This window comes from Lycorma delicatula, chromosome 1, assembly GCF_047948215.1.
Source record: "Lycorma delicatula isolate Av1 chromosome 1, ASM4794821v1, whole genome shotgun sequence".
Taxonomy (NCBI): domain Eukaryota; kingdom Metazoa; phylum Arthropoda; class Insecta; order Hemiptera; family Fulgoridae; genus Lycorma; species Lycorma delicatula.
This window is the reverse complement of record NC_134455.1, coordinates 236,116,319-236,258,476: the sequence shown is the minus strand read 5'-3', so window position 1 is coordinate 236,258,476 and position 142,158 is coordinate 236,116,319. Positions and strand designations below refer to the sequence as shown.

General features: G+C 30.0%; 3 protein-coding genes and 1 pseudogene across 4 annotated transcripts; 2 read left to right on the top strand and 2 right to left on the bottom strand.

Moving 5' to 3' along the window:
• Positions 1–21,461: 21,461 nt before the first annotated feature.
• On the top strand, positions 21,462–39,949 carry LOC142329718 (uncharacterized). 2 transcript variants are annotated; one of them, XM_075374456.1, is made up of 4 exons: positions 21,499–21,633; positions 22,407–23,531; positions 30,257–30,414; positions 36,496–39,949. In XM_075374456.1, the coding sequence occupies exon 4, from the start codon at positions 36,529–36,531 to the stop codon at positions 39,628–39,630; it is 3,102 nt and encodes a 1,033-aa protein (XP_075230571.1). In that variant the 5' UTR covers positions 21,499–21,633; positions 22,407–23,531; positions 30,257–30,414; positions 36,496–36,528; the 3' UTR covers positions 39,631–39,949. The 2 variants fall into 2 exon arrangements, with proteins under 2 accessions (XP_075230562.1, XP_075230571.1); XM_075374447.1 differs by lacking the exon at positions 22,407–23,531 and having other exon boundaries at positions 21,462–21,633.
• Positions 39,950–55,613: 15,664 nt separating this feature from the next.
• On the top strand, positions 55,614–89,397 carry GXIVsPLA2 (phospholipase A2 group XII). The gene is made up of 4 exons (XM_075374434.1): positions 55,614–56,179; positions 61,508–61,575; positions 75,848–76,019; positions 80,799–89,397. The coding sequence occupies exons 1-4, from the start codon at positions 55,948–55,950 to the stop codon at positions 80,930–80,932; spliced, it is 606 nt and encodes a 201-aa protein (XP_075230549.1). The 5' UTR covers positions 55,614–55,947; the 3' UTR covers positions 80,933–89,397.
• A 15,807-nt stretch (positions 89,398–105,204) lies between these two features.
• Positions 105,205–113,003, bottom strand: LOC142317785 (hexamerin-like; annotated as a pseudogene).
• Positions 113,004–125,114: 12,111 nt separating this feature from the next.
• LOC142329705 (hexamerin-like) lies at positions 125,115–134,881 on the bottom strand. Its single transcript, XM_075374421.1, has 9 exons — positions 134,699–134,881; positions 131,776–131,909; positions 130,146–130,482; positions 128,509–129,044; positions 128,048–128,248; positions 127,501–127,794; positions 127,050–127,380; positions 126,405–126,541; positions 125,115–125,593 (listed from the first exon to the last, which is right to left on the bottom strand). Exons 1-9 carry the CDS (start codon positions 134,853–134,855, stop codon positions 125,252–125,254), a joined length of 2,469 nt encoding a protein of 822 aa, XP_075230536.1. The 5' UTR covers positions 134,856–134,881; the 3' UTR covers positions 125,115–125,251.
• Between the last annotated feature and the right edge of the window lie 7,277 nt (positions 134,882–142,158).

The window sequence follows — 142,158 nt, the reverse complement described above, 5'->3', positions numbered from 1 at the left end:
GATGAACATTTGGTGTGGTATGATCGACGACCAATTAATAGACTTTTTCATACTAGATCAATGTCTCACGGGAAAGAATTATCTTGAATTTTTAAACTATGAATTTCTTATAGAGCTTGAAAATTTCTCGTTGGCAAAATGAATCGAAGTGTTTTATCGAGATGATGGAGCAACAATACGAATGAAGTAAGACAATTCTTAAGTGAAAAGTGTACTAATAAATGAATTAGCCGAATTTCTTAGATTACTGTTTATGGGAATGGATGAAATGGGAAGTATACAAGCAAAAAGGAGACTCACTCGATGAACTCGTCGTTTGAATTCTCACTCCTTCTGCCCTCTTATCATTAGGTTGGCATGAGAAAATGTAAGAAACGGATTGAAAAGTGCATCGATTACAGTGGTAGGAATTTTTGAATATTTATTGTAAATTAGTACAGTATAAACACAATGAGTATTTTTTTTTAAAGTAAGTTAAAAGTATTTTAATTTTTCAAAGGTTTAAATTTATTGTACCAAAACAGCTGTTATACATTTTTACAAATTCACATGTTAAGTTTTGAATTTAATAATAAAAGTTGATTTTTTGTTGTTTTTTTATAGACTTTAATACAACACTTTTCTCAGAATTAAATTTTCTGAAGTTTCGATTTATTCACTTAATAAAGTTATTGTACTTAAACACGTGTTTATCGCCAACGAAGTTTTCTGTTTTACGTTGGGTATCGAAAACTACAGGAGATACGGCTCTGGGAAGTGTTTTATTCTATTTTTCAGATCAAAAAACATAAGAAATCATCAAGTTTACACGTTATCTAACACCTTAAAAATTTCAGTTTGAAATCTGATCGAAATTTTTTGCTTGCCGTTAACTCGATAACAAAGCGTTTTCGGATATATGTTTATGAAAGTTTTTCCTTATTTCCAGTTCTAGTATCAGTTCCAAATTATTTCCTTTTTTTGTTGAATCAGTCTGTGAGTGAATATGTTACTTTATTCAATACAATGGCTAAAAATAATATTTTTATGATTTTTTATCTGAAGAATTTTAATAAACTATACAAATTAATTTCTTGACACCTTAATCAAACAAAATAATTTCGTTACAGACTTACGCAACAAACCATATATCTGTTTACGCTTATTAAACTATAACGCTCCTTTTCACTGCGGATGCTAAAGGAGAATCATTATCATTCACTAAAGGCTACGCCTTGCCAATTTGGCTACGTCACTCTCATCTCCGCTTCTCTCTTCAAGTCATTATATGAACCAAGCCCATCTCTTTTTTAAAATTATTGATGATGGTTGCTCTCGGTCTACCTCTAGGTTTTTTACCCAAAACCTTGCCCTCAAATATATTCGTCAAGAATTGGTTATGTCGTATTACATGTCCTATCAATTTCGCTCTTGTTCATCGTACAACATTTAGCAAGGACCTCCTCTCACTCAATTCTGCTAACATTTTATCATTTCTTTTACTACCCACCCAACTTGTTCTTGTTCCCCTCCAAATCCACAATTCCATTGTTTCCAGTTTTCTTCTTTCTGCTTTCCCAAGCGATCATGTTTCACACCCATAAGTTAGAACACTCCAGACATAAGTTTTAGCGAACTGTTTCCTTATTTTCATACTCATATGATTATCAGTTAGTGTTACGTTCCACTTTTAGTCGTCTGGTGCTGCTACCTAGCGAGAGCTAGAGCTTCCCGGCAAGTTCTGATCTTACGATGGTCTACGTCATGATGCCTAAGGAGCAGTCATGATCGTATAAGTAACCTGTATTCATTCGGCTCCCGAATACTGCAAAGTGCAATCGTATTTTTCATTTCGTCCGGATGGACAATTAGTGTTAATAGTAGTATACTTGATAATGTTCAAGTCTAGTTATGTTAGCATTTATTATTGTCAATTTAATTTGCCATGTTAGTTATTATGTCAATAGTAACAACATATTAAACTTAACAATTCAAAGGCAACAAGGAATTTTTTTTCATTTCTTTATCATCAAATATAGTCCATACTCGATCTAAAATCTACCACAACGTTTTATGGTACTGCAGGCCGGATAGTTAAGTCGTTGGATCTAACGTACATTTATGGTCCACTGTTGCCGGATATTTAAATCAAGTCACCGGATCGTCAAGTCGTCGAATCGAGGAACAAGATTCTACGCAGAATTCGTAAGGTCGGATCAAATAGCCGGAACAAGCGTTTTTAATAATTTATTTATAAGAAGTGCATTTAAAACATAAAAGTGTACATTCAAAGGTGCAATTAATAGTACAATTAGCATTAGTGAAATATTCAAAATTAAATATGTCAATGGTTTGCAAAATACAGTTACGTTTTAGACGATAACCATAGAACGTATACGAAGTGGATCTTCAATACCGGTTTTTGTAAGCTTGACTTGTCAGAGCTTGTTAGTTCATGTTACGTGTTGGTTCCTTTTGACCTGAAGGAAGATCTAATCCAGCATATGAAATCGTATCGGATATACATTCTAGTTATCTGGTTCATTCAACTTTTTAGACAATAACCTAAGATACCTACATAAGATTCAACCTTGTTTATATCTACCAACATTATCTTATGATATTTAATTTCTAATCAATTTAACTATCTCTGTTAATATTATAATTCCAGCAAAAAAGGAATCTAAGGACTTAATTAAGAAATGAGGTATTATTAAAAACAACATAGCTAAATCAAAAACATTCATTGGCAATCAATTTTAATTACGAATTAGGCGATTATGACATGTTCACTATTAAATTCGACAAACTATTAGAATATGAAAAAACATTTTTTGAAGTTCAATCTGAAATAGAGTTACATAAAGATGCAACAGATAAAGACTTACAAGTCAGGTAGGTCAGGTATGACAATATTTTTGATAATCTCAAATTAAAACATAAAAAAGTAGAAAATCGTTTCGAAATTTCAGAGGTAACTGATGCAATTAACCCTTTCACGGTGATGTGAGAGCTTGGCATACATTTTTTTATCTTTTTAATAGTTTAATTCATAACCGAGAAGAATTTTCTAATGTTGAAAAATTTTACTAAATGTTTACTAAAATTTTACTTGATAAAATTTTACAAATTTCTTAAGAGGTAACGCACTTGATGTGATAAAAAATTTATCAGTAACGTCTGAAAATTATGGAACTGCAATAAAATTACTTAAGGATCGTTATGAAAATAAACGATTACTTGCAGCTAAACATGCTTTAGAAATTATTAATCTAAAACCATTAAAAGGGAAAATTCTGAAAATATATCTAAATTCATTGACCAAGTTAATTCAAACATTAATGCATTGAAGAATCTAAATATTGATTATTTATTATAATACAGTTAATTACTCAAAATTTAAATTTAAACAGACTGGGAAAAAACATTGGAAAATAATGAATTTCCAAAGTTAGAACAACTCATTTCTTTCTTAGAATGTAAACGTAAACTACTTGAATCCACTGACACGATTCAATGTAGTGAAAGGGTACAGCCGTCTAATGTAGGTTTTAACGGCAAAAAATATGATTATTCAAAACCTAGTTCTAGTAAAAATGTATTTTATGTAAATAATTCTAATAATTTTATGTGCGCATTATGTAAAACTAGCAACCATAATGTATGGATGTAGGATGTAGAGGGTATACAGAAATGGAACGACTAGCACTAGATAGGGAATCTTGGAGAGCTGCATCAAACCAGTCAAATGACTGAAGACAAAAAAAAGCAACCATAAATTGTATCAGTCTGATAAATTTTTAAGTTATAATGTTAATGAAAGGAAAAATGTTGTATTTCAGAAAAAAATTATGTCTTAATTGTTTAAGTAAACAGCATATTGTGAAGAAGTGTTAAAGCAATCGTAAATGTAAAAAATGCTCACGAAAGCATCATACGCTAATTCATTTAGATAAAACGCTGCAAGAGCCGTACTTACTTAAGAGCCGTATTGTACTTTAAAAGTAGAACCTAACAAGTCTGTTTTACTTGCAACAACCGTAATTAATGTAAAAGATAAAAAAGGTAATTTCATCCAGCCAGTGTCTTACTTGATTCCGCTTCGATGACTTCATTATGTACTGAAGGGTTTGCTGCTAAACTTGGGCTTCAAACCAAACCTGTTTTAATGCCGATTTCAGGTATTAGTAATGTTATTACTAAGTCTAAGCTAAGTATTGATTTAAATATTAATTCTAGGTATGAAAATTTTTATTTTTATTTAAAATGTCATATACTGCCATCTATTACAAGTTTGTTACCTAATGATTTTATAAACGTAACCGACTGGGAAATTCCTTCTCAACTTTTTCTTGCCGATCCTAATTTCAATATTCCTGGGCAAATCGACATTCTTCCAAGAGCTCAATATTATCTTTCGTTGCTTAAGCCTGTTGGAATTAACTCAAAATTCTAATCATACCATACTTCAAGAAACTCATCCTAAGCCTAGTAAACGGAAAAAACGAATCAGATTTAATATCGCTTTTTGTTAGTAATGAACAGCTTTCCTCTCAGAGTCATTTTGGAGATCTGAAGAGATTCTTCCTCGTAAGGAAAACTGCGCTTTAGGAGATTCTTATGAAAATGCAAGGCATCGTTTAAATTTGTTACATCGTAGATTCCAGAATAAACGCTAAACTTAAGGAAGATTACTTCCATTTCATCAAAGAATATCAAGAATTAGATCACATGCAACCTGTAGATTTATCTCAGTCTGAGGTTCCATCTGAAACGTTTTATTTGCCTCATCACGCAGTATTTCGTGAACCTTTCACCACTACCAAAACTAGAATAGTATTTGACGGTAGTACGAAAATTTCGAATGGCCAATCACTCAATTTAATTCTTGCTACCAGTCTAGTAGTACAAGTTTTATTTTCAGTCATAATTCGTTTTAGAACTCATAGCTATGTGATATTAGGAGATATTCCTAAAATGTATAGACAAATTCGCATCAATCCTCAGGACTTCCCATTGCAAAGAATTCTCTGGTATGATAATGAAAACACATTAATCATCCCATACAATTTGCAAGCAGTTACGATTAGCAAATTCAAGTTTTCTAGCTACGAGATGTGTGATTGAAATTTCGAATCAAAATGAAGTCTCCTTTCCTCAAACTTGCCGATCAATCAAGCAAGATTCTTATGTCGATGATTTGCTCACCGGTTGTGACAACGTCGACCAGTTAAAACAATTATACAATGATGTCTCATTATTGCTTAACAAATACGGACTTTGGCTGCATAAATGTCATTCAAACGTGCCTGATATTTTTGATGATTCTGATTCCTTCATCAAATTAGACAAAGATGAAAATATCAAAACACTTGGGTTATATTGGAATCCTCGAGAGGATAATTTCATTTATCAAATCAAACCAACAGATAGTGATACTTCATACACCAAACTTTCTATTTTGTCAATTATTTCTTCATTGTTCGATCCGTTGGGTCTACTTGCTCCTATAATCGTTCCATTTAAAGTATTCATACAAGAGTTATGATGCGCCAGTCTTCAATGCAATGGAATGAAGTTCTTCCCGCTCCGCTAGCTGAAAAGTGGAATTCTCTGTATTCTCTAGACTTCTGTTGAAAGTCTAGAGTTGTGCCTGTCAAGCAAATTTCTATTCCAAGGTTAGAGCTGAACGCGGCTCTTCTGTTATCTCGTCTATTCAATAAGGTTAAGTGTATTCTAGGTATAAGATTTCATTCAATCCATTTTTGGTCGGATTCTAAGGTAGTACTTTACTGGTTGTCTTCGCTTCCTAATAGATGGAATATATTAGTCGCAAATAGAGTTTGCGAAATTCAAAAGTTAACTAAGAAATGCTTATGGAAGCACGCCTTTAAGGGATAACCCTGCACACGTCTTGTCACGTGGTTGTATGCCGGATGCATTAACTTCGTTAAAGAAGACGGGCTTTTCTGAAGGAGAAGCCCGTCTTTTCTGAAGGAATTTGAGAACGTCTAGCCATCAAATCAACCTATAATTTCTATAATTCCGCCAGATTTTTTCAGGAAGAGAAGAAGTCTAACAAAACTAATGTTTTCAGCAGCTCTTTAAACAACAGAAACTGTAGAACTTTCTAAACCATTTTCTTCGCTCATACGAACATTAAACATCTTTTCATACTGTCGTCGTTTGATAAATAATTTAAAAAATAAAAATAATCGTCATGGTGGGCGGCGTACTGCTCCACTTACTCCTGGACATTTTCTAACCTTCGCTCCTTTAACTTCCTTACCTGATCCTGATTTCTCAGGCATTAATGTAATTAAGCCGCCATCTTACTAGATGGCGGCTTATACAAAAAATATTAAAAGATTTTTGGAAAAAATGGCCTAATGATTACATTTCTTGCAGCAGAGGAACAAGTGTAAAATTTCAAATAATAATGTTTGTGTTGGCATTGTAGTTATAATTAAGGAAAGTAATCTTCCTCCACTGATGTGGAAATTAGGAATAGTTGTTCAAGTGCATCCTGGTAAGGTGGACTCGTTAGATTAGTGGACGTGAAAACCAATAATACAATAATAAAAAGAACCATTAACAAATTGATTGTTCTTCCAAATTTAAGTGAATATGATGACATGAGTCATTCTGAATGCAATCAGTGATATTTATTTAACGTCATCCTAATGTATTTGTTTATTTCTACTTATTTGTTTGTAGTCTTTGCTCTCATCAACATTGTATTGTTGATTTAACTTTAGTTTAAACCTTGAAAGTGTGTAGTTAATTTTACGTATCACTTCTTATTTTCTATGTTAAGTTCATTTTGTGTAATGTAATAAAATTATAATTAAAATAATTATAATTGGTGGGTGGTGTGTTACGTTCCACTTTTAGTCGTATGGTGCTGCTACCTAGAGAAAGCTAGAGCTTCCGGCAAACTCTGATCATACGATGTTCTACGTCATGATGCCGGAAGGAGCGGTCATGATCGTATAAGTAACCTGTATTCATTCGGCGTCCGATCCAAAGAGCAATCGTATTTTCCATTTCGTCCGGATGGACAATTAATGTTACTAGTAGTATACTTGATAATGTTGGCATAATTATTGTCATGTTATGTTAGCATTTATTATTGTCAATTTAGTTTGCTATGTTAGTTATTATGTCAAGAGTAACGAGATATTAAACATATAACATGTAAACATGTAAGGCAACAAGGAGTTGTTTCATTTCTTCATCATCAAATACAGTCCGTACTCGTTCTAAAATCTACCAGTCAGTATATTATTTTTATCCTGGAAAGCTCGTTTTGCCAGCGCTATTTTTATTTTTACTTCTGTGGCACATTTATTATCGCTAGTGATGGTGCTTCCCAAATAACAGAAACTGTCAACAGTCTTTGCAACAGTACCGTCTAATTTAATATTAAGGCTTTGTTTTTCCTACAGCCATAATCTTTGTCTTCTTATTAATTTTCAGTTTAAGTTTTGTTAGTACTTTATATAATGTTTCTAACATAATCTCCATTCCTCTTGCTGATTCCGCCAATAACACAATATCATCTGGAAAGCGGATACAGTGTATGGATTTTCCATTAGTTTTGATTCCTTTTGTTTTTTATTTCATTTCTACAATAGCTTTTTCAATAAACAAATTAAACAGAAACGGTGACAGTGGGCAACTTTGCCCTGACTCCCCTTCTTATTGTGGCATTTTTCTTTAAGCCGTTGATTTCAATCTCCGTTTTCTGCATTTTATACAGATTTAGAATTAATCTTCTATCCCTCCAGTCGAGCTTTATTTTTCTCATTGTTTGACATAGCAATTCCCAATCCACCTTGTCAAAGGCTTTTTCTAAGTCTACAAAAGTCAAAAAACTTCTTCCCATTAACCCCAATTCTTCTCTCCAATAACAGTCTCAGCGCTATTATCGCCTCTCTAGTTCTCTTCCCAGATCTGAAACCGAACTGGTCTTCTCCCAGAATTTTCCCTTTTATTCGTCTCTTAACAATGTTGAGCGTTATCTTTAAAGTGTGGGATAACAAAGATATTGTTCTGTAATTGATGCAATCCATTGTATTTCCCTTCTTAGGAATTATTACAGTTTTTCTATCTATAAAATCTAGCGGCAGTATCATTCCCTCTTCATACCAACGTTCGATAAGCCTACACAAACACTCTTTTGTTGACTCTCCTAATTCTTTTAATATTTTTGCCGGGATGTTATCTGTTCTTGTCGTTCTGCCAGGTTATTCAAGGCGTTGACAAATTTTTCCGTAGGTACAGGTGGTCCCATCATTTCTTTATGCACCCTATTTTCATCTTCCAGATATTCCCTACTGTTATCAATATCCTTTCCTTCATATAGAGCCTCAATATATTATTTCCATTTGTTAACTACATCATCTAAATCAAAGTGAAAATCCCCATTTTTATTCCTTACCATATTTGTTTTCGTTCTTATTTTATCATCATCGACTTAATACTCGAGTAAGTCCTGTCAGTTTTTCCTTTTTCTAGGTCTTTTTGAATCTCCTCATTTCTGTCTGCATTTTTGAGTAATCATGTTCTTTATCCTTTTGTACTTCTCCAGGTCTTTTCCTCTTAACTTGTTTCGCTCTTCAATGAGGTACAGTATTTCTTTGGTAATCCATGGTTGCCTTGGCTCTAACTTGTTTAGCCGTATTATTTCCTTAGCTGTTACTGTTATGGTTTCTTTTATTCCTTCCCATCCTTCTTCTCTGCTGATCAACTCATCTGCCATTATTTTCAGCTCCTTAACTATTTCCTCTTCCTTGAGTTTTCCTACGCACCATTTACGCTGGCTAGCTCTTTTGTATTTCCGAAATCTAATATCACACTTTGCTATCACAAGGACATGATAACTATCTATGTCAAATCCTGGGTACGAATGACTAGACCTTATTTGGTTTTTATTCTTATCCTTAACCAGGATATAGTCTACCTGGTCTCTCCTGCCATCTCTTGGCATTGTCCAAGTATACTTTCTTCTTTTGAGCATTTCAATGCACGTGTTAGTGACACTCATTCCATACTGTTCACAGAAATCTAGCAATCTTTCACCTCTGGAACTCATCTTTCGTAATCCAAATTTTCCCATCCATTTTCTTTTAGTGCTTTCACTGACTGATGCGTTGTAATCACCGACTATAATTAGATTATCCTTGTTTTTAACGAACTTCATTAAATCATCTATCTGTTTATATATTTCCTCCACTTTTTCATTCTTACTATTAGTTGTAGGTAAGTAGACTACGATAACACACAAATTAACAGGTTGGGCTTTAATTGTAACTATGATTACTCTGTCACTGCGGTGGTATGTGTTCAAAACATTTTTCTTCCATTTCCCTGTTAAAACTACTGCAACTCCATTTCTTCATGACCTGGCACCGCCACTGTTCAATTTTCAGACCGAAAATCTTCATTTTCTGCCAATCTTGTTTCGCAGATGCCTAAGATGTCTATTTCTGATTTCCTCATCACCATCTTAACTTCCTCTAACTTCCCAGCTTTTAAAAGCGTTCTTATCTTTCACGTTCCTATTCTAAAATGTTCCGACGTCTACTCTTTGCAGCTTTATCCAAGACATTCCCCCCCCCCCCCCGGAGATCCGAATGGGGGAATTGAAACTCCCGAAAATTTTGAATTGGACACAGCCATATCACTACTTGGGAATCCTACACGGGATAATTAATGCAGTGGTTTCCGGTTGCCTTCTGCATCCCCCTGATGTTGACCATGTTATTGGTTTCTCCTCCTTTAGGGACAATTTCTCATACCTGGGACAAGGGGTTGCCCCATCCTTACCCGTTCATCTGCACTTGACAGACCGTTGGCACTTGGTAAGCGGGGACAATTTGGCTTAAGGAGAAATTGTAATATATTTATACTGTGCCAGTCCTTTCCATAGGAGATAAATTTTAGTAAATTTAAATGAATCTTTCTTTTTAAATATTAATTGTCTTAATTGTCCTCCGATATAACACCGACTATTTTCATTAAGAACACATATATTCTTAATCAAATCGGTATTAATAGTAATAGAATATTGTCATAATATGTGCGATTCATCTTCCGAATTACGCCGGGTGGAGCAATTTCGCATATAGACACTAATTCGCTTATTATTTTTAAACTAATTATTTTTAATTTTAAACTGTACTTTTGACTTACTAGCTTTTATTTGAATTTAATTTTTATTTTTACATAATTTTCTAATCGCTGAAAAATAGTTTGTCCTTTGCAATATCGGGGGCAATAAATATTTTTAATTTTATCGAGTAAACAAATAGTGAACCGTAGGTTAATTCACGTAAGATATAAAATTATATAAAAAAATCCAATCTGTTTTTATCACCTTTTCTGCACTGTGGCGGCGATGTATTTGTAACATGTTTTTTTCGAAATATCACATTACTGTCAGTAAGTAATATTGTTAAAGAGGATAATAAATTTATAATTATCTTTTAGATATGCGAGTTCATCGTAAATGCTACATTTGATTTAACCCGCAAGAACCTGATACAATTTAATGAAGCTATTTCTGGATTTTCATATATGTATTACTTATTTAATAATGATGAGGCACATTTTATAAAAAAAAAAAAAACAAATCGTTTTGTATAAATAAAATTATCTATTTCATTATTGGATATTTTAAAAATATCATTAAATCTGTTTCAACAATGAAACCTTTCCTAGTTTTCAAAAGAAACTTTCAAACGTTGTAAATTGTTTTTGCCTAGAGATTTCAGTGATTTGAACATTTGCCATTTTTATTTCTTCAAATTATTTTTAAATCGAATCGAAACTTCAGATGACATAAACAATTTTATTTACCGACTTCTTTAAGACTACTGTACACTTAATATTACAAAATACTATACTTTGAAATTATTACAGTTTTGCAGGACACAGCTTTGCAAGCATCTTCTTCTTGGCAATTGATTTTTATTAATAAATAATTTTAAAATCTGACATTTTCAATTGTTTGCTTATACGCTACTGATCTATTTACGAAATTCCAAATATAGTTTTGATAAGAGGGAAGAGGAAACCTACTCAAGCTATCATCCGCTTACTCTAGATGAATGAAAGCCTAAAATTTATTGTTTGATTTTCCTTACATTTTTATACTTACTGATAAAAGCCCAGAATTTTTTTTATTCATCTCATTATAATAATTTTCTTTATATACTTTTCACTTCACAAGACCCAAGTACCGATTGTAAATACTTTTTTGCGGTGTTTTTGAAAACCTAGAATTAACATTTTTAAGCGTAGTTAAATTTTTTACCTCCTGTTTAGAAAAAAATCCCTCTGAAGAGGTGAAAATCCTGGAAATCAATCCCCGCTTTGTAAATAAGAAATTCTTCCGCAATTTGAAGTCATATAAGGTTTAAAAAATAATAATTTTCATCAGATTTCATACGAAGGTCTAGATGAAGAACTAAACTTCTTTTTTAAATACGATTTAAATTCGATGAACCAATATATAGCCTTAGAAAAAGAGGTCTATATGGTTTGCCTAATTCCACAACACTGAATGAACGATGAAAAGTGTTAAAAGAGTTTCAGAAACAATTTTGTAATAAAAGTGGAGTTTAAGAGGGCTATATCCTTGAAACCGCAGCAGGATTGATAAAAACATTTATAAATAAAATACAATTGAAATTTTAATGGTAGAATAATATAAAACGGGTACCTAAATTTAAGATCAACTGTCGTATCAGTGTTTATGTATTATTATAGATTTTGTTCTATCGGAAATGGCTCAATCTTCTTTTCAATTCCGATTTCAGTGTTATTTAATTTTTTTTGTTTTAATAAATAGGACATAACTAGTTACAATTGGTTGTTTAAGTACTTATAATATACAGAATGATATTCAAGTATGGAAACAGCTTTATACTGCATATCTAAGAGATATTTGGAGGCAGAAAGAAATGGCGTTCTATATAATTTAAAAAATCTACAGTAGGTGGGTTTTTTTAATTTTGTCCGCCATATTGAACCAAACTTAATCTTTTTAAATAGGAAGGTGGACGGACATATGTCATATGATTTTGATTTAAAATTTAAAACAAGAATACAATGGTGAGACCCGTTTTTTTGTTACTGCCTTTCTTTAACGAGTTACAAGCATTCAAAGTTGCAATGACGGAAAAATCGTGTTAACGATAAAACGAGCTGCATTAATAATTTTATTGCAGTTTACATTCATAATGCGTACAATAACAAACTTTAAATAGTGCTGTAATATTGATAATAATAAAAAAACAATAACTAATAATTAACAACACGATAAATTAAACGGCTTTATCGACTGATGTTATTTTCTAAATAAAAATTAACTTCCTGTGCTAATATTAGCTGATATTTGTTACTTATCGTAAATGAAACAAATCAACTGGAAATACTTAAAAAATGTATTTAGTTGAGTAAATGAGCTAGCTGTTAATTTATAATAATGCACTTTGTTTGACGTCGAAACAATTAACTCCTCATTTCACCTTTTTACTTCAATAAACTTGTAATGGTAAAATTTGATGGTGCTAGTAAAAATTAAGTTGTAGGACTAGTGGCTTAAATTTAATTTTTGGTGAAAAATTTATTATTAGTTTTCTCGTTCATTTATTTAGTTTTACTAAATATTAGATCTTCAAATAACAATGTTTTATATAGTGGAACCGAAAGTATAACTCTGTTGATGATGTACAGGCATGGTGACAGAGTTTGACCTTTATAAGAGGTATGTGATTTATTTAATAATAGATTTCCAAGCAGAGAACCATCAATAAGTAAATCGACTGTGATCAAGACAGCGATTTGAAAAAAACCGGTGCTGCAAAGAATCGTTCTCGCACCGGTAGACCAAGAACTATCACAACTGATTAGAAGTCATTACATACATGTATTGCAGACTTTTGTTGAAGACTCTCATTCATCGATCCGGAAAGCTGTTGTCCAAGATGACATCTGTTATTTTTCAGTTCGAAAAGTTCTTAAAACAAATAAATTTCATCCTTATAAGCTACACCAAGAACTTTCGGAAGATGATTTTGACCGCCGAGTTGAGTATTTGATATTATAATGCAAAAATTAGACATAGACGCAAATTTTTCTAATCCAATAATATTTACTGATGAAGCGATTTTTATATTAAATGGCTATGTGAATAAGCAAAACTGTCAATTTTTGAGCGATAATAACCCCAGATGGATGTTGGAAGCTCATACACAGCACCCTCAGAAAGTGAACGTTTGGGCGGGAATCGTTGGTCATTGTATTGTAGGGCCTTTTATTTTAGAGACAGTCTTACAAGAGATGCTTACTGCAACTTGTTAGCGTATAAAATTTTACTAAATGTTTACAAGAATTAAATAATAACGCATGGTTTTAGCAAGATGGGACATCACCTCGTTATTATCTAAGGGTACGGAAATTTTAAATGATCAATTACAAAATCGCTGGGTAGGTCGTAGAGGAACCATAGAATGGCCTGCCGGGTTCCCAGACCTGTCTCCTCTGGATTAAATTTTTTGGGGATACCTAAACATAACATTTACAAAACAAAACTTGGAAACATTGATGAATTGAAAAGAATAATAATTGACGAATCTGCTCATGTACCACCAGACACAAGTTATAACGGATATGTACTTGAGGTTAGCCTAGTGCCAAGCTGTAGAAGGGAACATTTATTGTAGAATGGTATGCTTTCAAAGTTTATTTCATTAGTAATTTACGATCGAAAACATTTATTTAAATTTTTTTAATAAATATTGTAGTATTTAAAGTAATATCAGCTAGCTATAGCTAATAATAATATCAGTTGATATAGCCGTTTAATTTGTTGTTGTGTTGTTAATTAATAGTAATTGTTTATTATTATAGCACTGTTTAAAGTTCTTCATTGTATGCATTATGAATGTAAAATGTAATAAAATTGTTCATGCAACGTGTTTTACCTCGTTTTAGTGTTAACACGATTTTTCCGTCATTGAAACTTTGAATACTTATAACTGGATAACGAAGGCATTAGCGGAAAAACGGGTTTCACCATTCTTTTTCTTGTAAAATTTAAATTTAAATTGTGTCATATGTCCATATTCCTTTTTAAAAAATTAATTTTGGTTCAATATGGCAGATTTAAGACGGCGGAAAAAAAAAACATTTTAATGCAGATTTAAAAAAATATATAGAACCCCATTTCTTTCTGCCTCCAAATACCTCTCAGATGCGCAGTATAAAGCTGTTTCCATACTTAAATACCATTCGGTATTTTACAAATATTATAATATAATCTATTAAAAATGTATTTTATGACAGTGTTTTAAGCTTCAACATTTCACATTCGGTAATTTTTAGGTAAATTTCATAAGAAAGCTACCTATTTTAATGGGTACCATGCTTCGACTTCAGGAAAATTTTGACATATCTTCTCGTTTCACATCCGTCAAAACCACCGTCTGTTCAAAAGTTTATATATACAGTTTTATATATATATAAATAAACTATTTTTTTTTCTTGTGGACACAATAACTGCCGTAATTTTGCGCCAATCACTTTCAAATTGATACATAAATATAACAATAAAAAATTTCGGTAGAGTTCTTTAATGAGCAAAATCGGACGGACTATGGGCGTGGAAATGGGCGGGGGCTTTTTCGAAAAAGAAAATATCGCTATAACGTTTTTATTAAGTAAAATATCGAATTCTTTTAAAGTTCCTACTTTAAACGAATAAGGGCCTACTTTAATCTTTAATAGAAACGAATAAGGTTCTTACTTTTTTTGGATAAGGGTAAAACGTATCTAAATAAAGTTTTTTGATATCACCAACTACAGGTCCAGGGGGTGGAAAAAATGGGGTTTCGAAGACAAAAATAATCATACCTCCTTTTATAGGCATAGTTAAGAATCGGTTTAAAGTGGTCGTAAGACCTCTAAACATTACCTTTATAAAACTTTATAAAAAGTTTTATAAAACTTTTGTCTGAAACAATTCCTGATGTGATCAACCCTTACGGTATGGGGTAACCAAATTTGTTACTGGAATTGTAAGGTGTAAGATGTAAGACTTGTCTTATGCTAAATATGTGAAAATTTGTTTCAAATGCAACCGTTGTCGTATTGAGTAAATTTGAAGTTTTTCTTAATTTTAAGGTGGAAATCTTTTTTATCTCCTACTTAGCACCGATGAAATCTACCTCCGCCTTCCGGATTGCCGAAAGGGATTTTTTCGTTTACAATTTAAAAGGAAAATCAACCAAAAATCTATACCTTCATAAAAGTACTTTTATGAAAATCAACATAATAACGAAATTATTTAACTAAGAATGTGAAATGTTCCAAATTATAACAATATTAACGTAAAACGTCTTTGAGACAAAATAAAAGTATGTTTAATTAGAAACAAAAACAAAAAGAAATTTAATGTTTTAAAGCTGATCCTCATAAGATATAAGAGTATTATAATTGTGGAAAGCAGACTCTTCTTAAATTTTTTTACCGCACTTGGATCCAGCGAGTGAATAAATCTCTTCTCTGACTTCAGTTTGAGACCGTCATGCTTGTTACAATCAGCGTATATCAATTATAAGTGTTTTGTACGTAATATATGTGAGTATAACAGTAAGAAATATAAGAATTATTTTCTTCTAACGTCGTGGCATATAAATAATAGCAATTAATGCCGCGATTTCAGCGTGAATAACGTCGTTATATTTTTATAAGAACTTACGGGATTAGTAAGAATTTCGATCAGTTTTTGTTTTGAAATATCACTCCACCGTAACAATGGATAATTTAATTATTATAATTTTTTTATTTAGCTTTTGAAACGAAAGTAGACGATTACTTCTAAATATTTTGTTTTTTTTCAATAATATTCATTCCTAATTAAAATAAATATTATTTGAAAAAAAAATCACCCACCAGAAAACTGCAGATCTATAATCATGTACACGACCAAGGAGAAAAGAAAGGAATTACAATAGAAATTTTTAGAAGTAAATATTTTTTACTTCTAGTGTGATTTACAACATTCATATTGTGAACACTAGAACATTTCAGAATTTTTTTAGCGTTGTTGTTGAATCGCGTCTTTAAAGTTCAAATCCGTGTTCACTTTTAAATTCACTAATCGACTACAGTCGTAATCTTATATATTAAAATTTATTAAAAACTCTCACTGTGGGGATATGTGGTGCGTCGTCTTGATAAAAATCTGTAAAATTTTGGAAGCATTTTTGTTCATTTCTTTGTCTCCTTTACTTGAAATATTTTGTGGAGGATCAAAAAAAAACTGTTGATTTCTCTTATTGTTTGGAAGAAAGCAATTCCATTGAAGAATAACAGATCATACATTTTTTTGCGTTTTCTAAGTTCTGAACATTTTGAATAATATTAATATTTAAAAAAAAAAAGAAACCACTATTACATTAATTAAATGAAATGATTTTTTACATTGAACATCATAGCTGTAATATTTTTGTGATAAGAATATGTTTTTAAAATTAATAACATAAAAAATATAGCCCTTATGATAATTGTCGGATTAAAATACTGATTTATTGCTAACTCAGTGTGAAACATTAAATTATTATTTATTGTTTGGAAATATCTATAAAATGTGAAAAAATAGATGAAAACCAAACAGTTAATCGTTTTGATAATATTTTAAAACAATTAGTAGTTAATAATATTATTTCATAAAATGTAATGATAATTAGAACTTTTTTATTTTTTTATTATTTTTTTTGAGGAGATAAACGAATTTAATAATTATTAATAACATTTTTATTGTATAATGATAGGAAATTACTATCATTAGTTTTTATAATTTTAAATATAATTTCTTTAACATAAAATTTCGATATTGGTTTTTTTTAACCTCTAGAACCACCGTTAGGTTGCTTCAGAGGTTGAGATGAATGACTGTTTTTGTAGTGTGTGAAAATGCCATGCCTGACCGGGATTCAAACCCGGGACTTCCGTATAAAATGCCGAGACGCTACCACTGGAGCCACGGAGGCCGGTCGGTGCTGGGTTGTCGTGTTAATTGTAACTTACGAATATTAAACCAAAAACACAGTAATTTAAGGATGTAACTCTTCTATCGAACATTAAAAAAAAATTAACTTTTAGACTAGGCACACAATTGCAAGTGTAATTGCAATTTGTAAGTGTATTCAAATTGAATCACTGATTTGCCTTCAAACAGAGTAAATATTATTACGTATTTCGAAAAAAAGAGCATTCCAATTAAAAAATAAATAAATAACAGGATCAGACGACAGTCTCTGTTCTAATAAATTATAACAATATATTAACAGGAAGAGTAAATAAAATAATCTTTATTTTGCTTGAAGAGAATAGAACCATAGAATTTCAAATTGAAAAATTCTCTAATCCCAAAAAATTCCTTTAAAAATATACAGTTGGGTAATATTTCTAAACCTTTAATTCCATTCCATTAGGCATTTAAAATAGCCTGTATATCGCACAAATATCATGCATATCAGGAAGATTCGAAATTTCTACCGATTAATTAAATTAAAAAAAAATATTTTTATTTATAGTCGCATCAGCAATTAAAGAGCGAATATATCTAACAAATTAATTGCGATACTGTATTTTTGTGATATCTGGTTTGACGCATTTCTCCTTATTTCTTTTTTTGTCGACTTAAGGTCTAACACACTTTTTACATTCTCAATTATCTGTCTCATGTATTCTAATTTCTAGAATTTACTATTAAACATAATCTAGTTGTCTTCCTTTACTGTTCTTACTCTTTATGGTTTCCCTCTAGAAGTCTACTAGTGCTGCTTGCCAAATTATATGGCTTACCAACTTTCTCTTTTTTACAAAATTTTGTTACAAACTTCTCCGAAAAACAACTGGAGAATAGAATTTCTCCAACCACCGCTTCCATGTCACTAAATACTTCTTCATTTTACACTAACAAACCACTTAACTTTTAACATTCTTTCATAACACATTTCTTTGTTTTACCTTTTTTGTTGCTGCTTTATATCGTGTATTAATATGACTGTTAAAGAATTAATTTATTAAATTTTTAAAGTAGTAATCTTTCTATCAAAGTATTTTAAATAATTTTTTCTAATTTCTAAAACTTTGTTGACATCAGTAGGGTATTTTTTTGGTTTGGACCAGTTTGCTTGTGAAATCTTTTTTTATTTTGTCCATCCTTTGTAATTTTATTGTTTAGATAACACAATTCTGCAACCTCTCCCATATTAGCTTCTTTTACCTTAGTATTTAATTATTCTTAACTTTCTGTCTATATCAAAATTAATTTTCAAATTAAATTTTTTCCAACAATGAATCCAACCGTTCATTTACATATTCTAATTCATTCCTATCTTCATCCAAGACAACAACATTATTATTTCTTGTACCTGGACTGTTAAAACATTTTTCTATTAGTTCCTTTATTATTTTTTTCACTGTAGATTAAAAAGTAACAGAGAAAGGCTGCATCATTTTTGCAGCCTTCCATTCCTTCTTTCCATTTATTAATTTCTACTCTTATTACAACTGGCCGATTCTCTTTGAAAATTATAAATAACTCTCTTTCTTAGCACCTCAATTATATTTTTCTTAAAATATTAAAACATTTTGTTCCGTTCTGCATTATGAAATGCTTTTTCAAGATCTACAAATGTCATATTCTTAGCTATGTTTTTCTTCAGACTGGCTTTGTAAGTACTCTGAGGACAATGTTACTACGTGTTTTTCCGAAATTTATTTGGTTTTCCACGTATATATTGCACTTGTGTCACATCTTCAATCTGTTATTTTATTTTTCTATAAATTATTATAGTTAATTATTGGGAAGCGGTGGTTCTCTCCCTTACCTGTTCCTCCTTTCTTTGGTATGGTAAAAATATTGGCTTTTGTTGGAAAATCAACATAATTTTCCAGTATCATAAATTTTACATATTTATGTGGTACTGTCTATTCAGTAATAAATTACTCAGAGATAATGGTAATTCATCAATTTCTACTGCTTTACTACTGTTCAAAACTCCTTTGCAGGTCTGTACATTTCAGATTGTGATATGGTTTTCTCTAACATCATCAATTTGTTTTTCCTCTATATATTAAGCAGATAATCTTTTTTCTCCTCCCTACAATCCAATGCATTTCTGACATCTACTAGCTCTCTCTCTTTCCTCCCTGACAATCATTTCCACCTAGGACTTTATTATTTTACATTTTAACTTCAGTTCCTATAAAATTTTTTGAGGTTTTTGTGTATGGTTTTTAAGATTATTTTTTTTTTTTGGATCGCTTATCTCTCCTTTAGCCAGTTTTCCTTTAACTACTTTGAACATTTTATGTATTTTTGTTTCTTTTAAAATGATACAATTTTTTGCTCATCCATCAAACATGAAAAATAAATGTTTCGTAAAAAAAATTTATCTATTACAAAATAAATATATTGTAATAACTTCTAGGCTTAAACCGATGTTTGTTTAAATAATTAAAATTATTTTAATTCATATCAATTTCGTTTGTATGTATCCCACATTTTTTCTTTAGTTTCTTAAACTTCAGCTTAGTTTCATCATTACAAAAATCTTGAACAAGTTTTACAATACCGTAAAGGCCAGTTGTTAAGTCGAAAAAATCAATCTGTAGATAGTCCCGGCGGGTAAACCGGCTTGGGGTTAATTTTTGCTTATTTAATAAATATAAACTTGAGTCTTAAAATATTTTTCGAATACTCAATAGGCTGAAAAAAATTTACTGTGTACAAAAAGTGTCTGGAAGTACGCACTATACGCGTCAAAAATTCTAACACTTCTATTTATTATCATATTTTGAAATGTTTCTTCAAGGAGAAGAAAATTATATTTCTCTTTTTAGATATTCGGTTCAATAATATGGATTTTATTTATTTTCTTATTGTTTTGTTTAGTTGTCTTTTTGTTTCATTTTGCTAATTATCTAAAAAATTTGATTATAATTTTTAATTTACCCGAAGTCTACGGAGTAATAACCGCCGTAAATAATACTGTTACGTTAAAGTTAATACAGAGTTTAATCCTAATAATAAAGCTTTTAATGATAAAAACTTTGTCCCTTCTTAGAGACAACGATTTTAGTGCCTGTTTTTATTTCTGTCTAGGCCCAGTAATTAGAACTTCCAGTTTAACACTTTATTATTAAAAGAATTCCTCATATGTATTATGGATGATTAAAAAAATAAGGCGCTTTAAAAAATCCTCGTTAGGCTACAATATTAACATAAACTTCATCTTCTAACGATGTTAGAGAAACTCAATATCGATATGTTTATTAATAAATTGGTTTGATTTCTTTGCTTAGTATTCATTCATATTACGATCCAATCGATGGCTATTACTTGAATAGCCATTATCATCGCTACGTAATCAGTAACTACATTATCATTACCTGATTTGTTTATGAAACCGTTTCAGCTTGTAATTAATTGTAATAGTAAATAAATATAACTTAATTTATACATTCCTATTCCACATTAATTCTTTAGGTATTGTTGCGCTCTATTTCCATGAATATCTTCCTACAGAATAACATGCTGCACATGACACGAATAAGTACGAGAATTCTTTTTTATATTTGAGGAAATTATATTAATTTATTCTAAATCTAGTTTCACAAAACTTCTTGAGAAAATTAACGTAGTCTAAGTGCTGGCTGATGGCATACAAAACAGGTTACCGACTGACCTGATGTGGTTTATATAGGACCAATCAGTAATTTAAATAGGTAATTTCATTAATACATCTTTTATTTCATCCTTATGATGAGTAGATTCGTGTCATATGAAACTAAATTAATAAATTTCTTTGTATGATTTAGTGAAATGCAACAACTACCCTTTTATCAGCCACTCATATCGTAAACTGAAATTTAAATTACTAAGAATAAGATTTTAATTGTAATTCATAAAACCGTCAAGGAACCGGAGCAAACGTTTTCTAGTCTCTCAAAAAATGTTTAATTTAAAAAAAATTATAAATAAATTTAATGATACTCTGTTTAAAAGGTCGAAATTCGTTAGGTGTAAATATGTACAAGTCGAAAAATTAATAAGAAAGTAAAAGATAATAAGTACGTTTTTTTGAAGCGGTAAGATAAGTTTTTTATAGTAAAAAAAATTGCTTATTTTGACAAAAGAATTTTCTTGAACATTCTTTTTTTAAACAAGATATTAAATATATAAATGTAATTAAAAAAAAAAAAATTAGAAAAACAAAATTGGGTTTATGGTAAAGCTCGTAATCACAAAAATGCTATAAAAAATCTCATGACGATAATTAATGAAATATTTCATAAGATTTTTACAAAAAAAAAATATCATCGTTAAGAAGGAGGGGGAATCCAAATCATATATATAAGCAAGGAATATCAACAGATACTTTGTCTCGTAACAACGAAAGACAAACAGAGATTGTCACTCTCCACTGGTGTAGTCTTCTTTAATCATCACAATGAGATCATTTTTGCTACTCGCTCTCTTTAGCATTGCTACCGCTTCTCTAATACCAGATTTTGATTTTGTTCATCAACAGAACATCTTCAGTCAACATGAGAATTCGCAAAATAACGGTAAGAATATTAAACATTATATAAGTAAATCTATACTGTATGCGACATCTGTTTTTCATCGAATTTAAATTATTTTGTAAGTTATAAGAAATGAAAAAGCCATAAATAAATAAACTACGAGATGTAATATTTTCGTATTTTTCTTGAAAAATATGGAAAGATTTTTTTTAATTATTACAATTTAAAAAATATTATTCAGTAGCTTATTTTAAGAAATAAATATTTTGTGCGAGTTATTGAAAAATTGTTTGGATAAACAAGCTCAGTTACAATTTTTATTAATAATTACTTGATCTCTTACCTAATGTTTATCTTTTTTCTAAAAATATGGTATTTCAAAATTACGCTACATTTGTGTCAAATACGTAATACATCTTAAAATATGTATATCTTATTCGTTTAATACATCTTTTGATAAAATTATGTAGTAATAAGCAACTATAGAATATTAAATAAATTATTTTGATATAAATACTGGTTAGACGTGAGGTTCGCTCAAACGAATTAAAGTCATAAAGTAACTACTGCAATATATGTATTGTTAAAATATGAAATCATTTTAATATCATATGAAATAACTTATAAAGACGCGTATCTAATATTGTTTAACATAGCTTGCAATCAAATAGAATTAGGTGTACAGAAATATAATATTACATATCTTGGTGTAAACATATGTTACAATTATTATTGATGTAAAAATTATACTATATAATTTGGGCTGTTTGGCCTTTTGTGAAAATCCTTCTAATTTTGTTATTGTATTATTTCAGTTCTTACATTTTGTTTCAATCGCACGAATGTCATCCCATGAGGAAAAGGATCTGATCAGTTAACGATGGATTGGATTCTGGAAAGGCTGCTCAGCCTAATCTCTTATACACAGAAAAATGAAATCACTTTCAAATGATGGAAATCAAAAAGGCTACACAGTCTGCTTATTTTATAAAAAAAATTGGACTTCATAAAACTTAAGGACTATTCAGTCTGATAATATTATTTATGTAAGAAAAAGGGCTAATCGGAAAGGCTATTCGGCCTATTTCGCCGCAGTATACGGATGTAATGAGCAATTTTACGTTCAAAGTATAAGAAAAATATAAAAGCAAACCTTCGTTAAAAGGCTCCATAAATTCGCAAAAGGACTATTCAGTCTGATGAATTAATATCGAAAAGTAAGAAAAAAATTTTTGTTCGATTATGAGAAGGCTACTCGGCCTGTGTGAATATATGGAGATAATGAAGTTATAATTACAATTCAAAAATAAATTATAAGTTTAAGATTTACATCGGATGCTAGAGTTAAATTATTGCAAATATAATTCTACAAATACATCTCATTGTTCATTCAATCAATGTTATTTAGAAAAAAACAAAGCAAAACAAAACATTAATTTATTAAAGCTTCGGTTTATTTAGAAAGTATAAAAAAGTCTGATTATTTTGATGGTTGTTGAACGAAATTGAAAATATAAAAAAAGTAAAAGTAAAAATGAAATTGAACCTTTAAAGGGTAATTAAAATATGAGTTGTCAATCTTTTTTCTCTCCAGAATGTATATGAAACTTAAATAATCAAGAATACTTTTCAAAAGTAATAATCGAAATAAAAAGTAAAATCGCTTGAAAAGGCTAAACGGCCTAAAAGAAAAACGAAACATAAAGTAAAAAAAAACGACATTCAGCCCGAAAAATAACAGTTTTCAAACGGGAAATAATCATGCAGATCAGTTTTGCTATTATTTCAATAAATTTATTTGTAGCCATGTAACAGCAAACTATCAGAAAAAAGTCTTGGTTGAACAAGCCTTCATTGAACGCTTAAAAGCTACAAACATTATCCTTTGGGAACATAGAAGAAGAGTTCAATTGCTCGATAATTTGGAATAAAAGCGATAAGTAAGTCTGAATCATTTAAGTTATAAGAATAAATATAAATGTAATTTAGAAAATATCTTAGCCAATATAAAAGTAAGCTTTATTATATAATTTTAAAAAAAAATCACTGCTATATTTATGTAAGTTTAGTTTTATTTTTACAGTGATATAAATCTTTGAGTTTAATTTTTTTTTCACTTCAGAAACCAACAGAATGAGAACATTGTTTAAAATGTTTGTACAACAAAATATTACTAATAAGTGGTTTAAGCTTATCAAAGTCTGTTTAAAATAACTATTAGGTATTCATTATTTGGCGGTTTATTATCATTATATTATGCTCCATCATTATTAAATAAGTGCTTTATTTTAATATTATCTTCATTTTTAGTTTTCATTTTGTCACATGGAGATCATATTCACAAGGGGGCAGACAATAAGAAAAATCAATTTGGTGGATTATAATTTTTGTAGTGCTAGAATCTGTGAAAGTTGCTTATAGAAAACTCTATTCTGTTCTTCGACATTGTTTGACCATATTTAAATAATGAATGAAATAATATTGTACCCTTGGCTACCAGAAATAGCGGCCTAGTCCAGAATTAGCGAAACTACGTTCTTAACTCAAAATACTCTAACTCACCAATAGCGGAATTTAAAAAAAAATAAAAAAAATAGTTTTCTAAAAACAGCTCAAAGGATTCTGATCAAACATTAGGTATAGAAATAATAGCCCCTGTTGTGTGTAAAGTGTAAAAAGTCTGGGAAATTTCACGACTCTTATACACATTTAATAAAGAGATATTTAAAAACAACTAATCTACAACTTGGATTCATTCTACTTTAAAATCATTATTTAGAAATTCTGAAAAACTAGTGATATTTTATTGGTTCTTATTGCTATGATCTAATAAAACTATTATATCTCATTTACTTTAATATAAAGTGAAAGGGGGGAACCTCCCTATAAATATATATATATATAAGTGTGTGTGTGTGTGTGTGTGCGTGTGTGCGTGTGTGTGTGTGTGTGTGTGTGTGTGTGTGTGTGTGTGTGTGTGTGTGTGTGTATTTATATATATATATATATTTATATACACATGTGTATAAATGAAGTAGTTAGCAAACATTACTCCTCCTGAATTTGCATAAAAGTTTAAATTAAACAAAAGTAAATGAAACTTGGAAGTATTACTACCTTAGTATTAATAACTTAATTCAAACTTCAGTTACATTACAAATTTGCAGGAGTATCACACTCTCTAGGTTGGAAACAGTGTTTTGCAATTTTTGGAATGTAATTTTTGTAAACTAAAATTTTTTTTAACTTACAATTTATTTAAATAAAATAAATTCTTTTTGATCAAAATTCAACCTCCATCAAACCCTAAACTTTTGTTTAAATAGTTTTTGGACATTTCAGTTTTATTTTTTATAATTAGCTTGCTTTATGGCAGAGGGATGCGCATAAAATACTAACTGCCATTATGATAATATTATGTCTGTAGAAACTGTAAACATATCATGAGTTTAGGAAAAACAAATTTATGAAAGTGGCTCCCCTTGATCGGTAGCCTAACAGGTAATTAATATAAATTACTGAGTTTTTAAGTCAATGAGTAACTTGTATCTTTTACATAACTGAAAGAGAATTTCACCTTATTCATGGAAATAAAATATTTAAAATTTTATGAAATCAAAATTTTCTCAAACAACCACTTTATTAGTTTTTCTTCTTTATAACAAGGTGTTTTTTATTTTTTGCTATTTCTTTTAGTATCACTTTCAAATGATTTTCTCATTGAATTTCAAGTGATTTGATTTAATTGCATCTTTAATTTTTTAGAATTGCCTTCAAATTTATTTGAACTATTTTTATAGATATTTTCATGATTATTTTATTTGTTCAATTATTTATACTGTAATATATGAGGTCTGTAAATAAAGTAATGAGACTGGTTCAGAAAAACTATTTATTTACAATCAAATTATACATGGACTCTAGGGATCACCTTCGAAATAGTTCCCTTGGGAAGCCACGCAACACTTCAAATGGTTTTCCCACTCTTCATTGGAAATCAGAAACTGGAACATCCTTCAGATGGTTGGTTAAATTTTTTTAAATTTTTTCTACTATTCCAAAATGTGTCCTTTGAGATGTTTTTTTAAAGTCGGGAACAGGAAAGAGTCGCAGGGACTCAAGTCAGGTGAATAAGATGGTTGACGAACTACAGGAATGTTTTTCTTTGCTTAAAACTCATTAATTGAGAGGGCAGTGTGATAAGGTGCATTGTCATGATGCAGTATCCAGTTGTCTTTGATGACTGGTCTCACACGGGCAACTCTTTTCCGCAGTCTTTCAAGAATTTTTCCATGAACATGTTGCTTTACAGTCTGTCCTGTAGGCTAAAACTCGTTATGGACAATACCATTACCATTGAAGAAACAAATTAGCAAGGTTTTGTTTGCTCATTTTTGCTTTTTTGGGACGTGATGAGTTTGAAGTGTGCCACTCCTTGCTCTGGCATTTTGTTTCTGGGTCATACTCAAATATCCTAGATTCATTATATAATAACATTTTTTTAGAAAATCAGGATCAGTTTCAATTCGCCCTAGAAGATTTCTGTTAAACAGTGAGGTTTTTTTGGGACCAATTTCGAAAAAATTTTTTTCATCTCCAATTCGTTTATCAAAATTTGATGGACTGTGGTATAGTTCAAATTCAATTTAATTGTTCTGCAATCATTCTGACGGTTAATCACCAGTCGTACCGTATCAAGTCTCTGATTCGCTCAACATTGTCGTCTCTTTTTGATGTTAACAATCTTCCACAGCATGGATCGTTTACAACTGATTCCTAGCCCTCTGAAAATGCATTAAATGACCTAAAAACTTGGGCTTGTGACAGAGCGTCCTCTCCATATGCCCTTTTCAATTTTGAAAAAAATCAGTACCATTCTCACCAATTTTAACACAAAACTTGATTGCACAACATTGCTCATACTTAGTGTCACTCATTTTTATAATGCACATCAGAAAGTCGTTTCATGAAAACTTTGTTTACGTCTCACATGGCAACAATAGACTAAAAATATTAATACCTAAAATACATCAGCTGTTCATATAACCATATATTTATTAGTAACTTTACAGTGTTGCCACTTTGACTGCTAAAAGAAAACTACTCTCATTACTTTATTTACAGACCTTGTATGTATAATATATATATATTGCGAAATATGTAAATTATTCTAGTCTGTTTATCCGGACTGGAATAAAAATATGCATGGAAAATATATGGAGAGTTCTAAATGCTGCTGCGGCTATAACAGTTTATGGTCGTATAATAAACAAACAGATATAACTGATAGGTCATTAATATGAGATTTTCAAATTACAACATCGTACAGACTTGAAATTAAGCAATTGGACCCAAATTACAAAAGAAACAGAATTTTGAAATTTTGTAAAAAATAAATAATATACGTATTTTAAACATCTCAAATCTGAATTGGTATTAATAATTAATAATCTGGATGTGTGGATTAGTGGGATCTGGATAAACAGTATTACACTGTATTTAATAAGTTCTGATTCTGACTTGATGTAAAACTATTTTGTTTTTATTCTATTTGATATGCCCAGTCTTAAAGTATTTCTAAATTACAAAACCTTAATTTCACAACTGTAGATGATTGAAATCCCTTCCTAGATGATTGAGACATATCTGTGTAGATGACTAATGCATATTTAATCCAAATATCTGTAGGCTTAGTGTAGGAAGAAATGAGCTATGGGAAAAATTATCTGTCGATAAGCCTTTTTTCTCTGTATCCCCTTAAACTCAGTTATAAGAGTAAAACAATAATAATATTATCATTAATAATTTTTTATTCATTCACACTTACTGCAGGTACTCCAACACTATTACAGTCAATTAAGGCAGTAGATGAATTTTGTTGTGAATATAAAATGCCAAGCCTGACATAATTTATTCCTTCTGCTCTAAAAAATATTCTAGTCTGTAAAATGTATTCTAGAATATTAATATCTGTTAGGTGTTATATAAATATCTGTTAGGTGTTATATATAAAAAGATTGTAAAAGATTTGACATGGTATATAATGTTACTTTTGTAAATAACATAGTCATTCTCAAAAACAAAATCTGTGGTTAACTTGTTCTTGCTTTCCGTAGAACAACTAACAGATCTTAGTAAACCCACCTGACTCCTTTCCTTAATGTAGTAAAGTAGTTATGCATTTTTTTCTTCTCTAAGCTGAAAAAAGTACTTTAAAAATTGTCCACTTTACTAATGTATAAAAAAAGTATATTTTAATAAATGCTAATATTGACTACTTGTGTAAATGCTTGCAGATGTATTACAAAAATAATGATTTATGAAAGGTTATGAGGTACAAAAATTCTACTCCTATTTATACAAAGTAAAATGTAATTAATTGTTTAATACCTTGTGTTAAAAAATGTTTACTCCAAAACAAATATGTTGAAATTCTGTTTAAGAAGAAAAAATTAACTATAATTTTGTTTTACCTTTTTGGTTTCACTGTCTTTGTGACTTCCACTTCCCACCGTTCACCAATAAAGTTTTTTCTTTTAACATCAACCTTTAATTTGATATCTTTAAACACTTATGTTTTTAATTAAATTATGCTATTTATGCAGTGTTCTAAAGTAAATTATTTTTAACAGTTTTATTTTCCCTATTTATATTAAACAACACACAACAGGATCATTTCAATGTGTTATTGTAATACAAAAACAATTACATTGGATTTTGAACAGCTATACACAAACAATTATACAGACTTGAAACTTCAAAGCAAGTAGCGACAGATTAGATGCTTTATTAAACTAATAAAAAATTAAATAATGATAATAATTAAAATAGAGAAGATTAAACATTTAAACATTTTTAATGTGATTAAACATTGTCTATTAAATAAAATCAACATGACTGTTTAATAATTGGTATAATGTTTCTTTTTTACTACAAATTACAAAAATATTATTTTCGCCAACCTTAGATAATTTAACACCATCATCACTGGTAAGTTACATTAGGTATTATTTGTTTATATGGTATTATTAGTTAAACTAATAATAACAAACTATCTACAACTAACTAGTATTTGTAGAAAACTGTAAAATACAGTAAAATATCTATAGACAAATTTAAAAAAAAATTTCCATGTCAGGTGCAATGAGTGTTAAGAAATGTATTGATTCTCAACAATTTTGGATAAAAATCAAACTAACTTACTGACTTAAATCAAGGCTGATAACTTTTAAGTTCTTAAAAATTTTCAATATTTTTGGAATAAATAATTATTCAAGTAAATTATTAATTTATTTTCTTGTACATTACAATTAAAGAACTACGATAATTGGGTTACTGAAGTAAACTGAAAAACCTGAATTCATTTTATAGTATTTTTTATTACTCATTTAATAATAATGTTTTCTAAGTACTGTTTATTAGCTGTTTAATATTTTCTATTATTTCTTCTTTTTTCATTCATCTATGTTTTTATATGTATACTTTTTCTGCAATATCATCTAATGATTATTGTTTAACAATGTAAATGACCATCTAGATTTAAATTTTAAGTAAAATTTTTGTGAATGGTTTTTTGTGTAACCTTGTTTTTCAATTTACATGTATATTTTAACAAATTTAATTAAAAAAGTATCTCCCTCCAAAAGAGGGAGATCAATACATTACTGTTTTTCAAGAGTGGACCTATCTTTGTCCCAAAAATTGTCACCTGATTCTACAATTATTGTTCAGTTTAAAGTCTTTCAGGTTGTTGTGAATACTCAGCTCTATAATCCATTTATTATATATCATTTTGAGTGTAAAAATCTGTTTTATAAGAAGTTTGGGTTTTGCATAGGCAACTTCATAAATTTGGCTGACATAATAAATAGTTAGTGATAAATTAAGTAGTTTAAGATCAAATAAATAATAACTGAATAAAAAACATATCCATTTATCTAATCTAAATCTATTTTATATAATAGTTAATTAATCATAAACACTATATTAGTATTATTAAATACACATTGTTTTAACTTTACTGGCAATATTAAAGTTAATGTTAATTCTTTTCAATTAATAGATTAATTTAATTAATATTAATTCTTCCATAAGAAGAGTGTGCATGCAAATTTTCATCAATTTATCTTCAGTAGTTTTCGCTGGGCATTGATTATGAATCAGTCTTTATATGTTGTTTATATATATATATATATATATATATATATATAAATAAAATTGATGATTGTACATCAAAACTCATATGTAATTTAAATATATTTATTAAACTCATGTTTAACTTAAATATATATTTATATTTCAATTACAGAAAATAAGATTTTTCCATTAAAAAAAAAAAAACAAGTAAATCAATAGGTATTGCAAAATTGCTTTAAGGATTATAAATACAGTTATGCTTAATGGCTTTTAAATTATAATAAATATATATTTCAATGATGCATACGATTTTATGCTAGTATGTAACATGAACGTTTTACTATTTTTGATAATGGGTAAAAAATTAATGAACATTTCTAAAATTTATTTAATACATAATAATAAAATATTTTTGGATTAAGACTGGAAGCAATATTTTTATTGTTTTATGAATCTGTTTCCAAGAATGAAGTCAATCAGTTTGGAAATGATAATAATGACTTAAAATGGTTAACATTGTTTATTACAGGGAAATCTCAGTTCATTATTTCCAGACTGAACTACATCTTAGAAAATTCAAACAATGACGAAAATCAACAAAACTTAAATAATAATCCTGATGGAAACAGCAATAATGATATCAACAATGAAGATGTTACAATAAATAACAATGATTCTGCCAATGGCGTAAGTAAATTCTTTAATTTTTACAAATAATTTTTTTAACAATCAGTAAGCTTCTAATCATTACTATTACAAAACTAATAGATGTGAAAACTAATGATTATGACTAATTTTTTATACAAATAAATATTAATATACATGAATATGAATTTAAATATATATTTTTTATATAAATGAAAATCTGGTCACCTAGCCCAATTTCAGTGCCTGTATTGTAATTTGCCAGTTGGTTCTTTTTATAACAGTCTGTAGTGCTGCGATACTCTGCTAGAAATTTAGTCAGCATGTTGATTGTTCCACAGTCCTCATTAATCAGAAGTATAATGAATAAAGAAGATATACAGTCACTTTTCAATGACCTGAAGACAGTAAGTTCAATTGAATTGCAATTCAAAGTAGTATTTGCAGCTTTATTACCTTCCAAATTTATTATGAGGTTCAAATTCAGTATGTGTTTCAGCTTGTTACAATATCCAAAATTTATTTCAGTGTCACAAATAACTAATAGTTCATGTTTTAAAATTCTCAATTCTATAGAAAAAAGATTAGAAAAATCTAAATGAGATCTTGAAAAATGTTTAACTCATTATTTAGGATATAATGCAATCTAATTACACTAATAGAAATAAAAGCCTCTTAAAGTATTGCTATGATGTCATTCAGGTAAAAAATTGCCATATTTTGGTTATAACAGAACCACAACCCTACACTTTAACTAAAGCAATCTAATTTTATATTTGATTAATTTGTTATGTCTCACCAAAAAATATTCATAATCATAATGAGATTTAAAAACTACTGTATAGAAATTTTTCTGTGAGATTTAAAATTTAGAATGAATATGTTTTAAAATCAGTGATTGTTTTACATCAGTTTGCTCTAGCTAAACTATTCTTGATCTAGGGTATTACTGATTTTATAAATAAATTATGTATAATACTAAGTACTGATTCATTTTTTTTGTAATAGTGATAGTAAGTTACAACTAGTGACAGTAAGTTGTGCACAAATAATGTTATTATTTTTACACAGAAATAACTAATTCGGAATAATTTATCACAAATAAAGCAGTAATAAAATAGATTTCAAGGATACATTAAGGCTATCGATATTGAAATGTTAAATACTAGTGATATCTCAAGATCAATGTTACTAGATTTCAAAAGAAATCTACCTATTGTAATGGGTACCTTGATTTGACGTCTGGAAAATTTTGACATCTTCGCGTTTCACATCCCCCAGACTCCAAAACCACCGTCAGTCCAAAAGTTTATATGTAGATATATTTCACTTTCTTGTGGACATGATAACTGTCATAATTTTGCGTTAATCACTTTCAAATTTATACATAAAATATAACGACCAAAAATCTTGGTTGAGTTCATTAATGGGCAAAATCGTTCCTTGGGGGTGGAAATGGGAGGGCTTTTTCGAAAAAACAAAATATCACTATAACTTTCTTATTAAGTAAAATATTGAGTTCGTTTAAAATTAATATAAGTAAAGTTTTTTGATATCGCCAACCATTGGCCCAGGGGTTAGAAAAAATAGGGTTTTGAAGACAAAAAACATCATACCTGCTTAATAGGCACAGTATCAAATCGGTTTAAAGTTGTCGTTAGACTGAAGTAAAATATTGAATTTGTTTATGGTTCCTATTATTCTTTGGATAAGGGCCAAGGGGTGGAAAAAATAGGGTTTCAAGGACAAAAAAAATCACAGCTCCCTTAATAGGCACAGAATCATAAAGAAATTTTGATAAATTTAGCAATAGCTTGTAGTGTAATGAGAAAACATAGTGTCTGTAAAACATGGAAAGTAGTGTCTGATACGAGCTCATACAATCCGGGTTCACCTACCTATTTTTCCCCAGTGAAATCTACCTCTGTCTTCTGGCATGCCAAAAGGAATTTTTTTTTAATTAGAGGGCCTATTAATTTTTTATCTATTTTTATAATTTTAGTAAGTGGACCCTTGTTTTCAATGTTTTTGTATCTTCTGATCTAGGTAATCATGGAATTGAAAAAATAAAAAGGAAACAAGGATTATTATGTAATTCTGAATTACATAATAATTCTTCATTTGAGTATTATTATTTATAACTAATTTTGTTTGAATTGAGTATTAATGATATGCAAAGTTTAAAAATAATAGCCAAATTTTTAAATTGATTAAATTGCACTTTATTTTGTAGTTGAAGTTATAAAAACCTTATCCGAGTCTGAGATATACTTGTGGTTTACTTTAAATCTTCAGATGAGACTCAGAGCCTCTATTTTTACAATTAAATATAAAAACTTTATCAGATTCTGAGCTAGCTTTCACTTTAAATTAAGCTCTTCAGACACTGAACCTAACTTTTTTGAATGAAGTGTCATCAGGGACTAGAATTTCTGAATAAAATTGATTTAGAGCAAAAGCTAACTCAATTTCAGTAAAGTTTATGTATATTTCACCTTGTAATAAAGTATAGTACTAATATATATTGTAATAAAGTATAGCATTTAAAAACTGTCCAATATTTTTATTATTATTGTACTGTTTCTGGACTATCCAATATAGTATTCAATATGCTCATTTTTTAATAAGAATAATTTAGTTTGGATTAAATTTGACTTAAGGAAGGATTCACCTAGCCCTGTGCAATTTGGCAACTTTAAAAAATTTGTCAACAATTGTTTGAATCCTGAGACAGTTCAAAAAGCAAAGAACAATCCCACAGAATCATAATAAAAGGGCAATTTTCTATCCAGCAACACTAAGGTATCAATATAATAGTGCTGCAGGTAAAACCAGGGCAGCGGCTGATAATAGTTCCCATGCCGTCTATCCAATAAAGGAGAAATAAGGAATAATGAAAGAGAGAGATAGATTATAGTTATAATCAATCCACAGAGAGACTACCTCTGATCAGGACTGTTTAGCATCTTGCCGACCATGATATTAACGTTAGTATCATGCTATTAAGTTGATGATCATGCAAGATCATTTAAATATGAACTATTTATATGAAGTATCAGTTGCTGCTATTTTCTTTAATAAACTCAAGTATAACTTAAGTAATGAAATTCTTTTTATCTGTAATCAGATAACATATCATATCATAGAACTCCTTGGTAAAGCCATCCTATTTTATATTGTGAAATGGCCATTCTTAAGATGATTGTTTCTGCAGTTCTCAGTATTGAAGATTCTCAGTTAATCAGCCTCATACAGTTTCAAATCAGAGATCAAGTAGCTAACCTAATAGTATTTCTGGAATTACATAAGTAGGTTAAAATTCATTACAGTCCATTAAATACACTGACAAACTTCAATCTTTAAGCTTGTTCACATATTGTGACTATTCCATTACTATGTATTACTCAAGACTACTATTTTCTTAAGTTCCCATTTCCGGTTATGTTGCTCTCTATAATATGAGATTTGGCGTAATTCTATATCTTCACTAGATACTGTTTTTTTCCATTAGGACTTTTTAGGGTGCCTAATGTTCAACTGTGCAGTAGGGATGTTAGTAATTAATCTTTAAAATCTTGAGACCGTCTTGATTTAGCTTGCTGTATTAAAGAAGGATAGCTAAAAAACAAATTTAGCTTTTCTATCATTATACTGTAGTTAGTCAGAGCTGAATTACACAGAAGCATAAAATGATTTTGATAAAACCAACTTCCTTCAATCATCATTTTGATAACACCAACTTCTGTTAAGTGTGTTGTATATGTAGTTACTCAAATGAATAACAGTGCAACTGCAATGACAATTGGATCCTCCCAGTACTATAAAACTGTATTTGCTATAATAAACACTTGTAAGTTTGTATTTACCATGTATAAGATCCACATTTTTCCGAAATAGTACATTGACATTTTAAACATATTTGAACTAACAATTTTCCTTGTATTTATCAAACTGCTCCTATAAACTGAATGAACAAAATTTTTAGAATTTTTAAAAGGTTTAAGTTCAAATTGGACTTTTTTAAAACTGATATGGGTTTAAGTTTTAGAGTGTTTGACTCCTTAATACACATTGCATCAAGATTATTATCAAGCATTAAAAAGAATTAAATGTTATATGACATATACTATTCTGAGGAAAGCTAGAATTCTTAATTTAAAATGGTTCCATAAACAACACAGCATTAAGAAAGGGTAAAATTCTAGTAAAAAAATGCTTCAAAACAGATACACCTCCACAGTTTGCAGCTGGACACATCCAATTTACAAGATGGTAGTCCATAAAAAACAGTGAATAACTGTTTACACTCACTTACTTTTCAGATTACTTTTTAATTTAAATTTAATGGTTATAGGAATATACTTAACCATTGTGAGTAATTACATAAGTATTCTGCAGTATGAACACTATTCTTAGAGAAAGAGACTAACTAGGGCAGTTTGTACAAGAGATCGTTAATAGTTATCATAGTAATAGAAACACTAGAAAAGATAATGCAAAACAAGAAAATAATATATCTTCTTTCTGTATGAAACAATGCATTACTTATGTTATGCATTACTTCTCCTTACAATGCGGAGAAGGCCTGTCATGCTTTCTTTGGTATTTGATGAGTGGTCAATTCTGATTGGGGTCTTCATTTTAAGACTATGAGTATGCTGTATAAGGGTGTGTGCAAGGCAATTATGCTATATGTGGCACCTGTTTGGGCAGATAGGCTAAAATTTAAAAGCTATTCTGATATATTATTAAGAGCTCAACAACTTATATTATTAATGGTAACAGGAGGTTACCGTACTATTTCGCAGGAGGCAATCTTGGTGATTGCAGGTGTGAAAACTGATAGATTTATTGCATCAGAAAAGCAGCAGCACTATGTTGCTAAGAAGTCAGGAGAATTGAGTTAAGAAGAAATTCATGACAGAACGGCAGGCCAGATGGAATGAGGAAGAGGGTGAGCATTATATGCATGATCTCTTCCCAGACATTGCAGGGCACCCCTTGGGTTCACCGTAAAGTATGTGATGCAATTTCTTTCTGGTCATGATGCCTTCTGAGACAAACTCCAGTGATCTGACCTGGTGGATTTAGGTGTGTGTCCAAATTGTGGACAACTAGATGACACATGCAATGTAATTTATGAATGCGCAAAATACAAACTTATGCACGCGGAGACTATTTGTCGGCTTGACATTAGATCTGCATGAGAATTGGAAAAATCGGTTTGAATGGGTAACGTTGAAAATTTCATCAGGTATCTGGCAAGAGAACAAATTGCCGAGGGAATTTAGGGTTCCGCCTGGTCCTGGTCTTTCCTGAGTTTTGGTTATGTTGTTCTTGTGTTATAAGGTTTGATGTTTTTGTAGTGTTTTATTTAGTTTTATTTATAAGTTTATTTTTATTACTTGTGTTGTGTTATGTTATGGTTGCGTGTTGAACTCAACTTCTAATATATTGGGTAGGTAGTTGCATTTTTAATTTCAGTTCTTCATGTCATGCAGTCTTGTTAAAGACTTGACATAGATGTGTTTTGTTTTAAAGAATTCATTGACTAGTAGAGGACACCGCTGGGAATATCACACGTGGTATTTGTATTGGTGGCATCCTGACTGAGGCAGGAAGGTGGCTTAGAGATGCCTTTTGTCGAGGTTCAGAAGATAACCTCCAGTAAAGCCCATGGGCTAGGTATAGAGAGGATGGCGTGGTGATTGAAATTGTTACATGGAGGGTGTTTTCCCTTACAGAGTTGGATTACTTACATTACTCTTCACACAATAGGGGAAAACAGCATATAGATCTTTGAAATGTATCTATAGTTATGTAACAACAGTTGTATTTTCCCCAACATTTTACCAAAAATATCTTCAGACTAGCAAAATTTACTATACATAACACAAACAAATAATTATAAATTATAAGATTATAAATAATGTTTTGTAACACAGATATTATTTATTTTAAAATATTGTATTCTTTCAAACTAAGATCATAAATATTCTGTAAATAGAAATGGTAAATTTACATTACAGTCACCATTACTTTAAAAAAAAACAATTCATTAAATATAAACATTTAATAACAGTTTTTTTATTAGCATCATCCTTTTATGTTGTCGTGTTTCAGGATGATGTATCAAAAGAAGAATCATTACATAATATGAATGAACATGCTAATTACACCCAAAACTTAAATAACAACATTAACTGTGGAATGAACAATAATAACATGAATAGTGGAATGAACAACAGTAACAACTGTGGAATGAATATGAACAACAACAATATGAACTGTGGAATGAACAATAATATGAATAACAACTGTGGTATGAATAACAACAATATGAACAGTGGAATGAATAACAACTTTAGTATGAACAATAACATGAATAATAACTGTGGTATGAACAACATGAACTGCATGACCAACAATAACAATTGTGGGATGAATATGAACAACTGTGGTATGAACAACATGAACTGTGGAATGAATAACATGAACAACAACTGTGGAATGAATATGAACAATTGTTGTATGAACATGAACAACAATAACAACATGAACTGTGGAATGAACAATAACATGAATAACAACTGCGGTATGAACAACAATATGAACAGTGATAAGAATAACGACTGTGGAATGAATATGAACAATTGTTGTATGAACATGAACAACAACAATAACAACATGAACTGTGGAATGAACAATAACATGAATAATAACTGTGGTATGAACAACAACAATATGAACAGTGGAATGAATAACAACTGTGGTATGAACAACATGAACTGCATGAACAATAATAACAACTGTGGTATGAATATGAACAATTGTTGTATGAACATTAACAACAACAATAACAACATGAACTGTGGAATGAACAATAACATGAATAATAACTGTGGTATGAACAACAACAATATGAACAGTGGAATGAATAACAACTGTGGTATGAACAACATGAACTGCATGAACAACTGTGGTATGAACAACATGAACTGTGGAATGAATAACAACTGTGGTATGAACAACATGAACTGTGGAATGAATAACATGAATAACAACTGTGGTATGAACAACAATATGAACAGTGATATGAATAACAACAACTGTGGAATGAATATGAACAATTGTTGTATGAACATGAACAACAACAATAACAACATGAAATGTGGAATGAACAATAACATGAACAATAACTGTGGTATGAACAACAACAATATGAACAGTGGAATGAATAACAACTATGGTATGAACAACTGTAGAATGAACAATAACATGAATAACAACTGTGGTATGAACAACATGAACTGTGGAATGAATAACATGAATAACAACTGTGGTATGAACAACAATATGAACAGTGATATGAATAACAACAACTGTGGAATGAATATGAACAATTGTTGTATGAACATGAACAACAACAATAACAACATGAACTGTGGAATGAACAATAACATGAATAATAACTGTGATATGAACAACAACAATATGAACAGTGGAATGAATGACAACTGTGGTATGAACAACATGAATTGCATGAACAACAAGAACTGTGGGATGAATATGAACAACTGTGGAATGAACAATAACATGAATAACAACTGTGGTATGAACAATATGAACTGTGGAATGAATATGAACAGCAACAATAACAACATGAACTGTGGAATGAACAACAACATGAATAACAACTGTGGGATGAACAACAACATGAATAACAACTGTGGGATGAACAATAACATGAATAACAACTGTGGGATGAACAATAACAATATGAACAGTGGAATGAATAACAACTGTGGTATGAACAACATGAACTGTGGAATGAATATGAACAGCAACAATAACAACATGAACTGTGGAATGAATAACATGAATAACAACTGTAGAATGAATATGAACAATTGTATGAACATTAACAACAACAATAACAACATGAACTGTGGAATGAATAATAACATGAATAATAACTGTGGTATGAACAACAACAATATGAACAGTGGAATGAATAACAACTGTGGTATGAACAACATGAACTGCATGAACAACTGTGGTATGAACAACATGAACTGTGGAATGAATAACAACTGTGGTATGAACAACATGAACTGTGGAATGAATAACATGAATAACAACTGTGGTATGAACAACAATATGAACAGTGATATGAATAACAACAACTGTGGAATGAATATGAACAATTGTTGTATGAACATGAACAACAACAATAACAACATGAAATGTGGAATGAACAATAACATGAACAATAACTGTGGTATGAACAACAACAATATGAACAGTGGAATGAATAACAACTATGGTATGAACAACTGTAGAATGAACAATAACATGAATAACAACTGTGGTATGAACAACATGAACTGTGGAATGAATAACATGAATAACAACTGTGGTATGAACAACAATATGAACAGTGATATGAATAACAACAACTGTGGAATGAATATGAACAATTGTTGTATGAACATGAACAACAACAATAACAACATGAACTGTGGAATGAACAATAACATGAATAATAACTGTGATATGAACAACAACAATATGAACAGTGGAATGAATGACAACTGTGGTATGAACAACATGAATTGCATGAACAACAATAACTATGGGATGAATATGAACAACTGTGGAATGAACAATAACATGAATAACAACTGTGGTATGAACAATATGAACTGTGGAATGAATATGAACAGCAACAATAACAACATGAACTGTGGAATGAACAATAACATGAATAACAACTGTGGGATGAACAATAACATGAATAACTGTGATATGAATAACAACAATATGAACAGTGGAATGAATAACAACTGTGGTATGAACAACATGAACTGTGGAATGAATATGAACAGCAACAATAACAACATGAACTGTGGAACGAACAATAACATGAATAACAACTGTGGTATGAACAACATGAATTGCATGAACAACAATAACAACTGTGGGATGAATATGAACAACTGCGGAATGAACAATAACATGAATAACAACTGTGATATGAACAACAACAATATGAACAGTGGTATGAATAACAACTGTGGTATGAACAACATGAACTGTGGAATGAATAACATGAATAACAACTGTGGAATGAATATGAACAATTGTTGTATGAACATGAACAACAACAGCATGAACTGTGGTATCAATATGAATAATGGTTGTATGAACAACAACAATATTAACAAAAATTGTGGAATGAATATGAACAAATCATAGTTACTACATGAACATGAAATCAACAAAATCAGAGATGAATAATTTTTTACAGTGTTTTAGCTACTTTTCAGGTCATCTGTACTATATTCTGTGATATTAATTTTTTGTATTTGTTACACACAACAATAAATTTTATAAATATTATTACATACATAAATTTATTTATTATCTGGTGTTAATTATTTGTTACTATTAGAAAATATGTATTGATTTTTGTACTTGTATATTAATAGATTTTATCACACAAAAGAATTGTACATAATCATTAAGGTTTTTCTCTACTTACTTATTTTTTTAAAATAAATATACAACAAACAAAGGTGTCAAAAGCTCTTATTTCATTTTCATTATCCATTTATTTTTTTTTTGTATCTAAAGGATTACATGATTTAAAGTTCCTGTGTTTTTAAATTGAACCTTTTTTAAACCAAATAATAAAATGCAATTTGCCTGCAGTTAAACTTAAAATTATTTATTTTAATTAGAATAATTTTTTTTATTTCTTGAATGTACTTCTATTATATTCCAAATTTTTACACCTTAAGATTAAATTCAGTTGCCTTTCAAATGTAAGATCAAACATAATGATGTTATTTATTTATTGTTTTTGTTCTAACTTTTTAATAATATGAATTTCAAAATTTTGATATCTTTAATTTAATGTGGATGATTATTTGTCTTATAGGTTGGCTTTTACTTCGGTATGTGAATGAGTGTGTGCATGCACTCGCTCGCTTTAACTGAATTGATTGTGAGTGATCTGACATGAGTGACAAGTCACTCCAGAAATTGATAGCAATTTTCAAGAGTAACATCCCAAACTAGCCTTAATGAAAGGAGTGAAGTTGCCTGTTGCATTCTTCCCTAAGCCAAATTTTACAGTTGCATATCAAAAAGTTAAGTTAACTGAAATAAAGTTGATATTTGGCTCTGTAAGTGACATCTTCACTCTGACCACCAACAGGCATTTATCAGTGAACAGTATTCTCTCAAAGAAAGTGACTTTGATTGGTGCCTGTTGAACTTCAGATGCTTTACATGGGTCACAGGCAAAGAAATACTGGAACATATCATATCTGTCAAATTAATTCAAAAATTTAAATAGCGTTTATGATATACGTACCATTTCAATTCAGCAGAGGAAAATATACAAGAAACTGTCTAATCATATTTAATAAAAATCTATGAATTGAGATTATTTAGATCATATTTCTTGTAGCTGTTAATTACTGGATATGTTCTTTTTATATTCCATGCCTGTCATGTACGATGACAGATGTTCCATGGTTAATGAACATTGGTAATTGTCTTGGCAATTACAATTTTTTCTACTGCTGACAATAATAAACATGTAGAAAATTACTCCCTTAAATTACTGAACTATGAAGTTCTCTGTTGACCTGATTCCTATGACTTTTCCATGAACTATGAGATATGTAAGCCAATTCTTCTCTGGATGTCTTACTATATGTGCAAATTATTTTAGCATTTTCCTCTTAACAACTTTAACAGGATGTATTTTAATAACAGGCAAAGTTATTGAATCCCATGAACCTTATCTCCAACTAAAAATAAGCACTCGTTGATTGACCCACACCTCAAAGGCCTCAATTTTTGTTATTGAAGATTTTAATAAAGTTCAAAACTCAACACTGTACAGCAGCACAGAGAAGTTACAGCACTTACTAATCTCTTAATTCTTACTTATTCCTTATTTCATTTATCTCTTGTTCTCTTATACAGTGTATCTCAAAGTTCTACCGGGACTTTCATAACCTATTCTACTTGTGAAAATAATGGAAAAATTTCATATATAGATGTTCTAAAATGCTTTGTTTATGTGTTATGGGCAGTGAAAGATTTCGTTTGGATTTCAGCTACCGCGGTGAAATGAGGTTGTACTAAAATTTTTAAGGCATTTATTAAGGGGCAGATTTTGTGATTTCTAATGGTTTTTGACCTGAAAAATCGAATAAATAAGTCCCAGAACTGTATGTGCAGTAGTTTTTGAGAAATCTGGGGTGAAGACCAATTAATTGAGGCAAAAAAACACTGTTTTTTATGTTTGACGTACTATAACTTCATTAAATGAATAATAAACTATAAAACTTCAAAAAAAATAAAATAATGTAGAGAATTTAATTCTGAACAAAATTGTAAGAAAAGTTAGAAAACAGAAAAAAATTAGAAAAATCCTAATTCTATTGAGAAACAAAACAATTTTGCATTAGTTAGAAAAGTACTTATTTAATGTAAAAAAAATAATAAATTCTTTTTTGGAGATGTGAAAAATTTATAAAAATAAAATTTACTGTTAAAAATTTCTATTCAAAAGTTAAAAAATAGAAATTAATCAATTAAAATAAAAATTACTTAAATAATAATTTTTTTTTGTTAATGATGGAAATACAATAAATTTGAAAACTGATTATTTCAAAGTTGGCAACAATATAACAACAGTTGATCAACAATGCACAATACTGTTTAGCGTTAAATCATTCTATAAGATACATTTCGCATATCTAGTACTGTGAAATTTGCTATCGTTAGGGAAGGTTTTCTGTGAATTTTAGTTTGAACGTGATCGGTTTGCCATTGAAGTAATGCCGTACTTATTTAGAACCGAGGAATACGCTGATATGGTATTCATTTTGGGTATGTGTAATGGTAATGCTACAGCTGCTGCAGTAAATTATTTTTACGTTTTTTTTATCGCAGGATTCCAGATCCCATAGCGCGACTTTTCGTAACGTTCGGGAAACAGATTCACTACCTAGTATTCGTACCAGCTACGAACGATCAGTCCAACACGATGCTGTTATTGATGAAATTATCGATGCAGTTCAGCGCAGTCTAGGCGTGTACAGGACGTCTTTCTAAGCGGAACAGAGTTTCGCATTTGATGGTTTGGAGGAAACTTAAACAAAACAAGTTTTATTTTTATCATAAACAGCCAGTTCAATATTTACAACCGGGAGACGGTCCGCTTCGCTTGGAGTTCTGCAACTGGTGAAATACAATCGACAACTCTACACGTATGTTTTGTTTACCGACAAGGCAAATTTCACTCGAGATGGCGTCAACAACTTACGCAATGAGCATACATGGGCAGAAGTAAATCGTCATGAAACGGTGGAACCAATTTTCAACACCAATTTAGCGTCAATATATGGTGCGGCCTTCACAATCAGCTGTTTGAACCGTGCATATTACTTGGCCACTTAAACTCGAGATCTACTTGCACTTTATTTAAGAAAAATTGCCGCAGCTGCTGGAAGATGTTACTCAAGCGCTGAGACGCAAAGTATATTTCCATCATGGTTACTCACTTCTCTTGTACCGTTTCCAATCACTTAAATTTGCATTTCCGTGAGAAATGGTTTGGTCGTGGAAGTTCACATTCCTGGCCACCAAGATCGCCTGATCTAACTAACACCTTTAGATTTATGCATCGGGGATGTATGAAAACTATTGTACAAAAAACAAAAATACATTCTCGTGGGGGATTAATTGTTTGCATTATGGATGCGGCTGAGCAACTTAACGACAGTCCTAAAGAACTTAAACGAGCAAGAAAAGCAGCATAGAAGCATGTGTTTGTTTTATTCAATTTATCAAATACCACTTTGTTCAGAATTAAATTCTCTACAAGTTTTCTTTAAAAGTTTTATCTATTTATTATCTATTTAACAAAGTTATTGTACGTCAAACATAAAAAACAGGATTTTTCCCCCCGAATTTATTGGTTTTCACTCCATATTTCTCGAAAACTACTGCAGATACGGTTCTGGGACCTATTTTATTCGATTTTTCAGGTCAAAAACCATATTAAAATACAAATTCTGTCCCTTAATTAACGTTCTAAAAATTTCAGTACAACCTATTTCACCGGGGTAACTGAAATCCGAGCGAAATTTTTTATTAGCCGTAACTTAATCGAAACATTTTAGAATATTTTCACAAGTAGAATAGGTTATGAAAGTCATATGAGAACTTCGTGATATACTCTGTATATGTAATAAAAAAAAATCAGCAATTGTTTTTAATTAGTTACTACATAGTTTAAATAAATTAAAGAAATCCTTTTCCTGAATATGGTGCAATTTCATTTTTTTTTATCCATAGAATTATCTTTCGAAAATTTCAGATATATTACTCTGGATACTTTCATCCAACTGGCGCACCGTTTAAGTGTTTAATAAATTACTTATGTTTGTCAGTTGTATCTGTCTATGCTTAAACGTTTGCACTAATTTTACGGGAAAGAAGATATACTGGGATCTCGGAATGACAAGTAGACTAGTAGTTTAATTGCACCTTTAACCAAGAAAAAGTACTTTCAGTTGATTTTTACGGACTATGAACTCTTTAAATATTTAGCAACATTTAATTCTCTATACTTTCTATAACAACAATAAGCGATTAGTGCAATGATTTATATTAACGTAGGGGCGTATAACAAAATATGACAAGTTTTGTAGAAACAAGATGGACGGTTTTAATTTAAAATACGAATGTAATTTTTTCTAAATCCACCTTGAACGATACTAATTGATTAAAAAATATTATTAATCAAGAAAAAGTTTCAAATAGACTTCAGTCGTGAAAAAGTAAATATTTGTATGATTGTAATCCTGTAAATATCTATTCTTAGTTAAATAAATTCCTTCTCAGTGATTTTTATGCATATTTAAGTCGTTTTTTTTGTTTATGTTGTACGAAATCTACAACGGAAGAATAAAGCTAATTGAAACAAACTGAAATAGGTAAAATCTTTGAACCAAAAGGCATTTTTAATCAGTTTTGTTCGGAACCAATAAATAATGTGCAAATTGAAATGAAACCAATTTTAGCATTTATTTACGGAATTAATGTAAATTACATTATAGAAATATCACTCACAGAAAAAAATCTGATATATACATCACATGACTTCCTTGTACGTCTATTAAATCATATATATACATTTTCTACTTCTTACTTCATTTAAACTTATTTCATTTGAAAGTGAGATATGATCCTCCAATTCTTTAATAAAAGTGGACAGTTACACAATTGCTAAAATGATTATTAACATCAAAAATTTATACAATTATTAATTCAACAATCTTACCTGAAATATTAGGTTAGAGTAAAAGCTTGATTACTCTTTAAATAAATTGGTTATAAAATAACCCAATAATAAAAACTGATTATTTTACACCGTAAGGTCAAAATAATTATTTGTTACCAGTATACAGAAGTTCACTAAACGGAATAGTTTAATTATTTTTAACTTTTATTTATACGACACACCAGAAATCTGAAATACACACCAGAAATCTTGTACATATTACGCAAAAGTGAAAAAATATTTCAACAATCACTTTAAATTGAATACAATTCAAAAAGGTATTTTATTTTTTTGTCACATAACTAAATAAAAATGATTTAAAAAAATAAATATACATTTTATAAGAATTTGCTAAGAAAATTGAAAAATAATACGATTCTAAATTATAATTTTCAATTATTATATAATTAGATGTTTCACCAACTCTACTACATATACACATATGTAATAATGCCTATTAAATTACATATACACATTTTTAAAAGTACATACAATTTTATTTCACTAATAACTTTTGATATTTTTTTCAAATTTTTTAAAATTATTATTATTGAATAATTATATATTGTAAATGCTTTTACAATTACGGGATAATAATTATTAATAAATCAATATATTTAATTTAAAAAAAATTATTAAAAAAATTAATTAAAAAAGAAAAGGAGATGAAGTCTGATTCGAACCGATGTGCCTTCCCCTTATAGATCCGAATATTTCATTAATTAAAATTTCATTTGACTATAACTCTGAAACCAACGAAAATAAGTACCACTTATCATACATCGCTGAAAAGCTCTCGATGAGGGCTTATTACTGAAGTTAAAAAAAAGTCCAAAATTCAAATTTTATTTTGGATTTTGAGTTTAGTTAGACACTTTTGGTTCAGTCGATTGCAATCAAAAGAGGGAGGTGCACAACTAGATGTTACAACAGTCCTAAATCCAGAATTTCAACATCTTACGGCTAATCGTTTTTGAGTTTTGCGAGATATTTACGTAGGTACAGACGTCACGCCGAAACTAGTCAAAATGGATTCAGGGATGCTCAAAGTGGATATTTCTGTTGAAATCTGAAAACCGAAATTTTTCGCGATCACAATACTTCCTTTACTTCATACAAGGAAGTAAAATAAAATATTAGTTATTAACATAAAATATTTATACAATTATTAATTCAACAATCTTACCTGAAATATTAGGATAGAATAAATGTCCCTTTATTACTCTTTAAATAAATGTATGTGATGTAACTATCTAATACTATGTTTTGTAAATTATTATGATGTAACCATCAACAAAATGAAAACAAAAACGAATAATCAGATGTTTCACCAAATCTGATGTAGACACCACATGACTTGTACGCCTATTACATATACACATTTTTTTTTTTTTTTTTTTTTAAATGAAAAGTACATAAAATTTTATTTCATTAATAACTTCTGATATATATTTTTTTTGTTATTATTGAATTATTATTTATTGTACAAATTTTTTTTACAATCAGAGGTTAATAATTATTAATAAATCAATATATTTAAATAAAATAAAAAAAAAGGATGAAGTATGAATCGAACTGATGTACTTTCCCCTTTTAAGATGCAAATATTTCATTAATTAAAATTTTATTCTGGAACCAATAAAAATAAGTACCACTTATTGTCGTTGATAAGCTCTGAATGTGAGCTTATTACTGTAGTTAAGAAAAAGTCCAAAATCCATTTTTTTTTGGATTTTGGGCTTTTCGGACACTTTTGGTTCAGTCGATTGCAATCAAAAGGGGGGAGGTGCACAACTAGATGTTACAACAGTCCTAAATGTAAAATTTCAACATCCTACAGCTAATCGTTTTTGAGTTATGCGAGATACGTACGTACTCACATACATACATATGTACGTACAGACGTCACGCTGAAACTAGTCAAAATGGATTCAGGGATGGTAAAAATGAATATTTCCGATGAATTCTGAAAACCGAGATTTTTCGTGATCACAATACTTGCTTTATTTCGTACAAGGAAGTAAAAAGGAAAATATAAAAAGAATAAATATTAGATAATTTAAAATTTTCATGAAAAACATTTGGGGGGAACAAATTCAGCGTTTCGGTACTTCTTTTTTAGTACTACTTCCCTGATTACATGCCAAACCGACCAAGGAGATTTGTTTTAGATCGCGGGAAGTCAGTTGCAGCTGACTTAGGATCGTAGTACTCAAACTGAAATTATATTTATAAACTATTCGGAATCATTAAGTAAGTAGACTGGCCTGACCGTCAACCGCAGTGGTAGCCATGATAATTTTTTTTTTTTAACAGCAATAATTTCTTTTTTTTATCGATTTCTTTCCCGATTATTGCAAATATGCCAACCTTACTACCAAAAATTGCCAATCTAAAGGTTCTACGTATTCTTTTTTGTGTGTAGAATTACCTTTATTCAGTAGCAGTATGTTTCAGTAGTTCCTTAGGAGGTATGATATTATAAGAGGGCTGTCATTGTTTTACTAAATGGTGTATTTAAATGGATTGCACGCTGTAATGTTGAAGTACGCCTATTTGTACGGGTGTGAGAAATTAGTTTTCTCTCTGGTGTGTGGTTACCTTATATTTTTACTCCCTAAAGAGATACAAATATTTAAGAATTTTAGATATTTGATTATCAAATCTTTCTATTTTAAATTGATTTCTTGTTTTACTGTTCTCCAATTTAAAAAAAAAAAATCTGTTTTGATCTATAAGTAATTATAATAAAGCATTAGTTTTTCCAAATTGTGTCACTAAAGGGAAATTTCAAATGTGACATGGGTTATTTCTTTTTATGATTGAAATAACAGAATTAACCCTAATACAGAATGTCAATTTTAAAATTATACAATGTGGGAGTCTAAATTCACAATTTAACTCTTGATTGAGCAATACGCGCTATGGAAAATTTTGGATGCATGTTTCCTTATAAATCATTCATTCAACTCGATGGAACAGACCACAATGCTTGTGGTACTTTAGACCTTCCTTACATGTAAAAATTAAGCCATAATGCTCTGTAAGGTATGACGGCTATTAAATCCAAATACAGGATTATTGATTTTAAATATATAGAAATGCTTAATGAATTTCAAAAGGAACAAAGACTAAACCTAGCTAATACTCGTAAGTTTTCTGACAAGCAGGAGTTTTATAGAATATACATATTAATATTTAAAATAAAATGTTTAAAGGAAAAGTAGCTGTACATCCTTACCCCCATAGGGAAAGATACCTGTCTTGTGACATCCCAGTCACCCCATGACCCCCTCCCTTCTTAGAAATGATGGGCTTTACCGTATGTCGTCTTTTAGACCTTCTAAACTTGGTAACACATTTCAGTTATTAATCTGGCTTCTGTCAGGATGCCACCGATGCAAATGCATAAACAGACATTTCCATCAGTGTATTTAAAACAACATACTATTGCCATTGTATGGCCTCTTCCAACCACGACCACCAACCATAACTTACAGTGCTGAACTATCAAATTAACAGATTCACAGAAGCGTAATCCTTCCTTCCTGTAATACTGAACGTTTCACGCTAAAACTCTTCTCATATCTAACTTCTTCTTCTAATATCTCATTAGATTATGCCCTTGAATCATTACTTGATTTAGTAATGAAACATACTATAGTAATAAAAATACTATCCTCATATCAACAAAACAAGTACTGATCGCAACAACACCAATTTTGTCCTACAATTCAATTTAATCAAAGTCCTCTTGATTTACTTAAAAATCAGGTAATAAATTTACAAATTTAGAGCCTCTAATGAAAACATACCCCATATTTCTCTGTTCTGGTCCACTTTTGGGAGCAAGGTCAGTGCCTACAACCTCCCACACCATACCTTAATCACAGAGTTCTCCATACATGGCTCTACCCTACAGAAACAAGCCTGAATTAATCAAACCACATCTTAATCAAACCAACTTATATTGAAAAGCACCAGTAAGTGTTATTACATAATAATAATAATAATTATTATTATTATTTATAATAATATATAATTATTTATGTTTTGAACATAAACATATGGTGAAGGAAATGATATGTGAAGAAATATCAGACTTGCCCAGAAACTAAACCTAAGACCAGCTGATGTAGAAGCCAACATGCCCACTACACTGATCGTTCAACACATTTTGTATATTTTTATGAACTCACATTCTCCTTATAAGGGTAAGGATTTTAAAATGTGTTAATCACTTTTCTTGTGCTTCATTAATTTCTTTTCAGCTTTTGGCAAAAACAAATTCAATTTGCATCACACTAAATATAGTTGAATAAATTAAATACTTAATATTAATATTATTAGTAAACATTAATATAGCAGAGTTTAATTTTTTTTGCCAAAAAGAAGCTAATAGTATATCCATTAATTTTATATCCAAAGATATACAACTGAATGGGTTTATAAAAGAGATTTTAGATCATTATCGATAAATTTAAAAACATCTTTTTCGGTGTAAAACGCAGAGATAATTGCATACAATCATCTATAATGATAGAGTGATTTGGTATTTGCTATGATGTACTTTATAAACGTACTTGTATGTACGAGACAGCATGCTTTGCAAACATCCAGTCGATAATCGACTGGATTCTGGAACTTTTTTTTGGTTATATGAGTGAATAAATGGATGGATCATATATCTGGAAAACACACAGCAGTTACTGAAGTGACAATGGAAAATCTATATAATTAGAATCACAAACTGTAAACCACCTCTTCCTATAGGTGCCATGTTCCTAGATGGCGTTAATTCCAGATAGGAGAAAGGTCAAATTTAGAAATAATTTGATTAGTTAAATTAAGACTTTATTAATTAATATTCAAGACATTAAAAATAGCTCTACAAGTTCAATTTATTGATACAAGTGAAAAAAGTCTAAATAATCTGATCATCATTTCCACTGAAAATTAGCAACATTTGGAATTACAATTTTTGTCCAAATAATCAGAGATTTTTTGATGATAAGTATTTAAAAATTTCATTTTAAAGTTTTATATACTTTCAATAAAAAAGAAACTTGTAAATAAAAATGAAATAATTTTTAATTATTACTGTAAAGAAAATAAAAGTGGAAACAGAGTAATGAAAATACTATCACAGGAGATAGCACAGAAAAAAATGATCTGCTTTATGATTAGAGCATATTATGCGTGTATAGTCTGGCAAAAGTGCACACATTTTACAAGCAAGAAATGTTATTTATTATAAATCTTGTGTGCATAACAATTTTTTTATACATATTCTTTTATTATAACTTCAATTCCAAGATGAAATGCACCAATATTTAGTTCTTTTATCATTGAAATAATAATCTATTTTAATCAGTTATCTCAGTTCTAATAAAGTAGTTTACAATATTTTATGCTTATTTAAAAGATATAAATGCTTTTACAAGGTTGTATTTATTTTCATTAGATCATTTAAAAAATATACTAATAAATACTTTAGACTATCATAACAAGTAACAAACAAGCTTTACAGTTACCAAACTCATAAATTCAAGATTTAAAAAAAAAAAACAATTATATGGGTCATCTTATTCATAATCTATCCTAATTTTAATTTTGCCTGTAAAGGTTTTGAGATATAAGCAAAACTTTATTAGCACTGCTTTTTCTGAGATTCTCTAAAAATAATGATTTTATAATATTGATAAGCCAGTCATTGTAGTGAATAGAGTGATGGTGTTTGTGTTATTAAACATCACCAGTATTTTGGTGGATTAGGAATGCTAATATACAGTAGTACATAAGTTTCTATAAAAAAGGTAGAAGGAAAACCATTTAATTCCTCATTTTTGCAAATAAGCCTAACATGAAATGTTGTTCTACTTTAGAAATAGTTGCTTTTTTCAGGTACAATTAGCATTAACCACACATCTCAGGATTGGTCAAACTGAGAATGTACAAGACCACACTTCATTTACACTCATACATATCATCCTCTGAAGTATTATCTAAAAACGGTAGTTACCGGAGGCTAAACAGGAAAAAAAGAAGAAGGTACAATTAGCATAAAATATCAGATCACCTAAAACCATTTGGTTATGACACCCAACACACAACAAATGTACACACAGATGTGCCATACCAAAATATAACAGAGTAGATTACCATTATTACATAAATTCACTGACAGTTCGCTATTCTAAGTAAAGGAGCAGTAGATACATACAACTGTATTCCTGCCCAAAAAAGACTTATCGGGAAATTTTCTTTTTTTCCTGAATACAGTAAAACACAAAGTAATTTCCAGAGAACCTACAGAAAAATTAGACAAGATGATGACTACATAATGAGATAAAAGTTAAAGAATAACTTACCTGGATAGTTTACAGCTCTAGCCGATCTTTCATAATTCCATCTAATTTTTCACCTTTATTTTTGACTTGGTTACACCAGAAAGGTGCAGTAAATAATAATTATTGTAAAGGTGTATTTAATAATATTAAATATTAAGTTGGTAATCTGAAAGGAACTCTTAAAACTACTTAATCAGAGTTTAATGCTTTATGAAAATCATTGACAAATATAGGAAAATAAGATTGTAAAACAATATTATACACATTTTGAGTAATATTCTGTACAGAGTCATAAGAAAAGGTTACAGCAGTCTAAAAAAATTGTATCAGAAACTACTAGAGATAATCAAACTAGTATTTTCTTTAAAAATTCACTAACTCAAAAAGTTTTTTTTACATACGCACCTTAGAGTGTTTCAATATGAACTCTACTGGTCGCTTTGCAAACATCCAGTTGATAATCGACTTCTGCCCAGGTCCGCTGGATTATTGCAGATGTAACTGTGGCAATAGCAGTGGTGATCTGTTGTCTTAAATGTTGTACATCCCTGATTTTTTCACATAGACAATGTTTTTAATGTATTCCACTTACAAAAGCATCTAGGGGTGTCAAATCTGTGCTTCCCTTTGGCCAAAGCAAAGGACCGGCCCTACCAATCCAACAATTAGGGAATCTTTCATTGAGAGTGTGTTGAATGCCAGGCTAAAATGTGGGGTTGCACCATCTTATTGAAACATTACAGCAACATTACTTTCTTGTTCAATTAGGATGACTTGCAGGAAAATGTGCAACAACTTTGGTGTATACATTCAACTACTTCGTCACTCATTTTGGGCCACCCAGGGGACTTTTTCACTTCCAGTTGCCAGATTCCTTAAACTGCTCATACCACCATCTAATGCTGTTTGCATGATGGGGATTATTGCCATAAACATGCTAGAAGTTTTTTGAACAGTTATAACTGATTTATACTCTGCTATCCACAAAATGAGCTGTGCTTTCAGCGCAAGATCATGGCCGGCCACATGTGAAAATACTTGATGATATCTCGATTATTTTGCAGTTCCAATAATACTTTATCTCAATTACGTAGGGAGATATGATTTTTTTATTGCTGCTGCAACTTTTTTTGAGGAATGTATTTTTAAAATGGTGGTGCAGGAAAATGATATAATTTATATATCAGTTAATGAATTTTAGTCATAAACTCATTTTTAATTCTATGTACTATTCTAATTCTTTATATAGTGCTGCTATCGTACATAATCAAAGAAACTGTGATACACAAGACTGAATGAGAGTTATCTGACTGGATCATCTCTAAATGATAATGATATATTTAATCTATGTATTAACTTTGTGAATCCCAAACTCAAAACAAAGAAGAGCAACACTTCATCATGGATGCTCTTTTGAGTAATATTCAAGTTACTATTTAATTCATCATTATTTTTTTTGTACATAATGTGAAGAGAGATAACTATAACAGTAAATGGATAACAGTCGCTTAATTAAACTGCTTACTTCTGGGCGGGAGCAGAATTCACTGTTAAAATATCAGAGAAAGTTGTTATGAACAAAATCCAAAAATCTTAAGAGCAATTTGTTTGATAGAAGAGTAGTCAACCATAATCCAATTGAAATCTTAAAAAGGCCTTGTAAAATCGAGGCATATATTTGATCTGCACTATCTCCTAATGTTACTGACTACATACATATAAATTTAACATATCTAAAATTTTGAGTTCTTACATATTTAACACATGCCATATATTATTAAAATAAAGACTGAAAAATGTTAAACGGTGTGATGCTTAGAGCTCATACTGAAAAAAACAATAATTAGGGTTTTTGTACAAAAAAAAAGAAAAGTTTATTAACTAAAAAATCTAACATATTATTTTTCCTCATCATATAATAAAGAAACTGAATTTTGAAGTACATCATTTAGGATAATCAAACTACAAAATCATCTAAATGTAGTGAATACATGATTGATATTATATGGATTTTACAATGTTACACTGGCTTGTGGTGTGTCATTCTTTAACATAAATGGTCTGGAAACTACTGTCACTACCTGAACACAGAAATTTTGATTGTCAAGGATTTCTGCTTAGCATGTTTCCATCTACACTTCAGTCATTCAAGTTGTTCAACATATCTCATTGTAAAATCAATGTCTTGCTGTCAAGCCACTGCTTCCTAGAAAATTAAGTGATTGGTTGAAGATCTTCGTATTGTCTGTATCCACACTATTCTAATTTCATATCAGACTACAATACTTCATTACCTTGCACATAACATTAGCAAGAGATATCAAGGTCATTGACTGGTAGCATAAGAATTATCCTTGCTGGAGTCAACTTTGGAGAATCATAATTGCTTCATAATATTATTTCTAAAGATATTTTTCAAACTTTTTCTTATTTAAATTCAGTAGATATTTCATCAAAGAATCTTTTAAAATAGCACAATACAGGTAGATAAATCCCTATCAAAGATTTCCATGGATAACATCCTTGAATGTTTCAGTGATTATTATAATAATATATAAATATTAATATTATAATAATATACTCTCATAATTTGATTGAAATTTTCAAAGAATTTAATGACCGTCCAATTCTTATCTCTGAAAGTCTGCAGTGTAGATAATTATATATTGTCTACTAGCAAAGACTATGTAGCAAACAGGAGTGCAGTTGTAAATTTTCCAGTACCGAAACGTTTGATTTTGTAATATAGCAGACTGCAATAACATGGTCCACAGCCTGAGGGCTGACTATGTAACAATGTTATGAAAAATGCACATTTGTTATGAATTTTACATTGATAAGAAACAAAATTTATCTATTTCATGTCAAATGTTTAACTTTTTTCGTGAATTATATGTTTTAGAGATTTATTTTGTTTCAGTTTGCCCAAGGATATCCAAAAGCAAGATCTATTTCCGTGCAGTCTGATTTTAATAATTTAAGTTACATTACATTACAAATGAAACCAAAAAAATTGTAATATCCACAAAAACATTTGACACATGAAAATTTGAACAACTTAACAATTTTAATAGTTTAAACATCGCAGTAAAAAATATTTTATTCACTGAAATAGTCAAATTTTGATACACCCACAAGTTGTCTACTAGACATACAAATGGGTAACTGACTCACAGCTCTTGCTCAGTATTGTAGGATATATTTAGACAGCAGCTGTGTCCTTCATCACACACTATTTAAAAAAAGAAGTGACACTTTCATTAGGAAATATGATAATAATGAATATTTAACGTTAAAATAAAACGTAGGCCAGGCTTTAAGTTAAAACAGATTTGATATAAAAGAATAATTTTTATATTTCTACCAAAAAGCAGTATCAGAACGGCCATTCCAGTACCTTTGCACCTCTGGTGGTAAAAATTTCTACTTATTGACCAGACACACATATTTATCATTATATTATAAGAATCTAGTAGAACACATTTATATGGATTTGAATACTAGATCATGGATACCGTTGTTTTTTGGTGGTTGGGTTTCAATTAAACACACATCTCAGCAACGGTTGGACCTGAGACTGTACAAAACTACACTTCATTTACATTCATACATATCATCCTCTGAAGTATTACCTTACGGTGGTTCCAGAGGCTAAACAGAAAAAGAAAGTAGATCACATCTAACACAAGAGGCTAAAATTAATGTTATTTGTTAATCAGTTTTTTAAACAATTTTTATGTACACCACACAAAACGAGTGTTAATGTTAATATAAAATAGCATTTTCTAACATTTCTAACACTATTTAATTCTAAAAAGTACATAATGGTCCAATATTTGTTGGGGAAAAATCCCTGATGAGCAGCAACAGATATATTTACAGGTTTCATGTTTGCATTTTAGAAAAATTAAGATGATAAATCAATTTCTGCTAGAATAATTTTGTAAAGTTCAGTGCTCTACTTTGGAAATATGGATCCTCTTCTTCATTACTTTCTAAATTTCATAGTCTTCTTCATCAACATGGAGTTCATATGATTTTTTTAACCAAAGGAATAATGTTTCTTCTTTGAGATTGAAAAGTTAATTCACCAAACTCATAAAGAAAATTGTTAGGATGTTTTATACAAGTGGAAAGCATTTTTATGTTAATTACAATACAAAAAAAAAACATTTTATATGAAACACAACAAAAACAAATACCACTCTGTGTCAGAGTCGAAATAAAACACAAGACCAAACTCGCGATGAAAGCCAGAATGATACTAATTCTCTGGTAAGGATTATTTCATAGTAAAAATAGTGATTGAAATTACTATATCGATTATGATGTTTTCATAAAGGCTATTATTTAAATAAGATTACTGTAATGGATATATTTTTTTAGAAGGAATTAGACACAGTAAAGAGTTAGTATCGATGTCATTCTACGATGTACTACTAATACTATATTAGTCCCACTGGTCACATCTAATTTATTCTACTTTGCGCCTAGAGTTTTAGCAAAATCACTCACAGAACCAAGGGTATGAAACTCTATTGCAAGGTTAACGAAATATATTGTGAAGTACAGTTTCTTATTTAACACAACTATAAACAGGTGCCAAACTCGGTTGACTTCTTACAGAGTTACTGAACTACTCACATCGATAGATGTGTTTCAGCCGTTCCTTAAAAAAACACTTAATCTACAACAGACTCGCTCTAGAGCTCTCAATCTCTATGGTTTAAATGTCATGTGTAAAGTATGTGGTTATGAAATATACTGGAAAAGTCTTTCAAAGAAATATTTAGAAAAAGTTTATTGTAAGAAGTTTTATGCATGTGTAGTATTATTGCTTTATGAACTATAAAAATGGAGATAAATAAAGCGAAAGTTTTTGTGTACATGTTGACTTTTGTAGGTTATGTATGGAGCGGTTATGGTTCTAGCGTATTAACAAACTTAAAAGATGCTGTTTTAGCTGCTGAACATGTATTTGGAGATGTTATAGAAAATGTTGTGAAAGCAGTGAATGGATTTTCAGAAATACATAAAACGATTGACAACTTTGCTGATGAAGACTGCGTGTACAAATGCCCAGATGGTAAGTAGAAAGAAATGCCCAGATGGTTAAAAATAGAAAGGCTATTCATTGATAGGCTTATTGTTTTTTTTACAAATTTCGGAATTATATAAGCAAGTTTTTTATTTGAAAATTAGATTAATCAATAAAATGAAGCTTTTCATTAAGTTATCAAAGTTAAGTTAAATCTATTTGTAGGGACACGTCATATCATAAACGATTAACCCAGGAAAATCATAACTTTGAAGAAAATGTGTTAAAGCCAATGTATCTTGAATTCCCCATGATTGAAAAAACTCTACCTTTACAAAATCATTTTTAAGGTGTTAAAAATTATTACTTCCATTATATTACAAAACTTGTGCAACTTTTTCCAGTTGCATGGTATTTTAGAGTGTGCAATCCACAGATATAGTAAAACGTTTTTACCAGATGTAGTATATCGATATTATCATTCTCTTGGCATCAAACAAATTTTTCAGGAAGACCTGAGACTGGTGATTGTTGGAGATATTTTTATATTTAATTAAAAGAACAATTTTTAGTATATAATATCTCTTGATCCCTCCATCGTATTTCTTAATATAGAAGCTTTTTAAATTGAACAGTATGTTTTATTGATTAAATTTTTCATACCTTTGATGCATATTTTATGATAGCATTGGTTGATGCACAATATTATTTATTATACCATTTGAAAAACTGATTAAAGAGTACACATTAACGGGATTGATAACTAAAATTCTACTTTTGTATGTAAAACAATTTTATTTAAATTTTGAGCATGTCAAACTAAAACTATTGCTAATTGTAAATGAGTGAATTAATTAATTAAATGTTGCGAATTATAAATTATTGAAAAACTAAAGCTCTCCCATGCAGAATTTTTCATGTGTTATTTTGTTTCTAAACAAGTAATAACAAAATGAAAAGGAAACATGTTTTCTGATAACATCATGAGTATTCTTTTTAATGATAATCATAAATAGAATAGAGTTATTAAGGATAAATAAATTATATTAGTTTCAGTACAGTGCATACAATGAAAATAAAAGCTGGTGATGGAAAAGGTTTAGACTGCATTACTGTTGAATCTTTTAACATTTACACCTATCCAATAGGAGAACAGTACTAATAACATTATACTGTTATTTTTCTCCCTCTATGAATCATGAGACCTTGCCATTGGTGAGGGGGCTTGAGTGCTCAATGATACAGAGTGGAATGATTCCTGAAAGAGGGTAGCAGCTCTTTCAGTAGTTGTTAAGGCCATAATTCAGGATGATTTAAACGGCCATATCAACATCACTCAGTCCTCTTGAGTGCTGCGCAGCTGAAAGCAGTGGAAAACTATAGCTGCTTTTTTTTTCAAGAAAATATAGCTCTCTGCATTTTCATATAGGAAAGATGGAGACGCCTTCCTTGGTAAAATATTCTGGAGGTAAACTAGTCCCCCGTTCGGATCTCCGGGTGGGGACTACTAAGGAAGGGATCACCAGAAAATTAAAAAAATAATATTCTACGAGTTGGAGCGTGGAATGTTAGACGTTTAAAAAAGGTTGGTAAATTACAAAATTTAAAGAGGGAAATGGATAGGATAAATGTAGATGTAGAAGGAATTAGTGAGGTTTGGTGGGAAGAGGAAAATGACTTCTGGTCAGGTGATTTTAGAATAATTAACTCAGCTTCAAATAATGGGCAGGCAGGAGTAGGTTTTGTAATGAACAAGAAGCTAGGGACGAGAGTAGAGTATTTCAAAATGCATAGTGATAGAATCATTGTAATAACAATAAAATCAAAACCTAAACCAACAACGATTGTTAACGTGTTTATATGCTTATAAGCGTCCATGATGATAATGAGGTAGAGTGTGTATATGAAGAAATTGATGAAGCAATTAAACACATAAAAGGAGATGAAAATTTAATAATAGTTGGCGATTGGAATGCAAGCATTGGAAAAGGCAAGGTAGGAAATATAGTGGGTGAATACGGGCTGGGCAAAAGGAATGAAAGAGGGGACCGACTTATAGAGTTTTGCACGAAGTATAATTTAGTAATTGCCAACACCCAGTTTAAAAATCATAATAGAAGAATTTACACTTAGAAAAAGCCAGGTGGTACTGCAAGGTATCAGATAGATTATGTCATGGTTAAGCAAAGATTTAGAAATCAACTCGTTGACTGTAAAACTTACCCTGGAGCAGGCAGAACATTGGTAAATTAGATGGAGCATACAGGAAAGTTAAGGAAAATTTTGGGGTACATAAATTAAAATCCAATAATGTGTTAAAGAAAGATGGTACACTGATTTATAATACAAAAGGTAAAGTTGATAGGTGGGTGGAATATATTGAATAGTTATACGGAGGAAATGAATTAGAAAATGGTGTTATAGAGGAAGAAGAGGAAGTTGAAGAGGATGAAATGGGAGAAACAATACTGAGATCTGAATTTAAGAGAGCATTAAAAAATGTGAATGGGAGAAAGGCTCCTGAAATAGACGGAATACCTGTAGAATTACTGCGCAGTGCAGGTGAGGAAGCGATTGATAGATTATACAAACTGGTGTGTAATATTTATGAAAAAGGGGAAGTTGCGTCAGACTTCAAAAAAAGTGTTATAGTCATGATACCAAAGAAAGCAGGAGCAGATAAATGTGAAGAATACAGAACAATTAGTTTAACTAGTCATGCATAAAAAAAATTAACTAGAATTCTATACAGAAGAATTGAGAGGAGAGTGAAAGAAGTGTTAGGAGATGACCAATTTGGTTTCAGGAAAAGTATAGGAACAAAGGAAGCAATTTTAGGCCTCAGATTAATAGTAGAAGGAAGATTAAAGAAAAATAAACCAACATACTTGGCATTTATAGACCTAGAAAAGGCATTCGATTAGACTGGAATTAAAGGTTCAGCATTTTAAAAAAATTAGGGTTCAAATACAGAGATAGAAGAACAATTGCTAACATTTACAGAAACCAAACAGCAAGAGAAATAATTGAAGAACATAAGAAAGAAGCTGTAATAAGAAAGGGAGTCCGACAAGGATGTTCCCTATCCCCGTTACTTTTTAATCTTTACATGGAACTAGCAGTTAATGAAGTTAAAGAACAATTTAGATTCGGAGTAACAGTACAAGGTAAAAAGATAAAGATGCTACGATTTGCTGATGATATAGTAATTCTAGCCGAGAGAAAAATGATTTAGAAGAAACAATGAATGGCATAGATAAAGTCCTACACAAGAACTACTGCAGGAAAATAAACAAGAACAAAATGAAAGTAATGAAATGTAGTAGAAATAAGAAAGATGGACCACTGAATGTGAAAATAGGAGGAGAAAAGATTATGGAAGTAGAAGAATTTTGTTATTTGGGAAGTAGAATTACTAAAGATGGACGAAGCAGGAGTGATATAAAATGCCAAATAGCACAGGTAAAATGAGCCTTCAGACAGAAATATAATTTGTTTACATAAAAAATTAATTAAAATGTCAGGAAAAGATTTTTGAAAGTATATGTTTGGAGTCTCGCCTTGTATTGAAGTGAAACTTGGATGATCAGAGTATCTGAGAAGAAAAGACTAGAAGCGTTTGAAATGTGCTGCTGTAGGAGAATGTAAAAAATCAGATGGGTGGATAAAGTGACAAATGAAGAGGTGTTGTGACAAATAGATGAAGGAAGAAGCATTTGGAAAAATATAGCTAAAAGAAGAGACAGACTTATAGGCCACATATTAAGGCATACTGGAATAGTGGCAAAATGACATTACCATTTCAGAAAAAAATGCTTCGTATACATACCATCAAAGTAGCCTGAAATCGTATCAGAAGATTTTAAAGGTAGTTTTCATGGTGTTACCATTTCATGAAACGTAGTGGACGTTGTATGCGTACAAAAACAAAAATCTGTTAAAAAACGCCAAAAGAATACAAAGACAAAATTATTTCCTTTCATAAATATTAGATTCAACAATGAACAAATTAATTTTGAAATAAGACAGATAGCCAATATGGATGAAACGTCCCTAACTTTTGATGTACCCTCAAATAGAACTGTAGCTGAGAAAGGTGAGAAAAGCACTTCAATCAAAATCGGTGGACATGAAAAAACACACTATACTGTAATTCTTGCATGTTGTGCTGATGGTATGAAGTTGCTACCAATGATAATTTTTTAGTGGAAGACACTGCCTAAAGAATAAATACCGACAGGAGTGCTTGCACATGTTCATGAAAAAGGTTGGATGGATGAAAGTGTGGATAGACAAAATATGGAAAAGAAGGAATGGTGCACTGCTAAAGAAGAAAGCTCTTCTTGTATTTGATCAGTTCCGGGCTCATCTGAAGGCAACAATCAAACAAAAATTCCAAGAGTGCAATACTGAACTGGTTGTCATACCAGGAGGACTTACATCACAACGACAGCCACTTGATGTATCATTAAAAAAGCCCTTTAAAGTCTTTATGAGAGAAGAGTGGAACAAGTTTATGATGGATTCTGGTGTACATCAGCTAACACCAAAGGGTGCCCTGAAACGGCCATCAATCTCTCAAGTGTGTGAGTGGGTTAAGATGTCTTGGTCGAAAGTGAATGAACAAACTATTGCTAAATCTTTCTTGAAATGTGGAATTAGCAACGCCCTTGATGAAAGTGAAATCATTTCTTGTATGCATAAGATGATGATGAAGAACAAGCGGATGAAGACATTGATGAGAGAGAAGATTCAGATGACAGTGACATGGGTTTTGCAAGTTTCTGAAGTCAGTTTACTATTTAAAATTGCCTATTATTTAATGTTTTTTTTTAAATCATACTTTTAATTTGAGGTTTTTTCCAAAAAATTGTTTAAATTTCTTGGGTGCGTCTTGTACATAGGAGTGTCTTATACACCAAAAAATACTGTGTACTAAACTAATGAAATTTGCCATGGAAAACATAATTACCTTATATTAAAATCTTAAATCTGTGGGAAGTTGAATAATCTTGTTCATTTGAGTTGAATGGTTTCTGCATAATTTCATCCATTTTTGTTATTTATGCTTGGTTATTTAAACTACCCACACGTTTCAATTTTCTATTTAAGAAACCTGTTAAGTCTCATTATCTCTTATAGATGACAAATAAACTATTTAAAGCATTTTTATTAATGCAAAAAGTAATAAACTTTAATATCATTCTACTTATCAGTTCAGTTTTGGATGAGTGATTATCTATATTTCATTTCTTCAGTCATTGCCAACTAAATCACTACACTATTCATTAGTTATCATTAATAATTTTTTTTTAATAATTTCATTTATATTTTCATTACTATAATTTTACTCTTTTTTTTATTATTTTTTTTTAGGAAGTTCTCCAGTTCGTAATAAGTATTATAAACCGACAGGCAATGGTTGTGGACCTGAAGGAGCAAAGGTAAACTAACACCTTTGTTTTAGATAGCATATCTTATGTAATATAGCTTACTTAAAGGAAATAAATGCAGCACAGGACTGTGGTGGTATAAGTAGGTGCTAAGGACTACATCAATTTATATTACAATTTTGAACATTTTGTTTTTTTTTCGATCTTTTATAAATGTTTGAAAAATTATTGAAAGTTCAGGTAGTTAAGAAATTTATAAACAATAATCAAGCATATAAATAAAAAAATATGCTGTTAATTGCAATAAAATTTGAATATTTAAAATTTGAAAATTATTTTTATAAATACTTGTTATAAATTTTAAAAAAATTATGACAGAAATAGAGTGTATTTGAAAAGAATAGATAAAGTTATATTATAACTGGTAATTAAATGTATTTATGGAACTTTGATTTTGTTTTCAGTACACTTGCAAAATCCATTTATCATTACCATTGCAATAAAATGCATTTAATGTTAATAGAATCACCTGGAAAAAATTTGAACAAATTTAGACGATGTCCATTGCTGTATTATTCAAGAATAATTGTTTCTAAAAGAAATGATAATAGATTTGCATCATTAGGCTATTATAATATAACAGGGTAATGTTCTTATGTGAAGTAAAGAATTAGGGAAAGATTTAGGGTATTGAATAATTTTGTGTCATTGTATATGAGATATTGTGAAAAGCTCCAGGCTTGGATAAGGAAACATCTTATGACTAGTCACCATTAAAATCTATACTCTTAGCCCAACATTCCATAAGATTGCTTATGCCAGTTCGGTACATCAGTTTACTTAACTTACAAAACTAACCATCTTCAGTGACAGTAACGTCTTCATTATTGGTCAAAAATCTCTTCTCTCCAAGCAATATTTTTTAGGTTAGGAAACAAGTGATAGTGAATAGGAGCTAGATTGGATAAATATGGAGAGTGTTGGTAGAGCAATTCAAATCGTCATTTGTTGATTTTTGCCATGCAATGACTGTAGTGTGAGCTGGAGCATTTTCTTGATAGAAAGCACTTTTTTTTTGCCAAATGGAGTCATTTTTCCTTAATTTCATCACTGTGATGCTGCAATAGAGTCGCATAATATTTGCCATTTATTTTATCACCCTTTTTAAGATAATCAATGAAAATTATTCCACAGCTGCCATAACTTTTCACTTTTTGCTTTTTTTGGAGCAGTTGACAAATTCAACCCATTATTTTAACTGCTGTTTTGTTTCAGGAGTGTAGTGATGAACCCAAGTCTCATCAACTGTTACAAATTAATGTAAAAGTTCCACTGGATTGCGCCAAAATGTTTTTTTAGCACTGTTTTTGAGAGTGTGGAGCATGGCACCTACCTAGCACATAGCTTGTTCATGAAAAATATTGCCTACTCGTTCTATATATTCTGTTAACTTGTTCACTTCCACTTGTTGATCTGCCAAAAGGATTTTATGCACTTTTTCTATCATTTCTGGCGTAGTCAACTTTGAAAGGCATCCACTTTGTGGTTCATTGCTAGTGCATGCTCAACCCATTTTATATTCTGCAACCCAGTGTTTAACTGTTGTATTTGATGTAGAAGAGTCTTCCAGTGCCATATCAAACTATTCTTTAATTTCCTTTGCACTTAGCCTTTCGGAAAAAGTATGTAATCACTGCAAAAATTTCCAGATTTTTCCATTTTCCAAGAAATGCTTTAATTCTCTACTTTGATGAATTGTAAATACTACACTAAGTAATGCAGTGACTTGAAACTTATTGTAAACTAATGAAGAATGGAATCATGCGATACCGTCGAGAAATTAAGCATACTAATGCCATTTCTGTGTGAGGTTCGGAACTTTTCACCTTACCCTCATATTATTATCAGTTATATTATAGTTAAATATATTTGAGTGTTTTAATAATTTTAACAAGTGGTACTTTAAAACTTATGTTGGGTGATTATATGAAAACAGATTTAAGCATTGGTTAAAAATAACAATTAAAATAGAGAATTACTGTTATACTAATATCATTTTAAAAGAGTTACATTATTTATGAGTAAAGTAATTGTAGGGTTTGGATATTGAAGAAATTATAGATTGTCAATTATATGTAATGTATTATTTTAATAACTTTAACAAACAGTACTACTAACCACAGAATCAACTTTAGGGTTTATTTATGAAGAAATGAAATAAAGGTGTATTGATGGAAAGTTTGAAAATTATAAATAAAATGTAAAATGACTGGATTGTTGTGTTGTAACTTCATGGATTTAATTTAATTTTTTCATTATTTATTTAAAAATATTCTTTTTAGTGTGTTTTGTGTTTATTATAATTTTTTTAACAAAAGGTTTTATATTTTTAGTTTATATATTTTGTAGCTAATCTTAAGTAGTTATTTAATCTGTGTTATTTTGAGCAAATTTTTAATTCGGTACTTTAAACTGAATATTTCTGACCTTCTTTCTTTTTTCTTGTTTAGCCTCCGGTAACTACCGTTTAGATAATTCTTCAGAGGATGAATGAGGATGATATGTATGAGTGTAAATGAAGTGTAGTCTTGTACATTCTCAGTTCGACCGTTCCTGAGATGTATGGTTAATTGAAACCCAACCACCAAAGAACACCGGTATCCACAATCTAGTATTCAAATCCGTGTAAAAATAACTGGCTTTACTAGGACTTGAACGCTATAACTTTCGACTTCCAAATCAGCTGACTTGGAAAGACGCGTTAACCACTAGACCAACCTAGTGGGTTGAATATTTCTGACCTTAGGGAGTGATGGTTTCATCTAAGTCTCCTGATGCTCAGGAGGACAAATATTTTTCTCTGTTATGGAGACCAAAGCTATTCATGACTACAAGTAACCAACGACCATGGTGTTGTGAATCTAAAAAAGGAATTATGTTTGAAGATTCTTGTGTAGACATTTTCGGTGTACAGTAAAAATCTCAACAGTTTACTTGAGATTGGCCCTGCTGCAAGAGTTTCTGTCAGTTGTCAAACTGATGCAAGTTTGCATGATTTGATTGAAACTACATCTCCCATTGGTTCCAAATTGGAAGAGAAAAACAGCTTCACTGACATTAAATCAAGGAGATGAAGTTGCAGAGAGCTCCCAAGCCCTGAAAAGTTCTTTTGTTTGGTTACATACTTCATTAATAAAACCAGGGGATCTCTGCCTTTTGTACCTCATCATAAAGGCTCTGTCTAAAGATTTTAATAAGGACATATTTTCATTATCAGTGATGCAAATGCCGTCGTATGCATCTAGGAAAGCTTTTCAGTGTTACACCAGCAAAGTTTGCAGAAGGAGAACCATAAAATTGTGTTGTAGACAAAGATCCTTCACCGGCTCATCACTTCATTCTTTGAGTCATATAAAGAGATGTATTGGTAAATTGTCTCATTGTTCCTTTATGAGTCCAGTTATAGTTTGTTGATTTGATGAAACAGTTTTCTTATTTCCCATTGATATCCAGAAAATTAAAATTATTATTTAAAATATAAATAATAGCCCACCATGCTGGTCTAGTGGTTAACTCATCATAAATTAGTTGTTTAACAGCTGATTTTTTAAGTCGAAAGTTTTGAGATTCATATCCTAGTAAAAGTTAGTTGCTTTTATATGGATTTGAATCCTAGGCAGTGGATACCTTTGTACTTTGTTGGTGGTTGGGGTTCAATTTACCACATATCTCGGAAATGGTCGGCCTAAGTCTGTACAAGACTACACCTCATTTACATGTCATTCAAGTCATCTTAATCTGATTTGGCAGTAGGTAGTTGCATATTTTTAACTAGTGAACAGATTGCAAAGTATACGTTAGGGAAAAAACTATTCATTGGTTATTGATGAAATTCTTGTCAGTACAAAAATAAGAAGTCATAGAACTGTTATAGAATAACTTACAAATTTAATGAATGTGTCTTTTAATGAATCAATGAAGACTCTGAAACTTTTGTCACTTGAAGAATGATGTGCTTTTCCTGCTGCTGGAAGATGTACGTGCATTGTTATTCAATTCCATAGGAATTATTTAAAAAATATTTATAAGACTTATTGTTCTGTTTCATTATTGTCCATATTTTCTAATGTCTTAAAAATGAAGAAAAGTAGACTTCTAAGGTTTTTTGAAAAGTATAAAATAACGACAAACCTTAAACATAGTTTTAGGAAAAAAATTGTTTACTAACACAAGCATTTCCCAGTATTTAGAAATTATTTGAAACAGTTTAGATTAAAAAGATCTCGTTTCAGTTTTTTCTCAGCAAAGCATTTAGTTCTATACTTCTTTGATAATAAAAAAACTTATTTTGGAAAACATACATGTAAGAAATTGGTTCTCATTTGAAGATATAAACTGTGGAGTGCTGTAGAAAAGTGTCCTCAGTCCTTTGCTTGTCTTATTATTTATTTGTGATCTGCCCAAAAATTGAGAATTAATACCTTCATTAATATTTTCTTTGCAGATTAAACAACTATTTCTATATCCAAAGATAAATATTTAAAAGAATTAGAAAATAAGTAGTTCAAAAATGATTTGCTGGACAGATGCAGCTGTCTTAATGTAGTTACAATGGTTGAACTGTGATATTTCTCAAGTAGGTGTAATATTGCCATAATGATAATAGTAGTATTTCTATTGATCATATTGTGATCAATAATTGTGTAAAAAAATTGTGTAAAATTGTGTAAAATAATTGTGTCAAATTGTGTAATTTGTGGTTGTATTATTAGATGAAAAATTCTTATGGGATAATTAAATTGATTTTATTTGCAGTAAAATTGCCCTGTACTATTTTGTTGTGAAACATCTTAATAAAATATTAAGCTTGTCCCTGTCAGAATCCCTGTCAGACATGTTATTTTTCATATGCTACAAAAATCTATTTAGGTATCCCACGCACAAGCTTCAAGCTTACATGATGATCGAGAAAAAAAATTATACCTTATATTCCTGTCAAAGAATGATATTTTTTTTTTAAACTAAAAAAAAAGTCACAACTTTTCAGGTTTCAAAAATGTGCTAGGGGTATTCCATTTTAATTTAACAAATTTTCAAAAATTTTATTGCATCACTATTTTTGATTTTTATGATATTTGGTATATGATAACTATCCACCTTGTGCCAAATAATATTTTTTTATATTTAAAAAAAAATTTTTCTAGAGTAATAGACTATTTTCTAACTTGCCAACAGGTAAAAATAGCCATTTTCATCACTTTTTCCATGAACTTTCCTTTAGCTTTAGCATACAGAAGTCAAAAAGGGCTTTTTGGAAATAGTAAAGATGGAACTTCATCTTAGTGTACTCAAAATTCATTTTGTTACATAAACAAATCTTGTAATGTTTCCTGAAGTTTACAAATTGTTGTTTTTTAAAATTTTGGGCCCAAAATAAATAATGAAGGGCTCAAGGTAATAGACCTATTTTTTACCTTTTTAACTCATAGGTGCTAGTAGTACTTATAAAAAAAATTGGACTGTTACTGAGTGTTTTTCATTAAAAAAAAAATGGCCACCAAATCGTAAGATTTTAAAAATGTCTCATTTTTGAGACCCAAAAACCACATGTGGGACAGGTGGAAAAAATCTGAGATTTTTGCAGTGGTAAGTACTTTTTATGTACTTTAAAATCATATAAAATTTATTTTGTTAACTCGAAGGGGTTGATGAGTAATGAAGCCATCAAAATCGGTAAGTATACCGTTTCTTCTAACCGTGAACAATGTATCCAAAAAAAAACACTGCATGTATTTTTTCAGATAATAATGTAGGCCTACTATACAAAATTTTTTTAATGGTTGTAATGAGATAGTTTATATTCTAGATAGTTTGTTATTTAAGGTATGACTCACATGTTTAAACACAAAAGTGAATGGACATGAATGTTTGCGTAATCCTGAATGTAAACATTGTAGAAGGTTCAGTTACTGTTTTGATTTCAGTGTAATATATTGTATTGTTGCTAGTGTAAATATTGTGGTTAGGCAATGTACACTTGGTTATAAAGTAATTTTATTAGCAGTGAACTTCTGTTTTATGCGTTATCGTTTATTTTTAATTTTATTAATTAGAGAAATTTTTATTTTAGCTGTAGAGAGACTGGGATAAGATAAATTGAGGTGCAGTTGTTAGTTTTATAATTTATACTAACTGTATTATTATTGTAAGAACCCTTGCATTTTATAAAAACTAATTATGGAGTGTTCAATTGGCATTAACACTGAAACAGTATGTCACAAATTGACTTACAATCGATCTTCAGCATTGCACAATATTTTAGAGTTTACTGAACAACAAATAACATTGATATCTTTAAGAAGTGGCATCCACTTTTTAAAGTTCTCAATGTTGTTTCTACTGAAACAACAAGTATCTGTATTTTTCGTAAAACCGAATATTTAGATAAATATTTTCATATTAATGGAAAAAAGTTGTTCTGACCCGTTTAGCAGTCACACTAAACCACCTAAAAAATCTCTTTGAGAAATATCTTTGACACTTTCAATAAGCAATCCAAATTTAAAATTAATTCCAGACAGAGCACTGTGTACAAAATGCTTAAACAAAATACAAAAACCATAAGATGATACATAAAACAAACTGGAATGTCAAGATATATCTGAGTCTCAATGTGTTATAGTCAAGTTGATGAATAAAGCTTGTTCAACCCTTGGCATTTCCCCCGTTAAGGTTCAAAAATTATTGAGCAACACAAAGGAACCAATTCTAAAATATAAAGCTACCAAAATAGCCTAGTCAGTTTATTAACCAGCAAATTAAACGATTCCTTTGATTTAAATATCTCTACAGAAGAAACCAGTTTAGTTCCACAAAATTTTGCTGATTTAGGTAGGAAATATGAAGAATTAATCATTAAAATAAAGGATAAAATGAAAACAGTTACATCAATCTAGGAAAAAAATTAATATCTTAAGTTTATTACCAAGCAGCTGGGGCATTCAAAAAATTCAAAGTGAGTTTAGTGTTAGTCAGTATTTAGTCTGTCAATCTAAACAGTTAGTGGAATTTTGCCACAAATCGCAAAAAAAAAACCATTCACATAATTGATGAAATTGTTATTAAATGTTCAAAGATAAAAAAAAAATGAAGATGCTGTTAAATGTCCAAGATTTTTATTAGAATGATAAACACAGCCAAATGATGCCAGGCAAGAAAGATTATGTCTGTAAGAGAAGCTGACGGGAAGAAAATTAATTATCAAAACTATAATAACTATAATTAATTATCAAAAAAGGCCTGTCTTATGTAACTTAAAAGAATTGTAGACAGCCTTCACAGAAAAACATAATTTAAAAATTGGTTTTCAAAATCTGCTGATTTTAGACCTAAATTTTGTGTTCTGGCTGGTGAGACACAGGTACTCACTGTGTGTGTATGTGTGTGCTCACAGGTGCAGGTGTGTATGTGTGTGTCACTCACCAAAATGTAAAACTCATGTTATGTGCTCTAAAAATGAAATTTGTTTATAAAATTCTCCTTTAAACCATGGTATGTAATATAGAAAATGAAATGTGCATTCTGTCACAGTGTGAAAATGCCCAGGCACTAATGAAATGCTCAGATTACTGCAAGAGAGCTGGGATGATCTTGATTCTGAAATTATCATCAAACCGTGGGCTTCTGTTGGTCATTGTGAATTTTCTTCTCAAATTATTTCATTTTAAGAGTACTTAAATAAACTTACTTAAAATTTAAATAATCTGAAAAGGCATCATTTTGTTGCAAAGAAACAAGCTAATTTCCTCAACATTAAAAAGGAAAACTTGTTGGAGGCTGAATGTATTTTGTAATGGGAGACTTCCCTCAAAATTTTCTTTTTGTGATACAGGATGAAGTCTAGTCATATCACTGGTTAAAAGCTTATGTCACAGTACATCCATTTCTCATATATTTTAAAAAAGAAGGAAAATTACAAAGCCAACATTACTGTGTGATTAGTGAGTACTTGAAGCACAATACTACATTGTTCTTTTGCTTTCAAAAGCAAGCTATTAATAAAGTAAAAACAATGTCACCACAAGTTAAACAGCTTTTTTATTTTTCTGATGTCCTCAGCCTAGTAAAAAAGAAAAAAAAAAAAAAATGTCAAATTTGTGCTACCATCAAGAAAGTTTTGAAATTGTAGCTGAATGGCTTTTTTTGCCTCATACCATGGAAAAGGACCATGTGATGGTATTGTTGGAACTATAAAAAGAACTGTGACTAAGGCAAGCCTTCAAAGGACAGTCAACAATAAAATTGTTGCACCTGAAATGTTCAATTATTGCAAAGATAATATTAAAAATGTAACATTTATTTTCTGCTCTAATAAAGATGTTCAAGAGACTGAAGAATACCTCAGTTCTCATTATCAGGTAATCACAACAGTTCCAGAAACAAGAACCTTTCACAGTTATGTTCCAACAAGTCAGAAATATATTCTGAAAGTTTAGGTGATCTCTGAATCAGAAACATTTACGTTAGTATCGGTGCACAAGGACATTAGTGTGTCTGTTTGCTTTGTAGGTTTCCTAAATCCAAAAAAGTACTTTCTGCTGTAAAGATTTCAGATTACGCAGCTTAAAGATTATTTCACACATGCGCACGTGTGAGTGTGTGTGTGTGTGTGTGTGTGTGTGTGTGTGTGTGTGTGTGTGTGTTACAAAACCATCAGTGAAATGACTAGCACATGATTTTGCTTTATGTAAGTTTTTGTTTGTATTTAAGTTTTAACTTTTAATTATTTAATCTTTATCTTTGTCTTAATTACATTTTAATTTTGACTTTGTTAATTTTAATTAATTGATCTTTGTAATTTTAAAAAATTTTTTGCAAGTGTTTGATGGTTTTGTAATATATAATATGTAATGCATGCAGATAATGATGCAAATCTAATTCGTGAAAGCGCCTCTGTTATGTAATGAAATAAGGTAGTTATCCTATTTCCATTGTTCTGTACTTAGGGTTGACTTATTAAATATAAATTAATTTGTATTGGTACATAGGAGTATGAGTATTAAAAGAATTGCTTAAAATATATATATATATTCTATTTTAATATTAAAATAATGATAGTGTTAATTATTTACAAGATTGGTACACCAAAACAGCAATACTTGACTACATTGATATAAAAGTCTTTTCCTTCAATTTTTTTTTCGATGTAAACATTTTTTATGCAAAATTTCCTCATCTTTAAATTCAATGTAATTATAATAAAAAAAGGTCAGACATAAATTTGTGCCTCACAGTATTTCAGCCTTTCAGCAAGTGATACACAAAATGTTGTCCAAAAAAATATGAATTCAGCGAATGAGACATAAATCGAGGTTATATAGTTACAATTATTTTTTTTTTTACATGGATGAAAGGATGAAATAAGGAAAAACTATTTCAGACATTTGAAATAATGAAATCCAGCAATGTAAGTTTGTGTGGTTAATAAAGCACATGGAAAAAACTTTACATCCGTTTGTTTTTGTTGTATTTCAACAGGCACTTTGACTTGGAAAAATTAAAATATTTCTAATGAAAGAAGCAGTTTTTAAAAATATTTAAAAAAATTTACATACATTATATAGAATTTTTATTTATAATTATTTCAGTGTAATAGTGAGTTAGAACGAAAATCATCTATGAACATATGCATATTACATCTCTTACACTGGGTCTTTACTTATTTGCCACATAATTAACAAAATTATTTTATGAATGAAATTTATTTTATAAAAATCACCTGTTATTTTACAACAGTATTGTAAAATTTAATTTTTGGTTAATAGCTTATTAGTTGGGCAATGCACAAAGAAGCTAAACTATACCATTGGAATTGTCATAATTTGCTCTGTTAATATGATGTTTTTGTCTTGAAAAATGAGAAGCAATAAAGAACTTTAGCAGTTGGAAATCACTGTTAAACTATTGCATCATAATGGACGGGTCTCATAACCCAGCTGCACATTGATCTTAAAGACCTAGAATCGAAATTGGGTTTCACAGAAGTCACCTGATAATATGTTAAAATGTATTTACAGTGTTAATTTTTATTAATCACTACTCAAACAAAAACCCTCAAGTACACTGGACCTAATTTAAATATATAATAAAATTAAAATATATATAAAATTTATCAATAACATGTAAAAATATATTTAAATAAAATTTAAATAACCTTTATCGCTAATTAGTAGTCTTAGTAGAATTTCTGTAGACACCAATTATGAGATAGATTTTGTGATTTTAAGTAAAGCTTGAATTGAGCAATTAAAAAAAGGGTAAATATTTCATTTATAAATTTTCAAATTAAAAAAAAAAAATTGTTAAGGAGAACAAAGTTCCCTTTAATTTTTTCAGAGCTGTGCACACAAAATCAATTGTGGCCAAAAACACTTATTCCAAAATCTTAAGTTATCTTAAAACTTAATCCAAAAATAAGTTTTGAATAACAACTTTTTTATTGTCATTATATATACATTGTATCAATTATAGAATTCATTCATATATGTATACAGATTTAAGCGAAAACAATTAGGTAACATGTTTTTTTTAGATAAACATTTTTTTAACTTTTTAAACTTTTGTCTTCTGTCTTTTATAGAAATTCATTTTTTGTAAACTATTTACTTTTTGACCTTTCGCTAAATGTAATTTAATTTTCATAAGATCACCCAATTGTTCATTTCCAAGTATGTTTTGGTATTTTGTTTTTATTGAATTCATAACAATCCATGTTTGCAGTCTGAACTAGATGCTTGAAAAGTTCCCATGATGTTATATAGAAAGGAAAGGTTAGCGAATTTAGGGTTAATTTAGAAAAAGGTTAATGCATTGTTAAAAGTCTTTTACAATCCTAGCTTAGTTTTCTCAAGTTTTTCAGAATTATAAATTTCAATTCTGAATATTTGTTCAATATTTTATCTATATCAATGTAGATATGTAATGTAATCTATATCCAATGTAAATATTCAGAATTTATTTGCCATTAAATCTGAATATTAATTGGAAAGCTGTATTATATTTTGTTTCTGAAATTAAAATTGTTTCCTGAATTTATAATAATCTCATTGTCAAATGCTTGCCAATCTCTTAATTCTTCATCTGGAATCTGCTCTCTAACTACAAACATACATGTTCAATAAAAAGAATTATAGCTTATGTATCAATATCATCTTGATGTTCTGATAATAATTCTCTTACAGTGTCGTTCCAAAAGATTTTGTGTCCCAAGTATTGAAGTTTTAGTTTTTTAATTTTAATGTTTACGCATCGTTGAGCATAAATAATTTTTAAATTACTTTTTTGTACATATTTGCAGAAGGATGTAAGCTCATGTCTAATACATCTTTCACAGCAAATATTGGTGTCTGATATTGTGAATTAGTTGGAATAATTTTCACAATATTTACAAATGGGATCTTTGCATTCTGCAATCTGACTTTTACAATATTCAGATGTATCATAATTTTTTACTAAAACACCAACTACAAAATACCTGGGATAACTATCTAACTTTATGTAATGGTTTAAACGATATAACATCATGCTTTGATACTTCAGCTAATTCTTTAAAATTTTTCTTTTTGATACTAGATCAGTGAAACATTATGTACCTAGTTCTAATCAAATTATCTTAATTTTGCACAATAGATACATTTTTCCATGCATCATCATCCAATCCTAAATCTTCCGTATGTGCTACACAGTGTTGTTAATTAAATGTGATATTTCTCTTTTTAGAATTGTAACTATCCCATTTTTCTTACTGAGCATAACACTGTTCCATCACTTGTAAACATTACAAGTTTTTGAATATCCTAATTATTTTGGTTATAAAATTGTTAAAATTTTTCTGCAGTTGACATACTACTACAATTTTTCAGTTTCACTATACCACCAAATACAGATTTGTATACAATTTAATTATCAACACTATATTTAAAATACAAAATTATCACTCTTTACAGATCAGTGCTTTCATCTACAATAAGAGTATGAAAATTATATTTTTCTCTCTTCATTAAATACTTTTTTACAAGTGTAGAGCTTATGCATTCAACAAATTCAAACGCATAATTTTTGCTTCTGTAATTTTGAGGTAGGTTTAATAAATTTTTACTTGTGTTGATGTTTGTCAAGAATGGAATTAATTGATGCATTGATTTTTATTGCCAATATCACATTTTCAATTAGAATCTTCACCAAATCATAATCCCAGTTTGAACGTTTTTGTTTTTCCTTTTTAAATTGACGTTCTTCAAAAGTATATATTAGAATTTTTAAAATTCCACCTTTTTTCAAATGTTTTTATTTATTTACTTTTTCTATGAGGTGATTTTTGAATTGAATGCTGTTTCAAATAATGTAATTTCCATTAATCCCACCTTTTTCCCTTACAAAATTCGCTTGGAGATTTTACTTCCGCGCAAAGAACACATAGAACATCTCCAATTTTGTCATCGTATTGAAAAATTTCATTTAATTTTTTACAGCTTCTTTTTTATATGAAGATGGTGCATCAGTTTCTATCAATATTACTTTTTAAATAGCCATTGCTTTTTAAATGTTAGACAAGCTTTACAGAAGTATTTGTTTTATTTTTGATTCTTTGTTTAGACATTTTTATCTGAATGTTTAAGGACAAATTATCAATATAATTGTTATTACAATATAATTTAATGTGTTACAATTATAACTTTAAAACAGATATTAAAAATAGGTACCATATTTTTCCATCAGACCTTTGAAGTGAGACAAAAAACCAAATTTAGAGTAACGATTACACACTACACTAGTATGCGTTAATTAATTTGAAACTGACTTATGTATCCAAGGCAAGTAAAAATTATATGATATGCTCATGCATACCCATTTGTGAATATTTTTTGTACATCATGTGCTTATATCGCTCATAACAATTTATGGTCAGTCGGAAAAGGAAATGAAATGTTTACATCTGATATCTCATATTGTTTAACATTTCCATGGGTAATTATGTTTATCATTAACTCTTATTACATCATTTTTTTTTAATACATTTGTATCTGTAAATCAGTTGACAGATTTCAACAATTAATTGTGATTAATGGTTGATTGTAATGTCCTGATTCATACTAAAATCTTTATCGTTACATTTATACCTCATCAATCAATATTTTTATACTTTTTTATAATATTGCAGCTCTCATATAGAATAAATAAATTTTTTTTATTGTGAATAGTAGTTATTCTTAACTAAATGTATCATTAAGTATCCTTGTATCATATTTACAGTAGGTGGTTGTAGATGAGCGGGAAATAAATTTCTCTGGAATTTATTGCAATATCTCAAATCATTGTGTGACCACACACTCACGCAGATTAGAGGTAACTATGAAGGAGATCCATAACATATTCTGTGCCCATAAATAGAACTTAAGACATTATTAAACCTACATTAATATGATTCTTCATCTTTTTTGCCATGTGTAATTTATTTCTGTTGTTTGTCCATTTTCTTATAGGATACTTTGTATATGTACATAAAAACCTCTTATTTAAAAGTAAGTGGGCATGAAATTCACTTAGCCCTAAATTAGACATAAACAATGTAATGAGCAAACAACTTTGATCAAATACATTCTTTGATTATGACAGCAGAACAGGTTTCCTTACCACTTAAAAACACCACTATCTGCAATGTTTGTTGAAGAAGAGACTGAATTAAACTCTCAAAAAATCTAATGAATGCTTTTATTTTCATTTATTTAGATAGCGAATCATTATAATACCAGTATAAAACAATTATAAATTTTCTATACCTGTACTACAAAATACCTTAGTACCATTATGTAAGTCTAAATGTTAACTTACATTGATATACATTTATAATTACTTTCTTCTGCTGTGATGTAAATGCAATTAATTTTAGCCATTTCCTTAATTTAAACAATTCTGCAACTTCTGTTATGAAAATGTGTTACTTATAGATAGGTTAGTTTATTGTGGTGCTATTTGCACGGGTTTATAAAAATACCTTCTTGATACAAAATAATAAAAAAGCTATAAGAACCATTAGTAGCAATAGCTTTATGAAGATTTTGTTATTGCTAGTTATTTTAATGAAATTTATGTCCTTAATTAAAGCGAGTGTCACAGAAGCTTATTTGAGAAAATTGCCCCAATCATAAATTTAATTTTGAGTAAGAAAGGTCTTGGTTCTTGATCTGTTATTAAAGTTTGTTTTGATATAGTCTTATTTATTTTATTTAGAGATGAAATGTAATAATTTCATTATTTTTTTCAGGTAGATCCTCAGTATATACCATTTGAAGGAATTACAAAGTGCTGCAATGAGCATGATATATGTTATGGTACTTGTAACAAAGACAAAGAAAAATGTGATTTGGATTTTAAACGGTGCCTTTACAGCATCTGCGATAATTTAAAATCTAAAACATCTGATTTTATAAAAACTGGTATGTTACACATTTTTATGTAATTCTAGTTTTATTGAGTATGCAAATGAAAAATTAAACACTATTATTATTATTCCACCTAAAAATTCAAGTAATATTAAGATTGTATATTTATTTCTATTTTATGAATGTTACTTGCTTTCTTTGATATTTCCTGTATGAAGAGAACCTCTGCATCTTCTGTATGATATTTGCAGAAGTAGGCCATTAACATTTCACAGAACATCTCTAACAACCTCAACGAATGTTTAAACTCATTGCATGTTCTTTAAGCTGGATCTCTGACCTGCTGTATTCTCCATCTATCAGCACCATTTTTCCACCAAAACTACTTCCAGTATTAGTCTTCTTCAGCTAACTACCTATGAGAAAATTCTGCATGAATGTATTTATAACATATATGAGGATGAATATAAATATTTGTGTATATTCAGTTATTGCTCTTCAAACCCTATTTGACATGTCCATCCTACATTGGTAGAACACTATTAATATTCTAGTAGACAAATTCTTCTACATAGTTCAGAAAAAAAATAACAAAATGAGACAAGCATTTTCAATAATGTCATTTATTAAATTTAAAACATCAGGCCACATAATCATGCACAGGAACACTAATAAAACAAATTGGACATTATCAGACAAAAAAGTGATAGTCATACAAATTTTTACACAATTTAGCATTTACTGTTAAAACACTGTTCCATTATTTGAAACCAAAAATTAATTTAAAGAAATGGCTGAATGGTATGTATTTATTGGCAGGAAAGAAATTCAGTTTAAAATTAAATACATTTAAAACAAAGGCAATTGATTGTAATTCATTTGAATAAATAAACTTGAAATAAAGAGGTTTTTAAACAATTAGAAAGAAGAAAATTCAGTAACAAAATTGGTAGCAAAAGGGCGTTAAATTGAATGCTCTTATTGAATATACTGACAGACTGTTTGTTTTTATTACTGCATCTGAAATCTTTTAATTATTTGGCTATTTCAGTAATACTAAAAAAAAGAAAAAACAGTTTTAATTTTTTATGTTGTATTAATATCAGATGTACTGATTAATATTGTTTACAACTTGTTTGTATAACCTGCTTTAAATTGCATTGTAATCATTTTATTAATTACTGCTTACAGAATTAATTCATTACTGAGTCCCTACACTACTTGACACTAAATTTCATGAATTTCTATTTAATCATTTTCAATATAAAACGTGTGTAGAGAAGTAATCAATTTATAAACAAATAAACAAACTAAGGGAAAATACTTACCTGTATAACAATATTAAAAAAATTAAAAAACTTTTAAAATAAAAAACTGCAAGTACTGAATTACTCACGATAATTTCCTTTCCATTTTTATTTAATTTGGTTACTTTAATCAGAGATCTTCTCTTTGACTAATATATGGAAGATTAACGAAAGAGCTGCAAACAAAAATTTAAGTTAGAAGTATAAGTTTAACACAAAAAGATATTAAGATTTTCAGGCAATATTTTATTTTGGGTTAATTAGTTTAATAAATTTTGAACAGTAAACATCCTTTTTTAAAAGAAAAATCTAAAGATATAACTAGAAGAATCTAACAAGTTTAATAGAATATGGCCTAGAGGAAGATAAAAATGAGTTAGGTATAAGCAGGGGAATGTAATGCAAGTGTACTAGAGGATGAAGAATTTTGCTACTTAGTTGTGAGATTACTATAGTTAGTTTGAAGCAAAAAAAAAAATCAGGAGCTAGGAAAGCTTTTATGTGGAAGTATGTATTAGTATTGTAGATAAAATTAAAAGTAATACTTTTGAAATGTTTGTTATAAGTAATTTGTTGAACAACAGTGAAAGGACAGCAGAAATGCAAGGAATACAGTGGTCGCCGATTATTATGATCACATCAGGATTTTCTGTTTTGATTGTAATAAGTCGCAATTGCATTTTGGGCAGTTATTGCAAGTTCAGCAGTTGCATAGTCGACAAACAGGTGTAGGCTGTTATGTACGTTTAAGATCCACACTTTTTTAATTTTTATTTTCAGTCTGAAACAATAAGTAACTACATATTAAATTTAAAAAAATACAGTACATAAGTTAAAATAAAAAGTTTTACAGATATTACAGTATGTATGTAGTAGTTTTTCAATTTAACAATTGGACTGATTAACAATTAAATTCTATATTATTTAAAGTCTAAGAGTTTATTATATATTTTTACTAAATTATGAGCTTTGCAATAAGTCATTTATTTTTGTTTGTTTTGTTGTGTCTGTTTTATTTAAAAATGATTCCAAGTTGTACAAATGTCTATATTCTTCTTTGCCATTGCCACATTCCTCCAAAGTTCTTTGAATAGTACTCAAGGATTCCAGGATCTTCATTTTACTTAACAGTTCTCTGTGTCATAATATCTTCGTCATCGTCATTGTCTTCATCTTGCGAATTTTTAGCAACGGATTGCACCATGTCTGTATCACTCATGATTTCTGCAACAGGTAAATCGTTGTCAATTTGTTCCTGTGCACTGAACTGTTCTTCTTCTTCAGTAGTTGCAGGCCTTTCAAGTTCGACAAGTTGTACCATTTCTTGAGGAGCACTTTGGAAGAAAGTGTATTTTAAATTGTTTTAAGAGACTGGAAGAGTCTCTTAAAACAATCTAAAATACATTCTTCCAAAACCATACTCCAAGCTTTTGCTGTCATTTGCAAAGCATTCAAAATCGTGATTATCTTTGTAATCTTGGTACATGTTTCTTCACCATTTTCTATCATGTCAATAACTTTTTTTCTGAAATCAGATCGATAATATGTTGAATAATTCCTTAGTTAGCGTCGATGATGGATGTGGTATGTGTGGTAAGACCACAAAGTTAATGTTCTCCAGAGACAAATTTGGGGGTGCCATGCAGTTATCCAAAATTAAAGCAATTTTTTATTTGTCTTACAAAGCTTTGCTTCCCATTCACACAAGTAACCTTCAATATTGACCCAATCGTCCATGCATTTGAATTTTTCATATAGTTAATAGGCAGTTTTTTTATGCTTTTAAAACATTCAGCCTTTTACTTGTGCTGATCACTAATGGTGTCAGTTCATTTGATTCTGTCATATTACAAGTAAGAGCTACTGTAATTCTGGTTTACATTTTTTTACTGGCAGAAGCTATACATTTTTTGAAAACTATGCACCGATCTGGCATTGCTCTGTAGTAAAGCCCGTCTTGTCTATATTGTAGATGTTTTCTGGCGCGTATATTTTAAGTATAGTTTTCCAGATTGTTCCTGCCCAGTCTAACTGAATTAACATCAGAGTCTTGTTTTTCTTCGTATAACTTTTTTTATAGATTTACTTCCTGCTGATCTTTCCATCCAGTTAACTACCTGTCTGTTGCAGTAAACTACTCACCTATTTTTTATGCTAAACCATTTGCTTTTTGCTACAGGATGCTGTGATTAATAGGGGCATTCATAGAGCTGGCCTGTTTGAAGCAAATTAGTAAAGTTTCATCAACTGTTGACTTTTACCTCTGCATTTTCTTTTCCGGTCAGCTACAGCAACGTTCTTGAATTTACTTTGATTTTTTAGCGTATCACTTAATATTGATGGTGGTATTCATAATTTAGCTGCTGCTTCTCTTTTGGTTTTCATTTTTAAATTCAATTTGTTGAATTGGTCCAAAGTTTTAACTTTATCTGCTAAACTTAAATTAGTTCTTTTCTTATGACTGGATATTTTAATACAGTATAAAACAGTTAAACAAAAAGTAAACAGAACAATATGTAAATATAGTACACAGACATACGTGTTGTAGTGTATGTCATCGGATCGCTAATCTAAGTGACTGACGAATTCAAGTTGGATATTTCTAATTAAACATTGTACATACAGTACAGTATAAAGAGAAGGAAAGTATTGTGCAGGGGAACATACAATGTCTCTCTCTTTCAAACATCATGGTGCAATGTAGTCATAACAATGTTGCATCATATGCAAGAATTTCTTATCAGCTGGGAAAAAGGGAGTGTATATTATTTTGGGCCTAATGTATAATATGACCTACTTATTCTTACTTATACCATATGCTTTACCAACAAACATACCTCCTATTGGAATAAAAATAAATTTCAAACTTTTTGTTTAATCTTTGGATGTAATAAATGGTGAAATTAATAAATGTGATCATAAAAACCAGTAAAAAATGAATGTTAATTTGTGATTGGAATCTGGTCTTCTTAATTTGATTGTAATAGTGACTGATCAGATTACCCAGTGAATGTAATAACCAGTTACCATTGTATATTGTTTTTGGGCATATTAATAGTAAACCTCTTCAAACTTAGTTTTGAAGAGGTTTAGAGCTCTTTTGAAGCTCCAAACAGCAGATAATTTTTATTAAAATATCAGATATATTTTTAAAATTTAAAATAAACAGATTTTCAGGCTGATTAAGGAAAAAATAAATCTGTTTTAAAATTTTACCAAAAGTTATGTTGGTGAAGTATGCACAGTGTAAGTAAGATAAATCTTGACTGGTAAGTCCTTACAGGTTACAAAACCTGTTAAGGAAGGTAAACTGTATTATTGTATGTATTACTGTATGATAGCCATAAGATACAGGATGTAATGAGTATGTTGGGGTTAAAAGATTAGGACAGAATAGAGAAATAAATCGTTTGGTAACTAATGATGGAGAAAAATTGTTCTGATAAATAGTATAATTTAATTGTCTGTAAGAGATATTCATTTAAATCTAAGATCAAATTGCTTATAAACATTAATAATTATTCAGGTTGTAAACTGGCAGCAAAAGGATTTTTCAGTGCCACACAAACTATCGGTTGCCCAAGTTACAAAAGTGCTCAGGAGACGGCTTGCTACTGTTCCAGTTCGCAGAAGAAAAAGAAGAATTATGGTGAACTGTAATGGGATTTAATGATTAACTGTTTGTTGAATGATTATTTGTATAGTAATACATATTATACTATTTTTTTAGATTGTTATTATTTATTATGTTGGTTTGATGTATTTTTAGTTGAGTGTTTATTGTGTGAAATCATGTGCGTATTTAATTTATATTTGTACCAAAAATGTAATTTAAGAATGCTTAGCTTGTTACCTGACCATTATGTTTACCTGATCTGAATATAGTTTGATGCTTATTTGTTATTTTTTAAGTATGGTGTAACTGAAGAATTTTATTGTACAGAAAAAGTATTTCTCTGATTACTTTTGATTTTGAAAGAATAACAATAACAGGATTGTTTCATGAAAGTGACTAACTCATAGCACCCATTTTTTTTTTTACCTATGCTCTGACAGCTCATGTATTTTATTTTCATCTAATTTGACATATTGAATTATTGTATAATATTATTTTTGTATGAATTTTAGAAGTTGTTTTTTCTTGTAGTTGATTTAATAATTTTCATTTGTGTTTTCCTGCTGTGGTAAATTCATACAAGTTTCAGGTTAAAATGTATTAGTTCATTTCTCGTATTCATATGTGAAATCTGTTAATAAAAATGAAATCTTTTTCTGTGTTTCCTAGAAAATTTTGATTGTAACAGATTGTGCCATTCTTTACATTTCATGTGGGTGATTGCTGTGAATTGTTGGAGTCTGTTCAACTTTGGTTCTTCGTCAGTTTCATTTTCAATCTCTGTATAGTTACTGGCTCCATTTTTAACTAGTTAACAGCTTTCGCACATAATCAACCAAATTAAAAATGAGTTTTTCTCTGAATTTTCTATTTGTGAATTACTTTATTTTCTTATCCTACTTTTTATTTTAATATTTTGATTCTTCTGAAGTTGCTTAAAATCAACTCATTACATGTGCTACTACAAACTTTCAGACTAGGTTAGATAAATGTTCGTAGTTTTTTAAGTGTAAATGCTAAAAAAAAAGTTTTTGTATTGTGCCTGCAAATTTATGAAATAGACTTGAAATTTTTGTATGTTACCTGGTACTGTACAGTTCAGATTGTGAATTTAAATATAATGCATGATAATGAACTGTGTATTGTAAGGACTCCATAGTTTTTTGTCTTCAGTGTAATTTTCATAGAAGGATTGCTCTCATCACATTAAGGATAATCTCAATTGGTGATTCAAAGATTGTAATAAATTTGATTGAGCATTTTGAAAAATTTCACTTTTTCTGTCATCAAGATTAAAAAGAAGAAGCAACTAAAATAATCTTTTCATATATACTCAGATTTTCATAAGTAATTTAAAAAAGAAGAAATCATGAATTTGGAATCTGTGCTTTAGAAGTATAATTAAAATGTGATTATTATTTATTCGTTTTAATACTTACCATAATGCCCTTGAAAAGTTGGTTAAGGTATTTATTTCTATTTGTTTTTTCTCCTAAAAATTTAGGTACCAAATTACATGGTACCTATTCTGTATATGTTCACGTAAAAAAATCATTTTTACCATTTTTAGAGAGAAAACTGTAACAAACATTTCCATTTATAATCTTTAAGATTTTAGTGAGCAGAAATTGCAATATACCCATGTTTTCAAATTTGTAATTATTAATTCATTTCTTATTCTTATTTAATGACATTGATTTATCATTGTTGGAAAATTGCATTCACTAAATCTCGTGTCTAATGGCTTGATATTATTGATATTAGTTATCTGTGAAGATAAAAATCATTTTATACACCAAGAACATATACTTCACATTAATTAAGGAAGTTGAGTGTTAGTAACGAAACTTATAAAATATTTAAATTTTATTATCCAATGTAAATGTTAAAATAAATTTTTAAAGGAATATTTAATATCTGGGAAGATTACTGTTTACCTATATTATCATCACCATATCTCCAAATTACAGATGACTTCAAGAAAATAAAACTTGTAAAATGGAATTGAAATACTTTTTTAAAAAAAAATACAGTAAGTAAAAAAATTGGTTAAATTATATATTTTTTCAATTAAACAATAAACAAATACTTAACAAATTTCTTTAATGCAGTAAGATCTACAATTCAAATAATAGAATATGAATATTAAGTTCATGTATTATAGAAGTACAAAAAATTGTTCATTTGTTCAAATACAAAAAAGAGAGCTATTATTTCTTTTTTTATACAAATTTTGTTGAAATACTTAAGTAGTATTGAAAACGCAGCATATCCTGCTGTATTCCAAGTAGAATAGGTAAATTTAAAAATATCAGTGAGAGGTCAGTAACAAGAAAAATTTTCTTAGGTTATAAAGAACATTGTGTGAGCAGTAAAATAAAAAAATGTTACTAAATTTTTTGAAACTATATAGTACAGTGAAACTTATCTTAATGGACACTTCCCAATAACAGACTGCTGTTAATAATAGACACTTAGATTCTCTAGCAGTTTTATAATGCTATTAATGGATAAAATACTGCTCAACAATGGACCTTCTAAATAATGGATGCAGACAATGAATTTACCTATAAAAAAAATGTTCAATCAGTTCTGAAAAACAAACAGCAGGAATAAAAATTGAAATTTCTCTTGCATTATTTTATACTCAGAGTGTCTAATTAATTTATCTGTTGAGGAATGCATCACTTTTTGCCTAGATGTTGATGTTATGATTTCAATCAATTCATATCCAGTGTGATTCATTATCAGGTACTGTGCAAGTTTATACTGTACATTGAACACGTGTAATATTTTTGTTATGGTGTAGTACTGTATTTTTTCTTGAATACATTTTCTATATGTACGTTCAGTTTTGTGTATTTTATAAAAATCGTTATAACCGTTGTTACTCCAACTTAAAAGTATCTCAAAATTGTAAACACTTGACATTACATGAAAAAGTAGCAGTTGTAAATGTCTATGAAAAAGAAAAACTGTGTACAGCATATGGCAAAACATTCTGTGTTGGAAAACTCAGATAAGAGCAATATCTTAAAAAGCAAACTTGATATCCTAAAGTCACGGACTGAAAATATCAATCAGTTAAGCGAATGTGCATTTCGTAAAACATTAGGCTTAGCAGCTGACAATTTGACTTATAAGTGGTTTTGTAGGGCTCATATTAATAACATTCTGGTCTCTGGACTTTGATTTGTGAGAAAGCCCTAGAAATTGCTAAAGAATTTGGCTGTGATAAGTTTAAAGCATAAGGAGGTTGGTTAGATAAATTCCAAATTACACATGTTTCATATAAAAATGTTTGTTGTGCTGTGATGAGAATTTGGTGTCTTTGAGTAAAAGGAAATTCTTTACTAGTTATTAATTCTATTCTCTTACATTATTGATTACTTACAGCAGTACAGTATTTTCTTTTCTTTATTCAAATATGAACTTAAGGGGACAGTGTTTTATTCTTAGAAAAACATTAAAAAAACTTGAATTTGCAAAGTTTTATTGATTATCAACATCTTTTTTTCTTTTTTACAGTAACCAAACATAATACTGTATTCACATTTTTCTGAATAGCGGATGCCTGTAAATAACTGACAGATTGTTTTTCCCAAGCCATGTCTGTTATTAGAAAGTTTTACTGTATATTTGTAACATTTTGTAGTGATTTTTTATCAGGATCATTGACAATGTATTTTCAGTTTCTACAGGTTTTTAAATTAAATTAAGCTGATTACATATTAATAAAATTTTTATACAAATGTAATTAAACGTCAAAAAAATTGCAGTTAAATTGTTTGTAACAGTAGGCTTTACAAGGCAGCTTCAAAATGTTACTGAGTTGGCACTTCCTGTTTAAAATAGTAATTATGAGATAAAGAATTGTTATTTTATAGATAACAGCATTTGTGGGGGTCTCATATTTTGGCTGGTTTTGTATTTTTGATTCATTTTTAACAATAGCAATAGTTGTGTTTATATGACATCATTGCAGTGAAAATGTCGTTTATTTTAAATGTCATAAGAATGTGTCAAGTTTTTCTTTTTTCTTAAGAACATAAAAGTCTTAACATAAAATTTTATTGTTAAATGGGAATGAACGAACACAATTTTAATTAATGGTACAAGTCAACTAGGCGAAGTTCATATTCATGGAGGACAGCAGCACTTTTTTTTGTTTGGCTGTAGACAGATATGGAGTTATAACACAACAGTACAGTCTGGGATTAGTCCTTTTAAACTAAGTGACATGCTTGTCAATCTGTTCTAAACAAGAAATGTTTATTTTAAATAGATTACTGAATTTTTTGGAAGCTGTAATTTCTTTCTGATTATGGTATTAACGCAGTTAAAAATATTAATTTATGATACGCATTCACAAATGAAATAAATTTAATCTGCAATTAATCAATGTAATTTAATTAAAACTGTCACTAAAATGGTATCGTAGTTCATAGCATTATATTCAAAGCTGATATTAATAATTTGGACATATAGGCATACGGAATCACAAGTTGGATATATCTGCGGAATAAAAAATAGAATAATTTTTTTATTTTAATTTACTGATACTAATTAGTAATTACTAAAAATAATTTTTATATAGTAGGCATCTCCTTATAGAATTCAAAATATTTAAGAACTTCTCTTCTAATAACACACCTGTTGAAACCATCTATTTCATATTTATTGAGGAGTATATTTATTTTTTTTCTTAACATAACTGCTTTTCATTAAGAACTGTTACAATTTACAATGTAATGACAAAGAACAGAGAATATTTGTTTTTATTATTAAAAAAACTACAAATTATGTATTGCTTACATGTATACACTAATTACATATTGCTATTACGTATTGGCTACACGCCTATCTTAAACCTTTAACCCATAACTTTAACTCGTGTGTCTCTGTTATAATAATTGTGTCTGTGTATAATATCATTACTTAAACCAAAACAATTGATGTAAGAAATTTACACTTTATTTACATATTTTAGTACAATATATATATTTATCATGTTTGTGTTTTAAAGTACAATGACTTAAGAAAACAGTTGTTCTTATTACAAAATAATAGTTTAAAAGATAAAATTCATTATTTATACAAAAATAGCCATAATTAAGCAGAAGAAAAACTGATGTTTTATTATTAAACATTGAAATTAAAATGACATCAATTAATTCATTAATATGAAATTAATATAAATAAAGCCTATATAATGTATAGTATATAATGTTATGTAACATTGTCAAGATATGTCTTAGTCTATACATACAGACAAAATGTTTAAAACAGCAATCTAATCTCAAGGCAGAAGTCGCAATTACTTTACTAGTACCTCTGGAGTGTAACTGTCTTCTTCTTCTTTCTCTTTGATCTCTTAATGAATGTATGGGTGAGGGTGGGCTTGGAACCAGTACATTATTGTGGGAAAACGAGCATTGTGTATATTTTTCTGTTGTTTCTGGAGAGTAGCTGCGAGTTTTGCATCAGCTACATTTCGTCTCTGGTGTTTTAGGTCTTCCTCAGTTTGTTTGACTCGTGTTTTCTTTGGTGAAGTCCATTGGATCTTTCACTGTGCAGGCCATTGTCTCCATAGGAGATGTTATGGAAGTCAGTATTCATACCTTTGACATATATGCTCAAACCATTGCAGCCTGTGATTTTGTAATTCGAGTTCAATTGTAGGTTGTTCATTACATCTGATCTTGATTATGTGATTTTGCAGACGATCACACAGTGATGTATCTAGTATTCGTCGTAGGTATTGCATTTGAAACACTTCTAATTTGTCTAGGTCTTTCAGTATTGCCCATGTTTCTCATCCATATAGTAAGATTGGTAATATGAATGCCTGGAAAAGTCAGATCTTTGTTTTCAACGTTACATTTTGTTTCCTCCAACCATCCAATGGTTGGAGGAAGGCAGTTGTTACCTGGCTAATCCTGCCGCAGACTTCTGCAGATGATGGAATTTTCTTTTCTTGGATTAATGATTCAAGGTATTTGAAATCGTCAACCTGCCAACCTGCCAATTGTTTTCATGCTGTAGGAATTTCCTCTGTATAAATTCCACCTGGAAAGAGGATGTTAAACATGAGGTAATAGGACTAAAACGCTATTTTTACAAAAATCTAAAAAAAGTGGTTTATCTAAAAAAAAATAGTCAGAGATTTTTATAAAATTTTTCCAAAGCTACTTTTAATTTTTTATATTCTTTTTTTTAAAAATAAAAAATGATTAATAGAATTTTTTTTTAACATTTGGTTAAACTACATTCTTTGTTAAGAAGGTTTTCATCAAATTTTAGGAGGAAGGGTCAAGTAAAAAATAGTTATATAAAATTGATAAGTTATGCAATTTCCTGCAATTTATATTTCTGTTCTATGACTAAAATCAACAGTTATCACCCAAAATTAAAAAAAGTACTAATTATTCAAAAATTAATTTTTTTCTTGACTCATAAAAAATGTATGCATGCTATTAAAAATGTGTATATGACTTTCTAACAGTGTTTTATCTTGAGAATAATTTATTTTAGACAAAAAAAATTACTTATTTTTTTGTTTTTAAAATTTTAAAAAAGAGTTGACTATAATAATTTTTTTTAACATTTGGTAAATTACAATCTTTGTTAAGAAAGTTTTCATTAGACTTTTTCATAAACCCCATTTACATTACTTTATTACAAAAAATTCAAAAAAAGCTGCCAGAGAAAGCTTCACTTTTTGACACTTAATAGTTTCTGTAAAGTGGATTTTTCAATAGTTACAACAATTTAGAAAAGCAGCATTATAATTGAAATTTTAAAATGACTGCCTAATATCAAATATTAATAAAGATGCTTTCTAGCATAATAAAAAATCGTATTGTTAGAAAATTAAATAAGAGTTTAATGCTTTAACTTGAAAGCACTATCAGTAATACATTTTTTATTACTTAAACCTAATTGCTTTTTTACCTTAAAAAGAATCTACTTCTTTTGACTTTAATCATAAACAAATTTTAGGAAATTGCTTCAGCTTTCAGTTTTATGTGATCCTCTTTTTTATGTAGAAATTTGTTTTCTGAAAAGATCTCACAAAAATAGGCTTATTTAAAAAACCGTAAAAATTACCAACGATTTAAAACATTCTATCCCAGTCAGTTTTTATCGTACACAGATAACAAAATAACATAACAAATTACAGAAAATTTAATAAACTTTTTAAAGGTCTCTTAGCTTTTCTTGTATATAAAACCACGCTTTTTTATTTTATTACCATTTTTAGCATTATTATTGCTATTTAACCCCTATTTTCAACAAGGCGAGGTTGCAAACATATCAGATTATTAGTCAGTGATTTTTGACATTTTGAGAAAAATAATATCGTATATACAATAATTTTTTCATATTATTTGTAATTTTCCTATGCAGAGAAAATTTTCCAAGTGATAGCATCTTAAGTTTTAGTAAGAAGTTTCTTAGTATATTTCAGTGATTTGAAAACAAAATGTATTTGTTAAATTATTTCAATATTGTCAGAACATTATTAATCTATGTTGGTAAATTAGTATCTTTTGCAGCACGATGTAACATCAATTTCATTTGTGTGTGTGTGTGTGTTCATGTGTGTGTGTGCGTGTGTGTCAATCATTGGCACAAAAACCCTGCAGGTGGTCTCATGCCTGTGACTTCAATCACACCTAATACATAATGGGCTGTGTTACTGTCAGTATTAAGATCTTGCATTAAGTGATAATGTAGCGTATAAATGTTTTTCCAGTGTTGGACTATTAATATACAATATACATTTACTCTACTACCCTATAGTTTTATGTATTGCTGCACTATAAACTAAATCACATATTAAGTTGATTTACTTTCATATATAATTTATGTGGAATTAATTAAATTAAAAATTTTTCTTTTATTTTTTCATTAAAAAAATTAATGCACAGTGTCTTATTTGTTTTCATTAAAATAAAAATAACTAAAATAACAAAATCCTTAAAATTAGTTGTATTTTTTCTAAAAAAAAAATTTATTTCTTCACAAAATTAGTATGCAATAGAAATATACAGTACTTGTACCATAGGCTTCTAAAACACATAACACTCACCATATACATTCAGTATTATAAACAAGTCTGGGTACTAATGGATTACATTATTTGTATTTGAAGTTTCAGATTGTAGGACTGTATTTAATCTGATTTTTCATTTTATTTAACGGAAGTGTTTTTCTCTTGTTTTGTGTGTTTAGAAAGAAATTTGTATTAGTTTTAAGGTTTCAGTCTAGAGCAGCAGATGATATTTGTCTCGGTGTTAATTGTTCCTATAACTGAGGTTTATTATTATTTTTATTTATTTATTTTAAATAATTTAGATTTTTTAAATTTGTATGTGATATTTTAAAAGGTAATTTTAAAATTGTGCTTTGTTGCTTACAAGTTAGTTCTACTGTAACATTTTTTTTGTATGCAGTCATTGTGTATTTGTAGTAATGTATCTTTATAATAAATTTTAAGAATTCATCTCTTTATTATTCTCATTTAATCTTCCTTGTTTCTTGTACTTACATATGAACATGATTTCTCTTTTGATTTTTTTTTTTTATTAATGAAGTAAGTTGGTTATGTACCTGAAAATATGGCAACATCTTCACACTATATAATTAAGAGAATCTGCATTCCAGAATTAGGAGGCTCTTGTTACAGTCATAGTGAATATTTTACGACGAGACCGTACTGTACTGTGCTTTGGTAACTGGTCATTAAAATAGGATAAACATTTTTAAAAACAAAATAACTGGTTCTTTCTAAGTACATCAAATTGTGCTTTCAGATTTTTCAGAGCCTTTCCACAGCTCCTTTGCAGGTGGTCATAGAAATTGCTTTACTATGAGGACAGATGCAGATTAACTCCCTGAAGTATTTGTTCTTTCAGAAACAACAGTTCCATAGAAAAATAGTAATTCTAAGAAGTGCTTATTGCATATTGTTTTCCAATATGATAATTGAAAACACACAATTTATACAATATCACACAAATTGCTATATAGAAGAAAATCATATGATCTTGATCTTATCATTATAAATTTAATTGTAAATGAAATCTCATTTGATTAGTGAAATGAGATTATATTTCAGTCTGTATTATTATGAATTTAAAGTTTGTGCCTTGTTAGAAGTCATATTTTGTATAGTGTAACTTTAAATTATTGTCATTAAGTTATAAGTTCACAAAGAATAAATTAAAAAATTCATTATAAAAGAAAGATGGTTCCCAGTTAAGATGGTGAATTCCATCCTGTTCAATCTGATGGTTCTGGAACATTTCAGAGTAAAATCCTGGAAACTGAAGGGTAAGGTAAAATGTCTATATGAAAATGTCAGAATTGTTGTAAGGTAAAATGTTAACATTGGAAGCCATGCTCAATGAAGTGGCTCGCAGATTACCAAAATTAAGATTGTTAGATGAATTTCTCTGCGTGGTGTTGCATTTTTTTTTTAGTGGTTGATCATCAAGCTTCCTTGGTCAATTGTTGTTTATTAACTAAAATACATTTTAATTGCTACATTTGTATTATTAAGTGACAATGAATTTAATTTTACAATGTTTCTAGAGAATGAAAAAATCAGTGTATTAATCATTATTGGTAACAATTGTTGATGGGAATGTGTAAATCTTCATAAATATATAGATATTTTTGATGGATGTATTCTTGGAATGTGTTGAAGTTACCACATGTACAGGCTATTGTAATTTCAGTTCATTCGTTATCATATCCTTATTAGCATCTGGTAAAAGTTCTTCAACAAACCCTTCTCCAACAAACTACCTGTGGTTAACTGACTAACACTTAAAATACAGTTGCGTATATGATTGTGATTATTGTTTTAAATATATTTCATAGTTTCAGAGAAATATTTTGCTGTATTTAATCTACATTTCCCTTAAAGTTAATTTTTTAAATGTATTTTTCTCTTTCGCAGTGATATTGTTCACTTTTCAGTTTTATAAAAATGGAATGTTTTCTCCTTAATAAATTAAAATTCTGCTACTATAAAGAAAATTTTATTCTTGTGATTGAGACAGATAGTTTCAATGATAAATCCAACTTTTAACTACACAGTCAATATGCAGAACTCAGTTCATATGACCAATGTGAAAGGGTTTTTTCTTTCACCCTACCCATCAGGCCAGATCCACAACAAAGCAAAGCACAGCCCAGGGGGTTGTCTACTCAAACAGGCCTCCTTGTCTGTCAGCCATAAGTCTAGTCCGACAGGTCAGCCCACCAGTTAGAGCGTTTCTTTGCCTGCCTCTTACCCCTAGGGATATAGTCTAAGCCCGACTATGTCGTTCCTGGGCCCCACCCCAGAAGCTGGGACTTGGCTTGGCAACTCTTGACACCAGTGCCTCTAGTGAGAGCACCCTGTGTAGGGCACTCACAACAGGTCGCGAAGGATGAGGGAAACCCAGTGTCTCATCACTGCCGCCTATCCATGCAAGCACAGATGAACGGCAGCTCCACAGGGGGCTGTTCCTCAACCCCTTGCCGCCCCATCCTGAGATGTGTGGTTAATTGAAACCCAACCACCAGAGAACACTGGTATCCATGATCTAGTATTCAAATTCGTATAAAAGTAACTGCCATTATTAGAACTTGAACGCTGGAACTTTAGATTTCCAAATCAGCTGATTTCGGGAAATGCGTTCACCACTATACCAAAGCGGTGAGTTATGGAATAACACCTGTATAGCATCTAGTACTTACATTCTGTGAGGACTGGAGTCCTCCTTCCAAATTTCCTGTTTACTTTCTGGAAACCTTTCCCTCTTGGGTCCTGATCCACCATTCCAGAGAGAACCCTCCAACATCTGTTTTTGGCCTCTTTAATTGCTGCCTTATAAGTTGCCCTTGTCTCCACAAACATTGACGAACTAAGGACTGAACATCTTGAGAACCACATCTTGCAGCCCATTGAAAGGACCTCCTGGTCACCCATGCCTCCCTCCTAAGGCGAGCAATCTCATCATTCCACCAATAAGTATGTTTAGATGGATTACAATGAACAAACATGCCTGATGCTTTACACTCCTGCAGGATTGTCACCAAGTTCACCGGTGACAATGTATCGGCAAAGTGGTTCTGTATATTTTTGCCAAAACTATTGCATCCACGTTTAAAGGCTATTGTCCTGTCTGTTCTCAAGATCCCTGTGGAGTAGCGAGTTTGAAAGGGTTAATGAAACATTACAGAACCTAACTCTAATATTATGTCAGTGAAGTATTACTTAGTGAAAAAGTTAATATAGAAACTTGGAGAAGTCACTTGTTTTAATTAATCACTGACTTGTTATAAAAAAAAATCACATCTTACCTAGTTTTCCATGAAAATGGTTCCTCTCTGTCAGGTTGAAAATGTTTTGAATTTAAATTTTGTTCAGTTTTTAAAAAATGTTCTATTTTGCTGAATTGGAACCTAAAATGATAGGTTTATAATGGAATTTAGTATCTAACGGGCTTTAGTGTAAATTAAGCAAAGAATAGATATCTTTTGTACACAGAAGCTGAGATGATTCAAAATATATCATTGTTCTTAGTGAATGTAGTCAAGAATTACAGAAGTGAAATATATTGATGTATTTGCACTGTAGCAAAATTTATTAGGGTTTGTCTGATCACCAGCAATGTTTTATACTGCTGGACTTTAAATAACTGATATTTTCTGTAACAGTCTGCCGGAGTTGTCAGTCATATAGTATAACATGCAATGACGTACTTGAAGATGCAACTTCTCATGAATACATAATATGAATGTTTTATTACTTATTTCAGTAAAATGTGATTTGCTGATCAGAATATAAGTAAGGATATATCAATTGAAAGACAAATAAAAATCAGTCTTTTTCTAAATATATTTTTAATACTACAACATTCATTATCAGAAATATTCTAAGGGAAGTTTAGGTTGGCTATTAAATATGTTGTGTCTTGATAAATTGTCAATAGATTTTCATGAAATTAAAACTGGAAAATTGGTTTACACATTGTATCAGCTGGTAGAAAGAAAACTAAAATGGAAACTAACTTTTTGTTTTATTTCTGAAACATTTGAGGAAACATCATACATAAATTTTGATATGTAAATTGAGGAAGAATTTTAAATGATGCACAACTTAAGTTTTTGGTTTGAGTCATCTCATATGGATGGAGTGATAGTAAGGCTGAAGTTTAAAGTTAGATGAAATTTTTTTATAATAATGTTGGACTGATATTGCTTTCCATGAAATAATATCACCTTTATGAGTATATGATAAACCAATTCTGTCAAAATAAAACTTTTTTTATAGAATGAAACTTGCCATGTATATTAAAAAGAAATTTAAACAAAGGTTAAATGGTGTAAGTTAGTTATACACTTAAGTATCAGCGTTTTGCTATAAATGAATAGAGTGTTTAATACTATAAATTAATATTTTTTACTGCTGTGATTTTATATAGACTTAGATAACTTAATTTTGGGATGTATGAGCATACCTAAAGAATACAGCACAATTTAATACCTAGTACACGCTAATAGGTTTCATAACCCCAAGAGTGCAGACAATTAATAATGAAGCGTGGGTTTATTTAAATATATAATAATTTTATATCATTCAAAGATAAAAATCTGTATTGTGAAACATTAGAATTTGGGTAACAGAAATAAGGAATGAATTCTGTAACATGAATAAGGTAAATTTTAAGTAATATCTATAGTTAATTAACACTAGTATATGAAGAAAAGAAGCTGCAGATTTTAGTAGTTTTTTGAAACTGTCAGATTTAAATATTTACAAATTAAAAATCTATTGATTTAATATTTTGGTTAACAAACTTCCTTAAGACATGAAGAAATGTTAACTGGAATGATTGTTTTGCGATTTCGACGGGACGCCCTTGTTCAACAGCGTTGCGGTAGATTTTAGAGCGAGGGTGGACTCTATGTGTTCATAGGTGATGATTGAAGACAACACCTTGTTGATTACTGAAGAATTGTTTAATTGTACGCCGTCTTGGCGGTTTAAAATAATTTTGTAACATAACACTTATAACTTATAACTTAACGGTCCATATGGACATGACCGCCTTGGGTCAGGTATGAGTGCAGACTGGTTTAGAAGACGCTACGAAAAGTGCTCGAGGGAGCAGCTTGTGACGTAGAGTGGCCTGATGATCTGGCTACCATAGTTTGCTGTGGGCACTCTAGCCACCAATAGGTTTCAGCAGCCGTCGGCAAGAGGGGGTGAAAATGTAACAGATTGTTTTTAGATTGTCGATTGTATTTTTCTGTAACATATATCCAGTTTGCAATTTAATTATATTTTAAACAAAGGGTGGTATTTTCTGAACTGTTTAAAATATATGAATTTAATTTGGTTTAATAAAAATAAATTAAAATTGTGAAAGCTTGCGATAGAACTTTGAAGAAAATAAAAACTATTTATGAAGTCAATTGTTTCTTTTAATTGAAGTTTGTGACAATTTTAGTGGGAAAATGAGCAGAGAGGTTATAATCTCTAGAATGTAAAAAAAAAAAAATATTAATAACTGGTGGACAAATTAAGTAAAACAAATGCTGAGTTGTAAAGAAACATCAAATTTTTTTTGTGCGTTGGCATAGAAGGGTAACAGATAAACTGAGGGATTTGTAGAGACCAACCCAATGGCAACTATTAACAAATCTAAAGGATGTAAACAAGCCAGGAATAAATTAAAATAAATAGAATAGCCTGAGAAAGTCCTAAATATTCCAGCTGCTATGTGAAGAATTAAACCGGAGAGCTAGGGCTAGATGGACAGCCCCCTGCAGAGCTGTGGTTCGTTCGCGCTTGTGTGTACGGGCTATGGTGATGATGTACGAGGACTCTCGAACACCTGAGCCTGAAGGCATCCTTCGGGGCTGAGAGTGCTTCATTGTGGCCCGGCTCCGGTGGAAAGAAGTGGTGAGATAGTCGGTTTAGTCGGTTGGGTGCAGGTAGTCTTAACAACATCTAGCGGAACCTGTGTGAGTTCGACACAACCCCATTTATGGGGTGTGCGTAAATGGCATTTCTCAGACTCATCGATAACAAAAAAATTTGAAAATGTTTTTGCAAATATTATTTTTTAATCGTTAAAATGTGTCTAAGAAAAATAAAACCTTAATTAGGCGAAATCTTGAGATAATGAGGATGATGACCTTGCTCTACAGCCTCTTTCCCTTGACTTTTTAAGTTGAAATTTAATGTCATCAATACCCCATATATAGAAGTAATCTGATCAAGTTTGGTCAAAATCGGTCGAGTAATCCTGGAGATATAAGGGGATTTAATGATGTAATTTAAGGTGATTGACGCTTGTTTTGTCCTAGAAACGTCCTGAAATGATCACCGCGATATCTTTATTCAGCAAAGAGTGGTATCCTAGCGAGTGAAGACGTGTTTTCGGTTCTCGGTAAATTATTGATTTCGCAAAACGGTTGAAAAAAAAGGAACAACAGGTTTGTGTCAAATTATGTTCAAAAACCGGGATATCAGCTTCGGAAACTTACGAACTCTTAAAAACAGGTTTTGTGCGTAAATAACTGAGCCCGTGAAATTTTTTTATCTGGTTCACCAGATTTAAAGATGGCCACGAATCAGTCGAAGATGACCACAGTCCGGCCGCCTTCCGTTTCAAAAATCAGAGTAAACGTTGTGAAAGTTTGCGATTTGGTATCTTTGGCCGTAAAATTACAATTAAGGAGATGGCTGATAAACTGAATTTAAGTTTCTTAAGGTTCAATCAATTTTAATTGAGGATTTGAAAATGTGTCGAGTGTCCGCGAAGTTCATTTTGAAATTGTTGTCAGGCCAGTAGGAATAAAACCGGCTTGAAGTGTCATAAAAGTTTTAATCAGGTTGAAACCAACCCAGATTTCTTAAAAATGGTAATTATAGGCTACGAATTCTTGTGTTTACGGGTATGATCCGAAAGAAAGCACAATAAACGCAGTGGAAGGGTCCAAGTTCGCCACGATTGAAAAAAACGCGACAAATTCGGTCGAATGTGAAGACAATTTTGGAGGTTTCCTTCGATTCTACGGGTATTGTGCATCAAGAATTTGCCCCTAGGGGTAGGCAGTCAACCAGAAATACTATAAAAGTCCTTCAGCGTTTACGCGAAAATGTGCGGAAGAAAAGACCCGCACTTTAGCGAGATAAGAATAGGGTCCTGCACCACGACAACGCATCTGCACATCCTGCGTTCTCGATCGATGAATTTTTGGCCAAATTCCTGTTTTTTCGCAACCTGCCGACTTTTACCTGACTGCTAAATTGAAATTTTCGCTGAAACGAAACCGATTTGTTTCACGCGAAGACATACAGGCAAATAAGGAAAGGGTTTTTAATACTCTTAAGAAAGAAAATTTCCAGGAATGCTGCTTAAAGTGCAAACACCGTTAGAGTCGGTGTGTTGAGTCAGAAGGGGATCCATCAGAGCAGTCTGCATAACAACCGTTTTGAAATTACTGGCTCGATCTCTAAAGTTTCTAATCAGATTTCTAGATAAATTAGCCGGGAAAATAGTAACAGCTATTTAATAACTTATTAATTAATTAATTGATTTTTTTATCTTCTATAAATGTTTTGAAGTTTTGTGAAAAATGAAATAACTGAAAAACGTCTTCCATTACCAATTTATCCATTTTCTGTTTCATTTTTTTAAGGCGACAGATTATTACCGTCTAATAAACAGTACAAACTATCATTTTGTATTCTTCCGAACAGTAAAAAAAATACTAAACATATATAACATAATTAGGTTTTACAAGACAAAATATTATACTCAGTTAAAATATGAATACCGTTAACAAAATTTCAGAAAAAGGCAAATAACAGAATATAGAATAAAAAATATGAAACCAAATTACTCCGCCCTTTGTAAAGTATTATCCTCCGCAATTATTAGCACTGCAAGTAATTAATAGCAGTTGAAAAGGTCGCTCACAAACGAAGAAGTTTCGAAAGCTAAACGGATGTTAAAATTCACAATTCAAAAAATAAAATTGCATAACATATGATAAAAACATTAGATTTCTAAATTGCCAATATACTTCCGGAATAAAAACGGGTCTCTTTTTACATCACACGAGTGTCCACTTTGCTAGCTCTGAACGTAGACGGCAAAGGATTTATTTCTTTACAACTATAGTCTCGTTCCAACTACTTCCGTTGAAGTATAATATCATTAAACTATTATGAAGCTTATTTTGACATGCTTAAGCCGTAAAAACAGGAATTCAGACATACATAGCTTGTTTGACTTAAATATCAAAGTCTTGCCAAGGTGGATGATTTATACCGTATAAGTTACTAAATATTTAAGTATGTGTGTATGACCTTTTGGTTTTTTGAGTAGCTGAGGCCAGTTTCTATTGAAATGGTAATAAAATCTGGGTTTTGTAATAATAATGGTTCATTTGATAAATATTTTTACATAATTCAATACATTTAATATACTCTACGTATTCAACATTTATTTTAGCATTTCTCTTTAAACATTTAGTTAATGGTTTTGTTATATTCACAGTTTTTAAAAAAATTTCGGTAGTAATCTAATAATCGTAAAAATCCTTTTATACGTATCTTTCTTAGTATTTGGTATTGAATATCCTTTTATTGCCTCTACTTTTTTTTGGTCCGACTTAATTCCATCTGATGTTACAATATGTCCTAGGTATTCTACTTCTTTCCTTAAAAATTGATTTTGTCTGTATTTTAAAATTTGCAAATCTGAGTCTATCAAATACTTCTTTTACTCTTAATTTATGCTATTTTAAACTAGTAGAATACATAATAATATCTAAATAAACTAAACAAATTTCATTCTGTATTCCACGTAATACACGATTCATAACTCTTTGAAATATCGGTGGTGATTTTTTAATCCAAGGGGCATTCTTAAAAATATTGTAATGTCCTTTCTCAATCGAAAATGCGGTTTCTCTATACTATCTTGGTTCATTTCTACTTGGTAAAATTCTGAGGCCAAATGTAATGTAAAATGTTGAGCCCTGCCTAATTTATCCAAAATATCCGTTATGTTTCGTAATGGAAATTTATCATCAATTGTTTTAGCATTTAATACCTTTAAGTCAATTACTATTCTGTATTTTTGTTAAAAATATTGAATATTATGCCTAAGGCATCGAGTTTTTTTCGGTACTATCCATATTGGTGAATATGAAGGGTGAAAAATTGTTGTTTTTTTTACATATCATTAATTTGATTTTCTTCTTCCTTCCTACATTTTTCAGGGTATCTGTAATTAAGAGTGTATACGGGTATTCCATCTGTCGCCCTAATTTTATGTTTAATTTGATTGGTAAACGTTAAATCGTTTCCATCTATTTGAAAAATATTTGTATATTCTTTTATTAAATAAATTAGTTCTTTCTCCTTACTATTCAGATGATCGATTCTAATTTTTGATAAATCTAACTCTTTCATTTGATTAATTAAATTATAATTATTATTAGTGTTTTCCTTATCTTTATTTATAATATTATTATTATTTATATTTTTATTACTGGTATTTCTCTTACTTTTCATAATTTTCGGCAACCGAGTATTATCTATCATTGTTTTATTAGCTCTTTTCTTCATTTTTTAATTAAATTGTAATTATTACTAATTCCTATCATACGAGTATTTTCCGGCAACGTATTACTATCATTTATATCATTATATGTTTCATTATTCTCATCAATAATTTATTTAATTAATTTTAATTTTAAATTACTTTACTTTATTAATTTCGCTTATTTTCAGCAACATGTTTTTATTATTTCTATCATTTTTCTTTCTATCATACTTATTAGTATTTGGCAACATTATTATAATATTTATTTTAGTTCCTTTCCTACTTCTATGCTTCTGTTTACTAAAATTATTAACTTCATTATTATTATCCTCATCAGTAATATTTGACAACACATTATTATTCCTACACTACTTATTATTATTATTAGTATAATTATTACGCTTATTAGAATTAAAATATCATAATCCGTTAATTATACTACAACATTTAGTATAATTTCTACATTGGCAACTTATTTCTACCAATATTTTCTGTACAACATTTATTAATATCGCGCTTTCTCTTTTTATTATATTTATTTTCATTCTTTATAACATTTGACACCCTATCTATAAAATTCGTTACTATTATTATTATTATTATTATTATTATTATTATTATTATTATTATTATTATTATTATTATTATTATTATTATTATTAACATTTAGAAACATTCTACATTTATTATTATTATTACTTTTACTATTTTTCTTCCTAACACATTTATTAGTATTATCTTTATTATACAAGGGGTTTATTATATGTCTAGGGGTTCTACATATAGTGCCATATTACATAATATTGTTTTATTTACCAGTATAGGATTCGTAAATATACAATAAGCTTCACTATCTTTGACATTGACAATGCACTAAGAATTTTTAGGGAGTCTAAGTTCCTACAATTTAATACTGCTTGTCCGGTTTTAATCTTATACACAGGAAATTTAATGTTACGTTTTGTACGTGCTTCTATCTGATATACATTTTTACTATTAACAGCTGTGTTTTCTGTGTCCACTTTACTCGTATTAAAATAATGTACTGGCTTTACAATATCTTTATATGTTAATTTATTATTTACAAAATCTAAATTAATTCTCATTCCTTTCAAATTATCTAACCCTAACAATAAGTCAAAATCTTTATGGAAGTCAAATAAATAGTATTTATTCCTCGTTCTGCCTAATATTGGTATTAACCTAATAAATTTTTCTTTGCAAGTGCCTTATGTTGTGGTCACTTCTAATTGCTCTTTGCCTAAATATTTTTTATAATATTCATTTCCAATAAACGTTTTTACAAAAGACCTGGTACTTCCAGTATCAATTAAAATTCTAAACGTAGTGCGTGATCTATAATATAGATCACTCATCTTTCTGGGTGTAAATTCATTACTGAAAATTTGTTCCGAGGCTTGTATCTCCTAAAAAATTACCGTTGTTTAATTTTTTATTATTATAATTATTATTTCTTAAATTAATTCTACTCATCTGTTCAGTAATATTATATAAGGTTCTTTTAATTTTTCGTTTCTGGACCTATCTCTCGCCGGTTGATATACGAGTAGTTTCGGGTTTTTATTCGGAGGTTATAATGAGTTTTTTGTATTTATTGGTGTTTCCTGCATTCGTTTAAATAATGGTCGTTGAGTGGGATTTTGGAAAGGGGTTTTTTGGTAAAATTGGGTTGTGACTGATAGTAAGGTTGTCTATTAAAAGGTGGTCTTTGGAACTATGTGGTTTTAGGAATATAACCTTGGTAATAATTGGGGAATGTTGGTGTCTGATATTTATAGGTATTTGGATTTCAGGTCGGAGCAGCTTTCTTTGCAATTTAATTACTATTATTATTAATAAAATTATACTTATTTATCTTAAATAGAAAAATCATTAGTTAACATACTTAATGCCTCTTCTAAAGAATTAGGGGTTTCGTTCGCATTGGTGATCCTAACGGTTCAGCTAAGCCTCTTAATAACACTCTTAATGCTGACATTTTTACATATTTATTCAAAACATTAGCTATTGTTATTTCTTTATTTGTAAGATATGCTATTTGCATGTTTAATAACTTTTGTATACGTTCATAAAACCTAAAAGGAGTTTTATTATTATTCTGTTTTAACACTACTAATTCTAAATTTAATATAAAACAATCTCTTTTGCCGAGATATCCATTTAATAGTATCTGCCTGACATTCCATTTATAACGATTTGATCCTATTACTAATTTTAATGCAGGTGATTTTATTTTAAATATAATTGTCGAAAGCAATATTCATTTTGAAAGTCTTCCGAATTATTGGCGATATAAAGTGTTGGACTAATTTGTCACACAAAATAAGAAAGTGATTTAAAACTAACGGATCACCTGAAAATTTGGGTAACATATCCAAATAATCTATTATTAATACTGGTACTGCCATTTTTAAATGTTAATTATACTATGTACACAGATTATATATATATTTAACAAAAAATATCAAAATACTTCTTATTACTATTTAAATATTTTTCATACTTACAGCACTATTTTTATCATGACGTATTTGTTGATTGGTTACCTTCGTTGATTGGTTGAGTTGTCGATATAGAGATGGTTTCGATGAGCGGGTTGTCGATCAGGATTATATTCACTAATTCTGCCAACTGGAACAACTTGTAGAGATGTCCTCTATTCTACGTCGCTAAAGTTCGAAGATTGAATCGACCAGGTACTTCCCCGTACTTTGTCAATTGCGTCTTCAATGTGGATTCCGTTGAATAATAACTCTTATTCTCATCGTCCGTTGCACCTCGTAAACGATTCGATGACTAAAGAAATTATAAACATTAATTTCTCGAGATGACTATTTATTTAGTTCACCTTGTTAATGGTTTAAAAAAAAAGTTCGATTATATTTGCTAACCATTCTCAAGGTGTCCTACCGATTGCGCCAGCTATGTTAAAACACAACGAATGAATGTTTTTAAAACAATCTTTATTTTTATTAAATACTTAATAGTATACAATTTTCTTTGATATACACGCAAATACTAATTACATAATATAATGTAAGTTATGCGTACATGCTAACTTTACAGCAATAGGACGATGATGTGCACCGAATGAGTGCCTTTCATAGACCAACTAATTATTCTTACAGTTATCAAAGGGTGCATTGCATTCCATCACACGGTGGATTTCTTAGCGTTTTAGTGATATGCAACACACGTGGCCTATGGAATGCAATGCGTCAGGATTTTACTGTAACATAATTTATATATATCTAAGCAGGTAAAAAAGTAAAAATAAACATTAAAACATATCAACCAATGAGTGATAGCATGAAAAGTCTTGTGACAAGAACCTCTGTTTAAGCAGTGTTGGTGACACTGGTTAAGTAAACATAGATATGAAGGAAAATATGAGACCTGTCCTTTTTCACCGCAAGATGACATATTAAAAGGTTTGGTTTCTTTTATTAAATATTTTATCCCAATAGTTAGGGATTAAAACATTATAAAACCCGTTTATCTAACATAATTTTTATTTTTATATTAAGTTTTACTCTCGTCGAGTTCAGGTAACGCATTTAATACAATTGTTTGCATCATAAAGGGATAGATTCATTTATTACTTTACACTGTTTATCCCAGTAGGCTGTTTCTTATGGTTATATTTCGTATAATGCGTCGGAAGTAAAAGAGGCACCGACAGACTAAGGTGCTTTCTCTGAGAATTATGGTGGTCACTATTAAGCCATTCTCTACGGTTTACAAAGTAAAAATGTCACTTGTAAGGCTGAATATCAAATGTAGGACCTAACATAATTGTTCACGTAGGTGACCTGAAAGGAATCATAAGTTACATTCAAAATCAGCGTAGCCATTCTGAAGAATAACAAACGTTATATGTTACGCATAATAGGTTAGGTAAGGACTGTATACGTTGTTTTGATTTAGTTCTTAATGTAAACAAACTGAATCCATAGTGGTAATGCAGTCATAACGAAATGACCCATTTTAATTAATACATAATAGGTGACTGTATCCAATTTGTTTATAATAAGGCCATTTATACGATGAGTTTGTGGCACAGTTTTAGTTCCGGAACATGAGTATGTTGCACGAATTGCGCATGTTCTTATTGATTGGCAATTTGATGAGCTAATTCAATTCGTTTGAGAACCTATATTAAGATAGTACTACTTAATATTTATTTATCATCTTATTTCTTTTCAAAATGAAACTTACACATTATAAACCTCATACGTACTGTAATATTTTGTTTTGGTCTCGTATTATTCTGTATCTCAGTATTCAAAATGAGGATTTAAATTAGATTTAGTCGGTCGTTTTAATGCTAAGAACATCAAACTATGTTATTTTTTTTGTGTGATTCTTTGATTAATTAGGACAATGATCAAAATAGTAGAAAAATACATCAAGATCGTCATAAATTTTATTAATTTAGTGGCTAATTAAAAGCTTCTATTTAACTCGCTTTAGGAATAATCAAATCTTGCAACTGCTATAACTTTTGATCTATAGTATGAAAATCAATGAAATTTTGTACACGTATGTAACTTGACAATACAGAAGTACGCTGTCGGAATTTGAAATGACCCACCCCACGCGCTACCCCTACGCTAAATTCATACATTTAGTTGAAAATTTTCATTTCTCATGAACTATCGTATGAAAATGATTGAAATTTGGTACGCGTATATAACTTCGATGTGTAAAAATAAATATTTTTACTTTTTTTTAGTCTTAAAAATAATACCAAAAAAAAATTACAAAAATATGATTACATATAAAAAATTATTTTTCAAAAAAGTTTTTATTTAACTAATATTAATATTAACATTGATAAAAAAAGGAAACAAATTAGAAAAACCCTCTAAAAAGTAAAAAATAAATTATATAAATATCTAATAAATAACCAATAAATAAAAAATAAATAAATGTAATAAAATGTTAAATTTTTAAATTAAAAGTAATGAAAACATTTAGTTAAATAAAAGCACGGCGCAGTTTTTATAACAATCTTTTCGACTAAGTATTTATAGAAATTTGCTGTATTTTAAAATATAATTTTTGTTTAACGAGGTTGTTTAGTATATGTCTATACTTTATTTATCTGTAGTAAAATAACTCAAGTTTTAATTCTTTGATGGTTCAAATTTGCACCGAGATTAAAAATAAAAATTAAATTTAGAAATCTTGCACAAAGTTATTACATTTTGACGGTAATCTGAAAAAATATTAATTATTATCATTATAATAATTGCAATCGGAATTATGAATTCATTAAATAAAAATTCATAATTAATTAAAATGAAACTTTTAGCGGAAAGAGTGCGTTCAATTTGGCTTAGAATTCGAAGATGAACTTTAATTATGTGAGAACTCCTACAAAGAAAACGAGTGGGTGCATTTTCTCAGATTGTTACTTGTAGCTAGTCAGTCTCAACTGGAGAGGTTCCAGCAGACCTTTCCGCCTCCTCGGTCGTTATTGAAAATGAAAATGAAGATTAATTGTTGTAAAAATAATGTTGTGTTATTTTAAATAAATTATAAAAACCGCACCACGCTTTTATTTAACTAAATATTTTCATTACTTTTAATTTTAAAATAAATAATTATTACATTTATGTATTTTTTATTTATTGGTTATTTATTAAATATTTATATATTTTATTTTTTACTTTTCAGTGCATTTTTATATTTGTTAATATATTATATTTTTTTGTTTAAAATTCTCAGTTTGATTTAATTCTTACTTTTTACTTTTTAGAGGGTTTTTCTAATTTGTTTACTTTTTTTATTAATGTTAATATTAATATTAGTTATTGTTTAGTAAGGTTAAATTACATAAAATATTTTTTTTCTAAATATTTTTAAAAAGGTCTTCCAGAAATGATTGAGGAACATTAACCGAAATCAAATTTTCTTCTATCTTTAGGTTTTCCGTTTCACTGATATTTTGTAATCTGTTCACTTTTTTAAAAGAGACTATATATATGTATTAGTAATGTGTTGCTTTAACATGTAAATAAATTAAATTCTTTTCAATGTTCAGTGTTATGTCGATCGACAATTTCTACCAAAATGAATGATTGGTGAATTATTTTATTACCTTAAAAGAAATTAAATATTTAATCTACTGAAATTCATGTAAAATATTTTTTTGGCGATTGTTTTAAATTTTAAAAATATCTGATGTTTAAGAAATAAAAAGTGTGTAAAGATTTAAAGAATCTTGTTAAAATGACGGGTGATTTTAAAAAGTCCGTTGAACTAGTAACAGAGAAACATTTCAGATATCAAGGAGAAACTATTAGGTAAAAATAATAATATTTTTAATTATGAAATGATAGTTATTTTATTTACGACCTAATCGGATTTACCATTTACTAATTGCAATAATTCCAGTGCCAAGTAGACAGTTTAATTTATCTATTTTAATACTTAAGTAAAATAATCGTAATTATATTACGGTTAATAAGTAAACTTTCGTTTGTGCGGTTTTTCTGTAAGCAACAAAAAAGAGGAAAAAAACATAATAAGAAGATAATATGTTGTATTTAAGTGTTTATTTTTTTATTAATAATCATTATACACAAATTAAGAAAAATTTTACATGTGTATTTTATAAGTTAGATTTAATAACAGATGATACGTGTAAAAATCTGTGTTTAATTCTGGTTATTATTGTTTTGTCCATTATGATAGATGGTGACAGTCTTAAAGTACTGGTTTGGAGTATTGTAGTAGGTGTCCTGAACCGGTCTGTTGAACGGAAAACCGAGGGATTTGTTGTCGTAGAACTGAATGTCGTACATTTGGTTGTTGTAATTTTGATTATTGCTTCCATTGTTGTTATCACTACTCTCGTTGTTATTGTTTCCATTGTAGTTGTCATTCTGGTTATTGTTATTATAGTTTACATTATTGTTGTTTGAATTTGCTTCAGTAATAATTGCGTAAAAAACAAAGTCTTGTCCATCTGGTTTACCTTTCGGAAGCTGTGATCGCTGAGGAAACCCCCAAAATTTGTTAGCAGCCTGCAACAAAATTATGTTTTACAAATTTAGCTATTAAGCGAATTAAAATTATGAGAAAAATAGCAGGAATTGCAAGTTTGCAGTAAAGAATAATTTTTATAAAACCGAAAAAATTGCATTTATATAGAAAATAGCATTAACGGTATTGAGGTTATCGGTTAATATGGTTTTTATGGGTACGTATAGACTAAATGACGTGTATTGCCCAAAATATTCAGATTTTTTTTTAACATTTTTTGTAAAATAAACAGTAGTAGCTTGTAGTTTATGAACTCGTGAACCGTAGGAGAGTAATTTATACGTGTTACTGGAGTACGATGACAAAATAAGCCTAAAAGGTGAGAGTCAGTGAAAGTTAAAATAAAGTACTGGTTCTAGAACCATAATGGAACTTTTATTTTTGAGTTCTGGAACTTCCTGTTTAAAACAGCGGGCACAATTTTTGAGAAGAATTGTGAAACCATGTAGGCAGTTAATAACTATTGTTTGAGATGTGGAATAGATTAGGATTCTTAAAAAACGTTTTTAATCACTGACATTAAATTTCTTATCATAAAAGTTATATCCTACTCCGGCAGACTAAAATCTACATTCTTGTGCTTCGATATTTCTGTAAGCTAAACAAAAAAATGCTTTCTATATCACTTATAAAACTGATATTTTTACAAACCTGATTTGCGAAGAAAGCTTGGTTTCCTTGTTTTGCCTGTTGGAGTTGGTTGTAAATTTGTTGGAAGCTTGGAACATCATGTACGTAGAGTGGAGACTGTTGAGAGTTTCTTTGAATTACATTCTGGCCGTTATTCACTACAAAATAAGAATGTTATGGATTAAAAGAGAAACTTGATTTAATTAAATTTAATTTTTGTACATTTCAGAAAGTAATACTGGCACGACACATCATAATAGCAATTTATTTTACAATCAGCAGTTTTTTATTCCAAACAATATTTTATCTAAACCAAAATGATAAATTAAATTTTGCATTCAAAGTATGTTGGTGAAACTATGCAGATAATCATATTACAAAAGAACAATAAAGAAAAGAATTCAGGTTTTATTTTATTTTCCTAAAAATTATTCATATAAATAAAAGTACGTACTTCATTTATGAAGTTCTCTAATCTCAGTATCAAACATACTAATTACTAATGCAATTATAATTGAACATTGTTATTTGTATCAGAGTTTGAGATATTTTATACCTTTATATGTAATAAATAATTTATAGTTGTATTGTAGTAATTAATGTGTGTGTTTATAAGTGTTAAAGTTATATGTGAGAAAAATTGTGTACATACGTTGGACTGTGAATTGATCAAGCTGGACGAAGTACTGGCTGGCTTGTGAGAGAGTAAACTGTTGTCCGTTGGAATCGTATTTGGGTCCAATGAAGACACGGACGACGGCGTTTCTATTTCTGTTACTCTGGACGTTTAACTAGTAGTTGAAGGGTTGGTTGGTCAGTCTCTGGAATTTAACGTAGTACTGGCCGTTGTTATTATTCGAGTTCTGATTGCCGTTGTTGTGATTATTTACTGCATTGTCAACGTTTACGTTGAAGTAATCGATGTAGGTGACTAAATGAGAAACATCAAAGGTCTGAATTTTCACTCCAGGGAAATTAAGCTGTAAATTAGAAGATTAAATTCATTAAATCGTACATTATTTAAAAAGAGGGTTTCAGATTCGAAGAGTTACATAATGAGTTAAAATATTTTAAAAGAGAGTTTTAGGTTCGAAGTTAAATAATGAGTTAAAATAAATTTTGCTGTTACGGTACGTAAATAAAACTTAAACTATTATACAGCATTACCTCATTGGGGTTGTAAGGTCCAAGATTGTTCTGGAAATTGTAAAATATCTGGTTCAATTTAGCCAAGAATTGCTAGTAGGCCGGATCCCTTGAGGCAGTGGCGAAATTGGCGGCTGCACCTGAAGCTACTCCGTTTTGGTTGTTAGGGTCGACGATGAAACCGATGGCGTTCTTACCGGCGGCAAAGTAGTTACCGTAGTAAGCAGAGTTTGGAGAATCAGCAGGGTTAGCGGCGATATTGGCTAATATTCCAAGACCGTATTGATTGTTGATGTTGGTCTTACTTCCATCTGGCTGTAAAAATTACATCTCAGTTTTAACGTACATTCATATTAAGCGAGTACTAGTTCACATCTGCAAAAACATTACCACACTCAAAATGCGTTCTTGGATAAAATAATAAATATTATTAACGAGTCACACATTCTAAGTAGAAAATTCATTAAAAATTACTTACGTTTTTAACGAAACCGGTATCAGCGACTTCTTGGAGACGTTGTTCGTAGACTTCAGGGTTCTGTGCTTGGTTGTTGTTTGGTTCCTGAGCATTGTTGTTATTGTTATCGTTTTTCTGCTGCTGCTGGAAATAAGTGTTTGGTGGGCGAGCAGGGACTGCCTGACCATTGGCATATTGAAGGTTTGGATTGTAACCGGGCTGCAAAAAGCCGTTATAATTACTTTAAAAAATAATAATACAAATTTTATAGTTTGGTTAAACTATCTGTATTACTACATGAACAAAAAAATAAAAATAAAGAATGTTACATATAAAAATGTTGATATCAAAATTTTAAATTACATTTATGTTTATTTAAAATATCACTTGACATGATGATTGGATATAAAAAAAAACAATTTGTTTTTTACAATATTCGGTAAAACTTAGTAAAGCGTTAAAAGTAACTCATAAATTATTATTACCTCAATTTTGTCGTTGAAATTGATTGGCTGTGGAATTGGAAGGTTGTTAGAGAGCCTTTCGAGGACATAGCGTGCGTAGAACTGTTGGTGTGCGTAATAGAAAACTTCTCCGCGTTTGGCCACTTTGTAGTTATAATAATAATTATTGTTATAATTTTGATTATTGTTATTGTTAAAGTTGTTGAAGATGCTGTCGAAGTAATTATTGTTATTATTGGCGCCAAAGAAAGCAGGATTTTGAACGTGGAATCCAGCGTGGTAAGCGTTGATTCCGACATCTTCAGTGAAGTAGCTGACTCGATTTTCTGGGTTCTCGGGTGTACCTGCATTATTGTCCTGGGATCCGTCATTAACAGCGAAAACGGCATTGGGGTTGTGTGGGCCATAATAGTAGTATCTGTTGTTATTTCCGTTGTTGTTATTTTGACCATTGTTGTTGTTGTGCTGGTTAGAGTAACCATTGTAGTACTGGTTGTTTTCATTCTGGTTCGTGTAGTTAGCATAAACATAGGCATACGGGGAACCTATAACATAGAAACGTCAAAACAGTATTATATTCGTTGTAAACGTGATAATAATATGTATTAAAAAAAATTTATATTTGAATGCTAGTGAGCGCAAAACTTGTAGAAAAATGAAATAGGAATTACAGTCACAATAGATATCTATAGAATGATTGTGAGAAATGTGATGAATTATTTTTTCTAAAACTTAGCATTTCAAAATAAAGCTAGCAATTATCTGGCATTATGATCAGAATATTATTACTACTATTCGGAAAATCTGTAGATTATAAAATGATTATGTATTTAATTTTAATTTTGATTCTCGATGTTTACAGCTTCAAGATACTTAGTTGCTACTAGCAAATGTAGGAATAACCAAGCTGTGCTAACTAAATAAAGTTGCTAATAAAAAGTAATTTACTTTAATTTCACGATTTGTTATCAAATTTATCTATGAATGGAATATATGAGTTTGCGAAAAAAATTGTTGTACAAACAATTTTCCTGTGTGATATCTTATGCTTATATTATACAAGCCATACTATTTGAAAATAAGTAATTTTAGTCCATTGTGTTTAATTAATTTATTTTTGTTAATTTACCCTGGAACTTAGCTTTGTAGATCTGTTGGATAGCTGTAGCCGGAACAAAATCATGAGGTACTATTTCATAGAGAGCAGGAACGACAACACCTTGAGTGGCTGGATGGTTGAGGACTGCAGCTGTGAAAGCATAAGCAAATTGTTGTGGATTCATCCATTCTCTGGCCCATGCAGCGGCCGCCTTAAATGTGTTCCAGTCCTGAGCGCTGTAGAAGAACTGGAAAAGCTGTGCTACCTGATTCTGATGTTGTTGGCTGGTTGGTGTAAAAGCTTCATCCTTAGGAAGGAAATTATTTTGTGCAAAGTTGTTCAAGAAGTGTTTGACAGCGGGCTGGTTCTGAAAAACAAACATACAGACATTTTATGAGTATTAAAATAAAAGGATGTGCCCTTGCTACTTTCATTCTAGATTTATAAATCAGAAGTTTTTAATTTTGTCATCTTATTTTATATTATTTTAGTTAGAATATAAAAATTTATTTCCACTTAAATGTTTATTTAAACAATAAATTTAACGTATTACTTTACATTATCTATCCCAATATGTTTTTTTGCCGCTGTGATATTTATTAAGCACCAGAACAAGAAAAAGAGTCCTAGAATTTCTTTCTCTGAGGTTAAGTTCACTATACAGCAACTACCTGAGGTGTCACTTGTTGGGCTAAATAACGCCTTCATTTCTGTGTATTTGGCATGGTGATATGCAAACATCTTTTATTCGTTGAAAAAGCCAGTTGGAAAACTTTTTTCTCCTTGCTATCTTTAGTAAGCTTTACTCTAGTATACATCATTTTTGGGAGTGATTTATGGCTCTCCAACAATAAATTTGGCTATGTCACTCAACATACAAAAAAAAGAACACTAGAAAAAAATTTTTTTGCATCAAACTAATTGGTTTTTAAAAGTTAAAACCATTCTTCACATTCTCAATTTCACCAAAAACTGTATATTTTTATTAGATGTATACTTTATTAATTCTGGTAGATAAATTATATTCACGAGTATAATTTAGTAATTTTGCACAAAAAAGTAGATTTCGATTTTAAAGAGGCTAATTACAAAAATATTGTGTTGTTTCATTATAGTTTTAAAAATAAGTTAGACTGGCTCTATTTTAAGCTTTTTAAGCAAATGTCAGATAATTGTTGCGATTAACTATAACCGTAGACATCACTGTCAATGATTATTAAAGTAATTACAATAAGCGAGTTAAAAGTGCTTTTATTAGTACAGAAATTTTTGTATGTGATAGACTTACGTAAAAATTGTTGGTATTTTGATACGGGTTGAAGTTCCTTCCGAGTTGAACAAGATCTTGATAAGAATTTTTGTGCTGTAAATTAGTGAGTAATCTTAGAACATTATGCTGTCTTTCAAAAAACTGTTGGTAACCTGTAAAAAGATGTAAATTCGCAGTCAGAATGAATACAGAAATAATTAGTGTTATCGGAAATTAAGCGTGATAAATCGCACAGAGTTTATGCCAATTATTCAATAATTTAATATCCAATTAATAATGGCGTTTAGTATTTTTTTTAATTTATATAATTTTTTATGAAATATATTTTCAAAACCTTGCAACTGAAAGTAGTTAAATGAAGTTTGTTGTATTTATTTTAAATTCCTTATTCTTTTTATTGTTAAATGTAGGTTTACGTTTTTAAATGTGATTTTAAATGCAGGTAAAATTTTTAGCCCAAATTTCGTGTACTATATTTTAGTAACAATGATATAATATTGAAAGAGTAATTTTTCTGTTATAACTGTTAAAATTTCACGGTAAAGTATTTTATTTTGCTTTATCCCTGTGTTAAGAATAATCCAGAAATTAAAAATTTATTAATTTTCATTTTTATAACGACTTAAGCAGATAGGATAATTACAATTTTCTGTTATTAAATTAAGGTTATTTGTGATTCTCCTATTTAAAATAATTTCATCGAAAAAATAATGCAAACAAAAATTAACCGATCAAGAATGAAAAAACTATAATGGATTGACTACAGAACTGATTGATAGAAGTGCCGGTTTTTCTTTACGGTAAAATGTTTTTTGTGGATCAGAATTAGTTGATGAGAAAGTATCTAAATTGTAATTTTTAGAAAATAATTAAGAGGATAGACGGAAGACACTGTAAAACTTTTTCAATTATTTTTGTTTTTTAATATAGCTTTTACAATTATTAACTTTGAAACATATTATTTCTCTGTGTAAATATCGGTATTAAGGACGTACAGCAAAAGTGTCTAGTCGGAAGTCCGATCGTGTCTTTGTAATTATAACATTTTAAAAATATTTCTATCTTCCAGAATAAACAAATAGTAAATGGACGTACAACTGATAACATAAGTTTTTAATCATTTTATTCACAAGACCTTTCATTGCTACTTTAGCTACATGCAGGTTAAAGAAGTATTACATGTCTAAGATGTAAGAAAAGAATAACATAGAAATATTGTAAAAAATATGTTCTATGAATATATGTAAGTGTGTTAGGCTACCGTGAGTAAATGACTGTCTTTTAACTACAAGCGGGGTTGTAAAATTTCTGAAGATAATATGCTTATATTAGTCTTGGATCGAACTGTTAATGTTAATTTTTAAGATTTTAGTACGAGTTTTAAAACATTCATGTTCCTATTTTAAATTTCAAATTACCACCGAGTGCTCACTAACCGTGGAATATTATTCGGATCTTATTTAGGTTGTTAAACTTAAGAGACGATAATTTATGCTTAAACTTAAGTTTCATAGGTGAAATTCCCACTAATAGGATATGATTTAATAAATATCGTGTGATGCATCATTATTAATCATTGGAAAACTATTGTACGGATATAATACAAACTATTTTGACTAACCAATCAAATTTTTTTTTTTCTTGAAAAAGAAAAAAATATTCTCTTTCCAAATTAGCGTTGGTGACATAAAGTTTGTGATCTTCCTACATTATGATTGTCCTATTAAAACAGGAGACTTTACTAACGGCAGCTCAGATGCTAGTTCCGTAACTACTATTTTTGTCTGTGAAATGTCTTGTCATTTATTATGAGGATAAAAAATATATTGTTTACTGCACTTAAGGTTAGAATCATAATAAATATTCATGCGGGTGATTTATTCTTTTTCTTTTTTGAATGTTAGGTAAAATTTTAGCCTTAATATTAAGGATTGATGAAATTTTTCTTAAAAATAAACTAGGCGATTAAATTGAAAAATAATAGTTTTTTAACTTTAAAAAAATACTGCAAGTGTAAATAAATAATTTATTATTTCTACGTCATTAAACGTTTTGGAAAATAATATGGCTAATTCTTACGTATATCATTACTATAACTTAGAATAATTTAAAAATTAAATTTATAAAAAAAATAAGAAATCGTGAATTGTGATAATTAGTTGTTATGCATGTTTATAGACGATACAGCTCGATTTAAATTAGAACAAATAATCTGAAGTCATGGTTAGTGGCTTACCTTGGTTGTTGTTATAATTGTTGTAACCTGACACACCTTTCTGCTTTTGCAGGACAGATGCTGCGGTCAGGCTAAACACTACGTATAGCAGAACTACCGAGTACTTCATGAAGACTATAATACTTTGGCCATCCTGCTTCGGACCTTATATACGTTGCAGATTCTGTTTATCGTTACCGTATCACCTTCAAGGAGCTATCATTATATGACCCCCTAGATACCACTGACGAAACCATCTTCCCTTACATTGCTTAGTAACTCATATTGATAGCTTATATATATATATATATAAACAGCATAAATCTCTTTTTAATTATATTTAAAAAAATGTATCAACTTATTATTATGCGATAAAGTTATTTTCTTATTACAAAGTCAAAATATGTCACCATTTACTTTGGTTAGACAGTTTTATTTTAGGAAAGTGTAATAAATTGAATATTTTTATTTAAAATCAATCACTAAATTTCCCATCAGCTATAACATTAATAAATCGGACGCCCCTGTATAAGACAGTACTTAAAAATTATATTTTTGGGTAAGCTAAAGGCGGAAGCGGTTTTCATAGTTTTTAAATGTTCTGAACAATAATGTACCACTAAAAATAATAGCAAATAATTTTCATTTAAAAACTGGATTTTTTTTTGTGAATTATTCTACCACTTTTTTTTAATATTCCTATTGATTGTTGCATCAACAATTAAAGACATTAGCGACTTATCAGTGTAATGTAACTTTACCGGTAAATTTGTAGTCTTGAACAAACTCATGTCGACTACTTCTGAGACGTGTGGTTAAGTTAACCACCAAAGAATAGTGTTGTCTACCACAATTAATGTCACGAAAATATATCTTTTATTCAGTATTAGCACATTGGATGTTGAGGGAAATGATTATTTTTTGTATTTGTTTATTCAGAAAAATATTATTATTAAATATTAAATAAATATTATATATTATTATTATTATATAATTAAATAAATATTATTATATTATATATTATTATTATTATATAATTAAATAAATATTATTATATTATATATTATTATTATTATATAATTAAATAAATATTATTATATTAAATATTATTATTTTTTTGTAATTGTTTATTCATAAATCCAACCATAACGATGTGGGTATAAAATTTCATAATTTTACACCTTTGTATGAATTACATGAAGATTTTTGATAGCTAGAATAAATAATTAACCTTTTTCTGTTAATAAGTTTTAAAACAATACTATTCAACATAAAATTTGTATCTAAGATGTTAAACTACTTTTCTCACTGTAATTTGGGTACTGATTTCAAATATGCTATTGATATTGTGTTACCACCTAATTGTGTAAATTGTAAAGTTTTTTTATAACTAACTCATTTTGATCAAATACTGTTACAATTAAGAATAGTTTTTCTATTTTTACTTTATACATATATAGATACTAAAGGAACAAATATATATGCACTGTTTCATGCGAAGTAGGCTCGTATAAACATCTCTGTTTGATGACATCATGTAGATATCTGTTGTTGCCTACTACAGAGCTTAAAATCATATTCAGTCTAGCTTCATTTGTTTATTCTGTGTGTTGTTTCTCAGAGTTTTATTGTATTGCTATATTTTCATCAATTTTTTATAATACAAAAGTAATTTTTCTCGTTTTTATTTGCTACAACATGGCTTCTGCAAACGGTCGTGGATGTTCAAATCAACCAGACAATATATCTGTGGTAAATTTACGCCTAAATCTCAAAGAAAAACTGTTTCTGAATTGATAAAAATAGCTTTTAAATTCTGGACGACTTATCTTATTTGCATGTCGTGCTAAGTAATTCTAATTGAATGGTTGAAGGGGAAACAACGAACCATGCCGTTTGTAAACCTAAGGACCACTTCACCGACTGCTACTGTTGTATGACAAATATATTTGGATTTTCATTCAAAAATAAAAATATCATAAAATATGCAAATGTATCCTCACCTCTAAAGACGATACTACACGGAGAGAAGTTGCAAGCTGAATTTCTGGGTTCTAGACTGCAACAGTGGAAAAACATGTTACTACGTTTAGAACACGAAATAAAACTTTTTCAACTAATTTTATTATGAAAAATTCATTGTGCATTTGTACTGATGTCGATGGCCAGATGAAAGAGCTTGGAATTCAGCATATTTCTGAAGAATGGCGTCTTTTTATTGTCTCTTCTAAAATTAGCATGAAAGCAGTTTTATTGCATAATGGTAAAAAACAGCCATCCATTCCATTATTAGCTCATGCATTCGACAAGAAAGAAACGTATGAAACTATTTTATCAATATTAGAAGCAATAAAATACAAAGAGCATATCTGGCAAGTTTGCAGTGGTCTCAAAGTTGTTGCGTTACTAAAACAAGGTTTACAAGGTGGTTTAACGGAACATTGTTGTTTTATTTGTCTTTGAGATAGTGGTGATACAAAAACTAATTACCAAATGAAGAACTTTGTGGCTGGTGAATAAAATTTAAAGCATTTATCAATAATTGAGAGTGGTAAAATCATATTGTCGCCACTTCACACAAAACTCGGACTTATGAAACATTTTGTAAAGGCACTAGACAAATTTAGACCAGGATATAATCTTTTAAAAATGGTTTTTCCTAAATTTAGTGACGCTACGCTGAAGGAAGGTGTATTTACCAATCCACAAATCATTAAACTACTTAAGACTTAAATTTTGACGATAAACTTAGCGAATGTGGAGTAGCTGCATGGGTCTAATCCTTCAAAGACGTTTTTAGTGGATTTTTTAGGCAACAGAAAAGATGAAAAATATATTTTTTCGTTAATAAGCTGTTAGAAAACTACAAAAGTTTAGGATGTAGGATGTCATTAAAAATTCATTTCCTACACTCCCACCTAGACATTTTCCCGCAAATTCGGGCTCTGTCAGCGATGAACAAGATTCAAGATATTCTGATCATTGAGCATTGGTACCAAGGAAAATGAGATCCTGCAATGTTGGATGCCTATTGTTAGTTTTTGTTTAGATAAACTGATCAAACATCTTACAAGCGAAAAGGTTTTTCAACATATTTTAAAAATTAAAGGTAAGACAATTCCAATGACTTAGACTTTTAAAATTATTGTTTTAAATTTTTATTAATGTATATTTTTTATCTGTTTGAATAAACAAAAATTTAACAAATAAACAACTTTTAAATGGATGCACATAAATAATAATTTTTTAAAAATATTGATTTCACAATGATTGTACATTTATTGGCAAATAAATCGTATGTGTCTAAAAAACGTAACTTATCCAAATTCTGGTAACAGTTTTGAATTCAACACCCTAAAAATTAGTTAGAATCTCCATTTACGATTCCAGATAAACGAAAACCTTTTGTTTCGTTGACTAGTGTAATTAATTGAGCCAAGGTGGCTTCCCGGGCTCTTGGAAAGAGACCAGGTTAGTATTGCTGCCCAAACCAAGAGCAGATGATCAGGAAAAGTAATACAGGCTTATCTGTCTATTAAATGCACTAGGGAAACTGTATGAAAGACTGCTGGCGGGACGGGTTTGGGACGAGATAAACGGAGCTGGAGAACTATCGCCCAACCAATACGGGTTTGTCAGAGGCAAATCCACGACAGATGCAATCCAAAGGGTGACAACTTGGGCTAAAGACCGAGCCGCAGGGACGAGGAGGACAAGCGAATCCCGTTAATTATACTATAAGACGTCCAAAACGCCTTTAACAGTGTCCCCTGGCCGGCTGTGCTGGGGGCACTGAGGCAGAAAAACATTAATGATTATCTGATAGGGGTATTAAACAACTACCTGTATGACAGAAACCTGATGGCAATAACAGAGGAAGGGGAGGTTAGATTCCAAATGCATGAGGGTATCCCACAAGGGTCGGTGTTGGGCCCTATCCTCTGAGACGTAGTCTTCGAAGATCTCTTGAGGCTAGAGTTCCCGGTGGATACATTCATCGTAGCATATGCCGACGATTTTGTCCAGCTTGTGGCAGATCAAACGAAGCAAGAGGTTGAAACAACAACTACAGAGGCCGTGACGGAGATAAGTGACTGGCTTAAAACAAAGGGATTGAAGTTAGCTCAAAAAAAAAAACGACCATGCTGGCGATGGTCGGAAGGAGAAAAATAGGAGACATAATCGTAGCGATGGAAGGTTTTAATGTGCGGGCTGAGAATAAAATATTTAGGTGTGTGAATCGAGCGATCAGCAAACATATTACGGAAATATTCCGTATTACCATAAAATCGGAAAAAGAGATCGTGACTCTGGGTAAACTCATGAGTAATAGATGGGGGTCTAGGACATTTAAACGAAGACTGATACTATTAGCTGTCACGTCAGTGATATTATATGCTATATCGGTCTGGCGTGAGGCACTTCAGCGGAAAAGGAACGTTCAGAGGCTAGCCTCTCTCCAAAGGAAGATAGCGCTAAAAATTAAATCTGCATATAAAACGGTTTCTAGGGAGGCGGTAGAGGTGTTATTGGCAGGTGTCCCACCTATTCACCTCAGAGCTAATTAGCTAGTCAGAACTCATGAAGGCATGACAAAGGCAGAAGCAAATGAGCTGCTCGTCACCGAGTGGGAAGCCTCAAATAAAGTTATGTGTACAAAGAGGCTAATACCCAGAAAAAAGCCATGAAGTGAGCTTGATTGGACATGGTAAATTTGGTACATACCTTCACCCGTTCGGGATAAGGGATTCCCTGTGGTGTATATTGTGCGGGGAAGAAGATTCTCCTAAGCATAACTTTACCTGCCTGAGATGGATTCAGATGAAAGAACTAGAACTTGACCGGTTAAACCCAGAAGAGACCGTCAGTTACATGCTCACTGAGCAGGAAGAATGGGATGCTGTCGAGAAATATATTGAGGAGGTAGGAAAGAGCAAGGAGATAGATCACCGTGAATAGGGTGAAGACTTGATCTTGGGCAGGTGACGAAGCTCTGAAGAACACTCCCCTCGACTACCGTGGAGGTTTAGTAGAACAATGCAAAGTCCTCTGAGAGAGGCAGAAGTACATGACCGGTGGGCGAGGGGGAGGAGAACAGCTCCCTACGGAGCCGTCGTTGGTCTGCGCTTGCGTGGATCAGCGACAGTGATGAGGCACGGAGACTCTGAATCCCGTCAGCCTGATGGCACCTCCCGGGATCGCGCGATGCTTAACTGCCGGTCCGGCCCTAGGAATGGAGGGTCGGTGAGAAAGGAGGTTAGGGCACAGGCATACATACAAACTCTTAATAACATCTTGCGGAACCTGTTCGCGAGTCCGATACTCGGTACATAAATGGCATTCCTCCGACTTACCGATAAAAAAAAAATAAAAATACTATTGTATGTCTGTAGGTGTAAGTATGTATACATTATATAGACTACACACACACAAACACACGCGCGCGCGCATTGGTTAGTTTTATGAGTAGAATCCTCTTCACTGAAGATATTTTGTATAAACAGGTTATTATTATTTGCCTTACATTCGTTATATTACATCATACTATGCGAATGTTTGACAGAATCTCAGCGAAGCATAAAAATGATTTTCACTCAAAATTCTTATCTTGCCTCAGAATAAAAATTTTAACTATGATTTGAGTATTCTGTATGCAACTTGGTCTGTGTGTAACAGAAATTCCAATAACGTTTTGAGAGGGAATTTTAATGAAATTTTTTAGTTAAAGAAGTTTTTTCTTGTGTAAGTTTAATTTGTTTATTCTAGTTACCTATGGGTTATTTATAAAACTTCAATCAAAATAGATATATTACGGATTTTCGTTATCATTAGTATGAACCAGAAAGCTGTTGAAACTGATTTTTTAGACCAAAAGAAATAATTTTATATAGCTTAAAATTAAACGTTAAATGTAGAGTAGGAAATTTTAAGAAGAAATCTTTGGTTATATTTGTGAGTTAGTACCGAGAAACCTAGGTTGTGTATCCGAACTTCGATTTGTATCGTAGTATCACAGACACTTTTGTGATTTAATCTTTCTTTTAAAACAACATTATGAGCACACTTTTTTTTAATAAATCCTGGGTTACGCTAGGTATACTGTTTTGTTAGAAAAATTATGTTCTAATTTAAAATGTCAAATATTATTCTTATTCTATCCTGTAATTCCAATAAAATGTTTAATATTAGTTATGTCGCTGAAAACTAAGACAATTTTAGTTTGATAACAATAAACTATGGTCGTTACTGTTTGAAAAACTAGGGTGTTTGTGATTTATTTTAAAATAAATTATAAGTTCACTTTATAACTCACGACAATGAAAAAAAAATTAAATGAGAATATTTTGACGTACTATAGTAAGATAGAAAATGATTTAACTACTGGCAGTTTTAAGGGTTTTAATCTAATAAAAAAACTCGTATTCACAAAGTAAGTTCTATCAGAATATGATATCCATCAATTTTCTTTAAAGGAACCTCCGTTAGTAATTTATAGTAAAATAACGCTCTTCTTGAGTATGTTGTTCAGTTAGTAATTTCAACAAGAATAATTTCCTTCAGAATAATATATATAAAATCCCTTCATAAAAGGTAAACATCGTTCGAAATTTTAACCTAATAGTCCTGTCATCTTAACACTGCTTCTTTGGAATTCGAATCATGTTTTTTTTTTTAATCCTACTGTTTTTCATATTACAAAATTTCACATCATTTGTAATCCTTGTTTCTTAAGATTGGTTGCTCATTTATTAGCGATCATTTTTCTGATTATATAATTAATATAGTATTACATTTGGAACGTTACAGTTTAATAATGAATATAGAAGATGGTCAAACACGAATTAATAGCATATATTTTAAGAAAACCACATGCTACTACTTAGCTTTAAAAGTAAAAAAGATTATTTAAAAAACTATAATATGTTTTTAACTTTTAAACTCTAAATATTTTATTTTGCTTATTTGAAGGTAGAAGAAATAAGTGGTTGAAAAAATAAAATTGAAGAGGTTATTTCTAAAAGAAATCTAAGTTGGTGAACTAATCTGGTGTGGCAATCCTACATTTCATCTTTAATTTAAATAAGGAACGAAAATGTTGTTCTTTTAAAAGTAAGCAACTGAAAAGTAAAATCACTATCTTAAAATGAATTTAAAAAATTTTTAAGAAAAAATCTTTAGAAATCCAAAAGGTTATAAAATCAGAAGCTAAAAATGTTTGCAAAAAATTTCAATTCAAGCGGTTTTAGGTTCCGTCCGAAGGTTTAACTTCAGTGAGCCTTTAATTCATTAAAAATTAAGAACAGCCCTAGTTTTGGTATAATAATGGAAGAAAATCTCAATAATTGCAGAATGATTCTTCAAGCGGCAGTGCTTTTTTTTACTGAGATATCGAACGATGAAATTCCTCCTTTATCAAAAACAGCAAATTTATACCGTTGAAATATTAAAATTTTTCGATTAACTATGCAAGTATTGCTTCTCAATGGAAAAGTGAAGTGGTTGTTTTTTATTTATTCATTAACAGTATTGTATTGCGAGCGCAGTACGGTCAGCAAAACGATCTGTAGCTACAATATATTAAAATATGGAAATCAGCTAGGTGCTGTTACAGTCCCACTTTATTTTACGTTATTATACACAAATGTTCTGGCGAAATATAAAATTCGATGGCATTAAATCGAGTTTTTATGTCGAAATCTTGCAATACGGATCTTATTGCAAAAAAGGAAAATTGACCCAATTTTAATAGAGATTAATGAAGCAGTTGCTATTTTACAGACGAGGTTTAACAAAAAAAATATAATAAAAGTCAGTGTTGAATAACTTACTGTACAGCTTTCCCTATGACCCAAATAACTATTATTTGATGATAAACGAACCGTGCAATGCGAGAACTCGAAATAATTTCGTGTCTTTGGGTTGGATTAACCAAATCGCATTTAAAAACTGCTGAAAATATTGAACGTTTTGAAGAGAATATCCGGCAAAAATTGGTTATCTCCCTCACTTTATTGAACTCCAACCAAAGATTTAAATAAATTTTAAATTTCGAATCTGAATTTAAAAACGTAAATTATTACACTATAATATCTAAATTGAAACTATTTCAAAATCAAGTCATGCGTCCCATTTCAGGAGCCGTTAGTATTTGGTAATACGGAAAACTACTGGCAACCCATTTTTACCAACAGAAATGAAGAAATTCGCTCTTTTTCGGAAGTTATAAACTTGTCTGTTTACCTTATGATATCTACTGGTTCAGTTATCAACAATACGACTACAGTCTAATAACACAGAAGGTTTTGTCTAAAACATGGTTGCAAACTACATAGAAAAAACCCAAATTGTTCTGCAACCCAGGTAAATGATTTATTGGCAATTATAAAGCCACCTCTCTAGCAATCACTCTGGTCGTCGAACGGATGGACCGAAAGTCTGTCTTACGAACTCATATACTAATATAAATTAATGAGCGGCAATAAAATAAATAATAAAACTAAAACAAGTTACAGTTTGTAAATGGTAAATGGTGGATAAACTCACCTAGCGCTAGTAAAGCTTGTGTCCGTCACTATCACATCATAAACAAAAACTATTTAAGGTTTCAAAAGTTAAATTAAAAATTTAGTCATATTGAAGCAGCTAGGGAATAAATTCACCTCATTAGAAGCCCAAGTTGAGATGCGCCCACCGAACCACCAAAAAGCTGCTTAACCGTTAATATCTGTCCAACCTTATGAACATAAGATATAGTTAACGAGCCTTTGCAGAAGAACCAAGACTTCGCAACTTAATTGATAACTGAGAGTAGCAGCTTCTTCGAGAAACTCCAACACCGTTTAACCGTGTGGCTCGCGGCATATAGTCTTAGTTTCAATAAGAAGCCAGTTTTCTCTATGAAGTTAAATCTCTGTGATGATATGATCTCTAGCCTTCCCAAGAGCAGGATATTAAAACATCAGTTGTTTATTGAATAGATCCATTTTCTTTGTTTTCAACAAGAGCAATATTCATCAGTTGACTGGCCAAATCTCTTCAAATATCGGCCAAAATTTCCATGCTTGGACTAATCCTGAGTAACTGTCATTCTCTTACAATAGTATTAGAGGCATACTGTCTCCTTAAATATGGCATGAATTTATACAAAGAGTACTGCCTCAAGTGAAGTGCTCCATTCGTTCTGCTAGAGCCTAAAATATTTGAACCTTGGTTTTCAGGGTGGTGTAGGACGGCGCAATTAAATTTGGAACGGCAGTTATGTCAACTACATCTGCTGAGAACCTTCACCTACTGCCTATTTCAGTTTCCCATTGCAGCTCGCATCTTCAAAATTAGGATTGCCGGATTTGAAGATGCCAGCGCAAATCTGATTCAGATTGAAGATTCTCTAGATAGGTTTTGGACCTGTGTCACCATAAGGGCTCTATGGAGGGGTTTCGTGAATTTGAGATTAGGTCTCGGATTTAATGCAATCTGTAAGTTTAAAGTCTGGCCGCATAAGATACCACGTTTCTGAAATATCGCACGTTGCTATTTCTTTTGCACACCATTAAATTTGCCTAAAGATGATCCAATCTCTTGATGATCCATTCTCTCTAAATTGTGCGGTATCATGGCATTGTTGACACTACTTGAGTAATATGGTTACTAAAAAAGCAATTTAGAATCAAGCAGTACGCCCAGGTATTTGGGCTCTTTGTATTCTAATTGTCGTTTTTACATATTTTAATTTTGGTGTTTTGCATAATGCATGAGTTTTCTTTACTTTTCAGAACAAACAAGTCTCATGCACTGATTTATTTAAATGTTGCTTATCCACTCAGCTTTAAGATGATGCCCTCAGGAATTGGAAGCTCCATGAACTTGTAGAAATTCAGGGTACAGAACATATACTTTATTTTGAATAATGTCCATATCATTGTTGTTGAAGTTTTTCTTAGTCAGTGTTTATGTAACCTGTCCATGGTCAGCAAGTATTTTTGGTTTTAGTAAGTATGTAATGTAAAACTGACTTTAAAATTGTTTTCGGGGTTATTTAATCACTTTTCAACAAAGAATGTAACAGAGAAATTCTAATAGCATGGAAAGACAGCAATGTTTACACAGGAGGCAAAGAGTTCAATTACTTTTATTATTTAATTGCAGTTAAAAATTTTATTTAATGTTGTTTAAATGTAAATATTCTTAATTACTTGTATACACGTGTTAATTTGTAATTCATACTTAATATCAGTAGGTAGTTGGTAAAAAAAGATTATATTATTGTAATTATGACAATAATACATTAAGCTAAACGTGCGAAAGAATTACAATAATTGTGTAAAAGAATAGTAAAAAATGGCATATCCATGATATAAAACCGTTATTGTTTAAATAAAGCAATACACTCGTGCGTAAATAAGTGAAACAACTCTCATTGGGGTCTTTATCTACAAGAGTGCCATTGAGCGGTAATCTGAATCCTCGGTTTCCTAGAACCGATGGTTCAAATTACCGTTCAGATGGTTCTTTGTTTGGCTTCCTCTGTTTCCTCCGCAACTCTGTCTTCTGTTACGGAAGACGGATCTGGATGGTCATAACTGCTTCAAGTATTGATTAACGGATGGGAATATTGATCTATCAGAGGTCCTAACTGGCTTGATTGGACCTCTATACACTAATAAAAGTTGGAGTGTAATGATTGCATTATGGAATCCATCTTTTTTCATGTTTGGTGTCGTTAAGGAGATAGGTCTTACTCATTTGGCTCACTTTGAATGAATGTTGAAAATTTACAGATTGGTTGGCTCAACCATTCAAACTAATTGTTTTAAGCAGTTTGTTACCCCTATAATAGCATAATATAACCTTTCTTTAGTTCAAAGAAAGAAAGAAAGGTTGAGAGGGAGAGAGAATGAACTGACATGCTTTGTCAAATGATTCAGAAAAGGTGAAGTTCTAGGAAATATTATATATTAGACTATTACGTGAAGAAAGATTTCCAGAAAGTTGATTTTGAGTTCAGATCTAGAGCTGCCAGAATCTTTTCAACCTGAAGACTGTCTAGGATTCTTTCTAGTGTCATAGCAGATACTCTGTTAATTGAGTTAGCCGAACTTATCCGTAAAGAAGTGTGACGTTAAGTGTAATTCAGATAACCCATCGGGTTGGTATAGTGGTGAACGCGTCTTCCCAAATCAGCTGACTTGGAAGGCTTGAGTTCCAGCGTTCAAGTCCTAGTAAAGTCAGTTATTTTTACACAGATTTGAATAATAGATCGTAGATACCGGTGTTCTGTGGTGGTTGGGTTTCAATTAACCACACATGTCAGGAATGGTCGAACTGAGACTGTACAAGACTACACTTCAATTACACTCATACATATCATCCTCATTCAAGTATTATCTGAACGGTAATTACCGGAAAATAGGAAAAAGAAAGAAAAGGTGTAATCCAGATACTTGCATGACTCGCTTATGAGATAGATTTTATTTGGGTACGAGTTTACTCCGTGACATTCATTGAGTCACTATACACCTGTACGTAGACTCTTCACTTTTACTCAGAGCAGCTTATTTGAAAGCTCCTTTGTTAATGCTTCCTTCACCAAGTTTTATGACGAAAGAACTTTCATCGCATGTGACTTAGTAATAATTCGTAATTTTATTTTTTTGGCTGGAATTATTTAGTATTTTGGTTTGCTTTCCAATGAAAGAAAAAAGTAAGTTTAAATCAAATATCGCTTATAATTTTTTTAATAAAAATGGTTACGGTTTTTGAGAATTTAAAACTTTTATATTTTTAAGTTTAAGTTTTGCTAACTTAGTTTTTAACTGTTTGAAAACTTTAATTAAAAGAAAGAACTGTTTTCTTCAGTATGTGAGGGTAAGATTACCAAAACCGAGTTTTTTAAACTTTATTAAGTTCACTTTTACATATACAATATACACCAATTTTGAAATATATTTTTACATTTAATGCAAATTTTTGTTACATTTACAAATTATTATATGGACTATTGCTATATCAAGTCAACGGGTAAGTCCACTTAAAGGGAGAGTGGACTTTTTATTTATATAAATAACCAAATATTGGTTATTTTAAGAAAACGTTAGAGGTTTAACATTCGTTTTTGTAATTCATTGGTCTCAAGCAGTTGCACGTATAATTTCTTTTTATGTTTTTATTGGGAAGTTAAACGTCTTTTGTGATGGTATTCTACAGTGAAGATAAATAAAGGTAAAATAACAAAAGAAGCATATGATGTTGTTTTCCAGAGTTTATTTTATAAATGTTCGTTTACATATATACATATATACAAAGCAAAATAAGACATATGTATTTTTATCAGATGGATATAATAGTAAATGGATTTACAGAACATGTAAATATTGCTTTTTAGTTATTGTTGTTTTGTCCTTTGTGATAGATGGTGACAGTTTTGAAGAACTGGTTTGGAGTGTTGTAATAAGCATCCTGGACTGGTCTGTTGAATGGGAAACCAAGGGATTTGTTGTCGTAGAACTGAATATCATAGACTTGATTGTTGAAATTTACGTTGCTATTCTGATTATTTCTGTTGTAATTTTGGTTATTGTTCTGGTTGTTTCCATTGTAGTTGTTGTCATTCTGGTTATTGTTTGCTTGAGTGATGATAGCGTAAAAGGTGAATTCTTGTCCACTTGGTTTACCTTTTGGAAGTTGAGCTCGTTGTGGAAAACCCCAAAATTTGTTAGAAGCCTGCACAAAAAAAAAATTGTTGCAAATCTATTGAATAAATGACAAGTGATGAGATATAAAAAAAATTCTTGAGAAAAATAAAACTGAAAAATTATCGCATATTGAGAAAAAAGAATTTACAGTAACAAACAAAACAACTTAAAAATTACGTTTTACACAAAATAAAATTAGCGACGTTACAGTGACAAGATGTTTAGACGTAATATAAATGTACTTAATATTTTAATAAAAATGTTCAATAATGTTTAAAATTCAGTTTCAAAATTAGGGCAACTGTTCAAACAGTTTACATAAAAATGTTACTAAATTTTGTATTTAAAAATTTTTTTAAATAAACTAATTTTATGAAATTTTTTTATCATTATCTATTTCTGAGCGTTTATATTTTTGAAAAATTTATTTTTTTAATCGTTTAGAATAGTTCTTTCTTTTCATTTGTAAGTACTTTCATGTGGCAAACAGGAGTTGTCATGAAAGTTGTGAAGTACTGGTACTGTAGCCACACTAGACATTGTAGATTTGAGTAATTCAGCTCTCAATTTAAAGTGTGAGTTGTAGTTATTTATGTCTTGTAATTTTTGAATAAATTGTGAAAACATCTAGTCGGGTGTTATGATTTATTCACAGTGTAACCAGTGAGATGTGGGTTAACTTAAGGTTAGAGTAACTGTTCTTCAGCTCATTTACAATAAATATAATTTTAAGATTTCTATTCAACGTTCATAAGGTAAATCCTACTTCCTTGTGTTTACTGTCAGGTAAAAATCAATAATTCTATTACATCACTAGTAAAACTGATGTATTTACAAACCTGATTGGCAAAGAAACCTTGGTTTCCTTGTTTTGCTTGTTGGAGTTGATTGTAGATTTGTTGGAAACTTGGAGCATCATGCACGAAGAGTGGAGATTGCTGAGAGTTTCTTTGAATTACGTTCTGACCGTTATGTACTAGAAAATAAACCATATTTCAGATTAATTAAAATAAACTTTTTCTACAATTTAGAAAGTAATAATGACAAGGCACACAGTAACATATAGTGATATATTTTACAATCAAGAGGTTTTCGTTAAGTACTATTTTAAAGACGGTTGTTTTCTGCACAAAAATATTATACTTTTTGTAAAAGGTTTGTTGAAGAAATTATGCAGATAATCACATTCACAAAAGAATAATGAAGGAAACGGATACGGAATCATTTTATTTTATTAAAAATTTATAGAAGAATAAAAGTACTTCATTCATGAAAAAATTCTTTAACCCTCAGTATTAAACTGATACTAATTATTTATTATTAATGTTGTAATAATAACAATGCTCACATTGTTATTTGTATGAAAGTTTGAGCTATTTTATCTTTATATGTAATAAATAATTTGTTGTTAGTAGTAGTAAGTAGTAATTAATGTGTGTGTTGATAAGTGTTAAAGTTATATGTGAGAAAAATTGTGTACATACATTGTACTGTGAACTGATCAAGCTGTACGAAGTACTGGCTGGCTTGTGGAAGAGTAAACTGTTGTCCGTTGGAATCGTATTTGGGTCCGATGAAGACACGGACGACGGCGTTTGTATTTCTGTTACTCTGGACGTTTAACTTGTAGTTGAAGGGTTGGTTGGTCAATCTCTGGAATTTAACGTAGTACTGGCCGTTGTTATTATTCGAGTTCTGATTGCCGTTGTTGTTGTGATTATTTACTGCATTGTCTACGTTTACGTTGAAGTAATCGAAGTAGGTGACTAAACGAGAAACATCAAAGGTCTGAATTTTCACTCCAGGGAAATTAAGCTGTAAATTAGAAGATTAAATTCATTAAATAGGGTTTCAGATTTGAAGAGTTACATAATGAGTTAAAATAAATTTTGCTATAACGGTAAAAAAAAAAATTAAACTATTATACAGCATTACCTCATTGGGGTTGTAAGGTCCAAAATTGTTCTGGAAATTGTAAAATATCTGGTTCAATTTAGCCAAGAATTGATAGTAGGCCGGATCCCTTGAGGCAGTGGCGAAATTGGCGGCTGCACCTGGAGCTACTCCGTTTTGGTTGTTAGGGTCGACGATGAAACCGATGGCGTTCTTACCGGCGGCAAAGTAGTTACCGTAGTAAGCAGAGTTTGGAGAATCAGCAGGGTTAGCGGCGATATTGGCTAATATTCCAAGACCGTATTGATTGTTGATGTTGGTTTTACTTCCATCTGGCTGTAAAAATTACATCTCAGAATAAATATACATTCATATATTATACATACATTTAAATTCGCTAGTACACATAAATACGAATTTGTGTGTACGTATGAATTTGAAGCACACGTATAAATTCCAAGCACTCATAATATATATTTATGAGTGAGTGTGTACTTGTAAAATTAATAAATCTTAATACTACGAGTTACTAATTATTACTACTCGTATTTACAGATTCTAAGTAGAAAATCCGTTTAAGATTACTTACATTTTGAACGAAACCGGTATCAGCGACCTCCTGGAGACGTTGTTCGTAGACTTGAGGGTTCTGTGCTTGGTTGTTGTTTGGTTGCTGAGCATTGTTGTTGTTATTGTTATCGTTTTTCTGCTGCTGCTGGAAGTAAGTGTTCGGTGGGCGAGCAGGGACTGCCTGACCATTGGCATATTGAAGGTTTGGATTGTAACCGGGCTGCAAAAAGCCGTTATAATTACTTTAAAAAATAATAATACAAATTTTATATTTAGTTAAATTATCTGCATTACTACATGAACAAAAAAATAAAACTAAAGAATGTTACATGTAAAAATGTTTATAACAAAATTTTAAATTACACTTATGTTTATAAAATATCACTCGACATGATGATTGGATAAAAAAAAAAAATTGTTTTTTACAACATTCGGTAAAACTTAGTAAAGCGTTAAAAGTAACTCATAAATTATTATTACCTCAATTTTGTCGTTGAAATTGATTGGTTGTGGAATTGGAAGGTTGTTAGAGAGCCTTTCAAGAACATAGCGTGCGTAGAACTGTTGGTGTGCGTAATAGAAAGCTTCTCCGCGTTTGGCCGCTTTGTAGTTATAATAATAATTATTGTTGTTATAATTTTGATTATTGTTATTGTTAAAGTTGTTGAAGATGCTGTCGAAGTAATTATTGTTATTATTGGCGCCAAAGAAAGCAGGATTTTGAACGTGGAATCCAGCGTGGTAAGCGTTGATTCCGACATCTTCAGTGAAGTAACTGACTCGATTTTCTGGGTTCTCGGGTGTACCGGCATTATTGTCCTGGGATCCGTCATTAACAGCGAAAACGGCATTGGGGTTGTGTGGGCCATAATAGTAGTATCTGTTGTTATTTCCGTTGTTGTTATTTTGTCCATTGTTGTTGTTATTGTTGTTGTGCTGATTAGAGTAACCATTGTAGTACTGGTTGTTTTCATTCTGGTTTGTGTAGTTAGCATAAACATAGGAGTATGGGTGACCTGTAACAATATCACTTTGTACACTAAATCTGAAAGTATGAATATATCTATTGAAAACACTCACTTAAAAAAAATATTAATGCTAATATAAATGATTAACAAAAAAAAATTATCGTGTAATTTTCCCACTATTTGTGAAATTTACTGGGGTATACGAATACGTTAGTGTTTTTTTTATTTTCTGTTTAGCCTCCGGAACCACCATCATGTATTTCTTCGCAGGATGATATGTATGATTGTAAATGAATTGTAGTCTTGTACAGCCTCAAGTCGATCATTCCTGAGATGTGTGGTTTATTGAAAGCCAACCGCCTAAGACCACCGGTATCCACGATCTAGTATTCAAATCAGTATAAAAGTAACTGCTTTTACTGGGATTTGAACCTTAGAACTCTCGATTTCGAAATCAGCTGATTTGCGATGACGAGTTTACCATTAGATCAACCCGGTAACCAGGTTAGATCAACCTGGTATGTTTTTATTACCTACTTGATAGTAAGTTTCACGTGAAAAAATATTTACTAAAAGATATTAAGGTAGACTTAATAATAAAAAAAATTGAACTCTATAATCAACTAAATTTTGTGTCGCGTAATAATAAGTTTTCTTTACAAAATAAAGTTTTTACTGTACTAACCCGAAAGTATTTGGAAAATAGAATAATGTTACGCAATTGCATAAGAATACATACTGAAAAAAATTTTCATTCTTAAACAAAATATCGATTTGGAAACCGCAAAATAAAAAAATAATGAGCAATATTCTGTAATTTTAAGCAGAAATTAAACGTTGTAATTAATGAAATAAAATGTTTAAAAGAATGTTAGTTTGTTGCCTCCCGATGGTAGAAATATTCTACAGAAAATTCTAAACCCATCGTGAAAGCACATCTATGCTCGCAGAATGAAAAAAATAAAAATTTTTTTCTTTCCTTTAAACGTTACTTGTTTATTCTGGTTACAGATTTTGGAAGGAAATACATTAGTTCTTTGAAAAAAAGATTGAAATTGAAATAGTACTTTTGCATTTCAAAGTTCATGCGTTGATTTAAAGTAAATATTTGGCAGAAAAATAATTTTAATTAATCTAATTTTACTTTACCTTGGAACCTAGCTTTGTAGATCTGTTGGATAGCTGTAGCCGGAACAAAATCATGAGGTACTACTTCATAGAGAGCAGGAACGACAACACCTTGAGTAGCTGGGTGGTTGAGGACTGCAGCTGTGAAAGCATAAGCAAATTGCTGTGGATTGATCCTTTCTCTGGCCCATGCAGCGGCCGCCTTAAATGTGTTCCAGTCCTGAGCGCTGTAGAAGAAGTGGAAAAGCTGTGCTACCTGATTCTGGTGTTGCTGGCTGCTTGGTGTAAAAACATCGTCCTTGGGAAGGAAGTTATTTTGTGCAAAGTTGTTCAAGAAATGATTCACAGCGGGCTTATTCTGAAAAAAAAACAAACATGCAGTTACTTTATATGAGTATTGGAATAAAGTCTGTATCCTGTTTATTTTCATTTTGCTTTTAAGAATCCCACATTTTTATTGAAATTGTTTTTTTTCTACGTATTATGAAATCTAATTGTTTTTTTAAAAATTGTTTTCTTTATAAACAACAAAGTTAATATGTTGTTTCATGCTATCTTCCTTTTCTTTCTTATGGAAATGATACATATCAAACAACTGAAGCACAAGAGTTTCTGTTCAAGAGTTTATTTTAATTATCTTCACTATACAGTCAGTCATACGGGTGACTAAAGAAAATGTGTTACTTGTAGAGTTGAATTAATTTTATATGTATTTGAGTTTTGAGGGCTGATGTAAGATCATTGTTCATCACTTTGAGGGATGTTTCTGGCAACCACTTCACCCTTGGCTTTCATCACCAAAATGTTTTTTATTCATTGGATGTTCGTTATTCTTAAAAACTGCTATTTTATTTTTCCGGAGTGGTTTATTATTCCTGTCAAGTTGCTTACCATCGTTATAGTTACGGCATTAAATATTCGTACAATCAATAATCATTTGTCTGTATACTTGTATGTTATTCCCTGTTTAGACTTTCAAATAGTTAAAAGAATGTAGAAACTTTTATGTTATAATTTACAGGATCTGAATGATTTTAAAGAAAAGGAACAAAAAATAAAATACGAATATAAAAATAACAGATGCTTATAAATTATAGTATACCGTTTTTGCATTTATTCGTATTATTATTGAATATAGGTTTTTTACCGTAGTCTATTCTAAGAACGAAATAAAACACTTCAAAAGAGTTGTAGAAAATTAAATTTGTATTACGGAACGAGTATTTTTGCTATGCTGCTATATTAAAAGGTAAAGAACCGTGAAATAAAATCTATAATTTTCTTTTGAAAAAAAAAATTAAATTAATATTATTTATTCAATCCCCATTTCTTCAATCTCTATATACGTTTTATAAAAGATGCTTTGTTTATTAATTGTTGTAAGAAAAATATATTGGTGAGTATAGTGTGTGTTTTTGCAAGAATAAATAAGTTTTAAAGAAGATAGTAAAACTAATACCTTGATTTTATCTATTCATAGAATTGCTTATATTTATTCTATCCCTTGTATTATAACAGGAGGTATAGCAACTAACTGTGAATTATCTCGAAGAAAGCGATGGCTAGTGGTTACTAAAATAATGTAAAAAAATGAGTAATAATGGTTTCCGTTGGTAAAAATATTACCGAGTAATTTTAATGATAAACTTACATAAAAGTTATTGACATTTTGGAATGGATTGAAGTTCCTTCCGAGTTGAACAAGATCTTGGTAAGGATTGTTATGCTGCAAGTTAGTGAGTAGTCTTAGAACGTCGCGCTGCTTTTCAAAAAACTGTTGGTAACCTGTAAAAAAAATATAAATCTTAACTCAGAAGGGAATGCAAAAATAATTACTCTATTAAATATTTGCGCAAAATATATGCCATTAACTCAATAATGAACAGCGAAATTCGTAGCTTATAAACTTTATTTTAAAATAAATATCCTTTTAAAATAACTGCTTATTTTTGTAATTATATGATGGGATATAATTATATAATCTGTGTTATAAATTAAAAAAATTAAAGAGTGCATGTCATTAGGTAGGTGAAAGAGCATTTTTCATAATTCATAAATTTTCTTTTAAACGTAATTTAACATTTTCTATGAAACAGCATTTTCACAGGTATTTAATTTTAAGAGGTGTATATTTGTCATTGTAATCTTGATCATCAAAAGTGTTCCTCTTCACTTTCACAGTAAAAAGATGAAATTAAAATTTTTAGTGCAAATTGTTAACTTATGTTTACTTAGTAATTGTGATGAATATTAATAAGTGTTATTTATTATAATAAACTCTTATTTATTTGTTATCTTATTATAATAATAATTGTCTTATTTATTATATTTTATCAAAAAAAAAGTGTTACAATTTCTCAAAGAAATTAACTGAAAAGTGGAATGAAAAACTGAGGATTAATTTGAATGAAGGTGCCGGTTTAACGGAAGTCTTTTATATCCAGATAAGACTGATTATGAAAATAACATAAATATCTATGAGAATTCTTTTGGCATGAATAGCCGGAAATCATGGAATCATAAAATCATCATAGTATAAATTCATAGCAAACGTTTGTTACAATAGTTTCTTCATAATTAAAAAATAAATTTTAACTTCCCGTTCAAACTGACATTATTGTAATTACATAAGTATAACTTAGAGCAAAGGTATGGAATGACATTATTTGCAAGAGTTTTCATTGCTATTTTTGCTATGTCTCAGCTGTTGAAAATTATTCATGACCGAGACTTGAAAAACAAACACGGTAGAAACTCATTTATATGTAAGACGTATCACATTTACTGAAACAAAAAAATTCTTCTGATTATTCGTTGTTTAATAAATGAAATCGGGCCGTCAGAGTTTTGTAACAAATTTTCTTTTTTTTTGTTTATTATATGGAACGCTAAAACATTGTTTATTATCTATTATTGTATATCTGTTGTCTATTACATATATTTAACATGTAATTTTTTTTTTAAGATAATTCTAAATTAATAACAGATTTTTATAATATAAATGTAGGGTTTTACCATTTATTATATTAGTATCGTTTTGTTAAAAACAGTTTTATTTATATTACAGAAATTTTAGTTTTTTGAGCGGAAGAAATTTTATCTCCGAGACTCTTAACGTACAGTTTACAATTTCCTTGTAATTTTTTTGGATATCACTGCGTTTTGTTAGATTATTCTTTTATGAATTAATGATTGTTATCTTACGAATTTATTATTAAAATTTATTGCCTTAGAACAAACAAATTGAACTTCACGGCCAATCTTTTTTGTCGATTAGTCATAACTCGTTCACTTCATACCTTTTTTCCTTTTTTAATAAAACTGATATAATAACAAATTAGTATTATAATGACCTTTACGAATGGAAAATTCTTTATGTAATATCGGACTTATTACTTTGTAAGTGTAACCCTCGATTTTTATCGTTAAATTCCATTTTACCAATGGAATTTATTTCTGTTTTATTTATTCCGTTTTCAATAAAACTAGTATAATCTCTTGTAAACTAATACGTTTATTATTTTTTTTAAAGAAGTGATGGAAATTAAAAAAAATTGTTTCATCTTCAGTACTTCAGTTACACAACAGCATTTACTATTATAACAAGCTCTGGTATATTTTCTTTTAAATTTTATTATTTCAAGTACATTATCAAGTTTTTGTACACTACCTAGTACTGCTATCTAGTGGCGCAATTCATAAAGGTACATTAAAAAAAAAGAATAAAATGACATATTCGAGTCCCGCGTTTCACCAAATGGAAAAAAAGACGTTGTCCAAAAAATTCTAGGAATTTTTTGAAAGTATCTTTATTACTAATCTAATTGAACTGAAATATAATGTTTTCAAACTTACTTTTTTCCATTTTTATTTCATTGTTACATTAAGTCATGTTTAGAACTGTAAACCTGGTTCGTTGACTTTGTCGCTCTTACCGACGAAGTTCTAACGAACTCCGTGATAATTTTTTGAAATATTTTTTTCAGGATTTAAATCCCACACTAACCACGGAATGCTAATTACTGACTATGGAGTACAATTTTGATTCGATTGTTTTATTTAGATTAAATTCTTGAAAGGCAATCATATAAGCGAAAACTTGAGAATAAATAGTTAAAATAAATTTGTTTAATAATTAATTTACAGATTTTCTAATTTTTATTAGAAATAATAGCGATCTAACGGAGTTAGAGTTATAAGTATCCTATGGGAGAATTTTAAAAATTTTTTTAGTAAAACCATAACTTCAGCATTAAGCATCGATGAAATTTTATTTTAAAAAAAGACAAACATACAGAATAGAAATAAATTTAAAAAAAATTGATTTGATTTTTTTTTTTAGTGAAATTGAAAATGTAATTAAATAAAATTTTATTTTGTTACTTAACTTCATCAATAGTTTTAAAAAGTAATATGAGTACATTATTAAAACTTAAAGTTGTTTTAAAAAGAGGTTTTTATAAATTTTTAAATGCAATAATCGTAAATTATTATAATTAGTTAAATGATAAGCAAATTTATATTTACAACAATTCAATTAAAATAAACTATCTGAAAATGTGACTACACCTTACCTTGGTTATTGTTTCCGTTGTTATTATTGTTGCCATTATTGTTATTGCCATTATTATTGTTGTTGTTGTAATAGTCTGCAACATCTTCCTGCTTTTGCAGGACAGATGCTGCGGTTAGGCTAAACACTGCAAACAGGAGAGCTGCCGAGTACTTCATAATGACTGTGACACCCCGACCACCCTCCATCGGACCTTATATACAAAGTAGATTCTGTTTATCGTTACCGTATCACCTTTATATGACCCCCTTGATACCACTGATGAAACATCTTCCCTTCATACAGCAGCTTAGTAACACAAATTGATAATTTAAAATATATTCGTATTAAAATAAAATTAAATCAGCTTATTTTTATGCGAATGATAAAATTTAGTATGACGAAATTAATCTGTATCGTGAGGTCAAAAAATATTTGTATTTACATTGCTTAAACCATTTTATTTTAAGAAGGTTTAATAAACTGCATATTTTGTTTAAAAATAATTGGTAAATTTTACATCATCTATAAATAATAATAAATCCTGTATAAGACTTATCTAAAAAAAATTTTTTACTTACAATCCATGTTAAGCTAATGAAATGTGGCAGAAATTATTTTCAGTATTGTGAATAACAACCCATGTCTACAAGATATACCAAATATTTTTATTTGACCTTTATTTAAAACTTTAACACAAGATTTTTAATAAACTTTTATAAAAGGATTTTTTTTTGTAAACTATTTCATGGCTTATTAAAACAGTGTCAATATAGTTTGAAGTTGTAAAGAACATATCTTCTTTTTGGTTTTGTGTATACGAAATGTCGTTATAAATTCAACCATAACGATGGAAATATAAAGCTACATTACGGTACACCTTGGTTGCATTACACGGTGATTTTCGTTAGCTAGAAAAAACATCTTTTCTTTAAACAAAATTAAAAAAAATAATTGAAATACATCTCTTACAAATAATTTGTGAAATACCAGTTTCATTTCTAATGAAATAAATGAACGGTTAATATTCTTTTCCGGTTTAAATGCCTATGACTGGTCTTACTGTAAGATAATGTAATTATCTTACATAGAGACTATGATAACCTATTTGGAGTTTTCTGCTGGTAGCTTGTATTTTTATATCGGATGTTTAATCGTAACAGATTGGACATGCGATCGAACAATTTAAAAAAAATTAATAGTATGCACCTACCTTAGACGTATCAAAAATATATCTTTATATATATATATATATATATATATATATATATATACTAGCGGGCCCGATAGACGTTGTCCTGACGCGGCATTATTCTGTAACAAATGCACACACATAAATATAAGTAACTTAATTAAGTTAAAATTAGCAGGATGTGTTCTAAATTTCATTAAAATGACTATTAGTATGATATTATCAGTTTGTGATTGTTGTATTATTGTAATGGGTTTATTAATTATGTGTAGTGTGGTTAATATTTATTTTCACTAAATATTGAGATGTCTGATGAAAATTGAATTAAAAAATCGAAACGTCGTAAAATTAATAATTAGTGTAATTAATAAATTTTCATCCACATTACTACTAATTTTCACTTAACATCATTCTAAAAAAGTACCTCCTACATATTTTTTTTTAAATTTAATAATTTTGATGTTTCTTAACCATGTAACAGCTTAATTAATCAATTAATAAAAAAATTAAAGCACTGTAAAAAAGCAACGTAGTTAAAATTTTAGTAGAAATTTTTATCATCTTTCTCATTCTTTATTTTAACATCTATTTTACCAAATTTTAGATAATTGTAAATTAAAAATAATTTTAGAAAACTTTTTATTAAATTAATCAGCTAAAACATTATAAATTCAATTTTTAAATATACTTTAAACTATATTATAAGTAACTTATATTCTTATTTTATAAATGTTATAATTTATTTTACAAACTTAAATTTTTATTTTCAAAGAGCCGTTCAATAAGTTGCATAGAATCAAATGAGAACTGACAATTTAAATATGTAGGTTAAGTTGATTGTTATTGAATGCACGTGTATACATCATTAAAATGAATGAAAAATCACTCCCTTCAATAATGCACCTTACAAATTTGCACAACGTACATTTTTTAATTAAACTTTAAAACTTTATTTCAATAAATAATAATATAATATAATATTCTCAATAAGCGTGCAATTCTAGCAGACTCGGCAATGCTTCGCTATTGCTATATCTGAGTATACATACATATTAAATGACAACAATTGAAAGTTTCATAAAACCTTAAAAAACTGAACATTAACAATTTAACAAAATTTAACCTTTCACTTTATAAAAGTCAGAATGTAAATAAATCCAAATGGTAAAACCTATCGGATTTAATTCACACCACTCTTTAATCACAGTATTCTGTGGAAAATAATTCTTTAACGAAAAGTGTTGTGGCTGCAAACTCATTACAATTAATACTGAACATTAAGAAACTTACAAAACATTACGGAACCTTATAAAATTTCACCTTTAACTTTATAAAATTCAGAATGTAAATAAATCCAATTGTCAGAACAGCACTACCTATCGGATTTAATTCAAACTATTCTCTAAACACAGCAGTTTGTTAAAAATACGAATTTTAATGTAAGAAAAACACTAAGCTACGACGCAAGTAACTGATATGCGAAAAAGCAACAAAATAAAAAAAATCCTAGAATCCGATCGCAGCACCAACTACCGCATTTGACTGATAAACCAAAAATTAAAAAAAAAACCAAAAATTACAAAAAAAAACTTTTAAACCCGATCGGGTTACCTTAAAAATTTGCACAATGTATATTTTTTAATTACACTTTAAAACGTTATTTCAATAAATAATAATATAATATTTCTCAATACGCGCACAATTCTAAACGCGATCGCAGTGCTGCCTACTTGTTACTTAATCAGTTGTGATTTTGTTTACATTAGCAACGGCCATACGGGCTCTCTGTGATTGGTCGTTGTGTTTGACAGCGGCCATCTTGCATTGATCTGATTGATTTTCCTTTGTTTACATTTCCATCTGATTTATTAGCCTCTTATTTATTAAAAACCGGTTTTCTCACGATTTTTTTGTAACACAATAATAACACAAAATTACGAAATATTTTTCTCAATTTGATCGCAGCACCAACTATCGGGACAAACTAAAATTAAAATAGAATATTATTGAAGATTCGATACTGCGATGGTAGTACAGTCTGCCGGATCCAATGTAAAACATTCCAAAATCAACAACTACTTATAAATAAAAAATTAATTAAAAAAATTTTCCAGTGGACCAAATTGTGAAACTAATTCATTCTCGAATCCCCTTGAACACACAAAAAATTTCATCAAAATCGGTCCAGCCGTTTAGGAGGAGTTCAGTGACATATACACGCACACAATAAATATGTATATAAAGATATATATACGTATATATAAATTATGTTACAGTAAAATCTTGATGCAATACATTCCATAAATCATGGTTGTGCCTATCGCTAGTTTCCAAGAAAACCCACAGCGTGAAATAATGTAATGCAACTAAAACCTTTGTCTCTGTATTGTAATTGTAATAATAATTATTCAGTAATACTTAAGATCTCTGCATATACGGACGTGATTTTATTGCACTCGTTCGTTAAATTATTAACGTCCTATTTTACATTATTACATTAGCATGTACACCGAATAACGAATAATTGTAGAATTAATATTAATCAAGGAAATGCATATTATTTGTAAAATATTAATTGAAGTAAATCACTCTATGAATCATGAGACCTTGCCGATGGTGAGCAGGCTTAAGTTTCCAGTTATACAGAGTAGCTGGACCGATGGTGCAACCACATTGGAACATTGGAGAAGTGTCTGTAGAGAACCAGACTAAGGAATGATTCCTGAAAGAGAGCAGCAGCTCTTTCAGTAGTTGTTGACGGCGTGGGTCAGGACAACTTAAACGGCCATTTCAATATCACTCAATCTTCTGAGTACTGCGCACCTGAAAGCAATGGAAAACTACAGCTGCTTATTTCCAAGAAAATGTAGCTATCTGCACTTTAATTTACAAAGCTGGAGGCACCTTCCTTGGTAAAATATTCCAGAGGTAAACTAGTCCCCCGTTAGGATCTTTGTGTGGGAACTACTAAGGAAGGGGTCACCAGAAAATTAAAAAAATAATATTCTTCGAGTCGGAGCGTGGAATTTTAGAAGTCTAAAAAAGATTGGTAAGTTAGAAAATTTAAAGAGGGAAATGGATAGGATAAATGTAGATGTAGTAGAAATTAGCAAGATTTGATGGGAAGAGGAAAATGACTTTTGGTCAGGTGATTTTAGAATAATTAACTCAGCTTCAAATAATGAGCAAAGTGGAAATGGAATGGAATGAGTAAAATGGATGGTTTCATAATGAAAAAGAAGATTGGGTAGAGTATTTGAAAATGTATAGCGATAGAATCATTATAATAAGGATAAAATAAAAACCTAAGCTGACAATGATTGTTAACGTCTATATGCCTACAAGCGCTAATGGTGATGATGAGGTAGAGTGTGTATATGAAGAAATTGATGAAGCAATTAAACACATAAAAGGGGATGAAAATCTAATAATAGTTGGAGATTGAAATGCAAGCATTGGAAAAGGCAAGGAAGGAAATATTGTGGGTGAATATGAGCTGGGCAAAAGGAATGAAAGAGGGGACCGACTTATAGAGTTTTGCACAAAGTATAATTTAGTAATTGCTAATACCCAGTTTAAAAATCATAATAGAAGAATATACACACGAAAAAAGCCATGTGATACTGCATGGTATCAGATAGATTATATCATGGTTTAGTAAAGATTTAGAAATGAACTTATCAACTGCAAAGCTTACCCTGGAGCATAAATTGATAGCGACCATAATTTAGTGATAATGAAGTGTAGATTGGATTTGAAAACCTGAAGAAAAGGTGTCAGATGAATCTGTGGAGTTTAGAGAAGTTTGAGGAAGAGGAGGTAAAGAAGATATTTGAGGAGGACATCACAAAAGGTCTGAATAAAAAAGATAATGTAGAAAATGTAGAAGAAGAATGGGAGAATGTTAAAAAGAAAATTCTTAAATCAGCAGAAACGAACTTAGGTGTAACAAAGAGAACTGACAGAAAACCTTGGGATTTCAAATGATATATTGCACCTGATGGATGAATGCATAAAATATAAGAATGCTGGTGATAAAGAAAGTAAAAGGAACTATCAACAGTTAAAAAATACTATAAACAGAAAGTGCAAACTAGTGAAAGAAGAGTGGATTAAAGAAAAGTGTTCAGAAGTGGAAAGAGAAATGAACAATGGTAAAATAGATGGAGAATACAGGAAAGTTAAGGAAAATTTTGGGGTACATAAATCAAAATCTAATAATGTGTTAAAAAAGATGATACACCGATTTATAATATGAAAGGCAAGTCAATAGGTGGGTGGAATATATTGAAAAGTTATACGAAGGAAATGAATTAAAAAATGGTGTTATAGACGAAGAAGAGGATGAAAGGGGAGAAACAATACTGAGATCTGAATTTAAAAAAGCATTAAAAGATTTGAATGACAGAAAGGTTCCTGGAATAGACGGAATACCTATAAAATTACTGCACAGTACAGGTGAGGAAGCAATTGATAGATTATACAAACTGGTGTGTAATATTTACGAAATAGGGGATGTTCCATCAGACTTCAAAATGATTGTTATAATCATGATACCAAAAAAAGCAGGAACAGGTAAATGTGAAGAATACAGAACAATTAACTTAACTAGAATTCTGTACAGATGAATTGAGAGGAGAGTGGAAGAAGTGTTAGGAGAAGACCAATTTGGTTTTAGAAAAAATATAGGGACAAGGGAAAATATAAAAATATAAATATAGGGACAAGGGATTTGGTTTCAGAAAAAAATATAGGGAAATATAAGGGGCAAGGCAATTTTAGCGTTTAGATTAATAGTAGAAGAAAGATTAAAGAAAAACAAATCAGCATACTTGGCATTTATAGACCTAGAAAAGGCATTTGATAACGTAGACTGGAATAAAATGTTCAGCATTTAAAAAAAATTAGGGTTCAAATACAGAGCTAGAAGAACAATTGCTAACATTTACAGGAAACAAACAGCAACACTAATAATTAAAGAACATAAATAAGAAGCCGTAATAAAAAAGGAAGTCCAACAAGGATGTTCCCTATGCCCCTTACTTTTTAATCTTTACATAGAACTAGCAGTTAATGATGTTAAAGAACAGTTTAGATCCAGAGTAACAGTACAAGGTTAAAAGATAAAGATGCTAAGATTTGCTGATGATATAGTAATTAAAGCCAAGAATAAAAAAGATATAGAAGAAACAATGAACGGCATGGATGAAGCCCTATGCAAGAACTACCGCATGAAAATAAACATGAACAAAACAAAAGTAATGAAGTGTAGTAGAAATAACAAAGATGGACCACTGAATGTAAAAATAGGAAGAAAAAAGATCATGGAATTTTGTTATTTGGGAAGTACAATTACTAAAGATGGATGAAGCAGGAGCGATATAAAATGCCGAATAGCACACGCGAAACAAGCCTTCAGACAGAAATATAATTTGTTTACAAAAGATTTTTGGAAGTATATGTTTGGAGCATAGCTTTATATGGAAGTGAAACTTGGACAAAACTAAGGCGTACTGGAATAGTCGCTTTAATATTGGAGGGACAGGTAGAAGGAAAAAATTGTGCAGGCAGGCAACTTATGGATATGCAAAACAAATTGTTAGGGATGTAGGATGTAGGGGGTGTACTGATATGAAATGACTAGCACTAGATAGGGAATCTTGGAGAGTTGCATCAAACCAGTCAAATGACTGGACAAAAAAAAAATTGACGTAAATAAATGTTCCTTTTTTAAAAAACAGAACATCGTTGTGTTTAATCACAGAACATTTAAGATCACAAGGGGGCTATTTAGATATTTCTCGTTGTCCACCCATTTAAAAACAATTTGATTGAGGTAGTCTCTAACCTGAACAGTATAATCAGGAGGTTTTGCTACCAAATTCTGATGCCAAAGGGATGGCTAGAGTCAAACACAGGATAGTTTAAAAGATCAGAAATAACCCCTTGTATGAATAATATTTCAAGATATGAGTCTCCTGTGAACTTTCGTTAATGGAAGAATATTCAATTTTTGATAATCTCAGATCAAACATGAACTCAAAAAGAACATTATAATTACATCCTCTGCAATTACATCCTCGCATAATTATATCAAACAATTATTCTAATAAATTTATTATTCTAATCAAACCTCATCTATTTATATCAGACCAATAAACAGTGTTATGGCAATTTAATTGGCCATTTAATTTGAAGAATAATTATCAGGCTACATCATTTAGCTAGAGAAATGAGTTTAGGCCATGGAGACTGGCCTCCATGTCTGAGTAGGAGTAATTCAATAATTT

Coding starts and splice junctions, on each gene's coding strand:
- LOC142329705 (XM_075374421.1), bottom strand. CDS start 134,855: ATGAAGTACTCGGCAGCTCTCCTGTTTGCAGTGTTTAGCCTAACCGCA. Junction 128,249..128,508: donor ATTTCAACGACAAAATTGAG/GTAATAATAATT, acceptor GGCTTTTTGCAG/CCCGGTTACAATCCAAACCT. Junction 127,795..128,047: donor ATACCGGTTTCGTTCAAAAT/GTAAGTAATCTT, acceptor TAATTTTTACAG/CCAGATGGAAGTAAAACCAA.
- LOC142329718 (XM_075374447.1), top strand. CDS start 21,516: ATGAGATCATTTTTGCTACTCGCTCTCTTTAGCATTGCTACCGCTTCT. Junction 21,634..30,256: donor TGAGAATTCGCAAAATAACG/GTAAGAATATTA, acceptor TGTTTATTACAG/GGAAATCTCAGTTCATTATT. Junction 30,415..36,495: donor ACAATGATTCTGCCAATGGC/GTAAGTAAATTC, acceptor GTCGTGTTTCAG/GATGATGTATCAAAAGAAGA.
- GXIVsPLA2 (XM_075374434.1), top strand. CDS start 55,948: ATGGAGATAAATAAAGCGAAAGTTTTTGTGTACATGTTGACTTTTGTA. Junction 61,576..75,847: donor GTGGACCTGAAGGAGCAAAG/GTAAACTAACAC, acceptor TATTTTTTTCAG/GTAGATCCTCAGTATATACC. Junction 76,020..80,798: donor ATCTGATTTTATAAAAACTG/GTATGTTACACA, acceptor ATAATTATTCAG/GTTGTAAACTGGCAGCAAAA.